Source organism: Excalfactoria chinensis, chromosome Z (assembly GCF_039878825.1).
Source record: "Excalfactoria chinensis isolate bCotChi1 chromosome Z, bCotChi1.hap2, whole genome shotgun sequence".
Taxonomy (NCBI): domain Eukaryota; kingdom Metazoa; phylum Chordata; class Aves; order Galliformes; family Phasianidae; genus Excalfactoria; species Excalfactoria chinensis.
This window is the reverse complement of record NC_092857.1, coordinates 12,507,874-12,612,669: the sequence shown is the minus strand read 5'-3', so window position 1 is coordinate 12,612,669 and position 104,796 is coordinate 12,507,874. Positions and strand designations below refer to the sequence as shown.

At 41.8% G+C, this 104,796-nt stretch overlaps 3 protein-coding genes and 1 non-coding gene across 4 annotated transcripts; 3 read left to right on the top strand and 1 right to left on the bottom strand.

Annotated features, from left to right (window-relative positions):
* Positions 1-15,346: 15,346 nt before the first annotated feature.
* C6 (complement C6) lies at positions 15,347-41,280 on the top strand. Its single transcript, XM_072359829.1, has 17 exons — positions 15,347-15,498; positions 16,168-16,324; positions 18,434-18,578; positions 19,229-19,370; positions 20,191-20,329; positions 23,723-23,923; positions 27,684-27,924; positions 28,788-28,910; positions 32,025-32,191; positions 32,422-32,647; positions 34,772-34,943; positions 35,927-36,038; positions 36,415-36,547; positions 37,386-37,577; positions 38,035-38,125; positions 39,013-39,254; positions 41,099-41,280. Exons 1-17 carry the CDS (start codon positions 15,356-15,358, stop codon positions 41,278-41,280), a joined length of 2,808 nt encoding a protein of 935 aa, XP_072215930.1. The 5' UTR covers positions 15,347-15,355.
* An 8,698-nt stretch (positions 41,281-49,978) lies between these two features.
* Positions 49,979-78,477, bottom strand: C7 (complement C7). Its single transcript, XM_072360177.1, has 18 exons — positions 78,270-78,477; positions 77,947-78,002; positions 77,220-77,295; positions 76,100-76,241; positions 75,015-75,156; positions 74,127-74,265; positions 73,100-73,234; positions 63,416-63,659; positions 62,664-62,777; positions 62,106-62,272; positions 60,895-61,123; positions 60,157-60,328; positions 59,702-59,789; positions 58,315-58,447; positions 57,183-57,374; positions 56,270-56,366; positions 52,697-52,881; positions 49,979-51,283 (listed from the first exon to the last, which is right to left on the bottom strand). The coding sequence occupies exons 1-18, from the start codon at positions 78,273-78,275 to the stop codon at positions 51,096-51,098; spliced, it is 2,505 nt and encodes an 834-aa protein (XP_072216278.1). The 5' UTR covers positions 78,276-78,477; the 3' UTR covers positions 49,979-51,095.
* An 18,601-nt stretch (positions 78,478-97,078) lies between these two features.
* RPL37 (ribosomal protein L37) lies at positions 97,079-99,755 on the top strand. Its single transcript, XM_072359725.1, has 4 exons — positions 97,079-97,162; positions 97,857-97,992; positions 98,262-98,346; positions 99,529-99,755. Exons 1-4 carry the CDS (start codon positions 97,160-97,162, stop codon positions 99,596-99,598), a joined length of 294 nt encoding a protein of 97 aa, XP_072215826.1. The 5' UTR covers positions 97,079-97,159; the 3' UTR covers positions 99,599-99,755.
* Positions 99,345-99,424, top strand: LOC140264690 (small nucleolar RNA SNORD72). Its single transcript, XR_011906079.1, has one exon. It is a non-coding gene; the product is annotated as a small nucleolar RNA SNORD72 (small nucleolar RNA).
* Positions 99,756-104,796: the final 5,041 nt, after the last annotated feature.

The following is a 104,796-nucleotide window of genomic DNA, read 5'->3' as shown; positions in this document are numbered from 1 at the left end:
AGCACTTCTGTGGGGCAGGTGGTGACCTTCAGAAAAGAATTGTCTTCGACTTCTATTTCTTGCAGGCACATTTTTCTGTTTGTTTGTGGTTGGTTTTTGGTTTGTGTTTTTCTCGTGATTTAATAGTTTGTTTCCTAGAAAGCGCTGCTTTTCTACACCAAACTGCCAATCCTTGCTGTATTAGCCAAAAATTTTGGGCAGGTTCTTTAAGCCAGCAGTGGTACCTCCAACACTGCACAGTGCTGGTCTGTGGCTCCTCAAAGATCTTTCTCATCACATGGAGCACTTCAGCACCATCAGACATGCAAAACAGAGTAAAGATTCAAGTATTTACACTCCTAAAAATGGCCAAGATGGAAAGGAACAAAATGGTTTGGGGATCTTTCTGTCTCTATTTTTATGGTTGCAGAGAGGACAGGTAGCTTTAAAAAGTAAAGAAAATGACAAAACATATTTGCCTCCTGCTGTTCCTCATGCATCTCCTGTCAAATTGCTGTGGGGTGGGTAGCTCAGAGCATTTAGACCTAACAAATGGGAAACTCATTTCATTTCTGAGGAAAAGGAGATCCTGATTCTTTGCATCAATGCAGTTGCTGTTCTGGGGGTTAGAGTGCACCTTCGCACATGGGATTGCCTTGTGCTGGCATCTCACAGAACCTCCCCAACCCCCAGCACATCAGGGACATTTCAGTGCCCAGGTGAGACGCAGAGAGCATCACACTGGTGCTGGGATTCTACAGCAATCCTGCCATGGCCAGTTGTCAGCTGTCCCAAGCCCTTCTGGTCTTTCTGTTTCCAAACCCAAAAGACAAACACAGACCACATTTGATGGATAAAATGTCCACTTTCATGACTATATTTTTCTTCCTCTCCTGTATCCCTTAGAAGCACAAAGGATGATGGAGCAGGTGCAGATCTTGCGACAGAAAATGAAGTTCTGCTGTGACTTAATTAATAAAGATCTGGTTTTCTTGGTTTCCCTGAGGTCTTTGGAAGTTCTTCTAACACTGATGTTTGTAAATTCTCAATGGAACAGTGCGATTAGGCTTCCAGTATTATTTGAAACATTAAATCAATATTTCAGTAGCACCTCTTCAACATTCTTGCCTTGTGCCAGACAGAAGACAGTAAACCCAAATGTAATAAACACACCAGCATGAACATAAGGACTAGGCAATGTCTGTGCTCCATCAGTCATGATTTCTCTTGGGAAAACATTCTTCCCGTGCTACTGTGCTGCTCTTCCCCTGCTTTATCTGTACCTGAATGTGCCCTAATTACCCACAGTGATGATTTTGGTACTATTTTCTTTATTCAACATCACAGGCTGTGGACCACATCATCTTTCATTTTAGTGAGACTGTGAGAATTCTGGGGCTGAGGAGTCTTCATGCATAGCTGCTGTGAGATGTCAGTTGGGTCAAGCCTAATTAGATAGCACACACTCTGGATAATTAACCTTTTTTGTAATAGGTAATTGATCCTTCTTTTCTCCAGCTGCTCTCATTCTTCCAGGAGACCCCAACAGTCATCATAACAATAAAACCAGGTTCCTCAAATTGAAGTTGAATCTGACCTTATTCATAAGAAAAATAAAGTGGAGTTAACATGGTGACATCAAAACCCTTTTATTCTTAATTCAGGTACCTTGTTCTAAAGCAATTAAAATTCCTTCATTGGTTTGGCCTTATCGAAAATGTGTGCAATCATCATTTTCAGCCTTCCAACTCCTATCAGTTATCATTCCTCCCATGCACACCCACCTTCTGTTGTACTTTTGGGGTTCCCTGACACTCCACCTTAGATGAACCCCTTACTTGACTTTCTTTTAGTAATTTTCTTATTTAAAAATCTCTAGCCTCGAGAATCACAAATATCAAAAGAATTTCGAAGTGAAGAGTCCTTTGCTCTTCTTCCCTGTGCTCTGCTTATAAACTTCCTTTTAAGCTTTGACCTTTGGCTGAAGGAATGACCTGGTGATATCAACTCCTACGCCCATGGCTGTAGCATCATAATTGTGCAGCGTTGTTTCTATGTAGATTAGATAATTTGGGTCACTGGCCTCTGCAGTACAGAATTAACACCAGTGTCAGCTGTACATTAATGACTTAAATTGCCTTTAATGAATTGAAAGGTGTTTTACATGACCTTCTTGCCTGGAGTAAATGGCAGAAAAAGAAGGCAAATCTCTGTAAGTTGTTTAATTTGATCTTTTGGTCTAAGCCATGCAGCAGAACAGACAGCTTTCTTCTCAGGGCCCACCATCTTTAGCAGAGCTGAAAAGCCTCTCAGTAGGACTATCTTTAGAGGACAGAGGTGGTGTTAAGCAGATGTTGCAGGTAATGTTCAGTGGGTTTTGGCAATTGCAATGTGTGCTGTTATATTTGCTCAAGTTTCTACTACTTAAAATATGGGGGTAGGAATTCATATCCCATGAGCTGGGAACACCGCTTTCTCAGGCACCAGCAGCCTGCTTCCAGCTGGCCGTGATGCAGCTCTTGATGCCCCAGGGTAGAGGACACCATGGTGGCCTGGAGCAGCCTGTGGAGCAGAAACCATGACTAGGGCAGCCCACCATGCTGCCAGGCTTCTGGTAAGTGGGATGGGTGGAGAGAATGAGAAAAGTGGAGAAAAGCAGCAGCAGATCATAGCTGCACTGCATATTGAAGAAGAGAATTGGAGCTTGGTATGTACAGGGAATGTGTTCAGAAGTTGCAAGCCAGGGCAGTGAGTGAACAATCACTGGGAATAGGAGGGCTCAGTGGAGAAAGTGTGAGTAGGGCAGCAAGCCTCAAAATGCTGTCAGTGAGCAGTGTTGATGTACCAGAGGCCCATGTGTGATGGGTCAGCCATGAAACTTCCCGTGGATTAAATCCTGGTGGGCAGCATAGGCTTGCATCTTAACCAGCTTTGTCCTTCAGCAATCTATGCGTGTCATAGAGTATCCTGAGTTGGAAGGCACCCACAAGGATCATTGAGCCCAACTCCTGGCTTCACACAGGATCACAAAAAATTCAATGTCTGAGAGCACTGTCCAAATGCTCCTTGATGGTCTCTGTAGGCTCCAAGCACAGAACAAACCCAATCTTGGGTTGTACTGTCAGGGAGCAGACAATAGAGTCCAGGATGCAGTGTGATAAGAAGCAGAGATGGCTGTTATCAATGTTCTTTATCCAAGAAAATTAACAACTTTTTTTTTTTTTTTTTTTTTTTTTTTTTTTTTTTTTTTTTTTTTTTAAGCGAAGGTGAATAAACTTCACTGAGTCTAAAAATAGATGATGGAAAAAAAGCCAAAATTGTAAGCAACTTGGCAAAATCTATGGAGAAAAAGTTATGGGACTGGGTGCTGTATTTTCTAGTCTCCAACCTTCTGTTTGGTTGCCTGGGCTACACTTCTACACTTTTCCTCTGCTGCCCTGTCTTGAATTACATTAATTTAATTACTTCGATAGAAACAGGAGCAAGACCTCAGGCTGGTATTTTCAAGGGCAGTTGAAGCAGTTGGACACTTGCTGCTGGTTTCTAGAAGATTTATTTATCTTTGAATCCTACTGAAAACCCAGGATCTCAGTTACTACTAAATCACGGCTTAGGGAATATGAAGTTCTGCACTCCTTTCTGCAAAGCAGGTCAGAACAGTGGTGTGTACCCTGGTAAAGCCATTTATTGTTATATTTTTTGCTTGCAGCCATTTTCTTCTCTGGCAGGTGAGTATACAGGCAGGCTTTCTATAGTAAATGTTTAAGACATTTTTGAAGAAATGTAAAACTAAGAGTTGTGTGATTTGCAGCAACAAAATTACAGTATGTCCTTCTGCATCCAACTCTGAATGCCTCCATGGTGTGTTAATCCAGGTGCTTTAGTGGTAAGGCCAAAGGCCACAAAATTCTCCAAAATGGATGCTTTTGTCTGCCCAAATGACTGAATTTAATGTCTTTCACTGTTGATGTGTCTCCGTCTCAGCATCAGCAACTCTGCTCTTCTTAGCACTGTTGGCTGCATAGAGGGATGGAATATTACCTACCCTTCATGGCAGCACTGGCTTGCTCTGGACCCACCAGTACCTTGGGCAGGGGAGCCATGAATGTGCTCACCTCCATTAGTCTCACAGCATGGTTCCAGCCACCCTTGTAGTGAAGCACCCAGCAGTGTGAGAAGGTCATACAGACGTTCCAGCAGATAGGCATATGGGGTTATTCTTGGAGGCTGAGCTGCACACATTAAAGCTGCACTACAAGCTGTGCTCTGTGTGCAGACCACAATCAGGTGAGTGGATGTGCAGCATGTTTAGCATGTGGCTCTTCTGCAGATGGCACAAATGTCAGCGTAAGGTGTGAGCATCAGAGACCCCTGGTGACAAACCTACCCCTTAGCACACAGAGGAAGATTACATTCCTTGTGCTTTGCCTTGCCATAAATGGATGATGAGTAAAACATTCTGAGTCACGGAGAAGAGTGCAGTTCCCATAATTGCAGGTGAGCACTGTGAAGATGGCATGGCAACACCACCAACTGTGTCCCACCGTGGGTTGCAGGGAGTGACAGAGAAAATGTCGTCCCACAAAGCTGCCTGCTACAGAGGCGTGTGACCTACAGAGCATCCTTAGGAAAATCCTCAGCCCTGCTGATGGGGTGGAGAGTCAGCAGGTGCACCCCAAGGCCTGGGGGCAGCTGAGGGTATGTCCTTATGATGCAGTTTCCCCATTGACTTTCACCAGAATAATTTCGGACTAGTGTCAAGACTGCATCATCTCAGAAAGGCACACAGCTAAGTGTTCACTCGTGTTTGCATCACGGTCTCTACAAAACTGTTTTTGAGAAAGAAAAGTCCTTTCAGAGTTTGTGGAAAGATGTTCAGTGTACCACACTCACCCAGGCTGTGGCAAGGATGCTGTGGTGCATCTCTCAGGGTGAGAAGGCACTTTAGGGCTGAAGGTCAAAATGGTATGTATTCATGTAGGGAGGGGAAGCAAAGCACCATTTCCAGATCAGTTCTTTTTCTGGGGACAGTTTGTGTATGTGAAGAGGGAACCGTTCAGAGTTTTCTGTGTGAACAAGGACCTGCTTCTACTGTGGGTGACCTGTGGAGCAGGCACACAGACACAGGCACACATCCCTCATTCCAGCTGTGGCTTTGATTACAAAGATCCAACCGTATCCTTATTCAAGCTACTTGCTAAATCCATCGTGATGGGTAGCATGTCATGTTTCTTGGAAGCAGCCTGTTTTGGGTCAAAGAGTGTAATTAAAGGCAATTCATGCAATTACTCACAACTGCGCCGCTGATAATGCTCCAGATGCCATTACAGCACAATGCTCTGCTACTGGCTCCCACAGGCTGTGCCTTTATGTCCTCCTAATGTCATTGCTGTGGTCAAACCAGAGGGCTAGTAGCGGGAGAAAAGTATGTTTCATTGTTCTCAGCTCCACTTAGTATGGAAATTTCAAGTGTGCCAGTCAGACCCTAACTTCATTTTTCAGATGTCTATTTCTTGATTGATTGAAAGAAACAAAGAGATAGGCTGTCATGTTGGGTGATGAGTGCCATGGAAAATGGTCATAGCTAAAATCTGATACACCACTTGTATGTAAAAAATACTTTACAGCGGTCTACTCTACAATTAAGTATGTACTAAATGTGTCAGCTTTCACTAATGAGTTCTATAATTATGTAACTATAACTCGAGGTAGTGAAATCTGAAAGACTGCTGTGAACTTCAAACTTTTCCTCTGGCAGCCAGCCTTGTCTTTCCCTTCTTTCTCAGCTGCTGCCAAGTAATTTACAGTTCAAGAAAGGCTAATGGAGCTATAAACAAAGTGCAGATGCCTCTCACATTTCCTTTATTGGGCTGTGGTATGAAAATAGCCACTGCTTGCAGAGGAGGGAACATGAGTAATTACAGAAATACCTCGCCTCCTGTTTATCTGCAGCTCAGGTATACCATAAATCATCTTCTGTCTTCAGCAGGGCTGGCCAAAGGGACTAAAATCTACCTGCATTCACCTTCTGTCCTCTGGGCTTATTTCTGTGAAATGAGCATTGGCCTACTGGGATGATCATTAAAGTCATTAAGTTTCTAAAGAAGGATTGACTACAGCAAGCTTGGTTCTAAGAGATGTTTTAGGTAGATAACAGGATATCTTCAGATCACCTCATGAGCCTGTCAATCACTGCACACACAGCAAAGTTCTGCATTTCCCACTTGCATCAGCATTAATCAAAAATAACTCAGCTGAGCTGAATGGTGTTTAAAATGTTTCACAGTAATGTAGTCATGATGGTGCTCTTTAGCACCATGTCCAGGTTGCCTCAAATTCCCTTTGCTGCTGTAGAAATGGAGGTGGTGAAACACAGTCCAGGCAAAACTCACTGTCCCGCTGGGACCCCTCTGAGTGCCGTATGTCACCAATGTTCTTCATCTGGGAATGGCTGCAGGAAAGGGTAGCCACAGGACTAATTTAATGCTTCCTTTGCACTGAAGAGGTGAAGAACCTAGGATATGTGCTGGCCTGGCAAAGCAGTGTCTTCCCACACAGCACACATCAAATCTATCTCATGTATCTTCAGTCCATCCCAACTGCCCCACTTCTGTTCCCACCCCACATCTGCTCCCACCCCACTGTGCAGGGCCAGACTGAGATTGGAACGCAAGATGGGTTCCCCAGCTGGGGGCTGGGCTCCCTGCAGCACCATGGACAGGAGCCGTCCCTCAGTGCATTGTCAGCAATGCCAACTTCACTGCCATTGCACAAGGTTCAGTTGCACCTCTTATTACTAATAGCACAAATACTGCTGCATGACTATTGAGAAAAACAAGATGTTGAATGACATGCTTCTCCATTGGTGGGGGAGAGGGCTTAATCCAACTGGAACAGCAAGTAGATAAATGCAGTTCATTTCCTATACAGTCACCAAACAGGTTTTTACAAGGCTGGTCACCACCCACTGATTCAGTTTTGTTGGGGAAAATAAAGAACATACAGAGTAGCAGCTTGAGAGTCTCCCAATCCAATGGGTGATCAAAGCTAATACAATTTAGTTACAGGCAGAAGATGTGATATGAAATCTTATGTTAGTGATCAGTTTACTATAAATGTTGTTCAGTAGCCAAGAAGTCATTGAGGATTCAAAGCCATACTGACCTGATCCTTGCATCCATAGAAAAGCCTTGATGCTTTGCCTCATGATGGGACACAGCCAAACCCAGAAGTACCAGAGGATTCCACAGCAAAGCCTGACACTGTCCTTTAGTCTGCACCACTGTGCATGGCAGTGATGATCATGCTGGTGTTTTGCTTCCAACTCAGACAAGAAAGAAGAACAAGAACTGAAGGTGTGTAGGGAAACTTCTGGGAGTCACTTCTGGTCTGTATAGATCGGGGTTTGAGCCACAGCCCTCAATTTTACCCAGATCACTACCAAACACCTCCAGAAGCCTGTGGACCTAATTTGCCCCAGAAAATCAAGCTGTCTGTTCTCTTGGCACTGTAGCGTCCTTTAGATGTGACCTCACAGTTTCACACCTGATGGAGATAGGGTCTTTCAGCACCTGGAATTTGTCTTTTATTATCGTGATAAAGATACTGGTCACACAGAGCTGGAGAAAAACAGACACCAGTTGCAGAGGTGAAAGAGCAGAGCTCTTGATGAGTGTCAACTTATAGGTCAAATAAACCAGTGATCAAACAAATTAAAAGCTCTTGCTCCATTACTTCTGACCCACCTAGTTTCTTAGTTTTAAAAAACTGTCATTTAAGATGGTTATTATGTCTGTGTTTCATGCAGCTGTATTTTGCGTCTGTAGTTTGAGGTCAGCACGGAAAAGTCTTGAAGTACTTTGTCTGTTGGCGCTCCCTGCTGGTGAGGTTTGCCTGCACGAGAGATACAGGAATTTTGCTACTGAACGTGCTACTCTGTATCTTAATTGTTTTAAATAAAAATCCTGTGTTATGAAGGCATTCATGCATATCTTTCCTCACAGGACTGAGTATTTATGTAGCACAGGGCTGTTATGAATTGAAAAATGTGCATGCCAGCGAGGAAAATCCTTCTTCCAAGGCTTTGTTCATTTCAGTTCTTAGTGTGAGCTGTAAAGCTTTCCAAATCAGATGAGATAAGAGACTCTTGTTTCTCTTCTCATTTTAAATCAAAGAAAGCTCCAACACAGCCAGGTAGATGTGCTTCTGAGAGGCAAGGGGAACGTTTCTACCCGTAGGCAGCAGACTGGCTGGGCTCCTGCAGCCACAGGTGGGGATGTCCCTCTAGTGGTGGGCTAGGTGACAAAACATTGCCCAAAGGGGCTCCGGCGCCTTTCTTTTGGGCTGAACTTCACCAGACTGAGAAACAGCTGAGTAGAACTCACAGCCATGAGCCTGATACCTGCAAAATACCTACATATATCACAGCTCCCAGATTAAGATGGACACGTGGAACAGCAGCCCGGCATAACCAAGCTGCTCCTGAGCATCACAAACTAAGCCAGAATGGTTTTTTTCTGCCCTCCTCTGCTGCCAGTCATGTTTCAGGAATTGGTCTGCCACTGGCTGCATAGGCAAAGCCTTGCTATTGGATTCACATCAGTAAGCCCCACTGTGTAACCTCCTCCAGCAGGAGCCCTCTGTAGCCTTTGGGTTCCACCATCTGCACAGGCAAATGAAGGAATAAAATAAACTGCTCATGCAATTTGTAAGTCAAGATTTGATACCTTCTAAATAAACGTGTGATATATATATTTATAAAACATACATCAATTTTAAATTACAAGTTCTCAAGCCCAGTGCAGTGGCACTGGCTGAGGTCCGTCAGCCTCCTTTACAGTACAAGGCTGACATGGCTGCTTTTAGCCTAAAGCCTGATGTATTGCAAAAACCTCTCTGCCCCAGAGTTCCGGCTGGTGGGAGGCGCTGCCCAGTGTCTGAGCACTGGGAAGCCCCTCCTTCTGGGAGCAGGGCGATATTAGTTAAGCCAGCCTGTGCTGCGTTTCTGAGCCTCGCTGGAAGGATCCTGTTTTCTGCTGTGATTCCTTCTTTTATCCGTAGGTGAAAATTTCACAGCGAGGTTTTGCAGTAATGCCTTAGTTCTATTCTCTAGCATACAACGATTAAAAAAATTGGCTCTCGGCTTCCAGGACACAAGCTAGAGCAGATGTACTTGTGTTGTGGAGCTGATGTGACTGTTCAGATGGTAATTTTACTGTTGTTCAGACAGGGCTAGAATAGCGGGCTACCTCTTAGCATCACAGTGCTTCAGGTATTCAGCTGTGGGTTCTGTCACGCTGCCTTTCTGTAGGCATCGCCTGGTCTTAAAACTGGGATAACACCGTTCCTGTGTCCCCTTGCTGCACCAGTTCTGCAGCTCGTTTCAAAGACACAGGTTGCAGTAAAAACATGGCAATAGGTAGAAGTTCTGCCTGGGAATGCTTGATGAAAGTGATGTGGATTTGTTAAAGGAAGATTAATAGGAATCACTTTTAATTAACTCTACTATAACCGATTTATACATAACACAATATAGCACAATCTCAGCCATATTCCCTCTCTGCTCTCCTATGTTTCCAATCAGGGTAGCTTGCTCTTCTGAAGCACTCTCTATTTCCTGACCAAATTGATGGAATAACAGGCCTGCAGTTAAGTTCCTTCTTTTGCCTCATTTAAAATGAAACTCAATTTACAGTATAGTAAGCACGGAAACATATTTCTATGCTATCAATTGTTGAAAAAGCCCACGAACATTTCTGCCCATATAATCACATTGCATTTAGACTTCTTCATATTGCAGTTCCATGCTGACCTACCTTGCAGTGCTTAAGCTAGAAAAATGTTATTACTGTATCTGAGCTATATAGGATTTTGACTTAAATTAAATCAAAACTTGGCATACAAATGACCTGCCTGCATCTCAAATGCATCACATGTGTTTAGGGTGCTTTCAAGGGAAATGCAGGTACACCTCATGCCATCAGCATTGTAAACTGTGAGATATTTACCAGCTCTTGAAGACACTGGCACTCATACTGCAGTGCGCTGTGTCTGCAGGGTAATGTGCCATTTCACACATTCTGTTGAGTTGTGTTTTTCCTCTAAAGAATTAAAAATTAGTATGAAGTTGTGGTATCAGAAGATGCAAGAAAGGGTTGGACTGCAGGAGCACTCTGATGGTCACTGGGGCTTTTCTTTCCAAGGCTGAAAGGAGACACATGGTGGAGGATGTTCCTGTGCAGCTTCTGTGGCAACACTGCTGAAGGAGGGACACTGAATGGGCCAGGAATGTTCTGCAGGCCCCAGGGCACTGCTGGTGCTGGCTTTCTGGCTGCCCCACCTCTTGTAAAGCAGGATAGTTCAAACCTTGCTTCGGCTTCATGCACACCTTCTTGCATGACACATACCCTGCCAACAGCCCCATGGACTTTTCTGATCTTATTTTAATCTTTTCATTCCAAATTCTCTGATGACATCAGTGATAGCCCCTATAAGTCTTCCTCCCTATTTTGTGTTTCAGAGATGATGGATGACCACATAGCAAACTTTTAATAAGGAAGGAAACCCAACAGCAAGACATCTAGATGGGGAAATTCAAGTTTTGTAGCTTTAATTCCTAGCAGTAAGATCTGTCCGGAGCTTCTGTCTATTTGGGAAGACCCTACTGGGTATCTCCTCCAGCACTGTGTGCATTGGGCTGTGGACAAACGCAGAGAGAAGAACAAAAGGAAGAGCCAGTGATGAACAGCAGAGTGAACCAGTTTACCTTGTGCAAAACAGGGAAATGTGCCATTTCTTCTCATTTTGAAGTACTTGGGAAAGGAAAAATGATAATAGTTTTATGTAGAAGTTTAATTTTGGCATAGAACTAAGCTGGCCAGAATGAAAGTATCTGTCTGTACAGTGAGATTTGGAAGTCTTACTCCACTAGGAGCAGCAGGAGCAATGACACTAAGTTGTAATATTGTTGAATCTGATAAATCAAGAATATTTTCATTACCTCTTACTTCAGCATGACCAAGGAGATCTTCTCCAGGTCGGAACTCCTCCTTTAGCTAGTGCAAAACAGAATCTCTGTGAAACACCAATTAAAGAAACTGCATTAATCTCTGGAATGAACTTACAGGTTTCTCATCCAGCTGTGCCAACTGCTGATTGGTCAGTGTTAGACAGGGTTACATCAGTAAGATTAAAGTCTGTTTTACAACAACAATCTGGAAGAATAAGAAAAGGTTAGTTCAGTCCCACCTTTGTGGCACATGATAGCAAGTCTATTGAGTTTCTAAAGAAACTTGGTGCTTTCTCTGTGTCAGAAAACATTTGAAAGATATTTTACTGGCTTTGTAAATAACAGTTTTCACAGAGCTTTTCAGTCACAACTAAAAGCCTTTAATCAGGCAGACCCAGGGGTATTAATTCTCTCGGGTTTCCTGATTGGGGGTAAAGTGGGAGGACAGCATGGGATGCTGTGTTGTTTCGCTGAAACCAATTTAGCATTTACAGACATTTTTATTGTAAGAGAGTTTGTGCCATGTGAAAGCAGCACTTGAAAGTTAGAGGAGGACAGGGATAGAGGTAGGAAGGAGAACAGTGGGAACCAAAGTATAAACCAGACTGCAAATATGTGGCTTCTGTGGATAAGTGTCTGCTGAAATATTCACCCAGGTCATGAGTCTGGAAGCGAGAACACATTTTATGTTTTTTAAAAAGATCTAAGCCCATGGATGATATTCTGTTAGACGTAAGCACACAAAGTTACTTTCAGCCTGTTCATTTTTCTGATGTTGACGTGTTACTCCTAAGAAAGCTTTTGTGTTTCTCTACTTTCTTTCAATTGAAAATACTTTATAAGGGTTCATCACTCAGCTAAGTTTCTCCACTTAGGCATAAGGCAGCATTCCTTCTCTGGGATCAGATTGCGAACCAGAAGAAAATGTTCAGCTCCTGCCCTCCCCCTGTGTGGAGCAGAGTCAGTGAGCAGTGCCTTCTGTCCCACAGCTGTGCAGCTGGCAGGGCTGCAAACCTGGAAAACACCTGGAGTCCAAAGAAGGCAACTACTGGATGCTTTGACTGATGGTCACAAGACCTTTCTGTTTGTAAGTCCAGTTGTTCCTCAGGGGTACTTCTTACTTCATGTTGTTCCTTTTGAAGCAGCTTCTGTCCTTTTCTTCTGCCAGGAAGAATATTCTCCTTCTGTTTTCAGCATCTTCGGCACTGTCTTATCTCTTTCAGGAAGCTGAGATGTATCAGCAGATGGGCTGGAGGCAAACTCGGATCAGACTGCAAAGGAAAATTTCTATTTCTCCTCTTTGTTTTATGTGTGCATGTTGCTAGACCTCCTCTGCCAACACAGTGAAGCACCCAGCACCTAGCACTGCAAGAGCTTGTTTTGCTGCTGGGTTGAAGGCTGCTTACTGGGTCAGGTGCTGCTGTGCTTTTCTGGCCTTGTTCATAAGGCTACTTGTTGCTTCCTTCTCTGGAAATGCTGCTGTGTTGCAGCCTGGCTGCAGTAACCTCTACGCAGGCACATCTCCCCTTCAGTGGCTTCATGCAAGAAGGAAAGCTGTGATCTTATTTCTGTATCAGAACCTGGTGATTCTGTTATTCCTTTTGCTACAACCTGTGCATTAAAATGCTTAATTAGCAATTAAAAACAAGGATCTAACTCAGAAGCAGGAGAGCGAATGCCTGACTGTTTATTTGGTAAAGCATCAGGAGGTAGCAGCTGTAACTTCATACTTTCAAACCCTGCTCCACCAAACCTAAATCTGCCAACATGATTTGTTTGCCTCTGGTGCTTCACAGCATCCTCTGCCTGCAACTCCAGCCTCTCCAGACCAGTGAGGAAAGAGAGAAACAAGGATGTGATGCCATGGATTCCCACTGATCAAGAGGCAAGTGATGGACACTTAACTGCATACACTGTGCCTTACAGTGCCATGAAGAATGCCGCCCTTCTCATCAGAGCACCCAATGATGGACAGAATAAATAAGACATTTTATGGTTCACTATTCTTATTGCCACAGGATGTGTCAAAACAGCTCAGTTTTCAGGCCGTTCAGATGGCCTTTCGTGCTTAAAGGTGCCTATGTTTTTCTTGCACTTCAGCATGCCTTCTCATGAGGGATATGTAGGCTGATAAAAGTTTAAAGAAGAGGAAAAATACCTATGTGAATTATTGAATGAAGTGCTAAGTGTATTTTTGTCCAAGTCCAGGCAGATATTAAACTTTAATCTGCTGTGTAGGAATGAAAATGTTTTTTCATATTTCATTTTTAGGAAGATTTTGAGGAAACAAATGCCCAGTGAATAGAATCAGCTTATTCTCTTAAAACTGCAGACTTTGCCAACAGTGAAGGTGAGAGCAGAAGCTGAAGCTGTAGCTGCAGTATCTATGAGGGCTGATGGGAAAGAGGGAAAGGTGGATGTTCTGCAGTTTGCCACCCAAAGACGTGGAGGTATGAGATAACCATCTGTAGCTGTGAATGGAGGTAATGCTGTTTTTCCTGTATTTGCATCTCAGGCAACTGGAAAGCCCCAGGAGATGACATTTAAATTGAAGATCTGTTTGAGTTAGGTCTTCCTTTTTTCCCCGAGAATGTTGTGATGTTTCCTCCCTCTCTTCTGCTCTTTGGAGTTCTGGGTTTCCTCCCTTGAGCAGAGCTTAGAAGTGAGAACATCAGCTGCCCTCAGAACAGAGAGGTGGTGCACCCCTGCCAGGCATTGTGATGAGCCCTGCAGTGCATCCAGCCACTGTGGCCGAATGCAAATATTTGTGTGTCTTCTTGTTTTGGGCATTTATGTTTGTGAGAAGAGATGTCCTTGCACAGCTCTCTGGAAAATGTCTGCTGATGTGGGTCTGATTGTAGAGAGGCTATGCTAGGCTGACCGTTCTTGTCACTAGACAGGATCTGTCCTCATTAACTAGTAACCAAATCAAATAAAACCTCCAACCTTTCATTTCAGAGCCTACAGCAAGCCATGCTGAGGTTGTGACAGTCTGCAGAGTTGGCTTTGCAGCCAAGACTCTTACAGTAAGTTGATAAGATTTTTATTAGCTTCAGTGTTGACATATGGGGAAGCTTTTGGTTTGGGGTTTTGTTTGTTTGTTTGTATCTTCTCTTTGAAAGGTTAAATTTAACTCTGTCATGTACTTACATGTATGCAGTTGCTGATAAAGTTCTGATGTACTGATTGGTTGGAATTTCACTGCCAGATGAGAGTATTTTCTGTATAGAGCGCTCTGGAGGAATGAACAAAGTAATTGAACAAGCCTTGTAGGGCTTCTTCATTGCTCTTCTAAGTTGGCACTGTTGGTACAAGGAGCCCAGGTAAGGAAAAAGATCAAGTATTTGCTCTCCTTTTGGTTCATAGGGAAGATTGCTGACTTCTCTGCCTTCAGTTTGATTATACTTTGTTGATTACACTTAACTGTTTAAGAAGCTTGTTGACTGAATGTCTGCATGAAAAGCATTCTGAGCTCTCACTGCTACAGCACTGTGAAGACCAATTGGCTTTCTTTGCTGAAGGAGCAAGCAACATTTTCATTTCATAAACTATTTTTGTCAGCAAGCTATAGAAGTCAGAATAGCATGGGCTATGTAATTAAAAAAGTAATGATTTCAAATTTCATTCAAATATTTTCAAAATGAGATACTTCAGAATATTGTTTTAAGATAAACAATCTGTTTTTACATTTCCTATTTTTTGTAACTGTCTTGTGGCAAAACAGAATGGCTACGTTCTGCTGCTACAGCCTTTACAGTTTGTTGTTGGTTCAATGACAGCATGAAGGGAAAAAAATCTTTTGCAGTTTTTCAATGGATAAATGCTTTTCCTGAAAAAAAGCATTCAGTCATCAGGACTAAGAGCAACACAAGATCTGAAGGAAGGATTCACTGCAGTAAAGCAGTTAGGCAAAAGGGATGAAAATGAATCTGTAGCCAGTTAATGTTTAGTCTCTATTATTTTACATAACCAGTAGGAAAAATGCTTTCATTCATGCTTTCATTTGTATTCCTAGAAAATATTTTTCAGAACACTTACAAACAAGGAGGAGTAATAGCGTGTCCTTATTTGTCACATTCAAGACAATCCCTACACAGTTTCTTAAATAGAACTAACATGCAGTCACGATGAATACTGAATAAGAGATCAGACACCTTTGACTTGTGTCCCTTCACATTACACTAGTTTACTTAATGCTCTCTCATGTATTATCACTGTGTTCCAGGTACACTGCTTAATGAAATATTTGTATTGTGAAATAGATTTATAGATCCAGCAGATCAGAAGAGACTAGTCACTAAGATACAGTAACTGAGAGTGTTACAGTTCCTCCAGAGCTTTTGCTGTCTGTAGATAAACACCTCTGCTATGGAGAAGACTCTGCTAATACAGATGATCCTGCTGAGCCTGGTGGTTGGGAGCTGCCAAGGGTGCTACTGTGAACATTACCCATGGGGGTCATGGTCCAGCTGTTCAAAAACCTGCAATTATGGCACGCAGACAAGGCACAGGTAGGGACAAATTGTCTCACTGCATTTACAGGTTTAGTTTTTATCTGTGGGAAAAAAAATAAAACTGCTTTTGGGAGGGAAGTACCATGTATGATGCTTCAGCAGCTAGAAAGAAAAATGTTAGTATCCAAGTGTCTAGCAGATGACTGGGTTTTAATTGCTAGATTTAAAGCTGTGTATTGAATATTGCAGTGCTTCCAAACAAACCTGTTATTTTTGCACACACACAGTCAGAACAGCCAGGTCCTGGGGTGGTCTTGCCAGTATTGGGCGTTAAGCAGCCAGCTCTTGTGAACAGGGTTGGTGTCCAGTGCCCATGCTGGGAGCTCTGCCCAGCACCAAGCAGCACTCTGGAAGTTACAAGTTCCAGTATGGCAAGCTGAGATAAAGCTGCTTCTTGTACAAATAATTTTGCAATCATAGTTAACTGAAGATTCGATAGCACAAAACTAGATGCAATCCAGGAGCATACTCTAAACTTGCAAGAAATCCCTTATTTCATTCCTATCTTAAGGTGTATTTAGATCTTACTTTTAGTCATCGCTCCAGAGCCATCCACTACCACTCAAGCTTTTATTGATTTAAAACATTATCAGCCTTAACCTACAGTTATAGAACATCTACAGTTTGTTTCCTTCCCGGTGTAACTCTTTCAGTGACCTTTTTTAGGCAAATAAAAATGGATGAATATTATAACCAAAACTTCTGTGACCAGCTGTGCACCAAGCAGGAATCTCGTGCATGTAACCAACAAACCTGTCCTATCAACTGCCAACTTGGAGACTTTGGCCCTTGGTCAGAATGTGACCCATGCATTAAAAAGCAAGTAGGTAGATTATGTATTCTGCATGTTAACTGAAAGAAATTGTGCCTAAGAAGTTTCTTGATTTCAGATATTTGACTTCAAGGAATTGGTTCTGCAAAATGACAGTTTAAGTTAACAAGGTTATAAATGTTGTAAATTATAACAGTAGGAGCTGGAGGGAACAAGTTAAAATAAGTATATCAAAATAGAAAGGGGCAATTTAGTAGTGTAAATCCATTTATGAGAACTTGCTTCGAAAGTGTCATTGTCGTTATTAAAGATGAGCTTTCTACATAAGAGATAAATTAAACAATAGAGTTTGCATTCCTGTTTCAACAGGAGCATGTCGTGGAATCTTTCACACAGCATAACATTTTACATGTTCTGAAAATGAAAGATAATAGGATCAAATCATTTATTGAAAAGAGATAGTTGGCACTGTTAAAAAATGCAATATCATAGTTCCCTGGGTGTGTTTAAGGGCCGTTTGGATGTGCTCAGAGATAGATATGATTTAGCAGAGGGTTGTTAGAGTTTGTATACTATGGTTAGGCTGTGGTTGGACATGATGATATTTGAGGTCTTTTCCAACCTGAGTAATTCTATGATTCTATGATAGTCAGGATCAGTTTGAGGTTGCTGATGAGACATCCTTAGCACCTTTCCTGCAACCCTGATAGTCTACATGAAACCCAGGTGGATTTGTTTAATATCTGTAGGACAGAATCCTCCTGCAGCCAGGTCTTGTGTTGATTCCCTGATGGCAGATTTAGGAGTTAAATGTACTTGCCCTAGCACTGAGAGAAGAGGTGAACAATCAGGTTCAGGTGGGACTGACACAAAAAGCCCTGGCAAGCATAAGGTTGTAGGGAGCTTTTTGGGAGAGTTGGTGGGTTGAAGGCTTGCTGTAGCCTACAGATCTTCTGAAGGTCCTGCACAACTTCAGAAATACTCATCTGAACAGCAGTGTCAGAAAGTCTGTTAGGCTTTACATCTGTATATCAGTACATCTGTATATCTTTACATGTATATATATGCCTATCTTGAAGCCAGTGCAGGACAAAAAAAGGTTTGGCGTTGGGGGGCCATGAAGAAGCAGTTCCAGGAGACTACCTACAGTGAGTGGTGAGTGAGAGCACAATGAGAAGAAACAATGGGAGACAGAAAATAAACTGCAAGAACTGGAAAGGTTCTTATTGCTCTCATTTAAACTCATTTTTGTAATCCATATTCTCTAGTTAAGTTTCTGGGTTCCTTACCTAAACAACCCCAAGTAAAAACTCATTTTTATTAGCTTTAAATATTCATACAGAGTATTTGCTGCTTCAAGAAAAGAAAAGAAAAAAAAAAAAAGTGTTTTTGTAAACTGAACAAATTTTTCCTCCAAACTATGAAGATCACTGCTTCTGACCTTTATAAATATAAACAGCCTTCAGAGAGGGGGATGTGCCCTCAGGATAAATGTGAAGACTGTTGTAGTCAAGCTCTCAGTGAATGGAAGTGATGAAGAGGTTAAAGCTCACATAAACAATATAACATGTTGTAGATTCCAAACAGAGTACAAGAAAGGGTTGTCTTGAGCCAAAAGCCTTTAGAAAGTCTTGCTCTTTGTTCTCTCTGCCCATAGCCACTCAGTTACAGATTTATTTGTTTTTTTAGGTCCCACTGAATTTTTTTACTTCAAGGTCTGTCTAGAGGCAGGGATGTGATGAAGTCTGCAAGGAACTTCAGGGGGGAAATTTTTCCTACTCTTTCTTAAAGAAAAAACAGTTCAGACAGAGGCAGATAAGTTTCTTCTGCAGCCCGAGGAACAGGGGTGAAAAGCATAACTGAAATGATTTTCTAGCAGCATTCAGCATCAGTGTTCTGCAAGGTGGGTTCTGATTTGCGGAAAGAAAAACAAATGAGCTTGAGATATTACTCCTGAATGCTTAACAATAGAAAATTTCAGAAATGCTTGTTCTCTCCTGCTCAGTTCTCAGACAAGAGGCCTTGTGAGAGGGAGCCAAGCCAGCAGATTGGGGGATGGGATGCATGCCCCATCGTAGGATTTTTATTTCAACAGAGATGATAAGGAAGAGGAAAAATCTCCCATTCACACATCACAGGTTTTTATTTGTCTGCCCCCAGTTTCGTGTCCGGAAACTCCTGCGGCCATCCCAGTTTGGGGGCCAGGCCTGCACCGAGCCACTGGTGCAATCCCGACCGTGCTTTCCAGCTAAGCTCTGCAACATCGTGGATGTGGACTGCAAGAATAAATTCCAGTGTGAAAATGGTAAAGATAGTCATCATAGCTTGATTTTGCATTATGCAGTAGTCAATAGCTACTGTTTGAGACATTAAAAACAAAACAAAACAAAAGTCCAGGTCATCCTTATGTATGTGCACAGACTAGGAAAAAGGGGCAGGAGCTAAGGATTTTATGTTTAATGGGAACTTAATGTTTGCATTCCTTAGTTAAAAGGAATTCAGGGTTGTGCAGTATTTATCATAAGATGGTAGTGTCACCATTGCTCCTAGAAAGTTACACTGTTCCAATGAGATTTTTTTTTGCACAGATTTTTCATGTACAAACATGTCCTTATAGTTTGTCTGAAATCAAACTTGCACTGTTTTTATTAATTTTTAAAATCATTGTGTTGGTAGTTCTTGCTTAATTTTAAATATATCTGATGGGATTTGATGATTTTATCCAAATTTTTCTTTTGCTAAACCTTAACTTTGGCCATTGTGCCTTCAAAGTAACACAAACTGGCAGAACAGAAACAAATATTTTTATTGCAGCACTGTAGGTGTTGAAGTGCCCAATGTTGTTAATTCCTGTTGCAAGTTTACATCATTGCTAGGGAAAGACACTGCTCTTTTTTGCATTCAGATATGACAAATCATTGCATAAGTCTTTCTGCTGCTTTTTCTCTGATGCAGGTCGCTGTATTGCAAAAAAATTGGAATGCAATGGAGAAAATGACTGTGGGGACAGCTCTGATGAAAGAAATTGTGGGAGGAAAAAGGTGGTGTGTAGCAGAAAGTTTGAGAGCATCCCAGGTGTGCATTTAATCAGCAGTGGGTAAGCCAGTTTTGTTTTTGTTTTGTTTTGTTTCGTTCCGTTCTTCCACAGGCATTGTATTGTTTATCAGTAACTTGCATAAGACAGTTCTGAAATGTGCATATGAGTGTATCCCATTTAAACACATGATCTCTTAAATGGAAAGTAGTAAGAGATTATAAGCATTTAGCTGAACAGCCAAGCTTAGACTTGCCCGCTGCATCTGCCAGTCCTACTCTGCCCTCCTTCTGCAGGAGGAGCCATCGCGGAGCACTGCTGTGTGAGGGACACTGCCAACCCTCAGTGCAACCAAAACTTCACTTACTGACAAATTCCAGCTCAGTTATTACAAAGCACTTCAGAAATTAAGATGTTCCTCTATAGATTTTTGGTTGTGCATGATATGTTTCCTGCACTACCAGCCATCACCTCTTCCAGGCTACTAATTAAATCAGTGCAACAGCACCTAAGTGCATGTGATGCCTGCCCCAAGTGTTGTGTTTCTGGATGAACTCAGCGCACTCACGCTTATGGCTGAACTGGAGAATCGCATGCCCATTTCCATGCACCATTTTAGTGTGTTTCCCTATTTGAGACAGTGGTTGTCCAAGGAAGTCTTACGCTGGTGTTATAGGCTGAATGTACAATTTTTCAGGTGAATTTGGAGTGAATCAGAAATTCTTGTGGAGAAATTTCTTTCAAAGCACTAACATATCCTTAACACTTATGTGCTCTCATTCAAACATAAAGCATCCTTGATGCAGCTGTACACAACAAGTGATACGTATTTATCTTTCTGAGACCATTTAATTTCTGGAAATTCCTTTTTTGTTGTTGTTAGATTTCACATTCTGTCGGGAGAGAGCCGAGGGGAAGTCCTTGGCAACTCATTCAATGGAGGAGAATGTAGAACAGTGAGGCGCAATGAGACAAGGAAATCATATCGTGTGCCTGCAAACCTGGAGGCTGTCAGCTTTCAGGTACTCTCTAGCAGAAATTTTTAGCAAAAAAAAATAAAACATTTTCATAAGCATAGTCCAGGTTATATGCTGAAGTCTTAGGAAGTCTTAAGAAGACAAGATTTCTCAGCCTGCTGAGTGCTCAGGTGTTGTGTGGAAATGGGAAAAAACTGCATGGTGGTAGATGGCTCTACTTGTACCTTTCTCTCACTTTTGCAGTGAATCAACACAATTGATCTTGGCTTCTCTCCTGCTTCCTCATGATTGTGGCCATGCCTCTGCTGTGACTTGGTGTCCAGGGTCTTGTTACCAAACGCGATATAACCCAGACAGTGGCTTGTTAAAGCCCAAAGCTCATTTTAGCATTACTGATGTATCCTTCCCGTACCAACAGCTCTCCCAGCACAGGCTTGCTGTTGAGGCATCTGCAACCTTGGGCACCGCTCCTCCCTTGGCTGTTTCAGCCTCACTGTCCTTCCTGTCCTCTGACCGGCCCTTCCAGTCAGCCGTAAGAAGGGCAGCTACAGAGTCTGCAAGGCAGGAAGACAAAAGTCTGTGGAGAAGAGTTGCAGGACAGGCCAAGAACAAGAAGACATTGGCTTTTATTTTTCCCCAAATCTTGGAATGTGATTTTTAGGAAGGATATTTTAGTTTTTTAAATGCTGATATTTATAAAATAATTGCAATATTATGGTTAAGGCCTAGTATCTGGCTGCGTACGTACTGGAAGGCCTTCTTTGAAGTAAATGGCTACAGCATTGGGAAGGAAGGGATGCTGGACATGAAAAAGGTTTGAGGAGAGGAAGAAACTGAGCTGTTGATTATTGTCATGAATATTTTGAGGTTTTACTTTAAAAGGCTCAGCTGAACAAAGCACATTCCAACATTGTCTAGTTTGGTCAGTAGCACTGAAGTACTGTGTGCAGAATTATTCTGTGGGAAAAACAAGTCTTAGTTTGTACAGTTCTTCCAAGCGCTGTGGTTTATGAGGTAACTAATGTCCATCTGCAAAAATATCACAGAATCACAGAATTACAGAATTATAGGGGTTGGAAGGGACCTCTAGAGATCATCGAGTCCAACCCCCCTGCCAAAGCAGGCTCCCTACACCACGTCGCACAGGTAGGCGTCCAGGCGGGTCTTGAATATCTCCAGAGAAGGAGACTCCACCACCTCCCTGGGCAGCCTGTTCCAGTGCTCCGTCACCCTCACTGTAAAGAAGTTCTTGCGCACATTCGTGCGGAACTTCCTATGCTGGAGTTTCAGCCCGTTGCCCCTAGTCCTGTCCCCACGCACTACTGAAAAGAGACCAGCCTCGCCACTATAGCTCCCACACCTCAGGTATTTATAAACCTGGATCAAGTCCCCTCTCAGCCTTCTTTTCTCAAGGCTAAACAGACCCAGTTCCCTAAGTCTCTCCTCGTAGGGGAGATGGTCCAGGCCCTTCACCATCTTTGTGGCCCTCCGCTGGACTCTTTCCAAGAGATCCCTGTCTTTTTTGTACTGGGGAGCCCAGAACTGGACACAGTATTCCAGATGAGGCCTCACCAGGGCAGAGAAGAGGGGGAGGATCACCTCCCTCGACCTGCTGGCCATGCTCTTTTTAATGCACCCCAGTATGCCATTGGCCTTTTTGGCTACAAGGGCACACTGCTGGCTCATGGCCAACCTGTCGTCCACCAGGACGCCCAGGTCCCTCTCAGCAGAGCTCCTCTCCAGCAGGTCTTCCCCCAACCTGTACTGGTGTATGCAATTATTTCTACCGAGATGCAAGACTCTACACTTGCTTATGTTAAACCTCATCCGGTTTCTTACTGCCCAGCTCTCCAGCCTGTCCAGGTCTCTCTGAATGGCCGCACAGCCTTCAGGCGTGTCAGCCAATCCTCCCAGCTTCGTGTCATCAGCAAACTTGCTGAGGGTGGCCACTATCCCCTCATCAAGGTCGTTGATGAAGATGTTGAACAAGACTGGACCCAGCACAGACCCCTGGGGGACACCACTAGTCACAGGCCTCCAGCCAGACACCGCACCGCCAACGACAACCCTCTGCACTCTGCCAGTCAGCCAATTCTCGATCCACTTCACCGTCCACTCATCTATCCCATACTTCCTCAGCTTTGTTATAAGGATGTCATGGGGGACCGTATCAAAAGCCTTACTGAAATCAAGGTAGACTACATCTACCGCTCTCCCCCTGTCCACCCAGCTAGTGACATCTTCATAAAAGGCCACCAGGTTGGTCGAGCACGACCTCCCCTTGGTGAACCCATGCTGAGTACTCCTGATAACCTCCTTTTCTCCCAGTTGTCTGGAGATGGCATCCAGCACAAGCTGTTCCATCACCTTCCCTGGGACAGAGGTGAGGCTGACTGGCCTATAATTACCCGGGTCATCCTTCTTGCCCTTTTTGAAGACTGGGGTGACATTGGCCATCCTCCAGTCTTCAGGCACCTCCCCAGTTCTCCAAGACCTTTGAAAAATTACAGAGAGCGGCTTAGCAATAACCTCCGCCAGCTCTCTCAGCACCCGCTCATATTATGAGTTTGTGACTCTCACCTGAGAGTGCATCTCTATTTTTCAACATATAGAGTAGTTTTTTAATATAGAAATATCACTAAATCGGTTTTCTACTTGGGACTCCAGTGCATTTTAATGCAAAAGCATTTGTTTTCTTGGAGAACAGAAATGGATCAGGGGAGTGGACATCACTGCCCAAAGTCCTTCACAGATCCTACAAAGTCTTACCAAGTGAGTCTGAAATTGCAAAAAAAATGAATCAATAGGCCACAGATCTTGCAAGAGATTTGTCTTAGTTGTGTGAAATGAGTGACTTTTGAACAGATGCTCCAGATGCCTTAGTGACAGTGCTAAGCACAACAGCATAACTCAATCTTGCCAATGCTAACAGGTAGATTCACTCTCTGTTACTATTCATCTGCTTTTAGTCCACTGTGCAGTGTGGTAACTTATATGGTTATATGGTGTGCTCTGACTCCTATCTGGATAAAACCTGCTTGTTCTTCTAGAAGGAAATCAAGCAGAAAGTAAAGAACACAACATTGTACACTATAGAGGGCATACATAAGTACATTCTGAGACTTACTTTTAGTGTGGTCATAATATACAGGTCTGAGAGTCTTTGCAAAGTGTGTTGAAACTTTTGTAGAAAATTATTCTTAAGCTTCAGGTCAGGAGGACTGGCGATTTTTAGAAGAATGTGACACATTTTTTGCCATTTATAACTGCCTACTGTATAACCATCTCCTTACCCTAGAACAGCTTTTTAGATTACTGCTATGATCCCAAGCATCAGACATGGCTATTCCAGAAGAAGCCAAGAATTCATTGGTTAATAGGTTGCTCTCTTTCGAGTTGTTACTGGGGTAAATTGATTTTGATTTACTGAATCTCTAGGTAATAGATGAAGAGGATGATGTAAAATCAGATTTCTACAGGGATTTAACACCTCTGAGTGACAGTGATGTGGGAAGTAGTACATTCTCTCATTCTTCTCGGAAACGATCTGGCATACCGGGTCTATTCTCAAAAAAGAGAAAGGTTCAAATCACATCAGCTTCCTCCTTCAAGAAAGCCATTGAAGCCTCACATGAAAAGGTAATTGAATGCTGACATCAATTCTTCCTTTCTTTGAGTTTCCATCTTTTGCGTTTAGGAGAACTGAGCTACCAAAGGTCATTATCCACTAACAAGGCATATTGGGATTCCATTTTGCAAAACTATTAGAATTAAAAATCAAGAAGGCCCTCTCCTGATACTACAGGTTGTTCCTGGTTGTTACATAACTTCTGTTAAGCTGCACAGTCACAAAAATAAACTCAGAAATAATGTATCATAAGGAAAGTTTCTGAGGACAGACAACTACTTCCCATAAAATTCTACCTCTTTAATTGAGGTAAATACTGTGAAGAATAATATTCAGATGCTTCTAGAATTTAATGATAGTAAAGGATCAACTATTTTTTGGTCAGTAATTATGCCTGGAAAAAGCCATAAAACAGATCAAAATTAAAGATTGTTGAAACCCAAGAGCTGTAATAAAATTGTAGTTAATCTTTAAAAAAAATATATATCTGTTTTTACTTTATTATTTTTAATGATAGAAGATTTATTACAAGCTCGCAGGCTTGTCTTAATTGTTAAGTAATTTGACTGATTAACTAGTCCATTATTTCTAGTCTGAAATAACCTGTGCTTAAGTTCCATCTATTGGAATTCTATTTGCCTTCATTCTGATGCAGTTATATGTATCAAGCTTTTCTTCTGTAGAACTGGTAAGCTTACTTTGATAGAACGGTGTCTTCTTAATGGCTTAAGCTCAGTCCCGAACTAATTAAAGAAATGTTAATATCAATGAAACTTTCTTGAGGAGGGTTTATTGGACTTAAATTTGTTTTGAGCACTATTGTCATGAAATCTCAGAAACATACATGAAAAGGCTATAACTTAGTCTGCTGTTGGCTGTAGATGGCTAAGTTTAAATTCTGTCCTGACTGTGTCCATAGCAAGCCAAATTCAGGCCAGAATTTCAAACTGCAAGCAGAATAGTTTCACATGAGCATCACTGAAAGGTCTTGAATTTTTCCATGTTGTTAAGAGGAAATATGAATATGATGTTTCTGATGCTTATTTTTGTTTGCCTATTTTATTTGTTTGTCTGTTTGTTAAGCCAAAGTTTAGTCCCTTTAGTACATAATCTTGTATTCTAATTTTTAAATAATTTTTATGACAGTAGTGACCCCTTTGAGGTCTTCTGTTTGCATAAAAACAAGCATTTTTGGTGGGATGCATCTTGCACATCTGCAAACAACGACAGTTTTACAGAACCTTGCATCTCAGCTAGTTGCCCTCACTTTGTATTACTTAAAAGATACTTAGTGAATTTTTACATAAATGTGAGTTATCTGAATAGTGTTCCAGCAGGGCTTAAAGGGAGCCCCGGTGACCAGCTGTCACTCTTCACTACTAAATATAAGGAAAGACTCATAAAGTGAAGCTTTAATATTATGAATTATTACTATGTTACCCATTTCATTATAAACTCGATTATTAATCTTGTCCATTGTGCTGCATGTCATTATTTTATGTACCATTTTCTTCTTCTTCTTCTTCTTCTTCTTCTTTTTTTTTTTTTTTTTTAAACTGAATTTCATATTTTTTTTTCAAATTCCATGTTCCTCTGGAATAGAGAAGTTATCTCAGAATTGGCACACGGGTAACTGCTTGATAGCATGTGTGTTCCAGGCATTCAAAGACACCAAGGGATTCCTGAAGTCTTTGTGTTGGACCCTTTGGCTCATGCTCCTAATATTCTTGGCTGCAGCTCATTGAGCTGGATGGCTTGAACCACAGTTCAAAAATTGAGGTCTGAAATTAGGAAGCCAACCCCATCCATGGGGATGTGAGACACAGGCAAGATTCCATGGCTGCATTTCTTGGAAATAAGCATTATTTAATTAACCAGTATGATCTAGTCTGCTTTGTTAGAAATGTTCTAATTAATTAAAACTATTAGTTACATCAGTACAGCTCAGCTTGTGTCTGGCTGTTTTTTTCTTTTGTCAGTTGAGTAGTTTTTATATTGTATCTGAACTTATTTGAGTATTTGCACTTGATTTAGAACAAGATTTTGACTGAATATCTTTGGGAGTAATCACCTCTGATCTACAGCACTGTATTTTGTACTAATACCTCGTATTCACAGATAAAGATTGCCACAAACACCAGGGGTTGCCAGTGTGTTTAGACCAGAGATAACTGGAGACTTTGGAATCCAGTTTCCTGAATTTCTTCTTCAAGTAAAAGTTTCCAAGGTTGCTCAAGCCTCAGGGATTTAATACAGAAATCATTGGGTTTGACAACTGTAAGGGAAATTACTAGTAAGGAAAGCACTTAAGATACTTTTAATATTAGAGAATATAAATGTGTGATGCATGTCAAGAAAAAAACCTTTTTTTTTTTTTTTTTTTTTATTTTTTCTGTATGTGGGAGCATCGTATCCAACTGAGCACTTAGAATTAATATTTGCCAAAGTGGCCTGTAATTTTGTGCATCATATTTGAAATGCTATATGGTATGGCTGAAAATTGAGCCCAAATCACCTGGAAGTCATTTTCTGAGAAATGATATTACCTCAGGATATTTTAGGAGCAGAGTGCAGTCCAGGGAATAGTACATACCCTATTTCTTCCATTCTTATCCTCACTGCTGCAGAAAGCTGAGTGCCCTTAGTTTATTTTCCAGTGTGCAAATGAGAGCACTGAAATGGACAGTGCAGTGCACATCTGAGTTCTGTGATCCAGCTCACATGTTATGTTGCTGACTCTGGGCTAAAGAAACTCCATATCTAGATGCAGTCTTATGTCCCCTGTGCCACACAAACCTGAAGACAGAAGTGGAGCAGAATCAACCTACCAACATAAAAATTCAGTAGCAGAGTCCATATATAGATCAATATCAATTTTGTTTAGAATTATTTTGTTCTTTAAGCAGAATACTCATTTGGTCCTCTTTCCGGTCACTCCTTTTGCTCTTTATCTCTTTGCTTCAGGGTTGGTTTTTTTGGTTACTTTTGTTTTTTGCCACATTACCAGTTTCTCCAGTCAGTATTCTTTTTCTCTTCTCTCTTTTCAGTTGAACTCTCCCATTAAGAAACTTCAGCAATGAAAACAAAACAAAAATTAGCTTTCTCAAAAACATGAGTTTTCTGAATGTAAGAGGTGATGCTTCTAGTTTCTGGATTTTCTTCTTTACTTTTTTTCCCCTCATATCACATGCCAGACCTTGTGTGTTAACAGCCTGACACTGAATTAAATCTTTATTCCTGTAAGTTTAGTTTTAGCAGACTGATAAACAGCATCTGAGACCTTATAATAGTGAGGTAGTGTCCAAATTACCCACTCAAGATTAGTTGCAAACAGCTCACAGGTACTTACTAGCTTCAGCCTTTCCTCCTAGTCTTTTGTCTGTCTTATTAATTACTGGTGTATTTGCTATAGCAAAAGTCATTTTGCTTTCTGTTTGTCCACTGCTTAGGAATTCTTAACACACAGTGAAATCCTATATACTCCCACAGTGCAAAGCAGTAATGAACGTTGTCCCTGAGAACCTCACAGGATGCTTGGAAATTTCAGGGCTAGTCTGTGTGACTTTAATCATGGTTAAAGCATCATGATGGACTGGATGAAATAGTTTTGCAGTGTAGCTCAAGTCATACTCTTGGCCACTCTATTTTCTGCAGTCAGCTACCTATGAAAGTGGCAAGACTTCTTGATTTCATTTTACTTCTTTTTTTTTTTTTTTTTTTTTTTATTATTTTTTATTTTATTTCATTTTACTTTATTTATTTTACATCTAGAATTCCAACTTTATTAGAGTCCACAAAGTCATCTCTGTTGCAAACTTCACAATGAAAGAATCAAACCTGCAGCTCTCAGATGTCTTTCTAAAAGCACTAAACCAGCTGCCCCTGGAGTACAACTATGCTTTATACAGCAGAATATTTGATGACTTTGGCACTCATTACTACACCTCTGGAAGGATGGGTGGTTCCTATGACATTCTTTACCAGTATAGCTCGGAGGAACTGAAGAACTCAGGTATGTAATCTTTAGCAAGAAAATGTCATTATTTGTTCACCATTTTTTTTACCATTGTCTATTTGTAGGTCTTACATAGGAAACTCAACAACTAACAGCAAAAAAAAACCTTTAGACTTGCATAGACAGAGGAAGTACTCACACTGTCCAAGTATAAAGCAAGAAGAAACTTCTGCTCCACACTTTATTTTGAAAAATTGAAGATCTTCTTTAATTGGTAAATGTCACTGTTCAGGGTCAGTATTTAAGACCTTCAGGTCCAAATCCTTTGACACCAAGAAGGCATTCCAATATACCCCATTGTGGGACTGCGGTCTGAGAGATGTGTCACCTTCTGGACCACAGTTTTAGAGCTGTTGGTATTGATTAGAAATTAATCTGAAACTTAATCCATGACTGCCAGATTGTCAAAACAAAAACAGAATATTATGGAAGCAGAAATTCTTGGTGAATGGTTGTCTTCCCCAGGCAGAACAGTCCTGTCCTATGGCCTGGGCTCAGATGAACATTTGCTCTTCCCACCACCACTGACCTCTGCAGAGTAGCATCCTGGGTTACTGGGTTTTGACTTTGGACAGCAAAGGACTGTTCCACTGTGCACCAGAAGAAGGAAGGGTTGTCAGATACAACAGAAGAGGTGGTGTAGGAGAAATACCTAGACAGAAATAGGCAGAGGTTAGGAGAGTCTGTGGTCAGCACCTGATGGGACTGGTTTGATGCAGAGCAGAACAGACCCTGGCAGCAGAGACAATGGTGGGTCAGGAGCTTGAATGTAGTAAAGAGGTCAGAAAGAAACCAATGAGCAGGGAGGCCTGTGATGTAACAGGTCTATGGTGATGTTGCTGCTGCTTTTGTACTTCTAGGTCTGTCAGTGGATGAATCAATGGAGTGTATTCGAACAGAAACAACAAGGCGCGTGTTCTTCAGAAAGAAAAAGAAAGTCAGTACTGAATGTGTCACAAACAAGATGACTGTGAAACACGAAGGTAACTATGTTAAAAGCAGGGTTTTTATCCTGTTAGTTATCCTAAGAGATACAACCCCCCTCCACAAGGCACACCAGGTCCTCCTGGTTTTGAACTAAAGGTGTTCTTCCAACACTGACAGAGAAGCCAGTGTTCATGGAATCATAAAATCAACAAGGTTGGAAAAAACCTCCAAGATTATCCAGTCCAACCATCTACCTACTACCAACATTTCCCACTAAACTATGTCCATTAGTACATCTAAATGTTTCTTGAACGCCTCCAGGAAGAGTGACTCCACCACCTGCCTAGGCAGCCGGTTCTAGTGCCTAACTGCTAACTGCTCATTTGTAGAGGAAATTTTTCCTAACATCCAACTTGAAACTCCCCAGCACAACTTGAGGCTATTCCCTCTAATCCTATCAGTAGTTAAGTGGGAGAAAAGGCCAACCCCCACCTTGCCACAACCTCCTTTCAAGTGGTTGTCAAGATAGTTAAGATTTCCCCTGAGCCTCCTCCAGAGTAAAAAATCCCAGTTCCCTCAACTGCTCCTTATAAAACTTGTGCTCCAGACCCCTGACCAGCTCTGTTGCCCTTTTTTGAACAGACTTCAGAGCCTCAATGTATTTCTTCTGGTGTGGGGCCCAAAACTGACCACAGTTCTTGAGGTGTGAACTCACCTGGGTTGAGTATAGAGGGCAGTCATTTCTCTGCTCCCGCTGGAAGCACTGTTTCTGATACAAGCCAAGATATTGGCTTTCTTAGCTGCTGGTTATGATCAGACAACCTGATTGGCACCCCCATGTCCATTTCTTCCACAGTCTCCCAGTCACTCTGCCCCAAGCCTGTAGCATTGCCTGGGATTGTTGTGGCTGAAGTGCAGGATCCAGCACTTGGTCTTGTTGAACTTTATCCCACTGGCTTCATCCCAGCTACCCAGCCTGTCCAAATCCCTCTGTAGAGCCTTCCTACACCCAAGGAGATCAGTACTTCCTGACAACTTGTCAGCTGCATTCTTACTGAGGTTGCACTCAGTGAGGTGATCCAAGGCAGCCACCACAGTTTCACCAGGGGCAGATAGTGCCTGATGAATCTGGTGGTGTTCTATGATGAAGTGATGGCATCAGTAGATGAGGGAAGGGCAACGGATGTCATCTTCCTAGACTTCTGCAAAGTCTTTTACATGGTCTTTCTCCACATCCTTCTCTCTCAATTGGAGAGGTGTGGATTTGAAGTATGGATTGTATGGTGGATTAAGAATCAACTGAGTGGATGCAGCTGAAGGGTAGTGATTAATGGTTCCATGTCATGGTCAAGGCCGGTCACAAGTGGTGATCCTCAGGGGTCAGTCTTGGGACTGGTGCTCTTCAGTGTCTTTATCAGTGGCATAGATGATGTCATTGAGTGCACCCTCAGCAAGTTTGTAGACAACACCAAGCTGAGTGGTGTGGTCAATACACTAGCTGGAAGAGAAGCCATCCAGAGGGACCTGGACAGGCTGAAGAAGTGGACCCATGAAAACCTGATGAGATTCAACAAGACCTGGTGCAAGGTGTTGCGCTTGGGCCAGGGCAATCCCAGGTATTTACAAACACTGGGTGAAGATTTCCTTGAGAGCAGCCCTGGGAGAAGGACTTCGGGGTCCTAGTGGACAAAAAGCTGGACATGAGCCAGCAGTGTGCACTTGCAGCCTGGGAGGTCAGCTGTGTTCTGGGCTGCATTAAAAAGGGTTGTCCAGCAGGGAGAGGGAGGTGACTGTCCCCCTCAGCTCTTGTGAGGCCCCATCTTCAGTACTGTGTCCGGGCCTGGGGCCCCCCAGTACAAGAAAGACACAGAACAGGTCCAGAGGAGGGCCACTAAGATGATCAAAGGGCTGGAGAACCTCTCCTATGAGGAAAGGTTGAGGAAACTGGGCTTGTTTAGCTTAGAAAAGAGAAGGCTCTGTGGAAACCTTATTCTGGCCTATAAACCAGAGGGGGAATGGCTATTTATGAAGGTGGATAGTGGTAGGGGAATGATTTTAAACTGAGACAGGGAAGATTTATCTTAGATATTAGGAGGAAGTTTTTCACTCAGAGGGTGGTGACACACTAGAACAGGTTGCCCAAGGAGGTTGTGGATGCCCCATCCCTGAAGGCATTCAAGGCCAGGCTGGATGTAGCTCTGGGCAGCCTGATCTGGTGGCTGGTGACCCCGCACATAGCAGTGAGGTTCAAACTAATTGATCATTATTGTCCTTTTCAGCCCAGGCAATTCTATGGTTCTATGATTCATTCCCCTTGTCCAGGTCACCAATAAAGTCACTGAACAGGACAGGCACCAGTACCAACCCCTGGGGAACAACCCTTTGTGTTGCCTGGGTTTGAAAGTGTTTCACTGAAGCAAGCATCAAAAACATCTTCCTGCTTGCAAAATTATTGTAGAGGATCTCTCATCCTCTGCTCTGGATTGCTGTAACTTGAGATCCAGTGTTGCTGGCTCTTTCTGGCAGTCATGGGTCTAACAAATAGGGCCAGAGCCAGGCCTGCTGAAGTGGGAAATCTGTGATCATGGTCAAGCCCCTGATTTTCTCCAGATGTTGCTCAGAGCTGCTGAGAGATTTGGGCAATGTAATGTTGCCTGATATTCCCCTCCCATTGTCCTCATCTGAAACAGAAATCAGGAAGCCCCCATCAGTGCATCTCATACTGCAGAAGGTTGGCGTGATTTCTGAAAGAATGGTAAGGGTTGTGTTCTGCATCGCTAAAAGCAGGTATATCCTCACCTCCACTGCTTTTGCACTCATTCTGTGATCAAGTCCAGTTCATCAGACATTTATAACTGGGACCAAAGATCTTGTCTTGCAGTGCATTCTTCTTCTAGAGAAGCCTGCTGTATCCCATACAATTTCTGCAAGTCTCTTGTGTAGTTCTGAATATCTCCATGGCAGCAGTCTTGCACAGCCTTCTTTGGGAAACTGATCCATAACTAAGCAGAATAGGAATTGTTTTTCTTCTAAGCTTAAACTCGTTTCTTCCAAGGGCAATTTCATAATATTTTAGTATATTCTTTTCTATCTTCTTACACTTTTCCTTGTGAAGCTGTTGTTGTCTTTGAAGGCCTTTGTCTGACATTTCTGTGCTGAAATCCCTTCAGGTTCCATTTTGGAGTCAGCAGAACGGTCAGTCTCATTGGTCAAAGGTGGCAGATCAGAGTACGCTGCAGCTCTGGCATGGGAGAAAAAGGGGGCTTTTCCAGGGAGCACAATCTTTACAAACTGGCTGGAATCGACCAAGGACAATCCTGTGGTGGTTGACTTTGAGGTAAGAGAAGGCTAAGAAATGTATCAATAAACATGCAACAGCCAGGAGCTATGCAAGTCATCCCTGCTGTTTAAATCCAGATGATGTTGAATGTGAGGTAACTTACATGTGCACACACATCTGGGCAAGATATAAAGAAAATTATCTACCTTTCCTGGTTGGATCTACACAGCAAAGTATGGCACACTGTTAAACCGAAGGTAAGAGCTAACTGAATGGCTGTTTTCCAGGTGTCGTCCATTGTGGACTTGGTGAAGAACATGCCTTGTGCCGTGACCAGGCGACGCAACCTGAGAAGGGCCCTGAGGGAATATGCAGGCAGGTTTGACCCATGTCAGTGTGCCCCGTGCCCGAACAATGGCATGCCTGTGCTTTCCGGGACAGAATGCCTCTGCTTGTGCCAGGCTGGCACCTATGGCACAAACTGTGAGATCCGAGCTCCAGGTTATGAGTCAGGTATGTGTGATGATACTGTTATGTGGTATAAATGAGGTCCTCCTGATATAAAGTCCATAGCAATCTGTGGTCAGGAATTCCTGTGGTACAGGAGAACTGAGAAGGTTAATCATTGCTTTCTTAGGCTGTTTGAAAATTAAATTTGCTGTATTTCTAAAGAACAAAAATCTGAAATTTCACTGAAAAATAAAAACCTGAATGATTTTATTGATTCATTTATGAATGTGTAAAGAAACATAAATATTTTTATTTTATATAAAAATGTATTTATTGCACAAGAAATGTATCCCTTTATGCATGCATTAATAAATGTAACATATACATGTTGCATGCAGTTCATAGAATCATAGAATGGCCTGGATCGAAAAGGACCACAATGATCATTTAGTTTCAACCCCCCTGCAGTGTGCACAGTCACAAATCACCAGAACAGGCTGCCCAGAGCCATATCCAGCCTGGCCTTCCACTCTTTTTTCCAGTGTCTATGAAAAATTATTGTTCTGCTCAGAGTGGTATTTAGTCCTATCTTTAGAATAACTGAAAAGCTCTTGATAACAAGGCTGTGGCCATTATGGAAATATTGAAGATTTAGTCCTGATACAGTTTGTCCTGCCCCTCGCTGGGCTGGTCTTTTCAGACATCTTTCAAAGTGCTCAAACAGCCTAGGCATGAAAATTTATATCTGCAAGGATATCTGTTATCTGTTGAACGACATACACAAAAGATAGCTGGGATTTACCAAGATATCAGGATAAGCAGTAGTTTGTATGCTTTCCTACTAAGACCTTGGGAAGTCTTTGGGCGGGGAAGCATCAGCCATGTGAAGAAGGGCTGCTCACAGCTGCACCCTGGGCCAGGTCCACAATGTTGTTAAACTTTTACATTCTTACCAGGTTTAAAATGAACACACAAACCAAACCAAAATAAAAACAAACAAACAAACAAACAAACAAAACAACCAACAAAAAAACACCTTATGATATCATATCAAAAATTCACATCATAACTTTTACTTTATAATCCTCTGTCAATTTTGTCTAAGATAAATATGATGTAAACTTCCCTTACAAAATCCATGCAACTTCTTACCCCATTGTGATGATCGGAAAGTATTAAAATAAAGTGACAACTTCTAATAGAAAACAAGACAGAATAAGCATAGCATTTAAAAGAAATTAAAAGACATGGTAAAAAAAATCCTAGGCTACATTAATGATAGTATGAAATAAGTTGTTCAGCAAAATGGATGAAATTAAAAGATAACTGATGCAAAAACTAAGACAACCATTCCTTAGTTTTCTTATTGCCTATTATGCTTACGGTAAAATATCTAATGGTTGTAAGAGTTGTTAATTATAGTGTAGAAGGAAAAATCTGTTTGAGCTGCCTTAAGGATAGGAAACCAAATCATGATTCTGAAAAAAAAAACATAAGAATAATTTCACACAAAAGAAGTTTTTTCAAAAGAATTTGGCATTCATGTAGAAAACAGAAGAGGCATAGTGTATTATTATTGTTGGTTTTGTCAAAAGAAAAGGTGTCTCAATAACTATATGCTTCAAAAAGAAACAACATAAGATATACAAATAAAGATATGGTTGTGGATAACATATCTCATGAAGAACAGAAATGATGTGTAAATAATAATTCTTACATAATGTTTTGTGGTGGCACAGGCAAAATACCCTGGTGGGTAAGAAAAGACAATGATATTTTAATTCAGTTTGTATGGGAAGTAGACTTGGTGTTTAGACTTCATTTTAGAGCTCATATTCAATTTGATAGCTTATCATTTCATGAGTTATCTGAGAAGGTTGTCAGCACCATGAAAATGCAAACATCTGTGTGTGAAGTAGAATATATACGGCTTCTGGATTTAAATGTGACTTGCAATCAAAACTGGAGAGAAAGGCCTATTTTGGGCTATCCTGAAGCTGTCTGAAATTTGCTTATCTCTTTGGAAAACCTCACAGTCTTTCAGTCTACTCTGTTAACAGTAACAATTCTAAATCCTCTGCAAATGGCTATTATGAATGTACCATCATCCCTCTAATATGTTGATTAAAAAGTTGATATATGATACAAATTTGTCAAAAACGTCAGGCATCCTTTTATTTCTTGCAGTTGCTGTAGATGGTCGCTGGAGTTGCTGGTCTGAATGGACTTCATGTGATGCTTCTTTCAAGAGAAGAAGGACCCGGGAATGTAATAACCCATCCCCATTGAATGGTGGAAAACCCTGCAAGGGTGAACGGGAAGAAGAGGAGGACTGTTATGTCTCTGTGTTCATGGACAAGTAAGAAGATGGTTGATCAAAAGCCTCTTCAGTCATAAGGCAGAGTTATGGAGCCCTCCAGAGTGGCTTTGTGACCCAGGGGAAATGACAGACAGCTCTCCTTTCTGAATTTATGTGGTACGGGATGAGAAAAGGAAATATTTGAAAATTTTTGCAACTTGCTTCAGGTTGAGATTTGCTCATTGTTTAGTCCTAGAAAATGGCTGATTAATTTCATCCTAAAGTTTGTCTGTAGATCTCTTGTGCTTTTTTATGGCTTCCTTTCCAAAGCTGTAGAGAATTCGTCTACTTACACTCACAGGAGTTGGCAGTTTATTTTTTAGTACTACATCCTCTTAAAGGTTTGAGTCTGAGCTCAATGCTTCTGAAATCAACGAGCTTTTCATATTCGTGCTTTGATTATGTCTTATGTACAAGTTTTGCATGGTTTCAACTTGAAATCATAATTCCAGCCCCAAAAGTGGCACAGTTTCTTGCATCTTTAAGAATAAGATTTTGAACAGGTTCAACTTTTCTTCTGAGAGTCACAAGCAGAAACAGATGAGCTAGTGTTTTCATTATCCTTGCCATAATGACAGCAGAGGAGATTATGGAGCAGATAGGAGAGAATGAAAAGCAGTGAACCCCATGGTTCTCTGTTACTTACCTCAGAGACTAGGCTTTACAGCTCTATACTGATAGAAACCAGCCTCCTGTAACCAGTGACTGATAGTAATGGCTGGGTTATGACCATATAAGCATTTTAAGGGTGTATTTTAAGTGCTCACATTACACATGGCAAACTACTGTATCACAACATTCCTCATAAACCTAACCAAACTTGCTTCTTAATGTTGTTTTTTTTGTTGTTTGTTTGTTTTTTTAACTTTCTTTTTTGAGGAGGAAAATACTCCAAGCATACCTGACCAAAACTTTTGACATTCTGCCACTGTTTTTTGACAACTGGTTAAGATGAATCCTTACCAGCAACTTCTACTTTTCAGAGGAGCTCCATGTATTAATGATGATGAAGGAAAAAGAGAAGTGGATATTGTGATTGGTGAGCTTGAGACTGGATGCTCCAGGCCAGACCCACCAGAAAATGGGTTTATCAGGGTAAGCATAAAAAATGATTGAGATGGAAGGAAAACATACTAGTTATAGTCCGTTAGCTAGATTGATACCCAAGCCAATAAGCGTGCTAGTGAGAATGTTGCTATGTATAGCGTGCTGTGGGACTCCAGTTCACCAACAACCATGAGCAAGTGAACCAAAGGCAAAGTGAAACCCATCCCAAACTGGTCATTGAATATTTTATAACTACAGCATTATTTAGTGTGGCTGGACAAATATTCTGCAGATGACTGGATTACTCTTGTTTCACAGAAGGAAAAGCACTTACCGAAGGACTTTGAGCACTGATTTATTAGACAATATCTATTGTCATTCAAGGTTTTTTATAGTCCTTTTACTTTTGGCTTTCTTTTGGCAGAATGAAAAGAGCCAGTATGCTGTGGGGGAAGAAGCTGAAATTGCCTGTGTGAGTGGTCATGTCCTCAGTGGTTATCAGTTCCTTCAGTGTTTGCCTGATCAAACTTGGACACAACAACCTGTTGAATGCCAACGTAAGGAAAAACTGGTTTTGCTCAGAACAAAACAAGTCATTGTTACATTGTTCCTCTTTGAGCTTCAAAGTGTTTCTGCTGTGTACTTTGTAAACTTTAGAAAACACACAGTTTTGTGACGTCTTTCTCTCTTCTAGTTTAAAATACCTTTGAGGGAAGTGCTCATCTCTTATATTCAGATTCATAATAATAATCTTTGTCAGTTGCACTGAACAAAGTGTTCTTGGAGGAGTCTGACTACCATCTCTATATCAAATTATGTCTCTAAAATCACCTTTACGCTGCCTTGAAAATCCCCATAAGAAATGAATGCCTCAAACTATTTATAGACAAGTCTATTCAACAGTTATAGGTGAGAACCAGCCTGGTCTTGCTAACAGACGGGTTTCCAATAGCTTGTTAAAACTCAGTGTAATTTTATTGGCTTACTATTCATTTTGTCAAAAAAAATTTCTATGGTTATACTCCCAAGTTCTTTAACATCATTGATTTTAATTGTTTTGTCAATAGCTTCATTTACAAAAGCAAGATTAAAATATGCTGTAAACACTAATCATATTTTAACAAACGGTGAAATTAAATTACTCTTACTAGCATACATTAGTAATGGATTGTAGTTATCTAGCTATTGATCAAAAAATATTTTTATAAAGTACATTGACATGCATTGAAAATATCTAGATTTAATTATGACAAATATTGTTCTTGAATGTCAATCAAGTGTTTGGTGTTATTGTAAGTGCCTTAATGTCTCTTCGCCTGAAGCATTATGTCATGTTATAAATACCCCTACACCATGAAAACAACTAGAATTATATTATTTTCTTTTTTAATACAGCCTCATTATGCCCGAGGCCACCAACATCTGATGCTGTTGAAATTTCCCCATTTAAGCAGCACTACAACATTGGTGAAACTGTGAAGCTAAGCTGTCGATCTGGGTTTGTAGTCACTGGTCAAACACAATATACTTGTGGAAAAGACCTGACCTGGTTTCCTTCTATTCTGAGGTCTATTACATGCGAAAAAGGTTAGTATCTCTGCAGGTCCATTACTATTCCTGTAGTGCTGGTATCCTCAGTATGGTTTATTATAAATAGATAGAGCTAGAAAGGAGATGATTACTAGTTTTCAGATGTATAGCAACTGTTCATTACATTTGGTTTTGTGTTTTCAGAACCTCTGGGGGCAATTTTGATCATGAAACTGAAATCACTGAAACTGTAATCTTGGGGGGGAGGAAGCTGTATCTACAATGCTTTATGAAAATATAGCAGGAGAATTCATTCTTTTGCAACTTCATAATACAAGCTTTTCCAGTGATTCCTGCAAAGACCTACACATACTTGTGGAAAGCCTGCCATTGCACTTGATGAAGAGAGAAATGCAGGATGAACTGAAATAAATATAACTTAGCCAAGGCAGTAGAAGTCTAAATAATTTCTGCTAATTTTGTTTCCAGTTACAAGAACACTATCTTGTTTCAGATGAGCAAACTAAGATTAGAGGATTTTGCATGCCAGGACAAAAACAGGTTGGGTCTGAGTGTGTTTGTATGAATCCAGGAGAAGATTGTGGGTAAGTTAAACAAATTCATTTGAAAAAGTCGTGGTTTCTCCAGTGGCAGACAGAAAGTCCACTGTGAAGACAGAACAAAGAGAAGCAAAAGACAGCAATCTGAGGATTCCTGGTCTCCAATTAACTAGCTATGCCTCTGCATCCAAGTTACAGCCCTCTTTACAGTCTATGAAATGAATGAAAACTAACCATATGGCACACCACAGTCCATCCTTCTGGTCTTATGCCATTGTCATCTGCTACTAGACATCCTGACTCTTCTTCCTTCCTTCCTTTTCCCTTCAACTTCTACACTTTCACGGTCATTACCTTACCCTGGTGTGCCATACTACATGTGCTCGACATACCCCTTTTTCAGCTGAGCATGCTGCAAAGTACATCATATACTTCAATATTGAGAGCATAAGATAATACGTAAGATTTGGACTTACTGTCTCTTAGCAGAACACAACGTGCACAGACCTTTGAGCCTTCAAGTGAATAAAAGTTTATCCCAGAGAATTTTTAGTAAATGGATGGTGAGGGTGGAAGTATGGTGTTGGGCTGAAGATGAGAAAGATGAATACGGCTTGAGTATGAGCCAGGTCAGCACAGGGTCAGTGGAAGTGCCCTCTGTCTTGTGGAGATAATACCTCCTGTTTCTTTATCCAAGCACATCCCTGGTTTTGTATCTCTTGGCTGGGACCAAAGCTTCTTCAGATCACAGCACTATGCTGTACCAGGAACTTCTCAAGGACAAGACACTGCAATAGCTAGGACAGCTTGAGGTCTTTAGACAGATATCTAGCCTGTCATGAATTTGCTCTTTTTCATGTTATGTTGGAGTTTTTAAAGTATAAACTTGCACTGTGGCCTGTTAAAGTAATTACTCTTTTTCCTTGGGGCAGCCATTACTCAGAAGACATCTGTGTGCTACATGCTCCTTCTGAACAGCATGTGACGAAGCCCAGCTGTCAGTTTTCAGCTGAAAAGTGCCTTGGAGAGCAGTCATTTCATTTCTTGCATGCTGGCCCCTGCCACAGTAGTTCCAGCTTACACTGGGCTATTGAAAGGACAAAGCTCTCTGCAAACAGCTTGAAGAAAGTGCCCTGTGGCTATGACACCTGCTATGACTGGGAGGAATGTCCAGGTATGGCTACTGAATGGTGGTATTTATCCCTGCCCACAGACACTGAAAATAAAATGTGCCGACTCTTTCACTGTGTGAGAATAGGATTCACAGACATTTTGGTCCACTTCAGCAAGTTATGGTCAGAGGAATGTGGAAGTACAATCAGTGCTGCATCCCTGCTAATATGTGTTACACTCAGATATGTGTCTTCCCCTTAGGCACAAGTGGTATAGCCACTTGCCATCAGTAAGGGATAAAAGAAATTTGAAGGGAACTGTCTGGGGAGAATTAATATTTGTGTCTTTAATTACAGAGATGCAGCCAGAAATGTTATCACCTATTCCCTGTGAGTCTGTTACCACCTGCTTGTACTTCAGGAGTAAATCTGGGCCACACCTTCTATAGCATATAATTAAATTATGAAACTAATCATAAAACTACTTAGCAAGACAGGGGCCATCAGCCTTAATGGGATTTTAATGATAAAATTTGCAAATACCTATATCTGAAAGCTGCGTTTATTAAGAGTTTTAATGAACTAGCTAAGCTGTTTGGTGAAATCCCTAAGAGGATTATTTTATAAACACTGTTGTGCAACTTGGCTATTTACTTTGTAACTGGGTGATAGCAGCAGTAGGATTTCCTGTAAATGTCTGAGGTGTTGGCTGGCTCTGTGCACATCATGCGCCTGCCAGGAGAAGGCTGAGTGGCAGCCACGCTCATTCCCCCGCTTGCTTCCAGAGACAAATATGATCCCATCACACTTCATCTGCTTGTGAAAAAAGAAAAGAAAAAAAAAAAAAAAAAAAAAAAAAAAAAAAAAAAAAAAGCAACAGCAGTGTGAAGCAGTCTTAAAACCCTGCTTTGCAAGATGATTTATGCAGCACAGGATTTGAAGTTGGTGGTTTAAAGCTATTGCTTTCCAAGGCGATTGTAATTTCAATAAGCTAACGTTTAGCTTATTTATTCCAGAGCCCCTAAGAAGCCTAGTTCTGTTCCCACTATCAAATTGGATTAAGGCTGGATTCAGTGCTACCGCCGCAGTGTTTTTATCTCAGAGACCCATGAAGGAGCCCTGTTCAGGGAGCAAGAGTTCTGGGAGAAAAAGACATTAAGTTTTCATTGTGGTACTCAAGAGGTTTTAACTGGAACTTCTTCCTCACCAGCTCCTCAAAAATCTTCTTGCCCATGAGTATGCACAATTAGGAAATGGAAGTTAATTAGTAGTTGTGCCTATGATTGTATCAACACAGAGGCAGAAGATACAGCAGTACCATGCGAAAGAAGCTAAACTGAGTAAAATGCATGTTTTTCATTTGTTTTAAGAAAGGGGAGGCAGGAAGTTAGTTTCCTGCCCAGGGAATTTCTGGGAAAGAATATAAAGAGTCGAATCTGATTAGATCAGAAATGGGTAATGAAATAACCGGCAGGACTCAGTTTTACCACAGGCCAGCAGCAGGTAGCTTAGCATTCATAAAGGGAGCTCTAATGAAATAGGAGCTGGCACAATATGGACCTTAAGACTCTATTTCACAGCAACATTGTGTGCCAAGATAATTGGGAACAGAAAGTCAACTTAATATCTTTTTGCTTAGAAGAAAGGTCAAAGTAAACTAGTGGATAAAAATAGTTAGATACTTCATTTCTACTGCTGTAGTCATTGCTGCAAAAACAGATACTTAAAGCTCCTACTGTCTCTGTTCCCAATATCCTGTTACCTAGTGCACGCACTATAAGCTTTCTGACTAAGGTATCATGAACCTGCAATAGTTTTTCCCTGTTGGCTTTTGAAAGGTTGTCAAACTATAAAATGTTTTCAGTCATAAAATTTGCAGCTAAAACTCCAACACATTCATTGCCAGAGTCACAGACGCAATGCTCCTGCCTAATGCCTTACCAGTGCCCCAGAGAAGAGAGCCAGCTTCACTGCATCCGGATGGAGTCAACAGGGAGAAAGAAGACAGTCAGTCACTGTGTGCTGGCAGCCATGAAGTGTGCTGGCATCAGACTGGAGGTGCTGGAGGAGGGGAGCTGTGTGGGGTAAATCAGTGGCTCAATGGCCACCACTGTCATCCCATCACAAATGGGGTGAGCCACCATAGGGAAAACTCAACTGGTTATAAAAGAGCAAATGAACTCAAAAAGGATGCAATAATAATAATTTTTAAAATGAACTAATTTGATGGGAGAAGTGTGGCAGTGGGATTTTTATTTCAGTTTGAAAATGACTGGAGGTGTGGGGTATGGGAACTGCTCTCATAGGTAATTCTGTATGGATAGCAGGAGGAAAGAGAGAAGATGGGAAAAGAGAAAGGGGAGCTCTGCCTCCGGTCTCTCTGGTTTTGGACAAGACTCTTCCTTTCCTCAGCCATTTATTGCTCTGTCTCTACTCTGGTAACTGCTCTGCATCCTGGTTGTCTTACTGGCTGAGAGCCCGCTGGGCAAACTGGGCACCTCAACACAGATTCATAGAATTAATCAGAATGGTTTGGGCCTTTAAGACCATCTCATTCCAACCCCCTGCTATAGGCAGGGACACCTCCCTCTAGACCAGGCTGCTCACAGCCCCATCCAGCCTGGCCTTGAATGCATCCAGGGAGGGGGCATCCACAACCTCATTGGGCAACCTGTTCCAGTGTCTCACCATCCTCACAGTAAAGAATTTCATCCTGATATCTAGTCTAAATCTACCCTCTTCCAGTTTAAAACCATTTGCCCTCATCCTGTCACTACATGCCCTTACAAAAACTCTCTCCCCAGCTTTCCTGTAGGCTCCCTTCAGATTCTGGAAGGCTGCTGTAAGGTCTCCTTGGAGCCTTCATTTCTCCAGGCTGAAGAGCCCCAAGTCTCCCTGCCTGCCCTCGTAGAAGGGGTGCTCTTGGTCCTCCTCCGGACCTGCTCTAACAGCTCCATGTCCTTATGTTGCAGGGAAGATCTTTTCATATTCAGTCTAATACATAACAGAGTTACAAAGGAGTCTACTCCTAGGGGCACTCACTATTCAGTGAGCAATACAAAATACTGAAAACCACAAATATATAGCGATTCAGCAAAGCTTTCAAAACCATGAGTTTTTTTTAATCAGTGTTACTGAAGGGAGGAAGAATCTGCATTCTGGGTTTGTTTGTTGGTTTTGATCCTCGGGCTCAGGATTTTACAAGCCAGAGGATTAGAAACTTGCCTTCCAAGCAGGGAAAAGTTGACAGTTCCTTTCCTCCACTAGCAGTGAGTTGAACAATGAAAATCAGAGGGCGGCAGGGGAGAGGCATCCAAAAAAGTGTCTGTCTGTGAATGAGGTGTCCAGTGTATAAATGTCACAGCTGGCCAGGGGATGGGTAGAGTCACGTGGGAGGAGGATGAGAGCAGTACATGAAATGATTATTTCCCCTCCAAGAGGTATTGTACCCACACATTTGGGATGCTGCCAGTTTCCCTAAATCAACAGCAGTTAGATTCAACTGGATGGAGCTCAAGGAAAAGAAACAATGAATCCTTCAGCTAAATATGACAAAGCATTACATTCTCTTGCTTAAAATGTAGTGAAAATGATTATAATAAAAAAATAGTTTTGCCCTTGTGCTTCTGTTTTTCTTTGGTCCAACTGAATAACTGAACAATTTATATTGACATGCTGGCAATGGTCCATGGGCATGTTGCAAATTTCATTGTCCCTGACTTCTGTTTTTCACCCCCATTTCTTACTGCTGTTCACGTTTGGTAGGGGAATAATCAGTCAGAGTGGCTATGTATGCCTGCCTCACCCTCAACAAGCACTAAAGACTTCTCGCTTCTGGCCCTCTAACCTCAGTACTGGCTTTTCATTATCAGATTCTGATTCCAGCGTGACTGTCTGGCAGTGTTTGTTGCGATGGGGAGGAAATTTTTTTTCCTTAGTGCTTTTTTTCACCATAACAAATTGCGAGATTACGTTATTTTCTGATAAACGGGAGGAAACCATAGCTACCTGACTGCCCCCATTTCTCTGACACCCGTCGTCTGAGTGGCAGCAAGCATTTGCACTGAGACTCGGTGTTGTTCTCTCTTGCTGATGGAGACAACTCCCACAGTTTGAGTTTTACAGCTTAGCATCATGACACAGAGTGGAGACGTCATGTGTTGCTCACTAATGAGGTGGTGATTTAGCCATAATCTGAATCCAGAGGAAATTTTCAGTTTGCTGAGACTGGTCAGTGTTCTGCAGTTGGTTTCATTAGGATGAAGATGGCACTTGCAATGACTTAAAACTCATTGCTATGATTTGTGATAGAGGTCTGTAATCTTCACAGCAAAGACTGCAGCTTTTGGATATTTCCTGTAACATTCATATTTTTCTTAGAGTAAATTCTCTTCTTCTACTGTGATAATGAATATTAGGTAATGATAGTGATTTCCTGTTCACTGGTGGCAGGAAATGTCTGCCCTTCTTTGCTATTGAGAGCTCCAAGTAACATTATCTGGTTTGATGGATCACTGCCTTGGGTCATAAGTTATAATTGGGAAAGATGAAGTAACACCTGAACTGAATCTGTCAGGGTAACCAGAGTCACAAGGAGCTTACCAGTTCTCAAAGGACAGCTGCCTCAGTAATGCAGCTTCTCTGCCACACAGAAAAAAAAATATCATCTATTCATTCTTAATGTCAGAGAAGGAGCATTACTCAAAATGGATGTAATGAGTGTTTCCACTAACATAAGAACTTCCACAGAACATTCCATATTTAATTTTTCTCAGCCATAACAGTATGTTGAGTGTATGTAGAATACACTTACCACAGCTCAGCAACTGAGGTTTTATTTAATGGCTGGACAATTAGCAGCTGCCATTCTGGGCTTCTGTATGAAGTCACTTCAATTATAATGTACAGTGCAAAATCTGACCAAATATAGAAAAGAACAGAATATATATATTCAAGGTTGGTCCCTATGTATCTTGAAACAGGAGCAGCACAGAGTTTGCTTCAATGGAGTTTAAAAATGGGTAGGTACCAGCTTCAGTAGCAAGTGGCAAACTTTTCACTGTGGGCTATTACATAATTATCACAGTTATTATTTCTCCTTACAGAAGTGAGAAAAAACACCTTGTACTTAATATGCTGTCTTTACTTCAACTGCTACGTAGAGTTAGGCACCTCTTAAGAATTTGGTGCAAAATAAGACAGACGGTGCTTAACACATACACAACATATACGTGTATGCAAAGTTAAGTGTTTGCAGAGAACAACAAAGAGGTGGCATTGTGCAGTTGTTCCCTCAGGGCTCCTGCAGAGTTCACTGATATCCAGAGTGCTTCCCAGCTGACTGAGTGATGAATCTCCAACAGCAGCATAACTTGTAGTATTCATGATAGGTCCAGTTCAACATGCAGTTTGGAGTAGGTGTTCCATCTCATTTGCTGCCTTGAGCCCCGAGCATTATGCTTTGGGTAGTTATTGTCAGATAAGAGAGGTTTCAGATGCAACTATGACAGAACTGACTCAGCTCTGATGGTGGGGTCATAAATGCTACAAATAACACTGTATGTCACTTAAAAACTTAACTGTTAACCTAACGACAAGCTCTAGGGGTAGATCTGAACTGATGCTGAGAGGTTTAAGTAAGCCAGTCTTCCTTGGGTTATGAGAATGAGATGCCCCTAAAGGTGTATATATGTATCCAAGCTAATCATCTTTGGCTGCCCTTTTAGTCAAGGGACAGAAGAAACCATCTTTTGGAGGGCATGACTTCTGAAAGTTGTCTTATGTCAGATGAATTAGGCCCTGAAGGTTTAATGTGAAGTGAGATGGAAGTGGCCAGGCCACATGCAAATATTTATGCTATAGATATCTAAAATCACATGAATGCTTCTATTTTTAAAACTCTGTGTATGTATTTTATATCTATATCCTAATGTTTGATTTTCAGCATTGGGTTGTTTGATCTTGGAGATCACAGCCACTTTTACTTGCACTTTTCAGGAGGAAGTGCTTTGGTTTTGATCCAAAAAGTACATTGCTTTAGATGAAGCCTTTACTTTTTTCTCCCTAGAGGCCAGTTATGACCTAAGTTGATAGTCAAAGAGTCTTTAATGGGACACAAATGAGCTTTAAGGAAACCAAGAAATTATTGTAGAGAGGTAAGCTGACATTCCCATTTTGTTCTCAGAATTTGTTGCTCCCATAACTTTCAGGGTAGCAGAGCCTTTCATCCATAATAATATATTACTTTTCAGACAAATCAAGTACAAAACCTATCATACCCAGGTGATTGCTGGTAGTGGGACATCAAGTAGGAATTTCAGGCCCCTAATGAACAGATTGGTGCCATCAAATGCTATCTTTGAGACCTGATCAATATGACCTATGTGTTAAAAACTGCTCAGGGAAAAAACAAAATTAATTGCAGTTTGCTCACCCCGCTCACTGTTCAGTTGTATCTCAGAAAGTCTTTCTGACATGACACTGTGCAGTAGCCAAGTTGCAGTTTCAGGTCATTTGTGCACAGGGAGGTGATTGCAAATAACAGCAGAAATTACAAGATCTGTTCTTGGAAATCAGTTCAGCTGGAGAAAAAACATGAAAGGCTTAGAAAAACAAGCAATTATTTATTTAAATATTAACTGACTGAAAACAATTGTTGTTTGTTTGGTTTTTTTCTCCTAATTTTCACAATTAACACTTGTGATGCAATACAATCAGGGTAATGGAAGATATACCATGTAAGCGCATTGGTGCCATCAGCACATTCTCTCCAGAAATGTATGACTGAATGTGCCACCTCCCTCTGGGGAGCAAGACTGACCTCATCGGATGCCACTGATGCTCCCCACCTACAAGAACAGCCATCTGCGAGGTTTGCTGCATCCTTCCTCCTGCTACTTTTCACTGGCACTTAAGGGATAACTGTAATTTTGATGAAAAGAACACAACAGGTTGTGTCCCACTCTATCTGCACAACTACAGCTGAAGACTTGGGATAAAAGCACAGGGAGAAACTGAGGTGTTCCCATTCCCTGAAATTACTACTGCATTAGGTTAAAGGAAAAAAAGAGAAGAAGAAGAAGAAAAATAGCCCTGATACTAACTGCTGGTCCAAAATAAAAGATTCATTTCAAGTGAGCCATACTTGCAGGCAGAGTGACATTACTTCTGAACCAAATGTGTGCTGGTTAATGCTGGACTGCATTACAGAAAATTAACCGGAATGATGGAATTGGTTCACCAGGGCAGTGCACCAGGAAAAACATTTCTGCAAATAATCACATCCAAGGGCTGCACGAGGAACAGAGACAAAGAACCATGACACACGGCAGTGAGGCTGCCAGATTCAACAAGCATGCTTTAGACTTCAGGAGACAGAAGTGAACTCACCTTTTGTCAGTGTTGGGGGATTAAAGGGTTTTTTCCTCTTCATTTTATATTTTTCTCTTTCTACAGTGACAGCTCTGGAGATATTTTTGTTATTGTCTAAGTCTCGGAATTGAAGGGAATGAAGCCACTTTGCCAGGATTTAGCTGAAAATGCCTAGATGACCAGTAATTCTGCTTTCTGTGTCCTGGTCCCTGTAATTGTGAAATGACATGCACTGGGCTATTCAGAACACAAGATCTACAGCGAGGATTGAAGGAAAAACCACTGCAGATGTGATAGGTTTGACTTATAAATGCATTGGTTTAGCCTGATATTTTCAAAGCTAAATCTGATGACATGTCCTTGGATTCATTAGTAGTGACCCACCCAGAATTAAAAAATGACCTAGTAAGTGGCACTTCTGAATCGAACCTTAGCAAAGGTTATTTTTCTGGAATTATTTCAGAGCTATTACTTTGTAAAGCAGTTGCACTTCAGATTTCATTGCTCATCTAAGTCCAGGCTATTGTGTGAGTGGAGCACTTTTATTCCCATGTCCTCAGAAGCAACAGAGTCAGATCACTGTAATGCTGCAGATGACTGAGCACATTTCTGTCCTCTGACAAGCATTCTGGTTGTGTCTGACTAAAGACCATTAGAGCACAGGATTGAGGAAAGTGTGCATGATTATCCTTCCTGTTGAATTACCTAATGTGGTTTTGGTCTGTGCTAGACAGTCCTCCTGTGAACTGCATTTGGGCCCAATGCAATAACCCATGCAATCTGAGGGCTGTTTCCAGCAGGCCAGCTCTTCCTGGGGTAGGAAGTTTGCTGGCTGGATGTGAACTAACACAAGCCCCTGTGCCTCTGGGGCTGCAAAACGTCTGATCTGTTTTATTTACTGGTATAAACACAAGCTATCTCATCTTTCCCAGGAATTCCTAGACTTGGTGCATGCTCATATCTGTTTTGAAACTTTTTGTCATGCAGTAGGGACAGACAACAGTCCAAAGGGTCAGTGTTCAAGGACAGAGAAATGTTCCAAGTTTTGAAGTATAAAGAAAATCTAACAGTAGCCACGTGGGATCTCTCAGTGAGATTGGGAAACTTCTGTTTTATGGATTCCTTCAACTTCTCTTAAGTATGCAAAGTACAGCATGTGGTGGCATAAGATGATTTATGATAATCATCTCATATTTATTTTTCTTGGGTATAATTTCTGCATAAATAGATGTGAAATCCCAGTTCGTTTGGGTTTTTTTTGTTATCATCCCAGGCTACATGTTTGTTTTGTCTGCGAAACTCCTCTGCGAGTTGCTGCGTCAACATTCATTGTGCAATGCCGTTATTTACTGTGTAGCAGGTTGAGAACAGCAGTGCGTTTTTCTGGTAAAGTTATATTTTTCTTGGCTGACACTGCGTGCAGAGCTGTGCCAAGGGAAAAAAAAGCATTCCTTATTAGCTGGGTGCATGCAGGTATGTGTCTTCATACATATGTATAAACACACTCACTAGAGGGACTAGAAGTGCTTCGGCACCATCACCTTCTCCCATTACTTGTCAAACCACAGATACTGCAGTCCCTGTTCAGGCTGCAGCTAGTCTGTCTGTGTGGGCATGCAAGAAAGGACAACTTTACTTAAGTCTTCACTGCTCTTGCCCCTGTGAGTAAGAAGTCAGTGGTATGATTTCGACTGGTCTTTTAGCCTTGTGATATTTGCTCTATATTTCTAAAATCGTTAAAACTTGTGAATATTGAGAAACGTCTTGAGTGCAGCAACATTGTATTATGAGCAATCTGTACAGATGTGGCTGTTGCTGCCAGCTTTGGTTCTTTATTTATGCCACTTCTTTTCCTCCTGAATGCTGGCTTAAGTCTCAAAACACTGCCCTGTTCTTAAGTTAATCCACTCTGATCTCCCCAGAACTTACTAGCTTAGCCACTATATTACCCTGGCACAGCTGTATCGTGCCCAGATCAGGCTGTCTTCTGTCTAGACAGCTTAAAGAGCAGGGAGAGTAGGTACACACAGCCTGAAGCCAACTTTGTGACTTTGGGGGATTTGGGCTTCTCGGAAAAGGTTGTTACTGATGAGCTGCCATAAAATCTGAAGAGAAAAAAAGAAAGAAAAATGAGAAAAAGAAAGAACAAAACTCCAACTATTCTGTAGATATTGCCCCCAAATTTTCCCACTGAGAAATGCCTCTTCGTCATGCTCTGCTAGCGTCCAAACGATTTATTAAATAGTCCTACTACTTTGAAAAAGACTTCTGTCTACTCATAATACTACTTCCCCCCCCTCCAGTGTAAGGCATTCAGCTGGATTTTTTTTGTTGTTGTTCAGTTCTGCTTTTGAGAAGGCTTAATGTCTTTTCTAAAATGCCATAAGATGTCCTCAGATTTTATGGACAGATGAAGTACATTCTGACCCAGGCAAATAGGAGACCGAGAACAGTAGGTAACAATTCTAGCGGAGAAAGGGCTGTAATATAACAGCACTAAGTGACAAAGAGCTGTGCTGGAAACCTGCAAGCAGTAAGCTGGGAGGAAAAGGGTCCACAAGGCATCTATAGGGCAGGACCTGGCTGTGTTGAGGAGTGGGAAAGATGGAGTCCATCATTAGGATGAAAGAGGAACACAGGAGCCCTGCAGAGATTTTGATGTGTCAGATGAACAGTGAGGTATAAGGGACTGGATGAAGCATTTGAAATGCAATCTTCATTAATATTTTGTCTCTCTTAACTCAGACTAATTTATTTTATGGACATGGGGATCTGTTCCTACTGATATCTGGAGATGAATAACAGGCAATTTAGGGTTTTTTTTTCAACTGTTTCTTAATCAGAAAACCTCAGGGTTTCCGGATGACCTGCACTGGTTTTCTACATTTTCCTTTCTGAAGGCACGAATTACCAAGTCACTCTTCTTTTTGTATTTTCTATGAGAAAATTTCCAGATGATTCTCTCTTGCCTCCAGCAGGCATGAAGACTAATGATACCCAGTGGGCTCATTGTCAAAGCTTGTGTTTTGCCTTAAGAAAAAGATTAGAAATGCTGTGTTAGGAAGTTGGGAACAAACATGGGCCAAACGCTCAGAAGTTCCTGAAAGATGCTGCTTCTTCACATCCAGCAGATCATTCAGAGCAAATACCTGATTAATCTGGCCTTTATTTTGCTTATTTTAATCTGTGAGCTGTCTGCAAAAATTTATAATTTTCTCAAATAAAATAAAAAAACACAAAAACAAACCAACCAAACAAAAAACCATACCCACAAAAAGAGTAATTAAAATAACATTTAAGATCCAGGCTTAATCCTCATTTCCAGCACCACAGAAAGCAAAGCATTTTCAGCTGAGGGTAGGGTTTACAGAGTGACGTAAGCTGCAGATGCAAACATGAAAACCAAGGGAGATGTATATTCTGGTAGGCATTTATTGATAGCAAGAAACAACATCTGTTACAAAGCACACAAGCTTCCCGCTGATAGCGCTGCACTTGCTGGATCACTCATCCTCCTGCTCACTACTCACCCTTTGTCATTAAGGGCATTGTTTGAAAGGACAGTTGAGGGCGGCACCTCAGCCAACTTGCAAGATTAAGCCTGAGTGAGCAAATGTGTCACCACCTGATGACAAGTTTAAGGGAGGATGATGAGAGACTCCTTGCTTTTAATAACTGTCTTTCTTCCAAGGTTGTCTCTAAGGGATTGTATGCTATCACGATGCCGTGAGAATGTACTTTCCCTAATAGCTCCCCCTGAGAAAGATGTGCTGTTGTAGAAGACTTCCACATGCAACGGTCTGTGAGCAAACAGGCATTGGCACAAGCATAAATAAATGTGACAAATGCAACGCAGTTATCTGCACTTATAAGTGTAGATCATGATGATAGCTACAACAGTGTAAAATGCTGATTTTTCTTGAAGTGGTTCTGTGTAGAGGAAACTGAGCAAAGACATTCTTCTCATTACTTAAAGCTGACTTTGCTTTTAGTGCACATTGTTTTGACCTTTAAAAGCTTCAGGCTCAGCAACAGGTTCAATGCTGTAGATGCTGTTTGCACAGCTGAATGAGGCACAGCAGGAAGAAGTTACTCTATTAAAAGTGAAGAATAGTACGTCTTATTTTGTAAAGCCTATTCTTTTTCTGGGAACCTCTATCTTGTCAGCAAATGCATATGGTTGTGCTGCTCTCAGAAACATGTATTTGCCATGCTATGCACTGTAATCCATCATTGCTTTGGCGATTGCAATTCAGGAACACTTTTTAATTGTGACAGAAATGCAAACAATACTTGCCAGTGCTAAGCCAGGGGCCTAAGCCAAGAACCTTTGGATCAGCAAAGAGTACGGCTCAGCCTAACGAAGGGCCCTGGGCATGCAACCAGAGCCAATGCACACAGCCCCATGGGCTGCAGTGGGCTTCACGGCACAGCTTGTATTTGACAGAGCATGGTTTGAAGTATGTCCTGCCCAAGAGTTGACACATTTTGACATATCCCGTGGCAATAAACAAAATGAACCATAACAGATCTCATTCGGTCTGCACATCACAGGGCCTGATGCTGACGAGGGTGACAGTCTGCCCACGGCACTGGAGCCGTCCGGCCTCGCACTCTGTCATGGTCTGGTGGGCAGTGAAGTCGCTCACAGCAGCACAGACCCGGATGCCGCCCTCCTCGCATGACGCGTCTTCATCACACACACAGCTGTTGGATTGCGCTGAGCAACGGCACAGAGGAAAAGGCACTCAGGATGGCATCTGACTCGATGCAAAGCAAACCAAACCACTCCTAGCAAAATGCAACTGGGAGTAACTGCGACACGCGGAGTGTGTTCTTTCCAGCCAATCGTAACAGGAGCTGATGAAAAAACTAGAAGCACCAACAGGTGGTGCTGGCTGCAACAGCAGCCCAGTGCAGGCAGAGGGCCTTCCACCTCAGCTAACTTGGCTGTGCTTGTGGGAAAGCTTCATCAGCTGCGATGTGCTCTCAGAGACATCCCTGATATTACTGCTGGAAGTCTGCTAACATCAGTTTGTGAGCGTACTGCTCTGTATTCCAGATACCATGCACAATGAGAGGTCTGTCCTTGTAAAGTAACAAACCAGTCATGCACACGCAACTTGTATTTTTACTTATCTATGGGCAGTGTCACTACAACAAAAGGATTTGTTCCTACAAATAAATGTGCACAATTGTATCAGTGCCAACATCTAAATAATCATGTAAGGAGGACGGAGATTTACTTTTCACAACTATGTCTTTGTTTCACTGTGGTATGTTTATCTCTGCTGAAGCTCCATTTAATTTATTTATTTATTTTGTATTATTTCTGTCTGTTCAGCTTTGGTAGACAAAACAGACAAATTCCTATCAAGCAATCTTTTTTTAACTGACAGAAAAAATGACAGTAACTGTGTCTTCTATCTGGAAACGTAATTTACTCCTTTACCTTCACATTTCTGCCAGCCCTCCATTAAATGCACAGTAATGGAGGATACTCAGGGAAATTAGATCAGGGAATTTGAGAACTTCCACAGACTGCAAAAGATTGGGCCTCTTTCCTCTGGGGAATATCCCTCCACCTTTGCTCACAATATGAGAAACTGGGGATATGCAGCAAAGTACAAACAAAAACAAGTGGCTTTCCTAAGTGGTACAAAATGAAACATTCAATTCCTTGCTGCAGGATACAGCTGGAGAGACAGCTCATCCAGTTCCAGGAAAAGCCTAGCTGTTCTTGAGGGCAGCAAAGACTCCTGCAGGTACTGAGTTGGGAAACGTTAAATGGTGAAAAAAGAATAAGGCAAAAGCTTCACCCACAACTTCCCAGGGAACATCAAATCAGGTAACCCACTGGGGAGGGAGTAGGTGTAAGCTTTTCCTGCAGACTGCTCATGCTGTTACTATCTCCCACAGGAGTTTCTTTTCCTTCCTGCCATACTCAGACACCAAGCCCTGGGTGAATGGCTTGAACCTGCTCAGCAGTAGTGTGTGCCCCATGCTGCTGGGAGGGTTGGAGGTGCTGCACCAGCACAGGGCCACTGCCACTGTGAATGGGTGTAAATGGGGTTACAAACTTCATTTCGTTCATATAAGCACATTTCACTTAAAATCATGAAGAATCTCTCACCTTCACATTTTTCCCACAAGAAGCACGACCCACATGGTCTCTCAGCTGCCTGAGGTGGTTTGCAGTTTGTTGCATTAGTAAGAGAATATTTTCTACCCATGCACTCTAAGGCATACATCTTGCAAACAGTTAAAGGAATGTTCCTCCTTGTTCTTGGATCTGTGGCACAAATGTCCAGGGAAGGACTGAAAATAAAAAGCAGGGATCACGTCATTTAAAAGCATTTTGTCTTGGTATGTCTTAAAAGGAGCTGAGAGAATGGAAAACATTCAGTGCCCAATTCTTATTTTTGCCATTCAGTGAGGTACATCCAAAGAAAGCAGTGGTGAACTTGAGGCTTAGGTGCATGAATAATTCAGACTTCTTTGTTTTCCTCACTGCCCCTGCAGTGTTAGTGTCCTCACTTGCCAAGGGCCCCCTAACTAAGGTGCTTAGTCACAATACCAGTTGCTACGTTTGTCACCTCTATTTTCCTTACTGATCTGCTGACATAAAGAATGAGTTTAACTCTTTTATTCTGAGGCAGGGCAAAAGCCCAACAGATAAGTATTGCCAAGCAGCTAATAATAGAAACTGTGCATCTCTCTCCATTACATCATTTTCTTGTAGCCTATGAGATGCTGGGGCACTCATTTTTGATGTCAAAGTTGTCTTAGCAGGAAATTCCTAATTTTTGAATCAGCTTAAATTTGGAATAACATCGTGTGATCCGGTGGAAGCATCTAATCTTTAAGTTAAGTTGTTTATTATGTTAAAAAATTGCTCAGAGGCAATATTGTATTTGCCTGAGAGACTCAGTATCTGAGCCTTAAGGACAAAAATTCGTAGAAGAGGCAAGTTAATTTAGCTGAAAAGATAAAAGTCAGATAGGAATGTGTTAATGTCTTTGCTTTGCACCTCTTTATCAGCAGCAGAGGGGAGGGAGGCTGATTTCATCACTTGGTTGAACACAGAAAAATCTGATTGCCGGGAAAGAAGCAAGGAATGAATGCTCCATTTTGCCAATCTGTAGCTACAATGCAGTAATACTTGAAGCTATCTGGAGACTGCTGTACTTATTTGCTGTGGCTGGATCAGCTGCGGAGAAGACAGTGGAAATCAGCATGTCCAGATGCATCAGAAAAAGGACAGTGAAACTGTACTTATAAGAGAATTTATTAATTTTCACTTATTTTGAAAGACTGTTGCAGGGGACTCAGAGCAGTGCAACAGAAATTATTAGAGGCAAGGAAGAGTCCTTGTATAAAGGGAACCTGGAAAAATTCAACTTCTACCCAGGTGGAGGGAACGAACATGCCTTTACTGAAGAACGTAAGATGAGAAATGGCAGCTGTAAGTTAGCATATACTTTCTCTCCCTTTCAACCTGCTATGAGAGGTGGGCAGCTTTTAGTTGAAACTAAGTGAGAAATTGAACTGGAAATAATTAACATCTTAAATCTGTATCCAAGCCCATAAGTTTTAATATAACACAGACCAAGACAGGGATGCTACACAAATAAACATTGAGGAAAAACTCTTGAATCTAGTGCTTCAGTGTGGTGATAGTCTTTAGCCTCCAGTATCTGAGGTTTCATTTCATCCATCTTAATGCACTAACTATGATATGACCCTTTCCTAACCTCACACCTTTTCAAACAGAAAAGCTTGTGTTCATGCTGTTATGTTCTCTGTCCACAAAAGGAGACCAAAACCAATGGCCTGTTAGAGTTGGTCCCTCACATTCACAATTCCTGAGCTCTATTTGGAGCTATCTGGGAGGTGACCCTTACCAAAACTCTGTCAGGAGCTGCTTTAAGGATTCAGCAGCTCCATTGCCCAGGATCATTCTCTGGCTGTTATTGGTGAGGGTAGACGTAACCTAAGGCTGCATCATGAGGGACAAATGACTCCTCAACACATTGTAGGGCTCTTGTGCTGCCAATGGATTTGTGATGCGTCTGAACCCACTGTGGTTCTTTCCATGTAAACTGTTCCCACCACTTGAGCAGTGGCTGCTGCTGAGTGTCACCACCACAGCAGAGCAAATTGGGTTACTCCTGCACTCTGAGGAAGGACCAAGATATACTGACATGCCTTTGTCCTACAGCATTAATAGGCTGGCATATCGGTCTGTTTTGACAGGTGATGACTTATCCTTCTATTATTAGATGTGTTATTTCAAGACAGCAAAAAAGCAACATCAGTAACAAAAATGACTGCTATCCATCTTCCTGCCATCTTAAATATAATTAAAAAAAAAAAAAAAGAAATAGAAACAGGAGGCAGTAGATTAATTTTAACTGGAGCTTAAATGCATAACTGAGTGTACTTAATTAAATTGGGACTCTATCCAAGCCTTTCCCCCAGTGTTGTGGACTCTTCCCAAATAACTTCACTACATCCATGAACCAGAGAAGACATTGTTGCCTCACTTTAGTGAGTACCTAGACAAAATGTGTAGGACTTGGTTACTAAAACAACTATTTTAAATATAGGAATAGACTCTTAACAGGCTTATTACAAACCTCACAATTGTGCAAGGCAGTGTCTTCAAATACTGGCTAAGAGTCCAGTGGATCTACAAAACCTGAACAAAAACCACCAACTGTAATTCTGAGATGTTCAAATTGTGTCAATTTTGGCTTATAACTGGAGTCACCATGCAAGGCGTTGTTGACAGGAAAAGTACACCTACTCCACTGAGAAATTCCGCTACTTTGAAATCACTGGAGAGGACTTCAAAATGTCTTCTCCCTGGTATACCGGGAAAGGACAAATCCAGTCTGTTATCATAAAGTTTCCAAACTGCTCAGCTCCTGCTGTGACAAAAGCAGGCTGGATTTCATGGTTAAACCTCAGCAGTGACTTCATATGAAACTTTATCTGATCTTTGAAAGCCAGACAGATGTTGGAGTGCTGAATTCTTTGGCACATTTGGCTGTCAGCACAAGATGGTCAGAGGGACCTCTTCCTGTTAATTCTTTTTTTGATTCTGTCCCTTAACATTCTGCAAGGAATTGACAGTTTGACTTATTTCCATACCTTTGTTCTGCATTGCTTATTGCTGAATGTAGGCTTAGAACAGATAGGAAATAAACCCTGGTCTGCAAGTTATGAGGTCAGGAAAGGTGACATGACTGATCTGTGCAAATGGCTGTGCAAACGGAAATTAGATTATTGTGCTGTTAGTAATGCTGCAGTCCTTACCAGGGAAAAGAAGGCTGCTTTATTTCCCTACCTTACAGCTTTGGTGCTTTATGTCCCAAGAGCCTGTGTTCTAACTTTTCCTGTCTTCTAAATCTTCAAAATATCATTTTACCTTTTTCCACCTATCTCACAGATCAAGTGGAACTGAAATTATCCCTTCACCTTCTGTCATCTAACTGAATTCCATCACTGCTAAACCCACTGACAGCTTTGACAAGTCAGGTAAGTGATGAGCAGGACATTGATTGAGCTGTAAAGCAAACAAAGTACAATTCCTGCTTCTCGTGAGTAAAGCTTTCTAAACTGTCATGGAATGAAAACTTAAGAAATTTAATTGGACTTGAATAAAGTGAGAAGGTCATTGCTAAATCCAGCCTGAACTTACCCACACTCATAGGGCAATTTGCACACACATTGCGACTGCTGCACTTTCTCCCATGGCTGACATTTAGGCTCTGTCACTTCTGGTTTCACACTGGGAACTGAAGTAAAAGAGCACAGACAATGCCAAGGGTCAGAAAAACAAGGGCTGCTAAAGCTCTACACTGAAAGTATCCTACCAGCTGAGCATAAAAGGCACTGGATTATACAGCCATGACACAAAGTGATATCCTGCATGTTCATTAAAAGAATCTACTGCACAGAAGGAACCAACACTATTAAGAATATATGATACTCTTTACAGAGTTACTGAACAGTAATTTATCCATAGGTCATAAGTCAAACGGAAAGAGTCAGGTACTGTGTTCAAACTCAAACACCCATCTCATTTCTGCGCAGCTGTCTGTCTCTGCTAAACTTAGCAATGCTGAATCATTTCTAGCAACAGCTTTCATTAGGTTTGAGAGTTACTGGCTTCACTACTGGCATCAGAAAAGCTAAGGCTCCAAAGCCCTATGTCGAAATAGTGAGTCTTAATATTGTTATGCACTGACGGTAATGAAAGCTGCAAGTTCCATCTTATAGTTCTATTTTTTCTGACCACTGTACCAATATAATCCTCCAAAAGCAAGACACAGGCTACCTGTGCGACGTGTTGTAAGGAGCCTGCTTTGGCAGGGGGGTTGGATTCGATCTCTGGAGGTCCCTTCCAACCCCTACAATTCTGTGATTCTGTGATCTCCAATCAGGCTACCTCAGGCAGCAGCTGACTGACCAAAAGAAAACATACTTGAAAAGTAGGAAGCATGCCTGGGTAGCAGCCATTTCAGCTACAGCTCTGTGTTTTATCTATACCACCAATGGTCTACCCAGAAAATAAACTCCTGTGTAGCACTTGAAGGGTTGCAATGTCTTACCTGCCTTTTTGCACTGGATGGTTTTCATGTCAGGAGTCCACTTGAGACTGGGCTCACACAAAATGGAGCGCGCCCCTTCTAGATGCATGCCATGTGGACAGGACAGAGTTATTCTCTCACCAATCTCATATGAAGGTTTCCATGGCTCTCCTTGCAGCCCCCCCTCCAGGAGAGGCAGAAGACAAGTAGTTTCTAAGGAATGAAGCATTTGAAATAGCCACAGTGAACCAATGAGTTGCAGAATAGGGTTTTTATCTCCTCCTAATTTTCTTAAGAAATCAAATAATAAGATTAGATGATGCTCCTATAGGTATATACTGGTCATGTTAGCATGAGCTTTTAACTCATCACACCGGGAAGGTGAATGTGCAGTATCAAGGATGCTTTGATAATATATCTTCCTGCTACCTGCAGGTCTGACCCATGCTTCTGCTGAGGATTCATGCCAGTGAGAAACAAGCTAGTATGGTCAGCTCGTACAAACAGGGCCCTGCAACATCCTGAGGACTTAGTTCTGATGAACAGTTAGAAGGTGTTCAAGCAGTGTGGACTAGCCTTTGTGATAGTCAGTTATGACTAGAATGGGAAAGGAAGAAGAAAAGAAATCTCACTCAATACTGATTCAGGAGAAATGCTTGTGGCAAAAAAGAAATGCTAAGGATAACTGACTGGATAAGAGGAAAAGAGTGGAGGGAGGAGATTGTCTAAGAGGTAACGTGATCCCCAAAGCTGTGCTTTTATGACAAGATGGTTAGTTGAGAGCTTTGTGGTTGTCCAGTGCTGTTTTCTGGGCCTTTTACTCAGTTTGAGTGGCTCATATCAATAGTTTTAGAATTCCACTACAGGTCATAATTAAGGAACAAAAGCTTTTCACATAAAAATCAGTTCTTGGATTGGACTTTTCTCCTTGTTCCAATTCCTGTCTTTCTTAAAACCAGCCCTCACGGACACTTTTCTATTCAGTATAAAAAATGTGGCTGCAAAATAAAGGTCAATGTAGACCAAATTCTGTCTAGGAATCTAGGAAATACAAGTGTGCATTTCCACTGTTACTACTGGAAAGCAGACATTCAGAGAAGTTTCACTGGAATTCAGAAATTAAGTTGTATTTCAAAACGATAAAGAGACATACCCTGGCAATATCTGTCTCCACCTTGCCACTCCAAATTACTGCCACACTTAGCAATAGGATTACCAATGAGAGAATATCCATGTCTGCAAGCATAAACAATGATTTTTCCAACAGGATATGAGTTTTCAGCATTCTGAAAGACAATAAATAGGTGTCATTTAAAATATATAATATAAAAGTGACTAAGAGAGTCTCTGGAATTCTGTGGGCAGTGCCGGTTATCAGTAGTCAGAAGATGTGATCAAAATGGATATGTGGGAAAAAAACAAAACAAAACAAAACAAAACAAACAAACAAACAAAAACAGAATACAGAATATTCTGGCTACCTGAACTTACTAAATTAAGGTAGGGCTTGGTTTGAGGGCACCCTTTGCCGGGGATCTGGCAGTGATACATCAGTGATGGAACAGTTCGATCCTGCAAGGTGTAAGTGGACTGCAAAGCTCTTAACCAGCCTTATGAGTGGGTCAGTGAACAATATACGGCTTTGTTAATTCTTAGGAAGGCATATTATCAGTTCCCCCAAGGTAAATGTGATAACAATCACTCAGAAGAGCCAGACTTCAGTACACACACCATTTGTCATTTTATATATCCCTCTGTTATATGAAAAATCTCCCTATTATAAAAAAAATTGAGACTACATGTCAAAGTGCAGGGATTTACCTTTAGTTTCTGAACCAAAAGCTCTGATATAGGAGACAACTATTGATTACAGAAAAAAATCACTAGCAAAAGAGAGAGCACAAAATTTAGGACCTTGCCTCAGGTTGCAGTTGTGCAGAGACAACTAATGGGTTTGTATCTATTTACTGAGAAGAAATAAAGAAGATGTAATCAATACTCTGAAGAATCTTTTCCCCCTTGTTATATAGGCCCAATTTAATCAGCACAAATAACTTTATATATCATAATTTCAGCAGATAATAAGAAAGTGAAATGGTGAATCACAGGGTATGAAGTGAAGATCCCTAAAATCTGTTTATAATTTTGCTGTGGACTTTCTGGATGACCTTCTATAGTCTCTATCCTGTTTTCTCTCTTATTTCCTCTATATTAAAATGTAATTCACAAGGCACAGATGTTTTTGTCTTTAGGATATAGTACAAGTAGATTTCTTTATAGGCAGCATACTACTGAAAAGTAAAGACTTTGTTCTGCTTTCTGGGTGACTTCCTGGTTTGCTTTTATTCTTAATAAAAAGTCTTAGCAAATGTCTTGTAAACTCCAGCCAAGGAAAACTGCTGAGAAAGCTGCTGTGCAGTAGCTCTGATACTGAGCTTACCAGGATAAATACATGGCTGCAAGTGGATCTCTGTGTTAACTGAAGGTGAAACACTGCTGATAGGGATAGGACAGATAATGGAGTAGTAGGAATAACTTACTCGAACAAATCCATTTGCCAAGGGAGGAGGAGGTGAACAGAATTCTGTAGGAGTTATGGATGTGTCAAAACAGTGTGGCTCAATAAGGCTATAAAGTAAACAAAAGTATGGTTAAGTTTGAATTCAGCTTTCCTTTCAAAATGCTACTCTTCCAAGGAAGCCTAATTTCAAGACTATGATATGACCCATTTACATCAGGATTATACCTAAAGAGGGCACTGCCAGGCTGTCTGAGAAAGCGCTAAACAGAATAGTGTCACATTTACTGCTTTTTACCCCATTTTCCAGTCATACTTTCTATCAGAATCACAACTTCTGAATTCCATTTTCTTTCAGCTTAAACGTGACAGCTCAATAAATGACCTTTCCCCTAAATTCAATAGTTTACGTGGTATTTTGGATTAAATTTTTAACACTTCCCGTATTTATACCCCAGGTGTTCCTTTTCTGCTTACCGAAAGTGCTGCAGCTCTTCGTCCTCACAGGGCCTGCTCTCATGCTGCTCTCCTATGCAGTCCTTCCCTCCCCCACTTGGGGAGGGGTTGTTGCAAGTTCTGCTCCTGGTTTTCCTTTCCCCTGAACAAGAGCTCCAGGAAGACCAGCAGCTCCAGCGTCCATCCACAACACCTATGTAACATTTGAGAATGTCTCACATTGAACATCTCTGTGGCTTTGTTCTCCTTTAAAACAAACAAGCAAACAAACAAACAACAGCAGCAAGCTAATGATGATCCAAAATATGACCTTACAGAAAGGTCCAGATGGCAATGATCTAATTTCCCCCAAACTCACCATTTCTGTAACCCTAATCCTGTGGACTTGGAATTACTTACTAATCTAAGACAACATAACAGGAGTTACAGCTAAGAAAAAAATTAAAGAACAAGATTGTTAAAATTTATTGATAGCTGGACATTCAGTACATATTTTTTCCTATTTGTTTATTTATTTATTTACTTATAGAAATTTGCAGTTTGAGTTGTTAATATTGTCCACTACATTTAGCAATAGTAATACAAACAGTTCTTTGTGAAGTACTGCATGGACATGCAAAGTAAGACTCAGGCTCATGTGAAGATCCTCCTGTGCTGAATGCTGGGCAGCAGCAGTTCATGCAGCAGGGCAAACAGACTCCAGAAGCAGGAGAACACATATGCCAATTCTAAATTCTCATAAGTTTAAAAGGAGCTGACCTGGCTGATCTTGCATGAGAGTTCCCAGCTCACAAGCTGCTCCAAAGGTGTAAGGCTTGCAGTAGCATGTGCACCGAGTTCCTTCCACAGCTGCCTCACCCCCATTCTGGCATGGCTGACATTTGCAGGGATCATTTTCAGCCATATATTCTTCAATGGATTGTTTTAGGTAATGTTTTTTGACTGAGGAGCAGGGCACTTCCTTTACCAGTTCATATAATGGTGTTAGCTGCACAGAATAGAGAAACATTGATATTAAATAGCTATACTAGAAATAGAAGAATGTGTAAGCATATTTTGTTATGTGAAATGGTTTGTAATATCCGTTCCTGCACATGGGACTTGAAAGATGCTCTAATTTCCTATGTGTCTAAATTCTTATGTTAATTTTTAATATTAACCTTTTTCTGGAAATTCAGCTTTGCTTAAACAGCATCCCCTAATTTTACTGGTTACCTTAGGTATGTTTAAAAGTATTTGAGATATGATATTACAGTTGAGATAAATGTGTACCATAAAACAGGTCAGCAAGGTACAAAAACCCTAATCACTGCCAAAGTATTTCCAATCCAAAAGTCTGGATATCATGTCATTTCATTGAGAAGTGACTGGAGGCAACAATAAGCAAAAACATTTTGCATTAACTGAAAACCCCCTGATAATTCATTTGCTATCACATCTTTCTTCAGCATATGGACTGCTTCCAAAAGGAGTTTAAACAAGGCAGTGGTGAATATGGTCATGATTGATTTCGTGTGTCTGGCTACCAGAATACCCGGTTATACCACATTTCTGCATGCAGAGAAAAGGGAGAGGGATAAAAAGGGTACAGAGGAGCTGACAAGCTGAGTGGAAGCTGTACAAGCCTGCCAATATGCCTTTCAGAAATGGGGCTGTGTGGAAACTGGGCATTTTCCAATGTTAGGGTGATCCTTTATCCTTAGACAGAGATCTACTAAAGTTACTGAAGGCTTGTAAAAGTGTGAGTATTGACTTGCCAAAGGCTAGGCTGATGATACAGATATCACTTCACGTTAACTTCATGGAATTTATTTCCTGTGATTTTTTTTTTTTTTAATTTACTTTATGAATTAATCTGAATACAAAACAATTTCAGACTACAGCCTGATTTATCACCAGCTATAGCTTAATCATTTCTCCACTTGAAGTAATCCCATCTGCTCATCCCAGCTTCAGGAAACTATCCTTACCTTTTGTTTAATTACTCTGGGATAGTCTGTCACAGATCCGGCCCAAGAGGAGTATCTCTGACTGTTCCCAGCAGGATCATCCAGGTCTAGATAACTAAGGCCAGCAACAGCACTTGGTCTTCCACCTTCTATGTAGGGATCTCCTCTAATCTTATTGTTACTGCTTCCTGAAGATTTGGGATGAAAGATAAAGAAAATGCCATTGGTGTGATATTCGCAAATGAAAACAGAAATGATACATGCAAAATTTGTACTAGTAAGTAGTCAAAGGACTCATTGGATCAACCATCTGTGCCTGTATCAAGCAGTTCTACATGGATAGTATACGATAAATAACTGTTTTAGCAGGTGTCCAGAAAAATTAATAGTTATTGGGAAAGCATCAGCTGCATTTTATTGGTGCTAGGGAGACTTTTAAACTAGACATTTGGATCTGAGTTCAACATGTCAAGATGCAGTTCAACACAGCTATCAACACCTGCTCCTCATTTTGACAGATATTTAAGAGGGACACGGAAGCTGTAGATGTAACTGTACAAGTTAATACTGAACATTCACCTGAGGAAGTCTGCAGCAGTTCATCCAGCTTGGAGCACTTTGTTTTCTTTTTCTTCACAATGAATAAGTTCCAGCCTGAAGTGGTGCACTGATACATATCTGTTATGCTCATATCTGCAGAGAAATCCATCCATTAACAGTACTGCACATAGAAAGCACATTATGTTCATTTCTAAGTTGCCTATTGACTTCAAATGTGCTTTAGAAAGAAAAAAAATAAGAAGGCAGCAAAAAAGCAGGTTATGTCAGGCAGTCCACTTGTTTCTAGAGCCTGCAGATGGAGACTGACAGACTGCGGAGTGTACCTGGAAAAGGCTTATTGCTTCTTTCTTTTTCTCAGCAATCTCTAATCTTACAGCATTGCTTCCCATTGAGCATGATCGTATATGTCACTCTTGTGTTTGTTCTGTTTGCAATTTATTCTGCTTTTTAGATTTTACCCAGCCTCCACTTTTAAGCAACATTTAAGCTTTAACATTACTTGAGACTCAAATTGACCCTACAACTCTACTTTGGACTGCTGAACTCCTGAAGCAAGCGGGATAACTTGCTACCAGGAGTGCTGCAGGTCACAGAGGCAGATCTTTGACTAAACATTGTAGTTTGAAACCTTTTACAATCTTCTTTCTTTTGCCCATGAAGAGAATGTGATGACAAGTAGAAGTCTCTTACTAGATTTTAGATGTTAGCTGGAAGAAATTTTATTCTTGTTTGTTAGCTTTTTTTCTGGTAACAAATATTTGGTACTCTACCTTCTGCTTTCATTTTGTCAGTATCCATGTAAAATATAACTTTGTATTGTCCTCCTAGAGATCCAGAGTGCAAGAAGTGAGTCCCAAAAGTCTCAATAAATCTTCGGTAGGCGTTGTACTCATAGAAAACTGGAAGGTTGGCGAGCTCCTTCCAGAATGGTTCTGCAAGAGTGAGAAGCTCCGGGTTGTTGTTAATAAATTGAGCAACTTCCACAGTGTTCTCAACAACCATCAGCTGTCTACTCTGGGGAAAAGAAAATTAATCAGTCATGCTTCATTTTACTAAAATGATAGTTCCTATCAGCCAGATCATGAAGATGTGATATCAGATACTGAACAAAGCTTTATAGTATTGTTGAAGGCAAATTGGAGGCATCAGAAAAGTTTTCCTTTTCACCCTGATTTTATCTAGAGGGTCCTTCATTTGTAAGGTGCTGAAGCCATTTTGAAGATTCTACTGCAAATAAATAAAACTCTACATGTCTGCACAATGATCATCACCTCAGCTTCCCAAAGTTCCTCTTGAATTTTGTTAGCCTAAGTCTTAAAATACATTGTTGTTAGAGCAGCAAGACAAGCTTATCCTCTGCCAGCTTGGAGGCCATAAAATTTATATATTTGTGACTTGATTTTGTTTGCTGTAAGATAAAGGCTTTACTTCAGAATTGAGAGTCACTTGCAAATTACTTAACTAATGCTTCATTTTATATATGTCAGAGGTAAAATTCTCTCTTAATGGAGTGCTATTAGAGGAAAAGGTATCATAAAATAATTTAATCACAGTACTATTTGAATATTTTCAGTCCAATACACTCACAAAGATGGTAGGGAAAAAAAAAAAAAAAAAAAGTGTGGAAGAAAATGGAAAAGATTAATCAATTATAACAATAAGCTGATGATTTTTTCCCTCAAATATGGAGGAAAACAACTAGTAAATAAATCAATCACTGCTAAAGAGGTAAACAGAGAAAGAAAAAAACAGCAGCCAAGCCATCCTTATTGGCAACCAAACCACTGATTTCTTCTTCCTCCCCCTCTACTCTGCCCTGGTGAGGCCTCATCTGGAGTACTGTGTTCAGTTCTGGGCTCTCCAGTATAAAAAAGACAGGGATCTCTTGGAAAAGTCCAGTGGAGGGCCACAAAGATGGTGATGGGCTCAGGGCATCTCCCCTATGAAGAAAGGTGTCATGGTTTTGCAACTTTGTAATTTTGCTATCAGTATTCCACATCATAACATCATGTTAAGCATAGATAATTTTGACGAATCTGCTGCTCACAGAAAGAAGACTACATGTCCCAGGGAGCACCACGGTCAGTCATATGACCAGGACTATATAATCTCACTTCAGTGCTGGACTCGCGCTCTTGGATCCTGCCAGCCAGGGGGAGAGCCGTGTGGGAGCGTTCCAGCCGTTTCGCCTAGAGTTACAGTAGGCCTCTCGGTTTCGGGACTCACTCTCTCTTATTTTACTTTGATTCGTTAGCCTTAATTCCAATTATATTGTATTATATTGTGCTATTCTGTATTTCGATATAGTATTTAGTAAAATAGTGTGCCTCCTTAGATCGCTGCCGCTGTATTTATTTTCTCTTTCCCTGTTTTCTTTTCCTTCTGGGCCAGCGGCCTGCGGGCCGACTGCCCCCCTGTCTTGGGTGCAGGTAGATTTTAGGCTAACCCACGACAGGATTTTGGTGGAGAATGCGGGCAAGTTGCCGTTTGTTTTTTTTTCTGCTGTGGCAAGTTGCCGTTTTTTTTTTTTTTCTTTCTTTCTGCTGTTCTTTTAGTATCTTACAGAACTGCAGAGTTTTTACAGAGTTTTTTTTTCTCGTTAAGGAGCTATCTAAGTTTACGTTTCTGCACCTGGGAGCTTGACCTTGAAAGTCTGGGCGGACCGCCAATACCCCGGAATATTTTGTAAACTTTGAAATCCAGGCAGACTGCCAACAGCCCGGTATATTTTGTAAACCTTAAGCTCTACTTTGTAAACTTGAGCTCTACTTTTTTTTTCCCCACTGTTGAAGAAAATAGATAAATAAATAAATAAAAATGTGGCCTCTAATTGAATTATTTTGCAAAGCATTGCATGCTATTGGTTCTTCCTTCGTAATGATCCAAACCTATTGGGCCATAATTAAGCTCGCCACTTTTATCTATGGGGCTATAGGCATATACAATCGATTGAAAACATTTATGGAAATGCTTACCTGGTACCTGCATACAGCTCCAGAAGCTCCAGAAGGAGCAACTAATATTACAGAAATGGTGGTTTTCGAGCATGCTCCTCGTTCCTTTTTTGAATCTTTTATGCAGTTTTGGAAAGCCCAGTTGACCACACTGTCAATGGTGTCAATCGTGTCAATCTCCCTGAACTTGCTGTTGATTATTTTACTTATCAGTTTCTGGATTTATTACATTCTGAGGAAGTCTTCCCCAGAACCAGAGAATACTGAATGGCAGGGAGTGTGGAGAGGTTTTGGAGAGATTTTTAAGGGAAAGACATCTTCAGTGTCATGGAGCTTTACTCCTGAACACTTGAAGAATCCCGAAAGTTTGATTGCATATTTGAGACAGGAATGTTGTGGCTCAGACAGATCTCAGGAGGCACAAATGTTTTGGGGCCTGGCTAAAGCTTATCAGGCCTTATACAATACCATTCCAAAGAGTCTCAGAGCTGAGAGAGAGAATCTCAAAGCTGAGAGAGAGAATCTCAAAGCTGAGAGAGAGAATCTCAAAACTGAGAGAGAGAGTCTCAGAGCTGAAAAGGCAGAGAGGGAAAAAGTTTTGGAAGCTGAGAGAGAGAGTCTCAGAGCTGAAAAGGCAGAGAGGGAAAAAGTTTTGGAAGCTGAGAGAGAGAGTCTTAATGCTGAGAAAGAGAGTCTCCTAGCTGAGAAAAAGAGTCTCCTAGCAGAAAGAAAAAGCCTCCTACAACAACGAGACGCACTCCAGTATGTGGGAGAGGCTCTCGAAGATGAGAACGGCTCCCTGCAATCCAAACTTGACGCCCTCCGGTCTGAGCACGATGCCCTCCAGTCTGAGCACAACGCCCTCCAGTCCGAGCGTAATACTCTCCGATCTGAGCGGGACACTCTCCGGTCCGAGTACAACGCCCTCCAGTCCAAACTCAACACTCTTCAGTCCGAGCACGACACTCTCCAGCCCAAGCGCGACATTTTCCGGTCTGAGTATAACGCCCTCCAGTCTGAGCACAACGCCCTCCAGTCCGAGCGTAATACTCTCCGATCTGAGAGAGACGCCCTCCGGTCCGAATATGACGCCCTCCAGTCTGAGTACAACGCCCTCCATTCCAAGTGTAACGCTCTCCAATCCGAGCGAGATGCCCTCCAGTCTGAGCACAACATCCTCCAGTTCGAGCGTAACACCCTCCGATCTGAGAGAGACACCCTCCGGTTCGAGCGCGACAACCTCCAGACTGAGTACGGTGCCATCCTGTTCGACCGTAACTCTCTCCGGAATCACATAGGTGCCCTCCAGTCCATGTATGATACCCTCCAGTCTGAGAGGGACATCCTCGAATCTGAACTGAACGCCCTCAGAGGCGGACTACAAGCTAATTTGGAGGGCATTAAAATCAGCCAACCTGATCAACCACAGGGGGCACCAGATTCAGTGTTGGTTGCCCCTGTAAGAGGACGAAAAACGAAACGAGTTTCAACTCAGTTAGAAGAACCAGAGGAGGTAGAAGAGCAGAGGGTGATAGAAGAGCAGGAGGAGGCAGAAGAAAAGAGAAGAGAAAGGGAGGGTGAACTGGAGGAAATAGAGGAAATAGAAGAGGAGGAGCCAAAAATTAGATTTTCTATGCGAGAATTTGTTGGCCCCAAGACTTCAAATGGGGGGTCCTCATCAATACAGTTGCCGCCATCAACACCAAGGACTCCTGGAAGAGCAAAAGGTGAGGAAAAAATCACAACTCTTACTGATCGATCTTTAAAACTGAGTGAAATTAGGGATATAAGAAAGGACTATGCACGCCACCCAAAAGAATCTATAGCCGCTTGGTTACTTCGATGTTGGGACAATGGGGCCAACAGTGTGTGCCTCGATGGCAATGAAGCTCGCCAACTGGGTAGCATTTCCAGGGACTCACGTGTGGATAGAGGTATTGGCACATGCCAAGATGAGTCCTACACCCTCTGGACAAGGATGCTGTTAGCAGTAAAAGAAAGATTTCCCCTTAAACAGGACCTGACACCTGAGGAAAAGAAATGGACTGATATAGAGACTGGTATTCGATATTTGAGAGAACGTGCTGTGGTGGAAATGCTATACAGCCCTAACTTCAGACATGATGATCCCAACCAATTACATGATCCTGAGACAGTCCGTGTTTCACGCCTTATGTGGCGTGCATTTACAAGGACTGCACCAAGAGAGCATGCTAGTGCACTAGCAATAATATATGGCACAGGGGCAAGGGAACCCCTTGTGAGTGAACTGATTGATAAAATTCATGGAATTGAGTTATTTATAAATAGTGTAGAAGTTTGCATCTCAGCCGTAATTAAAAGGTTAGATAAAGTGGAAAACACAATTAAAAGGTTAGATAAGATGGAAAACACACAGAATGATATTATAGATATATTGACTACCATGCCTGATGTTGATGGATCCGTGGTGGTACCAGATGATGGGGACCAGGATTCCCACAATGGCCTATCGGGAAAACTAAACAAAGCAAGATCCTCCCATCCTGTACCATTGAAGATCTCAACCATAAAAAAGAGACGTCTTCATGTTGGAGCAAATGACAACAGTAAGGTCATACGTTTTGCCTTGTTGTTTTTCCTGCGTAGTCATGGGGAGGATATAAAGAAGTGGAGTAATTCATCCACTTCTGCACTCCAGGCACGAGTGAAAGAATTACAACGCAAATCAATCATCAAGGCGAACCCCTCCAAAAGGGGGAAGGCTCCAGTTGCCGCAAGCTACCGAGGTAACCAATAGAGGGGCCCTGCCCCCAGCCAGGGGGGGGAAAGGGACAATAGAGTATACTGGACTGTGTGGATTAGGTGGCCTGGCACATCTCAACCACAGAAATATAAGGCCCTGGTGGACACTGGTGCACAGTGCACCCTAATGCCCTCCAGTCACCAAGGGACACAATCAATAAATATCCATGGAGTGACTGGGGGTTCCCAAGAATTGACTATATTGGAGGCCGAAATAAGCCTCACTGGTAAAGACTGGCAGAAACATCCTATAGTGACTGGTCCAGAGGCTCCATGTATATTAGGTATCGATTACCTCAGGATGGGATATTTTAAGGATCCCAAGGGGTATCGATGGGCCTTTGGAATAGCTGCTGTTAACACAAATGGTGTTAAGCAGCTGTCAGTTTTACCTGATCTGTCAGATGATCCTTCTGCTGTGGGGTTGCTCCAGGTAAAAGATCAAGAGGTACCAATTGCCACCAAAGTGGTGCACAGACGGCAGTACCGCACCAATAGGGACTCATTGCTTCCCATTCACGAGTTGATTCGTCAACTAGAAAATCAAGGAGTGATTAGCAAAACTCACTCGCCTTTTAACAGTCCCATATGGCCAGTGCGTAAAGCCAGTGGAGAATGGAGGCTGACGGTGGATTACCGAGGTCTGAATGAAGTCACACCACCATTGAGTGCTGCTGTACCAGACATGCTAGAACTCCAGTATGAACTGGAGTCAAAAGAAGCCAAGTGGTATGCCACCATTGACATTGCTAATGCCTTCTTTTCCATCCCAGTGGCTGCAGAATGTAGGCCACAGTTTGCTTTTACCTGGAGAGGTGTTCAGTACACCTGGAACCGTCTACCCCAGGGGTGGAAACACAGCCCAACCATTTGCCATGGGTTGATCCAAGCTGTTTTGGAGCAGGGTAATGCTCCTGAGCACTTGCAGTATATTGATGATATTGTCGTGTGGGGTGATACAGCAGCGGAAGTTTTCAAGAAAGGAAAGCAAATAATCCAAATTCTTTTGCAAGCTGGTTTTGCTATTAAGCGCAGCAAAGTGAAGGGACCTGCCCAAGAAATTCAATTCTTAGGTATAAAATGGCAAGATGGGCGTCGTCACATCCCAGCAGATGTGATTGACAAAATCATTGCTATGTCTCCACCCACCAACAAGACAGAGACCCAATCTTTCTTGGGAGTAGTGGGTTTTTGGAGAATGCATGTCCCAAACTACAGCCACATTGTGAGCCCCCTCTATCAGGTGACACGGAAGAAGAATAATTTCTCATGGGGTCCTGAACAGCAGCAAGCTTTCGAGCAGATAAAGCAAGAGATAGCCCGTGCCGTGGCCTTGGGGCCAGTACGGACGGGACAGGATGTAAAGAACATCCTCTACACTGCTGCTGGAGAAAAAGGTCCCACTTGGAGTTTGTGGCAGAGAGCCTCAGGAGAGACCCGAGGCCGACCCCTAGGATTTTGGAGTCGAGCCTATAAGGGATCTGAAGAGCGCTACACTCCAACTGAGAAGGAGATCTTAGCCGTGTATGAGGGGGTTCGGGCTGCTTCTGAAGTAGTTGGTACCGAAGTACAGCTCCTTCTAGCACCTCGCTTGCCAGTAATAAATTGGATGTTTAAAGGACAGGTTCCCTCCACCCATCATGCTACTGATGCCACTTGGAGTAAGTGGATTTCACTGATCACACAACGAGCTCGGATGGGGAAACTCAGCCGTCCTGGAATCCTAGAGGTGATCATGGACTGGCCTGAGGGTAAAAAGTTTGTGACATCACCTGCAGAGGAGGTGTCACGTGCTAAAGAGGCCCCACCATACAACGAGCTACCAGAAAATGAAAAGAAATTTGCCCTATTCACAGACGGATCGTGTCGTATTGTAGGGAAACATCGCAGATGGAAAGCTGCTGTATGGAGTCCCACACGACAAGTTGCAGAGGCCGCTGAAGGTAAAGGAGAGTCAAGCCAATTTGCAGAGGTAAAGGCTGTTCAGCTAGCCTTAGATGTGGCTGAACGGGAGAGGTGGCCAATGCTTCATCTTTATACTGACTCATGGATGGTGGCAAATGCCTTATGGGGGTGGTTGCAGCAGTGGGAACAAGACAACTGGCAACGAAAGGGTAAACCTGTTTGGGCTGCTGAACTGTGGAAAGACATTGCTACCCGAATAAGGAATATTGTTGTAAAAGTACGTCATGTAGATGCTCACGTGCCTAAAAGTAAGGCTACTGAAGAACATCAACATAACCACCAGGTTGATCGAGCTGCCAAAATTGAGGTGGCTCAGATAGACTTGGACTGGCAGAACAAAGGTGAATTATTCCTAGCTCGGTGGGCCCATGAGACTTCGGGTCATCAAGGAAGAGATGCAACATATAAGTGGGCCAGAGACCGAGGGGTGGACTTAACTATGGATGCTATTGCTCAGGTCATTCATGACTGTGAAACATGCGCCATAATTAAACAAGCCAAAAGGATGAAACCTTTTTGGGGGGAAGGGCGATGGCAAAAATATAAATATGGGGAGGCATGGCAGGTTGATTATATCACCTTGCCACGATCCCGAAATGGTAAGCGGTATGTACTCACCATGGTCGAGGCGACCACTGGGTGGCTTGAAACATACGCAGTACCCCATGCTACTGCCCGAAACACCATATTAGGATTGGAAAGGCAAGTCTTGTGGCGGCATGGCACTCCGGAAAGAATTGAATCAGATAATGGAACTCATTTCAAAAATTCCCTTGTAAATACTTGGGCCAAAAATCACGGCATCGAGTGGATTTACCATATTCCCTATCATGCACCAGCGTCTGGTAAAATTGAACGATTCAATGGATTGTTAAAAACTATGTTGAAAGCAATGGGCGGCGGAACATATAAAAATTGGGAAAACCATTTAGCAGAAGCCACCTGGTTGGTCAACACTCGAGGATCTGGTAATCATGGTGGTCCCAACCAATCCAGCTCCCTACGTACCGTAGAGGGAGATAAGGTTCCTGTAGTACACGTAAAGAGCGTGTTGGGAAAAGCGGTTTGGGTTCTTCCAGCATCTGGAAAGGGCAAACCTCTCCGTGGTACTGTTTTTGCCCAGGGACCTGGATGCACTTGGTGGGTGATGCACAAAAATGGGGATGTTCAATGTGTACCACAAGGGAATTTGATGCTGGGGGAGTGCAGCCAATAATTTCTTGTATATATAAGTAGAACCTTAAAGATATATGACGAATGTCCGATTATGGTGCAGGACTTAAGATAGATGGATTAATGTTAAGAAAACATTTTCCGTATTCGTAAACTAGGCATCCTGTAAGTAAGTATTTTCCATCTGGGCTCTATATCGTGCACTGGCCATGCATGTGTAGAGCACACGTGGAAAGAAGTATAGTTAAAAGGGAATTTGTGGTGGTTGGGAAAGGATGAGTGCACCTTGATGTGGGGGACGCCCCACTAGCGCTGCTTTTCCCTTCCACCGCTGTCATATTCCTTTTCCGGCAGTTTTGCCATTTTCTCGAGTTAATAAACAATAGCGTGTTAAGTTAGAAAGTTTCATTTTCAGCCTAAGGATTTGCATGAAATAGATATAAATTGTTAAGAAAATAAGGTTGCTGATTGCTCACAACTATATATACGTGTGTATGTGTGTAATAAGCATAATGTAATGATGTAGAATAAGGGGTGGAATGTCATGGTTTTGCAACTTTGTAATTTTGCTATCAGTATTCCACATCATAACATCATGTTAAGCATAGATAATTTTGACGAATCTGCTGCTCACAGAAAGAAGACTACATGTCCCAGGGAGCACCACGGTCAGTCATATGACCAGGACTATATAATCTCACTTCAGTGCTGGACTCGCGCTCTTGGATCCTGCCAGCCAGGGGGAGAGCCGTGTGGGAGCGTTCCAGCCGTTTCGCCTAGAGTTACAGTAGGCCTCTCGGTTTCGGGACTCACTCTCTCTTATTTTACTTTGATTCGTTAGCCTTAATTCCAATTATATTGTATTATATTGTGCTATTCTGTATTTCGATATAGTATTTAGTAAAATAGTGTGCCTCCTTAGATCGCTGCCGCTGTATTTATTTTCTCTTTCCCTGTTTTCTTTTCCTTCTGGGCCAGCGGCCTGCGGGCCGACTGCCCCCCTGTCTTGGGTGCAGGTAGATTTTAGGCTAACCCACGACAAAAGGTTAAGTGAACTGGGTCTGTTTAGCCTTAAGAAAAGAAGACTGAGAGGGGAACCTGATCCAGGTCTATAAATATCTGATGTGTGGGGGGCAAAGTGGTGAGGCCAGACTCTTTTCAGCAGTGTGTCGAGACAGGACAAGTGGAAATGGACAGAAACTGGAGCATAGGAAGTTCTGCATGAATGTGCGCAAGAACTTCTTTACAGTGAGGGTGATGGAGCACTGGAACAGGCTGCACAGAGGGGTTGTGGAGTCTCCTTCTCTGGAGATATTCAAGACCCGCCTGGATGCCTACCTGTGTGAGCTGGTGTAGGGAACCTGCTTTGGCAGGGGGGTTGGACTCGATCTCTGGAGGTCCCTTCCAACCCCTACAATTCTGTGATTCTGTGATTTTAAGGGATTTCTTTTCTGTCATGCGCTTTCTGCCAAAAATATCTGAGCTGAATGAATTTATGCATCTCTCCATAAAAGTGCAAGAAAAAATGACTGAAATATTTATGCAAAATTCTAAGCTACAGCAGCAATTCATACATACCTTATGACTCCGTTGCTCAATTTTCTTCTCCGAATAACTGTATCCACTGTTTGATTTTTTCGTCCTTTCTATGTGCTTCATATATGACCAGCTACTGTTGAAAAATTCATAACTGAAATCATTCTGAATTTTAACCTAGAAAATGGAAGATAGAATTCTGTGTAAACAGGATGTTAAAAATGGCAGAATTGCTGCTTGCAACACCTGAGGCCCGGGTTCGAATCCCCCCTGTGATGCAAGTGGTAGAAGTGCCACTATGCTACACAGAAGGCTCGAATCCCGGGAGTTGGACTTGTTGACTTCTAAGGTCCCTTCCAACTCGCACGATACTGTGATACTGTGTGAAGTATTTACATTACATAGTGAATTACATCAGTGACTGCTTGGCATACTTTTGATAAGAAGGAGACAAACCAAATCCCCAAGACAGTGATTTGAAATGAAGCATCACAATAGAAGACCTCCACAAAGTATTCCAAAGCCGGGTGCCCATCATGTTTCTTAAGACAATTCAAGTTGCAGCTTATTCTAAAGAGATGGCTTTATGTTCTAGCTGTGAGAGAGTTAGAAATCATATCTGAGCAATTACATTTTTTCCTTTCCATTTTAGCAAGACATAAGCTAGCTTATTTCAAAATAATAAGCATATGTATACACCTTTGAAATAATCACATAGTTTATTTAGTCTAGCTTTTAATATACCAGATTATTTTATCATGAGCTGACACAACGTTCACAGAGCATCTAGTGGCTCATACAGCCCACAGCACTGTGGTGGCACTGAAACGTTTTGCTATTGGCAGTAGTGTTAGTTTGGTATAACTCCAGCCAGCAGATGAACAGTGGCACAGGATTCTTCTCTTTGCATTTAATTCTGTGAGAGATGAAGCACAGCCACAGTTACTGGGGTTTCTGCAGAGGGAACAGGCATAATTCATCTGCATTTAGGGAAGCCAAGGGACCCTGCAAGATTTCTCATGATTAATGAGAGATTAAGCATACGCTAGTGTGCTTAATGGAAACATACCTGGAAGGTATAAGCAAGAACACTTTCACTCAGCCTGTAGTATTCTCTCCCATCACCACTGAAGACTTTTCTGCATTGTCCTCCAAAGTTTTTTGTACTAATGACTCTTCCCCTGAACTCTCCACTGACTGCATCAAAGCTGCAAGAATAAAAGCATGAAAAATCATTAAGACACAGAGGCAGAAATTCCTCTACTGGAGTTAATAATTACCATCCTGTTATAACTGAATGCTGTATCTGCAGTTAAGATCGTAATCTAATTTATTTAAGAAAAGTGGAACTCAGCTGACAGACCCCTTTATCTGTAGCACAAGAACATGTAAGCACATGGGAAAAAAAAGTTCTAAATTTTTCAACAGAAGTGGACACATTGATGGACATTAAGATATTTATATTTATCACAAGTGTTTTATTTTTATTTTTCCAGCAATTCATGTGTTATAGCAACAACATTCAACACCCATTCAAAAATACTTCTGTGCTATGTGAATCATACCACATTCCAAGTGATACAACTATGCTAAAGAAAGATAATCAGTTTGTTAGGCTGCAGGTAGAATGCAAAGGTAAAAATAGATATGGATCCACAGTACTAAATGAAACAGCAGTAAACAAAAAGAATGAATGTTGCTGGCTCATTTTTTCCTTTCTGACAGTTATGTTTTGGTGGCTTACATTTGATTTCACATATTAGAAGGTGTATTTAAATAGTGGAATAGAATGCTTAATTTTTTGCCTCAAATCAGAGAGCTAGTAAGGACCACTTTTCCATATCAGATACTCTACCATTGGCCCAGGAATTCTGTCTGTATAGCATGAGTTTGTAAATACAAAAAAAATATGAAAGCATTTGGCACCAGTACTACTGAAGTCTGCTCAGTACATTACCCTTTTCCTGTAAGTTCTGAATTTGGAGGTGTTTTATCAGTATCACATACAGTCATCTTCTCTTCACATTGATCTTCATCAGTACCATCTTCTTCACAATCCTGATCTCCATTGCACACAAGAGATCTGCTAATACACTGACCTAAGAGGAAACAAAAATGCACAGAGAAAGGAGAAATGTTTGGTTAAAATTACATATCACCTAAAATTGAAGTGACGGTCCCACTTACAGAATCACACAGACTCACAGAATGACCCAGGTTGGAAGGGACCTCAAGGATCATGTAGTTCCAACCCCCCTGCCTGGCAGGGCCACCAAACATACACCTTTACTAGATCAGGTTGCCCAGGGCCCCGTCCAACCTGGCCTTGAACACCTCCAAGGATGGGGCATCCACAACCTCCCTGGGCAGCCTGTTCCAGGGCCTAACCACTTGCTATTCCCACAGTGGATTATGTGTGCTTGGGAGGGATTATGAAACAACAGTAAATGTAGATATAAAGAAGTAGTGCATAATACCCTCAGGAAAACCAAAGCTAATCAAGTCTTCTGATACATTAATAAAACAGCTTATTTCTAAACTCACTTCCTATGCTTTCATCTTGTGGCCTTATCGCATGTGATAAAATCTGATTATCTCTCTGATAGCACCAAAACAAGTTTAGCGTATTTCTCTGTGATAAATATCTATCCACTGAGGTGGTGTGTCTTTTTTTTTGAAGGTAACAGAAGTTGCTTGGATGCTGGCATTAGTCCGGAGTCCCTCAGTGCTCAGGACCCAGGTGGTTTTTAAGATGTTTGAATATAGCCTAGATAAATTTTGAGCAATGTCAACTAAGGTTGCATTCTTTAATTATCTTCTCTTAATTAAACACAGAAACATACTCCAAAGCAATTCACTAAACTGAAAATTAAAAACAAGCACATCTGAGGCTGAAAAAGAGAAAAATTCTTGCTAAATCAAATCTATTTGTGGGTCAAGGATTCTCCAATGGCATTGCTCATTTATAAACTTCAAAGACAACAAGGTTATATTTCTTAACTTCAAAGTCCAGAAAATGATGAAAAATATCTTAGATGGTACCTGAAGAGCATCTGAACCGATCGCCACAGCCATCTTCTGTTGGGCATCCCCTTGTCGGGGTGCAGGGTCTTGTTTCAAAGGCATCAGCAGAGCAGGGGTTTCCCCCATACTGCCCATAAACCGCTACTGTCCGTCTCCGAATCTGAATGTAAATCAAGAGAGATCATAAAAAATCGAAAGGCAAAGCAGAAACAGTTTACTGGTGTCAAGACATGGATGCTGCTCTACTGCTGTAAAGAATGCATTCACTACATTTTTCTAAGATTTAACCACACTTCTTATTGCCACAATATGGTAACACATTCACAAGTTAATAATAAAACAGCTATGTGGTCTTTAGATTAAGCCATAAACTTGGTTCAATAATCTGATATAAAACCAAAAGAAGGACAGTGCTGACAAGTTTCATTTTTCTTTAAGATTATTAATAGGCCAGACATGCCTGATATGAATTTGCTAGAGTTCTTCCAAATAAAAATGCCACTGAGAGATACAATGAAATCTAGCATCAGGTGGGTTTCCTTTGGCTTTGAAAAAGCAAAGTACGGTTTCATAGCACATCTTTAATTTTGACCAGTCTCTCCCTGACTGATCATAGTTGATCAATTGCATAGTTGATGCAACACAAAAGTAAATGAGAAAGAAAATGAAAGGTAATATCAGTAGAATTATACTTTAAAAATCATCAACTTGTTTTCATTGTGTATAATATTTTGCAACAAAGTTTTCTTCCCTTGACATATAACCCCTCTGATGAAAAATGAGTGGAAATGGTTCATGTCAACATCAGCTGAGGAACATCTTGGTCTACTGAACAGCTCCGTCAGCCTTTTTGGATCTATCACCAAAACCAAAACAGCACAAATTATCTTACAATACGAATACCACAGCTTTGAAAGAGTGCACAGAGAAGATAGGTTGGAGCATGCCCTTCTCTAGGGTCCAGCAACCTTTCTTGCTCTTCTGTGGAAAGGAGCTTCAGGTGCTTTAGTTTGAAAGTTGGTTTGAGTTTAAAGATAGAACAGATTCTTTGTTACTGGGGAAAAAACAAACAAACAAACAAACAAACAAAACATTTGTTTGTGAAATCATGCATACTTAAAAATGTGTCTGTCTATACCTGTTTTTGGGTACAGCCATCACACTCGGACCAAGGGCCAAAAGAATTCCAACGGCAATGGACTGGACGGGAAGGGCTGTCCCAGCAGGGTTTTTTGCATTATAAAAGCAAAAGTGAAATATCGTCAGTTATTTCCATTCAAAAGAATTAGTGAGAAACTTCCTTAAACAGCAAAGCAGACCTCCAAAGAAAATGAGGGGAGCCATCAGGCTCCCGCTAAAACCACCGAGATTTGCTTTTCATTCATAAGAATAAAATCAGTTCCTTCTCAACCTTTCTGGTCACTGATCAGTAAGAAACTTGGCACGTTCCTTTGTCTTGAAGGTCGGTAAGGCTCTGTCAATGCACTGCTAACTTCAAAGACCACCTCCACATTGCAAAGTAGAAAGCATCCAGACCGTGTCCAGAGATGTCTGGGCAGCAGTCAGGGTCGCAGTGCCTCTGGAGGCAAGGAGGTATAGGAGTGCAACTTCCCCACAGCTGGCTCAGGGCAAGCTGTGGTTTGTGGGCTCAGACCACTGCTTACTCCTCCTTCACCAAACAGAGAGCTAAGGGACACCATAATTTCTTCCTGTCACCATAGATAACAATGGCAGTGCTGACACCAAACAGTGTCTCCTCTACCTGGAAATTAATCTGAAAACACTTTTAAGCCTAGCCCCATGACATGCAACAATGTTAAATCATGCTTAGTCTGTACCATGCTATTTTCTAGATGAATATTCACCTGGAAAAAATGGGAAAGAAGCCTGAAACTTCCAGCAACAGAAAAATCCCCAGCATCTGAAAAAAAAGAGAAGCAAAGCAAACTTACTTTTTCCATTACCTCATGCAGCTATTCCAACTTTCTGCAACCCTTACATTACTCTGCTTGGAGTAAGAAGAATTTTCTGCAGCTTTTTTGTGCAAAGTACTGATTTTCAGTTTCCTTCTTTTCTCCAATACTGCCCAGTCACATTTTCATCCAAGTATTTCTCCACATAAATTAATATTTCATTGCATTTGCCATATTCACTTCATCAGAACAAATTAAGTAAGCAATTGTCTTACCTTCATGTTAGATGAAGTACTCAGACATCCAGCAATTACCAGGAGAAATGCGCTTCCACTCAGTTCAGCAGCTGAAGGAGTCAGTCAGTCTGTCTGCTACTGTATGTCTCTGCTCATCCTGCCTTGCTGTTCAGCTTTTCTTTCCCCCCAAAGGCTGAACACTGCTGAGGAATTTTATCTTAACCCAGCTAGTGCTCCCTGGGGACACAGCCTTCTCTTGGAGCTGCCCAGTGTTTTTAAGACACATAAATCAAGGCTTGGCTGGGCAGAATGGGGCTGGCAGAAAGTTGTGAGGAGTGCTTACTGGAAGAATGTCTTTATCTTCTTTGTCACCATTTCTTTCCTCTAAAGGAGACTTTCCAGGTCAGTCCTGGTGTCACATATACTGGACCACAGCTGGTCTCTGCCTGCAACAGGCAAAAAAGCTCTAGATTTAAGCTGATGTTGCCAAAGTTTAATTCTGATCATGAACATTAAGTCTTCCTTTCTGCAGTCGTGCTGATTTCTGTGCATTGGTTTTCATACTGAAAAACAGCTGGTGGATATGAACACAGTTTCATCCTGTTTTTATTATGGCGCTGTTTTGAAAGTATTTATGCTATTTCAGTAGCTGGTTTGGGGGGTTCACTTTTTCTTTCCCAATCCACCACGCCTTCTTATTTTTTTTCTTTTGTGGGTTTTTTTGTTTGTTTGTTTTTCCGCTTTTGGGAGCTGATTCATTCTGTTAAGAAAGCGACACAAAACTTTCTGTGAATTCACCTAAGCGTAGCCTGCATGAGGCCCTCATGGAAAGGCAGCTCCTCTATCTGAAATCTCTTCAGATACTACATCTCAGGCACTACGCCTATTTTGAACTGTTTAGCACAGTCTGCAGAGAAAATGTTTCATGTCACATCATTCCTCTAGGGAGACTTTTAAATTCTGCACCCCTTTGGCATGCTCTGCTTTCCTTGACAAGATGCCCAGGTCTTCAGTCATGTTATTCAACCCATGTCAGGGGCATTGGGCCCATTTCTCAGAAGTTGGGAATGACAGAGCCCATTTATATAGGGCACGGGCTATCTTTGATACTTTTCATTTTTATTAACTATGAACATCTTTTGTAACGTGGTCTACTCACTTTCTTCACTTTTATATATATTTTGCTGCTTCCAGTTGAAATCCTTGTGTTCCTGTTAAGTTGTATGGCTGATCTGTGCAACATTATTAGGGGTCATTTGCCTTAGTAAGAAATGATTAAAACCGAGTTCAGCCAAGTTGCTGGCGTGATATATGGGAACTCTAAAGACTATTTTATCTGTCCAGACATATGCCTTGCAGTTAGTTGCTTTAATGGCTTAGATAGAAATGTCAGTTTCTGTGAGTACATCCTAGTTATAACGACCTTCAAGATAGAGATATTTTAGATAGTTTTCTACTTGTTTCTGTTAAGGCAGTGTAAGTCTATGTGCAGTTGTAGGATAGACTCCTTGCTCTTTCTGATGGGGTTCTGTGCAGCGCCAGCACAGAGTCAGGCTGTGACTGGTACGTACTGCTACAAATAACAGCAATTATTACTGAGAGGTCTGACTGAGGAAGGGAGCTCCCCAGTTATTTACCTGGAGTGCACAGCAGTGAGGAACAGAGCTTAACTTTCAGAGAAGATGAGGCTGAATTTCCATTACTATTAGTGAAAACATCAGTAATTCCTGCTCTACTAACCATCTGGCACTAAAAATACATTTATGGTAGTAACTTTCAGTTCTTGCTGAACATTTCTAATACCTACTCCGAAATGAACTGTCTTTAGGCTTAAAAGGGAAGTTTAGAAGGAGTAAAGGAGAAATAGTTTGAGAGAAAAAAAGGATTAGCCATAAGGCAAGGTATTTCTTCTCTCTCTCCACATGATAATTCTAGCACAATAATGATTAATGTAATGCTTCACTTGCTGGGCTAATGATGTCCTGCCTGGTTTGGAGACAGCATGAAACACTACTGTCTGTATTTTACTTCACACTAAGGTCAGCCAGAATATAATTATATCAGAGATGTTTCCCTGTAGACTTCCAGTAGGACTGAAGCTAAGGTTACTCAATGGTTTACCAAGCCTTAAATAGTCTTGTGTCTTCATTGTCCAAGTTCATTATGCATTACAGCCCTGAAGACAGTCTGTGCTCCGTGATTTTTGCAAATGCCAAGGATTCAGTGACAACTGAGTGGAGAAAGAACATCCTGTCATTATGATTTTAAATGGTGAAATTGACTCAGGGAGGTTTTGGATTCATTTCTGATTGCTAATGCCATCTAACTTTTAAAAAGTGTATTAATTGCCTGTTTTGCTTTTAAAGTATTTGTCATGTTTCAAGGATTAATGACAATGCCTTGGGATGTGTCTCTATAAAATGTGTCGAATAGCACTGATGCTGTGCTAACAGTAATACAAATGATCCTCTCTCAAGGGACTTTGCAGAAGGATATTGCCTTTAGATACTGGAATAAATGTACTGCAGAGACTGTGTCACAGAAAGAAGGGCAAAGATAATTCTGGTTTATACAAACTGGGTCAGAAGAGAAGAATTCATGTTACCATAATTCAAAATTTAGAAGGATTTAGTAGCAGATAAGTGATAAATTAGACTTGCCTACAGCAGAGACATTTCAGCCTGTGGGGACAGAAAGGTCATACATGGCCAAAAAAGTCAGAACTGTTCTCGAGAATTAGGTTCTAATCTTACAGCACAAGACATGGTGAACAAATTTAGCAGCTTGATGCTGCCCAAAATACTGAGTTTCTATTCTGCTTTTCTACCTCTTTTTCTGCTGTTACTTCACATCCCAATTATGTTTCTCCTGCACATCTGGCACTGGATTTGGCACACTTTGGTTCTCCCTGTGAGGCAGTTTAGTCCACTACAAACAAATTCAGCAGAAAATCTGGGTGCTTTTCTGCTCTGTTAATGAGATAGATCATCTGCCAGGGAGTTCTGATAGAAAACATAGCCAGGAAGAGGGTGGCAATGCACTGCCAGGGATGAGAGACAGAGGGAAAAAGAAGGGAAACTTGTAGGATAGAAGGGAAGACAAAAAGAGACCCTTCTGCTTGCAGATCCAGCCAGACACTGCATGGGCTCAAGTGTCTGCAAACCAACATCTTACACAAACTCTTTCTGGTTGCTGCTTATTCTAGACTACTGGTTATAGCCATCCTGATGCTCATTACCTCACAGGACTATGCTGGACGTGATGGTGGAATCCAAATCCACCATTCTATCTAATGACCAGTTGCCCAAATGGGCAGATGTAGGTGTTCTTTGATGTTGAATATTTATTTCTTCATTTCTTAAACTAATGATACTCCAGCATCTGGAAGTGACTGAGGTATGGGTAATAAACAGGAGTGAGATTTTCAATGGCCTTTATCACTGAGGGATGAGAGCTGGGTAAGGTCTTCCATGAACCTTTCTCACCCTGAAGATCTGCCTGCAGCAGATCCATGTGCTCTCATACAGGAAGAGAGGCTCACACAAAAGTAAAAGAAATGCATTTCATGAATAAGATGGCTGGTCTCATGATTTTAACACTTCAAATAAGCTAACACAGAAAGAGTCACATGAAACATTCAAAACCGGAAGAATTATTACATTGCATAATGGTGACATAAAGGCACAAATGAAGTAGAAAATAGTATCTCAAGAATTAAGTCATACCAAGGACTGTAGAGTCAGTTCCAAGCAATTGACCCTCAGTGGAAGACAAGGTCAGTTTTTCACAAATATTGAATGATTTAAGTTTCTGATTTTTTTTTTTTTTCCTGTATCTTCTACATTGTATAACTGTGAATTTATTTCATAGTTTATTAAATTTGTAGGTAGCTTGATATGAGTACTTCAGACAGCAGCATCTAGCATTGGTGATCCAGAAGGTCTGTTTCAGTCTGATATCCTGATGCTTTTCAAAATGCTATCTCTTTCTGATAATTCTCTGTACGGCAAGCAGAATGTTAAACATTAGCCATTACCAGCCTTGTCCAAGCTTTCACATTCCTGCTTCTTTCTAAGTCAGTAGAGCTTGTGCATTCATTTGTTTTTCTAAGAATTATTATTGTGAGTAGTTGGAAAGCCAAAATGTTTCAAGAAGCACACTTTGAATGGAAATCTTTCATCAAAATCCACTGGTTTATCCCTAAAAATGTATAAGAATCTTGAAGTTAAAACATAAAAAAGTATATATTTTGTAAGAAGAAGGACTCCTTTCTTACAAAGGAAGGTTAGAAAAGAAAAAAAAAGGCAGAACTTCAAAGAAGCAGATATTATTAGGATGTCTTTTTCAATCACAGCATTATTAGGACCATTGGAAATTTGTTAAAATTTTGTCCGTTTATTCAAGAAGTCAAGTAAATAACCCTAATACTATGAGGAACTTCCTTGAATGAGTTTTTGTAGACACCTTGTGTCTGGGACCAAAGTCAGACAAATAAAGCAAGCTTTTGCAAACTTTCAGTGAGACAATGAGAATATAGAGCATTATTCTCTCAGCACCAAGATGATGTCTGGTTGCCTTCTTCCCTCCCTAACCCTAGGCTGGGAACACATAGAATAACCATCAGACTGCAGTAAAAGGCATAGCAGCAATAACAAAGGGCTAATGTGGTCACAGAGATTCACCTGTGCTCAGTAGCAGTTGTTACCTCTGCTACAGCAAACATATAAACACTTAAAATGGGAACAGTGTCCTTTTGCAAGTTATTCCGTTCCCTGTATGTATTCACAGCTGTGCTCAAAGGAGCAGCACTGAAGAAAATAAACTACTGTGAGTTTTTAATTTGTGTGTAAGGTGGATATATATTTTCTTGCATCACCAGTATTAATGATGTACTTTGCTACTGTCTAGATAGAAAGCTCTGACAGGTTCTGCCTAATATGTCATATGGTCACTGTTATGTACCACTTTTATAACAAGTTGGTATGGATTTGTCTTTATATGAAATATAATCTGGCATTTTTTAAATCAGGTATGGGAGACCATGTAAACAAATATTTTTGGAAGAACCTGAATTCCTGGAGATGGTAGGTGCTCCTAATTAGCCCGTAAACAGTTCCTGCTGGGTGCCTTCTTGGTTCAAGAATCATCATGAGACTGATTTCTATGAGTGCAGAAAATCTATAGAGCAATTAATTGCTAGGAAAAAGTATTCAGCAAACAGTAATGTCCAGATGTTTTAGAGCTAGCAAAAACTATGAGATTTTTATGAATGCTCCTAGAAAAGATATTACTATTGATCTGTCTGAGGGGAAAGTGTAAAATGTAGGGCTTGTGATAACATTTGTTTACAAAAACCTCAGTGGTCAATGAAGCCTTGTGTTTCTTCCTTTGTGTGTACCTATGGCAAGAAAGGAACACACCTCTGCCCTTTATTGGTAATGCTGTACTGTACCTTCAGAAGCAGGAATAAACACTGCTTAGGGATATTTGGCTTCATCATGCAGAATGCATCAGCCTTGAGAAAAGAACCTTGGGAAAGGTTTGTTATCATTTTTTACTTAAGTCAGTAACTTGTGATAGGGTTAAAAGACAGCTGAAAAATTCAATCGCCACTACCTATTGCTTCAGGATTTACTAATCCTTATTCTGATGTTAGAATATAGTAGGACAGAATAAGTAAGCTAGGACTAGTCACAGTTTTGTGTTTTGTTTGTTTGTTTTTGTTTACTTTTTGTTTTTTACAGTGCAGTATTGCCACAGGCATTTCTGCCTTCACAAATTGCCACTTCTTAGGCTACATCTCCACCTAATATAAGTTCCAGCACAACTGAAAAAATTTCTAATTCAAAGTCATTTATTAACAAGTACTAACACAACAAACCACATCTAAAACTGTAAGACATATTCTCCACTGTGAAGCTTTCTTCCAAATTAAATGACTTTAAGATCACTATGTCCAGTCATTAACCTAGCACTGCCAAACCTAGCAATAAACCATGCCCCTAAGAACCACATCTACACATCTTTTAAACACCTCCAGGGGTGGTAACTCAACTATGTCCCAAGCAGTCTGTTCCAGTGCTTCACAATACTGTTGTTTGTCCTAACATCCAACTTAAGCCATTCCTGGTACATCCTGAGACCATTTCCTCTTGACCTATAGCTCACTACTTGGGAGAAGAGACCAAGCTGTAGAGAGTGATAAGGTCTCTCCTGAGTCTCCTTTCTTCTCAGCTAAACAATCACAGCTCCCTCAGCCACTTCCCATAAAACCTGTGCTCCAGTCCCTTCAGCAGCTTTGCTGCCTTTCTTTGGACACACTCCAGCACTGCATTATCTTTATTGTAATGAGAGGCCCAAAACTGAACACAGTAGTTGAGAAGCAGCATCACCTACTTGAGCGCAAGGAACCACTAGTCCTGCTGACCACACTGTTCCTGATACAAGCCAAGGTATCATTAATTTTCTTGGCCATTTAAGCACCCTGCTGGCTCGTGTATCTTCTGAGTTTGCCTTGCTAACTCTAAAATCACCCTGTCGGAGGCTGGAAGGTGCTAAGGTGCAGATCCAATCAAAATAATAGTAGAAACTTAGCTCTACAGTTTGGAAAGTTCCATCTGATCTGGGTACCCAGAATGGCATTTCCCTGTGCCCACTGGTGGAGAACAGAGACTTGGGGCCACAACTGCACCCCATCCCCTCAAAAGTCTGCTTTGAAGTGACAGTCTGTGTTGCATGTGCTAGTCTACACTGCTTCTTACGGCCTCATGAGTGTAAGATCCACGTTGTGATCAGATAGGGAAAAGTTCAAAAATCCCCAGTTCTTTTTTATGTCCTCTTTGCATACACTAATAAGCCTAGGGAATGTTTTGTCCTCTGTTTTTTATTCAAGAGGAATGGCATTAGATGGAAATTGTACATGGATATTAAGGGAATTTCCTGATGGAACCAGTATGCCTCAGTTCCAGTAAACAGAAAGAGGAAAATGCCTGATACAGGAAAAAGCTATTCCAGAATAAACAGAAGATAACGTTTCTAATTGCAGGCCTGAGTTGATGTTTCCTGGAAGAGTATCTGTACTTAGGGAAGGCTCTCAGCCAGTGATCATTATTAAATGCAACAGTGATTTTAAAGGAGAAAGGCTAACTTACTTCACCTGGGGTTAAAAAGGCTTTATTTTCACTAAACTTAAAGCACACAACCGTATATTTCATTTCAGTGCAAAGACTTTTTTATAGGCATTTTTTGTCTTGAGTCCCTGTAATGAAGGGAAACTACACAGTTCCATACAGGTCAAAGTGACCAAGTTGAGCAGTCCCCTGTAGTAATCCCAGGGATAGATAAATGTAAATTATTTGGGATTCCTGAGGTGAGATGTGATATAAATTAAATAAATTGTATATTTGGCTTGTTTTTACCAGTTCTCAGAGTAAACACGAGTGTTCTCAGCCCTTCTTCTCCAACGTTTCTTCTGATATTCACCTTACTGTAAGCATGCATACACTGAATACTGCATCTAAAGTAAAGTCTGATATGTGTGAATAGCAAATATTTGTTAGAAGCAAATAGGTATTTCTGAAAGGAAATGAGATACTTAACATGTCATACATACATTTTTAATAAAAGTGAAATCATCCACTTGATGCTGAGCAGAGCACCACACAGAGGGAATGTGATGGCAGAGATGTGTAATTATACACAAAATATGTGAAAAATGAGAGGGTAAGGTAGTCAACTGTTTGAATCTAACCTTAGATGTAGGGCTTCTTTTCACAAGCTCCTGACAAAGTCTTTAAACTTTCTTGCAGGAAAGGCGTTCGATTTCCGGCCATTTTAAATTATATTTTGTTTCCAGAGAGTCAATATTCCTATGTAACCTATATGCTAGAACTTGGGAAGTATGAAAGAATTGTCACTGTAAATTACAACTTAATGCTCAACTGTGCATTTCTGAGTTAGTAAGCTTCACCTTACATTTAACCTGAATCCAGCTATGAAACAGAAAAGCTTTTGATATAATTTTTATATTTAAAAAAGAAAGAAAACATTGCTAGTACTGCTTAGTATGTAGTACCCATGTGTATGTGTCTACATAGAGATATATACATGTGACTGAGTGACATCTGCTTTTCTTTTGTTTAATAATGTGTCTTTTCAGGTTAATGTGCTTTAGAATAACTCTGCAAATGAAAGCCAGAGATCTGTATTATTTTGGCAAAGGATGGATGTTTAATATGCACATCTGCCAGTGCAAAGCAAGTTTGTAAGGTAGAGGCTCTGGGTTTTATTTGGTAAACCAGAATACTGTGAAAAAGCAATTAACATCTGCACACTGAAGTTTCTTCTTCAAATCTTAAAACTGATAAAAAGCATTTGTCTGAAAACATGACACTCGGGGAAGCTGGAGGTACAGTCATGCCTTTACTCTTAGCCATCTCTTACAAAATGACAGCATTGAAGAAATACAGCTGGAAGGAATGCCAGAAGTTCATCTAGCGTATCTGCCATCTCACTACAAACACTCACCCAGCCTTTTCTCAAAAGCTACAGAGCCATGTAAGGAAAAATTAAATCCGGTGCTTTGCGACCCATGGTGGTACAAAAGTTTGTCCAGTCACTAAAACGGCTCCTGTTGCAGGGTTAGGGGAAAACAGTCAACCTTTCAGCCTAGAATGTAGTGCAAGTTACAACTCTGGGCTATGGGGGCCCAGTGGCAGCTTTTAGCAGATCTCTAGTAAAATTCTGTATTATGCTTGTGTGTGTATGTATGTCCAGGAAAAACAAACAAACAACAACAACAAAACCAGCAAGGCTTTAAGTCATTATCCAGAAAAAGACTGTTTGTCTTGTGTAGCATTATTTTGATAATAACAGTAGTATATAACAGCTATTAACTTGTAAAGAGGCTTGTAGCTTTCTGTGCATGTCTTCTGTCACTCAGGCCATACCCTGGTCTCTTTGTCCATTGCTAAAGAGTAGTAATTAAAAAAAACATCTGTGATACTGCTTTTCCAATGCAATTTGCTTATATAAGCACTGCACAGGAGCACTACGGAAGAGATGTCACATGTCACCGGCACAAAGCACTTCATACCATGATGGCTGAAGGAGTGGCTATGTACGTTTTTAATTCAGTATTGACAAAAACACTTGGAGACACACTAGAGTGTGAGTTTTAATAATTTATCTTTAGTAATAAATTCTAGTATTTATTTCAGCATGCTACACTAGATGTCATTTTCTGCTGTTGTTTTGTGTGTGTCTGTGGTGAAAAAGAGTCTGGATACACGGAAATAGTACATAGTTGTGATAAACAGACTCGTCGAGGAAGCAACAATATAAAAGGTATTTAATACATTTTGTATAAGCTTTGCAAAGCCTCCTGATAATTTTGATAATTTATATTCACTATATTTTAACAAGTAATTTCATAAGTCAGTGGCAGCTGTTTAATTTTCTTCTACCCATTTTAATTTTAAATAGAAAGAAAGCCATTTGCATTAATCATTAGTTTCTTAGCAGGATGCAACTGCCTTTTTCATAAGCATTGCTATTTATTTGCTCATACTTTCTGCTACTATCATAGAGATTTAAGAACTGTATAAATAACATTGCTTTTAATTTATTAACCTAATTCACTGTTCAGTGTGTGGAAGTTTTAGTTGAACTATGCTACCATCTTGTGGTGAATAATGTTTCTTGCTCAAATTCAAACAAAGTCATATTTTCAAACTCATGTTATCTAGATGTCATATAAATGAAGGTATATTTTCAAACCTTCCTGAGACAGCTTCATAGCAGATATTTAGGGCAGCTTCTTCCACACTAATTCCAGCAAGGAATTCAAGATGATATACAGAAAGAAAGGCATATAAACTGACTCTTATTAAAATGTTGTCCTTGAATTATTCAGTTCTCCCTTGGCCTCCCTGAGACACTGTTAGCATGGTTAAAGTCTTCATTACCCAACAGAATATAAAAGCATTTCTCTGATCCAGGGACTTGCCTGCATTTCTAAAGATGATATCAAGCACTTGCTGGCTTCTGGAAATGTAATCAGTGGCAAAGTAGGGTCAAGTGCACCCTCAGGACCTAGACAGCCTTGGGCCCAGATGAACCTCATGAGCTTCAACAAATGCAAGTGCAAGGTCTTGCACCTGGGTCGAGACAACCCTCATTACCAATACAAGCTGAGGGATGAAAGGATTGAGTGCGGCTCTGCTAAAAAAAAAAAAAAAAAAAAAAAAAAAAGACGTGGGATTACTGGTGGATGGGAAGCTGAACATGAGCTCTCATAGCCTAGAAAGCCAACTGTGTCCTTGGCTGCATCAAAAGAAGCATGGCCAGCAGGTCAAGGGAAGTAATCCTGCCCCTCTACTCTTCACTGGTGAGACCTCAGCTGGAGTACTGAGTCCAGATGTGAAGTCCTCAGTACAGGAGAGATATAAACTTGTTGAAGCACATCCAGAGGACAGCCACAAAAATGATCCACTGAATATAATACCTATGAGTATACCTCTCATACCTCTCCTATGAGAACAGGCTGAGAGAGCTGGGGCTTATCAGCCTGGAGAAGGTTGCAAGGTGATCTGATAGCAGCCTTTCAGTATTTGAAGGGGAGCTACGGGAAAGAAGGGGACAGACTCTTTAGCAGGGTCTGCGGTGACAGAACAAGGGAAAAAGGTTTCAAGTGCAAAGAAGGTAGATTTAGGTCAGACAGAAAGAAAAAATCTTTTGCAGTGAGGGTGGTGAGGCACTGGAACAGGTTGCTCAGAGATGTGATTGATGCCTCGTTCCTGGAGTCTTTCAAGGTGAGGCTGAATCAGGCCCTGGGCAACCTGATCTAGCTGTGGATATCCCTGTTTACTGTATAGGAGTTGGGCTGCATGACCTTTCAAAGTCCCTTCCAGCTACAATTCTATGATATGTCATGCATCAACCTTTGCTCTTCCAATCCCCTGTAGTCCTGCCATTTGTGCACAGGGCAGACTACACATACATAGCTAAGTGATGCCACATGATGACATTTGGCAGAATTTGTTTGGGCATCAGTCTTGCATTTGACACACAGAAGTTCTTTCAGCAGATTTCAGATTTTGCAGAACAGCAAAACCAGTGAAACTGCTCTGCTTTGGAGCAAACCCCTGGATAGTCTTATCAGGAACTGCATAGCTGTAGAGTGCCACAGGGCATGAGTGTCCAATGCTTTGGCTTGCCTGGGCCACATGAATGAAGAGGAATAGTCTTGGGCCTCATCTATGAGGTTGTTCCAAAAGTAATGCCTCCTATTTATTTCCATGGAAACTACAAAAGATGCAAAGTGTACAAGAACTCTGTTTGTTGAGCAGATTCTCAGTTGCAAAATGCTATTTTTGCCCACGTGGTCACCACCATTAGCTCTGTATTTTTGTCAGTGATGAACACGAGCCTGCATGCTGCGCTTGTAAAAACCTGGACCACAGAATCTTCGGTTGTTGTTGTCCGTGCTGAAGCACATCATTTACATCCACTGGCTTACATTACACTGTTCAGTCTCAACAACTTTCATTAAGAGTAGATGAATGTCGGTGGGTGATATTTTTTCCTCATGGAGGAATTTGATAACACACCTTTGCTTCATATGCACTGACATGCCAGATGCCATTTTGTCAGACTGACTCTTTGCTGTTATCTGCCACACAGCAACAAAGTATAATGGGATACTGGTGGGAAGGTTCAACCTTTACCGCCAAACCACCAACATCTGGGTCTGATGTGGGCCAGTATAGTAAAATGGGAGGCATTAATTTCAGAGCAGTCCTCATTAAATACATTGAAAAGTTAATGTGTGTAACAGTATTTTAAGTGTAATGCTTTTATTAACCTGCATAAAAAACAGGTCAACAAAACATAGAACTAGTGGGATATTTCACCTTGTTTTTGTGAAACTAACACATCAGCCTGGTTTGATGACATTGGTTGCAATTCTTAGTGAGGTCTCAAGTTGTTCAGTAGAGATTTTTGGTGAAATTTAACTCCTGCTGTGCTTTGTCCTTGAAAACAGTTGTTCCCAAATGTACATACTGCCAAAAGCAATGACACGAATAGGTGTGACTGTGAAGTGAGGGCTATTTCTCTCTGGTAAGAGAAGGTTTACAAAAGTCTGGCAAAGAGGCATGATCAAAATTTTAACTACAACTTTATACGCTCCATTTGAAAATTCACAAGTAATGTATTTATGTCAAATCGAAATGGAGTTGCAAGTAAACCAAAAAGTTGATTAATGTTTTCTTTTTTTTAGAAATCTTGAAACCCATTCTCAAATTCCTTTACAAAAATGGACAAAAAAATACACGGTTGTGTATTTCTTTCTGTTTACAGGACTGTGTTTAATCAATGTATCAAATTCCACAAACTTACTCGCCATAACTTGAGCTGGCACCGCACTGCACCCCGTGCCCAGGTTTCAGCCCAGATGGGGTTCATCGCACAGCGTTCTTTGGTTGGTGCTGAGGGGCCGGGCCAGGCTGCCCTGTGGGAAGAGCTGCAGCCATGAAGGTGTGGGGCAGGGATGGCTGCAGTGCAAGCTGTGCTGGTCCTCATGTGTCCTGCAGGTCATGGGTTGGACATGCCTGTGCTAGAAAGTAGCATAACATCAAATCTGCACAAAGCAAATGTCGCTGAAATGGGTGCTGTGCTGCTCCTCCACTTCCCCAGAAAAGTGATAGGGAAAAATAAGTCAGGAAGGTCTACAGGTAGGAATCATAGAATCATAGAAAGGCTTGGGCTGGAAGGGACCTCAAGAATCATAAACTTCAAAACCCCTTACCACAGGCAGAGTCGCCAACTACTACATCACAGAATAGATCAGGTTTCCCAGAGCCCCATCCAGCCTGGCCTTGAACATATTCAGAAATGAGGTATCCACAATTATTCCAGTGCCTCATCACCCTCTCAACAAAGAATTTCCTCCTAACACCTAACCTAAATATCACTTCTTATGGTTTTATACCAGTCCCTCTTGCTCTATCAACCATCTACCCATATCAAAAGTCAGACTTCAGGGTCCCTTCTGTTATAACCTGCCTTTAAGTACTGGAAGGTTGCAGTGAAGTCTCCCTGAAGCCTTCTCTTTTCCAGACTGAACAAGCCCAGCTACTTCAGCCCATCTTCATAGGAGAGGTGCTTCAGCCCTTATATCATTCTCACGACCCTCCTCTGAACCCATTCAAACAGCTCAACATCTTTCTTGCGCTGGGGACCCCAGACCTGGACACAATAATCCAGGTGGGGCCTCATGAGAGCAGAGTAGGGGGGATGATCACCTTCCTCTCCACGGTGGCCACCCCTCTTTTGATGTAGCCCAGCATACTGTTGGCCTTCTGGGACACAAGCACACGCTGCTGGCTCATGTTAATTTTTTCAGCTACCTGGATCCTGAAGTCCTTCTCTGCAGTGCTGCTCTCAAGGAGTTTGTCTCCCAGTCTGTACACATATCTGGGACTGACCTGACCCAAATGCAGCACTTTGCACTTGGCCATGTTGAATCACGTTAGGCTCATATGGGCCAACCTTTCAAGTTTGTCAGTCCCTTTAGTGTTGTAATAGGCATACTCAAACATTTGGGCTGTGACACGATAGGCCCTCCTGTCCTGTGATAGGTTGTTAGCATTGCATAAGTTAAGTAGGTATAGATGAAGTAGTGAGTATATAAGGAGACGTAACACACTGTAATGGTTTTGTGGTGTTGCTGTCAATATTCTACATCATAACATCATGTGCAGTCATGGGAGGAGGACATATATAATCTCGCTCCCAGGCTGGAGCGCGCTCTCTCTCTCTCTCTCTTGGACTCCAAGGGAGTGGGAAGTGTTTCAGGCGTGTTGCCTAGAGTTCACAGTAGGCCTCTCGGTTTTTGGGGACCCACTCTCTCTGTTTTATTCAATTTATTAGCCTCAATTATATTGTATTATATTGTGTTATCTTGTATTCTGATATCATATTTAGTAAAATAAGTTTTCCTCCTTAGATTGCTGCCACTGTTTTTTCCATTCCCCTTTTTCCCTTCATTTCTGGGCTGGGGGCCCTACGGGGCGGTTGCCCCTGTCACGGGCACAGGTAAATCTAGGTAACCCGTGACACACACAATAAAGGGACCATTTTTGGAGCGCTTCACCCTGAGACTAAAGGTGTTGTATTTGGCCCTGGCCAAGTGTGCACCAGTATTCGCCAAGACAAGCTCACGATACTAATAATCAGTGCGAAATTTTAGGTGGTGTCCCTTCCTTTGGTTGTAGCAACTGCACTATACAGAGTGCAAACTTGCTGAGGGAATACTCAATCCCATCACCTATGTCACTGATAAAAATATTTAAGAGTACCAGGCCCCTGGGGGACACTGCTTGTCACCACATCCATCTGGATGTAGAGCAGTTGACCACAACCCTCTAGCTGTGACCTTCCAACAAATTCCTTATCCATCAAACCTTACCCTTATCCTTCAAACTTGTATCTCTCAAATTTAGGCATAAGGATGTGGTGTGGATCTATGTAAAAGGCCTTGCAGTAGTCCAGGTACACAACAAGGGAGTTGCCCTTCCTTTGTCTGCTGATGTTGTCACTCTATTGTAGAAGGCCACCAGATAAGGCTGAGGTAGAGGACCTGATGCACTGAGGGATAAAGGGAAAAATGAGTGGGCATCTCCACTGTTATGTAACATTTGGCTTTGTTTTTTCATCCCTAACCTGATCAGATAGGCTGCAAAATACGGTGTTATAACAGGGATACAGGGAAAGGCTCCTATTCAACAAACCCCCAGCTAGATGGGTGCTATGATCACATTATCTACTGGCATTGCAAAGGCAGATCCTGGATGCTGACTAGATGCCATGTGCTGCATAGAAGCAGCAGTGGGACACATGCTGCAGTGACAGACTGCTATTTCCTGCATCAAAGACAGCTCTAAAATCCAGACCTTCCGTGTCACTTGGAATGCCTGCTGTCCCACTGGATAAGAGTGAATTGGACAGTGCTGAATTTAGCCTGGTACCACTTGGCAGCTATTATTACATGAGCTCATGGGTTTAAGCAGGCCACAGCTCGCTAGCAGCAATATAGACAATCCTCACCTGCAACTCGCACAGAGCTTGAGAGCTGCTGAGTGGTATTGGGTCAGTCACAGCCTTGCTCACTCCCCACCATGTAAGTTTTCATTGTTCCTAAACACAGACTACATGGTGATAGAGAAGTCCTTCTTTCCTAACAGGTTTGAAAACATTTAAATGAACGTAATTATTTTTATCTCACAGTGGATGAGAATAATTATTTGGTAGCATATACTTGCAGGCCACCAAACCAGCACACTTCTCTAAGAGGCTGTTGCCATAGCATCTGTCCAGCCTCTTCTCAGCATCCTCATTTTCTGAGATCTAGAGAAAAAGAGGAAAGGAGGCTCCAGTTGAAAGACACACAGCAAGGTTGCTGTGCCTGTAGGATGTATTCATAATGTCTGAGCTAGTTGGTGTGGGAATACAAGGACTGTACCGAGCAGCAGCTGTGCAGCAAGATAAACATCATGAGAACCAAGGCCGCCTCTAGAAGGAAGAACAGCTCACAGCTCTGATTGGATAAACGTCCACATGAACAGTTGAAGAGTGTTTGTGGAATGCTCTGCTGACGTGTAAAGGTGGATGGGGAAGCTAGAAAAAGAAAAGTAATGAAGGTATAGAAGTGATGCGAGAACTTGTAATGAATGGCTTGGATCGTTCCCATCTGAGTCCGTGCATCAGACGCTGCAAACGGCGCCGGCTGCGTGGGGCAAATCAAGCCCAAGCAGAGTGAGCCCTGGGACGTCAGCGCTGCCTGACTGCACTACGGGGTGATTGTTTCACGCGCCTGCCCCGCTCTGCGGGACTGAAGGTGAGCAGTCGGGAACTGCGGGGAGCTCGTTAACAAGGGAGCGACAGGTACATCTGCAAGTGGAATCACAGAATCACAAGGTTGGAAAGGACCTACAAGATCATCTCGTCCAACTGTCCTCCCTTTACCATACCTACAGAAAACCACTAAACCGTATCTCCTAGCTCCCTATCCAGATGCCTCTTGAACACTGCCAGGGATGGCGACTCCATCACCTCCCTGGGCAGCCATTCCAGCACCTGACCACTCTCTGAGAGAAAAAGTTCCTTCTTATGTCCAGTCTAAACCTCCTCTGGTACAACTTGTGGCCATTTCCTCGGGTCCTGTTTGTTGCCTGGGAGAAGAGGCCAATCTCCTCCTAATCACAAGCTCCCTTCAGGAAGTTTGTAAAGTGCAGTGAGGTCTCCCCTGATCCTCTTCTTCTCCAGGCTAAACAAACCCAACTCCCTGAGCTGCTCCTCATAAGACTTGTGCTCCAGACCCCTCACAAGTTTTGTTGCCCTTCTCTGGACACATTCCAGGGTTTCCATGTCTTTCTTGTAGTGAGGAACCCGAAACTGAACACAATACTTGAGATGTGGCCTCACCAGTGCTGAGTATAGAGGGATGATCACTTCCCTGCTCCTGCTGGCCACACTATTTCTAATACAGGCTAGGATGCTGTTGGCCTTCTTGGTCACCTGGGCACACTGGGCTCATGTTCAGCTGAGCATCGACCAACACCCCCAGGTCCCTTTCCTCTTCACAGTCATCCAGCCACTCAGCCCCAAGCCTATAGCACTGCATGGGGTTACTGCGGCCAAAGTGCAGGACCCGGCACTTGCCCTTGTTGAACCTCATCCCATTCACCTCAGCCCAGAGATTCAGCCTATCCAGATCCCTCTGAAGGGCCTCCCTACCCTCAGGCAGATCAACACCACCTCCCAGCTTGGTGTCATCTGCAAACTTACTGAGGGTACACTCGACTCCCTCATCCAGGTCATCAATGAAGATGTTAAACAAGATGGGCCCTAGAACTGACCCCTGGGGGGCACCACTTGTAACAGGTCGCCAGCTGGACTTAACTCCTTTAACCACTACCCTCTGGGCATGACCCTCTAGCCAGTTCCTTACCCAAAGAAGGGTATACCTGTCTAGGCCATGGGCAGCCAGTTTCCTCAGGAGAATACTGTGAGAGACCGTGTCAAAGGCTTTGCTGATGTCTAGGTAGACTACATCAACAGCCTTTCCCTTGTTTATCAGCCTGGTCACCCAATCATAGAAGGAGATAAGGTTGGTCAAGCATGACCTGCCTTTCATGAATCCATGCTGGTTGGGCCTGATCCCCTGGATACCAAGCACATGCTGTGTGATCTCACCCAAGATGATTTGTTCCATGACTTTCCCTGATACCGAGGTCAGGCTGACAGGCCTGTAGTTCCCAGGATGCTCTTTAGGACCCTTCTTGTAGACGGGAATCACATCAGCAAGCCTCCAGTCCTCTGGGACCTCTCCAGTTAACCAGGAGCGCTGGTAGATGGTGAAGAGCAGTTCAGCAATCATTCCTGCCAGCTCCCTCAGCACCCAAGGGTGGAGTCCGTCTGGTCCCATGGACTTGTGACAGTCCAGGTGGAGGAGGAGCTCTTTAACTGTCTCCACCTGAATCACTGGAGGTGTATTCTGCGTTCCATCCCAGACTTTCAGACTGGGGCATGAGGTGCCCTGAGGATAACTGTTTTGCCCATTAAAGGCAGATGTAAAGAAGGCATTGAGGACCTCAGCCTTCTCCTTACCCTCAGTGGTCACATTCCCCACTGCATCAAGTAAGGGGTAGACATTTTCCTTGTTTCTCCTCTTACCATTGATATATTTGTAAAACAGATTTCTTATTCTCTTTTACTGTCATGGCCGATCTAAATTTGAGCTGGAGTAATATGGATAGTTCCAAAGGCTCAAAATCAGCCTGTATCTCCCTCAGCATTAGTTACTTTTATTAAATGGAAAAGCAAAACTGTCCCTGAGTTTCTGAAAACTGGGTCCTCTCTTGATGGAGAGCTTTGGGACAAAACTGGCACAAAACTCTGGGAGGCTTCTATTACTAAAGACAGAATGGCTGCTAAACTTTTACCTATTTGGCTCCAAATAACAGAAGGGCTCCCTTCCTCTTCTCTCCCCTTCCCCCTCCTCAAGTCTCCCCCCCCCCCCCCCCCCCCCCCCCCCGCCTCATTTATTTCTCTTTCCTTCTCTTTTTTCAAAGAAAACAGAATCTTTAAAACTATTTATTTCCATTCTGTAACAGCAAAGGTAATGTTAACTTATGTTTGGGCATCTATGTGCCTTGCTGAAGGGTGCTGTCTAGGCTCCCGTTAGGAGAATTGCTCTTCTCAAGGGCAATTTATGTATCGTGCATCATGTATAATGATGCAAACTTCCCTTTGTAAATGTTTATCTCTCCCCTTTAACTACAAGCAGAACATGGGCAGACTAGATGCCGAGACTTTCAGGTAAAATCAATGATGCAGTGATCAGTTTGTCCCAGTGGCTGTTTGGACAATGGGCAGGTTGTTATGAGACGTGGCAGAGAGCAGTGGGGTCTCTGTTGCTTATAGCTGTTCCCTCGATGTGTATTGCAGCCCAGAACACCCCGGGTGCAAACCGAGAGCAGCAACGTAAGCTTATTTTTAGGTCCGGCAGCCTGGCACAAGCTGCAGCTGAGCTGTGCACAGCGGCACACGCAACAGCTCGCTCTGTGAGTTACACAGCTTTACCGAGCTGAACAATTCCTTCGCCAGCAATGTACGATTACAGGTAACTACCCCTCGGTCTCTTTTCCCCGGCAGCCCCACCACAACGAGGCACCACGCGCCAGCAGAGGCAGAACCACCATCGCCAGGCGGCCGCCCCGGATGTAGAACAGGGATCCCACCCGGGCACACGGAAGGCATTTCCGCTCCGCCACGCTGAACCCCGCCGCGTACCCGGAAGCAGTTGTGGGGGGTTATAGCGGAAGCGGGGCGGAGCTCGGCCTCTTTGGTGCTGGCGGCTGGCAAGGATGGTGAGTGCTGCGCTGAGGGAGCGGGGTATCGGCCGACATCCACCACCGGGATGGGCCCTGGGGGTCGGCAGGCCTCGTGTGGTGCTCGGGATGGCCCTGTGCACTGTTGCAGCCGGGCCTGGTGGCGGGATGGCTCTTCGGGCGGACGGCTGCGGGGCCGGGGCCTGGTGGCGGGCGTGGCGCTGGGCCCAGTCCCGGTCTCGTTGTAGAGGACGAACGTGGGGCGTCACGGCTTCCCAAGCGGGAGTTACGGGGCTGTGCTGTCTGCAAGGGGCTTCTCAGTAACGTGGATCCGAGCGGGCCGGGGCTGAGGCCACGCGGCTAGCTTAGCATCGGGGAGTCGGCTATGGTTTGTGGTGAGCATATGGCTGACGTTACTGAAAGAAGTATTTTTATTTAGGAAAAAAATGTGACATTAATGAGTTCAGGGGCAGCTTTGCTTGTAACTGTTGAGTAGTTTCGTTCAGTGGCAGGTGGGGTATAGGGGTGGATGGCCTAGAAAGGTGTAAGGAGCTGATCTCTAAAAATGAAGGAGGCCTGCGGTTAAAACTGGGTTGGGAACTGAGCGCAGCGTGCCGCCATGATGTTCATGGGTTTTAAACTATGCTTGGATTTTTTTGATGAGTTTATTCCTTGTGGAATGTGTCTTGCAAAGCGCTGATGGAATTTACAAGAGTCCTGAAATGTTTTTCAGACGAAGGGTACATCATCCTTCGGTAAGCGGCGAAATAAGACACATACCTTGTGTCGTCGATGTGGGTCCAAGGCGTACCACCTGCAGAAGTCTACCTGTGGGAAATGTGGATACCCTGCCAAGCGTAAGAGAAAGTGTAAGTAAAGAAATTCTGACTGAATTGAATTTAAATGCTTGTGTTTCTTTGGTTTTGGGGCTTAGATTTTTTTTTTTTTTGTTCAGAGTAGGGAAGAATTCTCATTTTGGCATTTGAAACCTTTTTGAAACTGTAAATTAGCAGTTTGTAGCGTTAACTGTGTAAAAGCTGATCTTGCTTATAACTTTTTTCTTACTTCTGTCAGTGAATAGTTGTGCTGTTGGAATACGTTGTGCAGACGAGCATTAACAGTGGTTTATATATTCCAGACAACTGGAGCGCAAAGGCTAAAAGACGCAACACTACTGGGACTGGTCGCATGAGGCACCTGAAAAAGGTGTACCGTCGCTTCAGGTATGATGCTTTATTGTGAATTAGCATAACATGATATCTGATGTGGATTTCACTTGATTATAAAATCAGTCACCCAGAGTGGACACGTTTGTTTAGAACACTTAATGTGGTGTGATCTTTCTTTTAAAATAGGCTGTGATGTAAAGCATGCACAGCATGTTGCTTTGAGGTTGAAAAGCTTGTTATTAGTGACACACAAGTTGCATAAGAAGGTCTGATGTTTCTTTTAAATATGAATCGTATGAAACACGGGGTATGGTAATAAAATGGCTGCACTTGAATGATAATAGTGCTTTGCTTGCCATTGCTTGTATTTGTGAGTCAGTTGAGTTGCTGGTTGCATCCTGGCTTGATGGTTTTTAAAGCAGAATTCATAAAATATGTTCCAATCCACGTACTTATGCCCACTCCCCCCAAAAAAACCCAAAAAACAAATTACTGATTTTTCTGTTACTTAGAGCTCAATTAGCAGTAAGTAGCTGTTCATCAGATTCTGTGTTACAGGTTTCTCAAACTCAGTCTGAAGCTTTGAGTTTTTCTTGTGGGGTACTATAGGGTTGGGTACTATAATGTAAGATTACCTGATTTAAGTTCTAGAACTAGGTGTAGTTTAGGGATTCTTTAAGTAGATTTTTTTTTTTTTCTTATTTTTAATTATAAGTCTTTCCCAGCTGCAGCCAGAAAGTACTTTGGTGTGGCAACTGCAACCTTTGTTCGCATAAGAGTGGCTAAAATACCAGTGTCACATAGCACAGCAAGCTTGGAATGGATTCTTTTGTCATTAATATTTTAATTTTTTAAAGGCATAGAGAATTTCTGTAAGAAACAAACACTGAAATACTCTGCTGAGTTACATAAACTATAGGGAGCCTTCAGTAGATGTACTGTATCTGATTGAGTTTTACTGAGTTGGCTCAGTTACTCTAAAGCCTTCCTATTTGGAGATGTCAATTTTACTTTCTCAGAAGGGAGAGAAAACAATACAACTTGTTTGAAACAGCTTGTCAATGATGTTTCTTACTAAAATGTCTGAACATATGAACTTCATAGTGATTTCAGTGCATTACTGAGATAAGCTGGAAAAAAGCTGGTGCACTTGATCTGTAATGTCATTTACTGTATAAAACAATCTTGAGGAAATACCCACCTTTCAACAGACGGTAACTGTATCATTACTTGCAGGAATGGATTCCGTGAGGGAACCACACCGAAGCCGAAGAGAGCAGCTGTTGCAGCATCCAGCTCATCATAAAGGCTTATCTACTTGATCAAATAAATGGTCTTACCCATAAAATGTCACCTTTTATACATGTTGTACTTCAGTGAAAAAGGGGATATCTGAAAATATGTATACTTATACAGTTTTCAGTGTTATGAAAAGATACATTAAAAGTTAACTCTTTGTTTGACTCCTCATTTGATAACATCTTTATGTTGAAAAGGGCCATGATCTCTGTGCTGCATTTAAAACGAGGCTTTAAGGGTTATTTGAGAAATCCCACTTGGAAGAGAAATTGAATGCTGGCTGTGGGCTTGTTCCTGAGTTTCTCTGGGAACTTCACAGACACTGCAAATGATAACATGGAGAGTTTCTCATCCACTAACATGGCTAATGGCTTTAAATGCTGTTCTGAGATGCAGTAGTTTTAAGAGGGATGCCCAGACTTAGCCTTATTATTAATTATTTTGTGACTTGGAAAGGCCCACTAAAGTAATGCTTAGTCAGTGGGTCACTGCTTCTTGGGGTAAGGTGGGGTAAATTACTCAAATCTGGAGGGATTTGTTGCCAGGAAAAAAAGAAAATATGCTGTAGTTGAGACAAGAGTTACCCAAACTGTCTGGGAAGATCAGACCGGAAAGATGAGGGGAAAAATAGGTAAGTTAAGATGGGTGTAAACAAGTTCATTTTGGTTATGGAAAACATATACAAAAAAACTCGGGTAGCTCAGCAGTATGTCATAAGTGGCAGTGGAAGTAAGCTTTGCTGAATGTAGATGTTTTGGCACTTAGTTCTCAGTGCTTCTTTCACATGCTGAAAACTGAAAATGCCTTGGTGGTTTCTTTAGTATACAAAAAATATCTTGTCACGGTGGTAAAATAACCCTAACTCAAGAGTTGATAGAATTGAGCCTCTGTACTGTGCTCTCTAGTATATTCTGTGTTAATAGAAATGCTAACGTAGGGTCCATAACACGATTTTTGCTTCCTTCTGACTGACAGATAAAGCAGTTAATCCAAGAGACTGTTAGACCGTACAGTCTAAATTACATGAGAAATTATTCCATATTGGTGGAAGCAAGAATCCTGTTTTCAGGTAACAAAAGTTGCTAACGAGGAGCGACAGGTACATCTGCAAGCATTACAGATAGTTCAAAGGTTCAGAATCAGCCTGTATCTCCCTCAGCATTAGTTACTTTTCTTAAATGGAAAAGCAAAACGGTCCCTGAGTTTCCGAAAACTGGGTCCTCTCTTGATGGAGAGCTTTGGGACAAAATTGGCACAAAACTCTGGGGGGCTTCTATTACTGAAGACAGAACGGCTGGTAAACTTCGCCTGTTTGGCTTCAGATAACGGAAGGGCTGAAACAAATTCGACAAGGAAGCATTTCTTCCGGCTGTTTCCCATCGCCATCCCGCCTACCCCCGCAGCTGCCCCTCGGGGCCTCAGCTGCCTCGCAGGGGAGAACAGAAATGGCGACCCCTCCCCCGCGCTGCCGCCCTCCGCTCCGCTCACGTCGCTCGCCGGCGCGCCATCGAGCTGTGAGCTGTGTACGTTGGTTGCTGCTGCGTGTCTTTAGCCTTTGTGTAACTTGGTTTAAGACAAGGACGGACCGGAACTAGAGGCACTTTTGGATTCTGGTCCAGTAGATCCTGAAGACGACCCGAACATTTTTCCTCCTGGTGACAACTGGAAGGGTGCAGGAAAGAAATCATTTTCTACAGCATACTGCAGTGCAGAAAAGGAGCAATATTAAGGGGTGCTGTAGATACCTTGCAAGCCTTTCCTGTGTTGTATCATCCATATCAGCACCCCCCCCTCCTCCCCCCCAATGGGAATTCTTGCTTTATGAGGCAGTAAAGGAGCAAAGGAAGTCAGTCAGAGATTATGGAATTCAGCATGCCCTTACGTACAATCTTTCTGTTGCAATTGGTGACAGTTATGTTCTGGCCCCTCACGACTGGAAGATTTTGTTACAGATGATCCTGTTTCCTGTGCAGTACACTGTGTTTATGACTGAATACTGAGAGCAGGCTGCCATGTGGGCTATGAATAATTTGGATAACTTAAATCATATTGGCATGGAGGAAATCATGGGGGAGGGGTCTGGGCAACACCTCAGGCCCAGGCACAGAGAGACAGGCAATGCCTTGAACAAGTTAGGACTGCTGTGTTGGATGCCTGATACTAATTTATCTAATGCCTCATTTACATCAGTTAAGCAGGAAGCTGCCGAGCCCTATGTTAAATTTCTTGACTGTCTACAAAATATGCTATAGAGACAAGTAGAAAATCAAGTCACCCGGGATGCTTTGTTTAAATAATTAGCAGTAGAAAACGCAAATGTGGACTGTCAAAAGGTTTTACAATCCTTAAAGAGTGCAGATCCATCCATTACCAATATGATTAAAGCCTGTCAAGGTGTAGGCACAGAAAGCCATAAAATGGCCTTGCTGGCAGACACGCTGGCACAGCTCAATGCAGGGGCAGCTCAAAGAATGAAATGTTACAACTGTGGGGAGCCCGGTCATGTACAGAGGGACCGTAAAGAGCCTAAGCAAGCAAATAAACATGCTCATACTGTTCCAGCTTGACTTTGTCCCCAGTGCAGGAGGGGGCTGCTCTGGGCAAGAGAATGCTGATCCAAACTCCTTGTTGCTGCACTGCCCTGTGATCTGCAGAGAAACAGGAAGAAGTGTGCAAGACCGCAGAGCTGTGACAACAAACACGGTCCTGAATCAGCAAGCCACTGCTGGGCCAGCTCACTCAGACCAGCCACAGCTGGCAGTGCAGGAGTGAATTTGGCCACTGCTCAGTCAGTGCTGCTGACTGACAGCACCGTGACTCTCATTCCAGCAGGTGTAGAAGTGATGTCAGAACTTGTAGTAAATGACTTGGATCATTCACATCTCAGTCCGTGCATCAGACACTGCATTAGTGGGCTCCACTTATATTTTGTTGTTATAACAATGAGCAGTTGTTTGAAATAACGTGGGAAAAAGAAAAGAGCGCGGCCTTCTTATTATTGCTAGGAACTAAGGCCTATAATGCTCTAAATTTTCTTCAGAATTTGACGTGTAATCAATCATGGCATTCTGTCAACAACTAAGGAACACTTTGAGAAATTATTTTCAGCTATTTTATCAAATATCTCCATTCTTGGCATACACTTCTCTCATGTCCAAGAAATACCAGTAGACTATTTCAGGTTTTTTGCTCCAGTATTTGCAGTTGTCACCTGTTTCACGTGCAAGTGAGTAGCATTAAACTCTTGCAGCCAAACATTTGTTTTCATCTACATGCTTTTTTTTTTTATTATTATTTTTTATTTTTATTTTATTTATTTATTTGTTTTTTTTTTTAATTTTTATTTCTTCGGCTTTTATCAACTAGTCATGATTCTCTCATGGTTTCTTCCTTGGGTGTTTCTCAGATGTGAGTCTACCTTCTGTGAGAATGTTTTCAAAATACAATGTCTATCCCTCATGCTTACTCTTCTGCTGTTGGAGATGGGATAAAATGCCATACAGTAAAAAGTTTATATAAACATCAAATACCTTGTAATGTTAGTACTTTGAAAGCTGAGGTTTCATTGGATTATAGAATTGATATTCAAGTACACTGGCACCATGCTCGTACTTGCTACTAGCTCTGAACTTCTGCTTTTCCTTAAGGATAGGGGATGCCATTTACAATTATGGAGAACAGAAGGAAATTACATGGGTACAGATGGGAACAAAGCCTGATGCTTGTTCTTTTCCTCCCCCGATGCAATGTGTGTCTGAAGATTTGTTAGGAACTGATGGGCCCTGCTGCAGAAGACAGGAGGTTCTGCTACAGAGCTCAAAACTAGAGAAAGAGAAGTGTCCAGTTTTCTTTACTTCTGTTCTTCTTTTCCAGTTACAAGGACAAAACAAACAAACAAACAAAAAGACCACAACAATATAATTGAAGCACTGAACATGAACTGTAATAAAAAGTAGAATATCCAAAAGGAGTTTAGATAACATCCCTGAGTTCAGAAGCTGGTATCTTTACACATTAACAGGGGATTACTGAGGAATGCTAATACCTTTTTGTCCTGTATCGTATACTATCTTTTATATAAGTTTGCTCATGTTAGAGAGTTTATGTGTCATGTAGTGTTGGCTGAAAGCATCTCATTTTCTGCTCAAACACGATCCTTATGAAAATGCTTGAAATTTAAATTCTAAATTACTCAAAAATCATTAGTTTTATTTTCCTTGCTTTGACTCTTTTACCATGTAAAATGTTGCTTGAATGATACACAGATTTTAGCAGGGTGCATATTAAAATGGTACCTAAGTTTTTTACTGACCTATGTTTTGTCATTGGCTGAACAAATGATATGGTTCAATCAAATGAAAAAGGATGCTTTTAAAAAAATGCCTCTGAAATTTACTGTGGTTTCTTTCTTTCTTTCTTTCTTTCTTTCTTTCTTTCTTTCTTTCTTTTTTTTTTTTTTTTTTTTTCTTCCCTTGTAGATATAAACAGATGGGTTTTGATTTTTATGCCACTAGCATAAAGGGATGTTGTGAAACATAAAGATCTCTTAGGGACAAGAATTTCTGTGAATCAAGTTTAAGCCCATGACTATATAGAATGTATTTTTAACTTCCTCTGGTGTTTATACACTGAAAAAAAAAAAATAAATAAATTATGCAGTTTCTGCAATACATTTGTCTGTTTGAAAACATGTTCAGTGGCTGTGCTTTGGTGAGGGAGGAGAAAGCATTTCATTTGCTATCATCCACTTAGTCTGGAGGGGGATGGGAGCTGGCAGAAACATTCTCCTTGAGTCAGTGATCTTCCCAGGACAAATATCTCTATCACAGAATGGCTTAGGTCTCAAGTACCATCTAGCTCTAACTCCTTCCATGTCCAGAGTCCTATCCAACCTGGTCTTGTATGCCTCCAGAGATAGGGCATCCACAACTTCTTTGGGTGATGTGTGCCAGTGGCTTGCCATTCTGAATACAGAGTTTCTTCCTAACATTTAACCTAAACTTCCTCTCATTTGAATCCTTTCCCCTTGTCCTGTCAACTAAATTGTGTTCAAAGCTCAAGTACCGCAAGGCTGCAGTGATATCTCCCCAGGGCTTCTCCTGGCTGAACAAACCCAGCTCCCTCAGTTTGTCTTCATAGGAGAGGTGTTCCTCTCATCATCTTTGCATCCCTCCTGTGGACCACAGTTTGGACCAACCAATTGAT

Coding starts and splice junctions, on each gene's coding strand:
- C6 (XM_072359829.1), top strand. CDS start 15,356: ATGGAGAAGACTCTGCTAATACAGATGATCCTGCTGAGCCTGGTGGTT. Junction 19,371..20,190: donor GTGCATTTAATCAGCAGTGG/GTAAGCCAGTTT, acceptor TGTTGTTGTTAG/ATTTCACATTCTGTCGGGAG. Junction 38,126..39,012: donor AATCCAGGAGAAGATTGTGG/GTAAGTTAAACA, acceptor TCCTTGGGGCAG/CCATTACTCAGAAGACATCT.
- RPL37 (XM_072359725.1), top strand. Junction 97,993..98,261: donor TGCCAAGCGTAAGAGAAAGT/GTAAGTAAAGAA, acceptor TATATATTCCAG/ACAACTGGAGCGCAAAGGCT. Junction 98,347..99,528: donor AAGGTGTACCGTCGCTTCAG/GTATGATGCTTT, acceptor CATTACTTGCAG/GAATGGATTCCGTGAGGGAA.
- C7 (XM_072360177.1), bottom strand. Junction 63,660..73,099: donor TTGAGCAACGGAGTCATAAG/GTATGTATGAAT, acceptor TCTTTTCCCCAG/AGTAGACAGCTGATGGTTGT. Junction 56,367..57,182: donor CATCCAGTGCAAAAAGGCAG/GTAAGACATTGC, acceptor CTTTTACTTCAG/TTCCCAGTGTGAAACCAGAA.